The sequence below is a fragment of the Paralichthys olivaceus genome, chromosome 6 (assembly GCF_024713975.1).
Source record: "Paralichthys olivaceus isolate ysfri-2021 chromosome 6, ASM2471397v2, whole genome shotgun sequence".
Taxonomy (NCBI): Eukaryota; Metazoa; Chordata; class Actinopteri; order Pleuronectiformes; family Paralichthyidae; genus Paralichthys; species Paralichthys olivaceus.
In genome coordinates this window covers 23,705,967-23,843,753 of record NC_091098.1, presented here as the reverse complement: position 1 = coordinate 23,843,753, position 137,787 = coordinate 23,705,967, and the positions used below count along the sequence as shown (strand labels likewise).

At 40.7% G+C, this 137,787-nt stretch overlaps 16 protein-coding genes and 1 long non-coding RNA gene across 28 annotated transcripts; 7 read left to right on the top strand and 10 right to left on the bottom strand.

Moving 5' to 3' along the window:
* Positions 1-4,259: 4,259 nt before the first annotated feature.
* Positions 4,260-9,240, top strand: nr4a1 (nuclear receptor subfamily 4, group A, member 1). The gene is made up of 7 exons (XM_020104699.2): positions 4,260-4,397; positions 5,812-6,584; positions 6,696-6,825; positions 6,913-7,076; positions 7,163-7,365; positions 7,460-7,638; positions 8,118-9,240. Exons 2-7 carry the CDS (start codon positions 5,814-5,816, stop codon positions 8,372-8,374), a joined length of 1,704 nt encoding a protein of 567 aa, XP_019960258.2. The 5' UTR covers positions 4,260-4,397; positions 5,812-5,813; the 3' UTR covers positions 8,375-9,240.
* A 4,722-nt stretch (positions 9,241-13,962) lies between these two features.
* Positions 13,963-17,357, bottom strand: LOC109640631 (gametocyte-specific factor 1). 5 transcript variants are annotated; one of them, XM_020104733.2, is made up of 7 exons: positions 17,217-17,357; positions 16,252-16,377; positions 16,034-16,140; positions 15,228-15,357; positions 15,060-15,143; positions 14,753-14,810; positions 13,963-14,283 (listed from the first exon to the last, which is right to left on the bottom strand). In XM_020104733.2, the coding sequence occupies exons 2-7, from the start codon at positions 16,334-16,336 to the stop codon at positions 14,208-14,210; spliced, it is 540 nt and encodes a 179-aa protein (XP_019960292.1). In that variant the 5' UTR covers positions 16,337-16,377; positions 17,217-17,357; the 3' UTR covers positions 13,963-14,207. The 5 variants fall into 5 exon arrangements, with proteins under 5 accessions (XP_019960292.1, XP_019960293.1, XP_069383758.1 ...); XM_020104734.2 differs by having other exon boundaries at positions 16,252-16,417; positions 17,217-17,355; XM_069527657.1 differs by lacking the exon at positions 17,217-17,357 and adding an exon at positions 16,574-16,767 and having other exon boundaries at positions 16,252-16,417.
* A 606-nt stretch (positions 17,358-17,963) lies between these two features.
* On the top strand, positions 17,964-22,929 carry letmd1 (LETM1 domain containing 1). The gene is made up of 9 exons (XM_020104730.2): positions 17,964-18,122; positions 18,872-19,026; positions 19,203-19,318; positions 19,643-19,725; positions 19,863-20,049; positions 20,240-20,341; positions 20,482-20,634; positions 21,501-21,597; positions 21,769-22,929. Exons 1-9 carry the CDS (start codon positions 18,007-18,009, stop codon positions 21,846-21,848), a joined length of 1,089 nt encoding a protein of 362 aa, XP_019960289.2. The 5' UTR covers positions 17,964-18,006; the 3' UTR covers positions 21,849-22,929.
* A 2,963-nt stretch (positions 22,930-25,892) lies between these two features.
* cd63 (CD63 molecule) lies at positions 25,893-34,936 on the bottom strand. Its single transcript, XM_020104686.2, has 8 exons — positions 34,508-34,936; positions 33,634-33,719; positions 30,234-30,422; positions 29,743-29,817; positions 29,552-29,650; positions 29,189-29,332; positions 27,086-27,169; positions 25,893-26,490 (listed from the first exon to the last, which is right to left on the bottom strand). Exons 2-8 carry the CDS (start codon positions 33,697-33,699, stop codon positions 26,425-26,427), a joined length of 723 nt encoding a protein of 240 aa, XP_019960245.1. The 5' UTR covers positions 33,700-33,719; positions 34,508-34,936; the 3' UTR covers positions 25,893-26,424.
* A 4,209-nt stretch (positions 34,937-39,145) lies between these two features.
* nemp1 (nuclear envelope integral membrane protein 1) lies at positions 39,146-43,640 on the top strand. The gene is made up of 9 exons (XM_020104721.2): positions 39,146-39,303; positions 40,550-40,671; positions 40,861-41,077; positions 41,168-41,240; positions 41,324-41,417; positions 41,516-41,630; positions 41,837-42,062; positions 42,343-42,522; positions 42,832-43,640. The coding sequence occupies exons 1-9, from the start codon at positions 39,195-39,197 to the stop codon at positions 42,998-43,000; spliced, it is 1,305 nt and encodes a 434-aa protein (XP_019960280.1). The 5' UTR covers positions 39,146-39,194; the 3' UTR covers positions 43,001-43,640.
* Positions 43,641-45,187: 1,547 nt separating this feature from the next.
* ormdl2 (ORMDL sphingolipid biosynthesis regulator 2) lies at positions 45,188-49,485 on the bottom strand. Of its 4 annotated transcripts, none has more exons than XM_020104723.2 (4): positions 49,328-49,485; positions 47,575-47,749; positions 46,516-46,667; positions 45,188-45,819 (listed from the first exon to the last, which is right to left on the bottom strand). In XM_020104723.2, the coding sequence occupies exons 2-4, from the start codon at positions 47,746-47,748 to the stop codon at positions 45,684-45,686; spliced, it is 462 nt and encodes a 153-aa protein (XP_019960282.1). In that variant the 5' UTR covers position 47,749; positions 49,328-49,485; the 3' UTR covers positions 45,188-45,683. The 4 variants fall into 4 exon arrangements, with proteins under 4 accessions (XP_019960282.1, XP_019960283.1, XP_019960281.2 ...); XM_020104724.2 differs by having other exon boundaries at positions 49,204-49,341; XM_020104722.2 differs by having other exon boundaries at positions 48,459-49,338.
* LOC138410634 (uncharacterized) lies at positions 49,297-54,823 on the top strand. The gene is made up of 3 exons (XR_011243334.1): positions 49,297-49,464; positions 52,849-52,953; positions 53,067-54,823. It is a non-coding gene; the product is annotated as an uncharacterized lncRNA (long non-coding RNA).
* Positions 54,824-55,525: 702 nt separating this feature from the next.
* On the top strand, positions 55,526-65,505 carry pan2 (poly(A) specific ribonuclease subunit PAN2). 2 transcript variants are annotated; one of them, XM_069527653.1, is made up of 26 exons: positions 55,526-55,665; positions 56,602-56,907; positions 56,994-57,163; positions 57,270-57,390; positions 57,515-57,592; positions 57,677-57,947; positions 58,136-58,481; positions 59,555-59,651; positions 59,755-59,874; positions 59,999-60,118; positions 60,241-60,369; positions 60,463-60,662; positions 60,797-60,945; positions 61,058-61,164; positions 61,495-61,593; positions 61,689-61,777; positions 62,064-62,208; positions 62,309-62,446; positions 62,544-62,603; positions 62,695-62,785; positions 62,881-63,038; positions 63,401-63,544; positions 64,098-64,277; positions 64,432-64,525; positions 64,890-65,081; positions 65,215-65,505. In XM_069527653.1, exons 2-26 carry the CDS (start codon positions 56,620-56,622, stop codon positions 65,247-65,249), a joined length of 3,621 nt encoding a protein of 1,206 aa, XP_069383754.1. In that variant the 5' UTR covers positions 55,526-55,665; positions 56,602-56,619; the 3' UTR covers positions 65,250-65,505. The 2 variants fall into 2 exon arrangements, with proteins under 2 accessions (XP_069383754.1, XP_069383753.1); XM_069527652.1 differs by having other exon boundaries at positions 64,890-65,093.
* Positions 65,506-65,860: 355 nt separating this feature from the next.
* Positions 65,861-82,062, bottom strand: spats2 (spermatogenesis associated serine rich 2). The gene is made up of 13 exons (XM_020104725.2): positions 81,893-82,062; positions 78,719-78,996; positions 77,815-77,894; positions 77,011-77,119; positions 76,476-76,525; positions 75,990-76,212; positions 75,162-75,341; positions 74,939-75,074; positions 72,357-72,415; positions 70,134-70,243; positions 69,840-69,942; positions 69,500-69,648; positions 65,861-69,414 (listed from the first exon to the last, which is right to left on the bottom strand). The coding sequence occupies exons 2-13, from the start codon at positions 78,741-78,743 to the stop codon at positions 69,163-69,165; spliced, it is 1,476 nt and encodes a 491-aa protein (XP_019960284.1). The 5' UTR covers positions 78,744-78,996; positions 81,893-82,062; the 3' UTR covers positions 65,861-69,162.
* A 1,076-nt stretch (positions 82,063-83,138) lies between these two features.
* On the top strand, positions 83,139-85,913 carry pym1 (PYM homolog 1, exon junction complex associated factor). Its single transcript, XM_020104742.2, has 3 exons — positions 83,139-83,877; positions 84,564-84,657; positions 84,879-85,913. The coding sequence occupies exons 1-3, from the start codon at positions 83,847-83,849 to the stop codon at positions 85,381-85,383; spliced, it is 630 nt and encodes a 209-aa protein (XP_019960301.2). The 5' UTR covers positions 83,139-83,846; the 3' UTR covers positions 85,384-85,913.
* A 689-nt stretch (positions 85,914-86,602) lies between these two features.
* LOC109640615 (matrix metalloproteinase-19-like) lies at positions 86,603-90,974 on the top strand. The gene is made up of 9 exons (XM_020104709.2): positions 86,603-87,558; positions 88,206-88,294; positions 88,389-88,519; positions 88,612-88,824; positions 89,153-89,398; positions 89,482-89,580; positions 89,730-89,894; positions 90,046-90,173; positions 90,245-90,974. The coding sequence occupies exons 1-9, from the start codon at positions 87,442-87,444 to the stop codon at positions 90,482-90,484; spliced, it is 1,428 nt and encodes a 475-aa protein (XP_019960268.2). The 5' UTR covers positions 86,603-87,441; the 3' UTR covers positions 90,485-90,974.
* Positions 90,975-91,383: 409 nt separating this feature from the next.
* LOC109640614 (transmembrane protein 198-like) lies at positions 91,384-96,177 on the bottom strand. Its single transcript, XM_020104708.2, has 5 exons — positions 95,971-96,177; positions 94,246-94,504; positions 92,739-93,314; positions 92,501-92,628; positions 91,384-91,937 (listed from the first exon to the last, which is right to left on the bottom strand). The coding sequence occupies exons 2-5, from the start codon at positions 94,388-94,390 to the stop codon at positions 91,788-91,790; spliced, it is 999 nt and encodes a 332-aa protein (XP_019960267.2). The 5' UTR covers positions 94,391-94,504; positions 95,971-96,177; the 3' UTR covers positions 91,384-91,787.
* Positions 96,178-101,384: 5,207 nt separating this feature from the next.
* LOC109640612 (thyrotropin-releasing hormone receptor-like) lies at positions 101,385-105,555 on the bottom strand. The gene is made up of 2 exons (XM_020104706.2): positions 104,735-105,555; positions 101,385-103,653 (listed from the first exon to the last, which is right to left on the bottom strand). The coding sequence occupies exons 1-2, from the start codon at positions 105,509-105,511 to the stop codon at positions 103,255-103,257; spliced, it is 1,176 nt and encodes a 391-aa protein (XP_019960265.1). The 5' UTR covers positions 105,512-105,555; the 3' UTR covers positions 101,385-103,254.
* Positions 105,556-107,582: 2,027 nt separating this feature from the next.
* ocstamp (osteoclast stimulatory transmembrane protein) lies at positions 107,583-111,268 on the bottom strand. Its single transcript, XM_069527393.1, has 3 exons — positions 111,100-111,268; positions 109,149-110,163; positions 107,583-109,059 (listed from the first exon to the last, which is right to left on the bottom strand). Exons 1-3 carry the CDS (start codon positions 111,135-111,137, stop codon positions 108,715-108,717), a joined length of 1,398 nt encoding a protein of 465 aa, XP_069383494.1. The 5' UTR covers positions 111,138-111,268; the 3' UTR covers positions 107,583-108,714.
* An 889-nt stretch (positions 111,269-112,157) lies between these two features.
* Positions 112,158-119,909, bottom strand: slc13a3 (solute carrier family 13 member 3). Its single transcript, XM_020104702.2, has 13 exons — positions 119,554-119,909; positions 118,511-118,776; positions 118,056-118,234; positions 117,472-117,541; positions 117,088-117,267; positions 116,885-117,010; positions 116,633-116,725; positions 116,414-116,518; positions 116,186-116,283; positions 115,134-115,246; positions 114,286-114,447; positions 112,972-113,109; positions 112,158-112,894 (listed from the first exon to the last, which is right to left on the bottom strand). The coding sequence occupies exons 1-13, from the start codon at positions 119,659-119,661 to the stop codon at positions 112,730-112,732; spliced, it is 1,803 nt and encodes a 600-aa protein (XP_019960261.1). The 5' UTR covers positions 119,662-119,909; the 3' UTR covers positions 112,158-112,729.
* Positions 119,910-120,059: 150 nt separating this feature from the next.
* Positions 120,060-127,216, bottom strand: LOC138410513 (CD83 antigen). 4 transcript variants are annotated; one of them, XM_069526889.1, is made up of 7 exons: positions 127,017-127,045; positions 126,093-126,175; positions 124,027-124,158; positions 123,694-123,907; positions 123,121-123,251; positions 122,338-122,432; positions 122,038-122,265 (listed from the first exon to the last, which is right to left on the bottom strand). In XM_069526889.1, exons 2-6 carry the CDS (start codon positions 126,117-126,119, stop codon positions 122,382-122,384), a joined length of 555 nt encoding a protein of 184 aa, XP_069382990.1. In that variant the 5' UTR covers positions 126,120-126,175; positions 127,017-127,045; the 3' UTR covers positions 122,038-122,265; positions 122,338-122,381. The 4 variants fall into 4 exon arrangements, with proteins under 4 accessions (XP_069382991.1, XP_069382990.1, XP_069382988.1 ...); XM_069526890.1 differs by lacking the exons at positions 122,038-122,265; positions 127,017-127,045 and adding an exon at positions 120,060-120,484 and having other exon boundaries at positions 126,093-126,204; XM_069526887.1 differs by having other exon boundaries at positions 122,038-122,432; positions 127,017-127,216.
* Positions 127,217-133,413: 6,197 nt separating this feature from the next.
* tcf15 (transcription factor 15) lies at positions 133,414-134,813 on the bottom strand. Its single transcript, XM_020113794.2, has 2 exons — positions 134,201-134,813; positions 133,414-133,658 (listed from the first exon to the last, which is right to left on the bottom strand). Exons 1-2 carry the CDS (start codon positions 134,663-134,665, stop codon positions 133,596-133,598), a joined length of 528 nt encoding a protein of 175 aa, XP_019969353.1. The 5' UTR covers positions 134,666-134,813; the 3' UTR covers positions 133,414-133,595.
* Between the last annotated feature and the right edge of the window lie 2,974 nt (positions 134,814-137,787).

Genomic DNA, 137,787 nt, shown 5'->3' with positions numbered 1-137,787 from the left:
CTCAGCAAAGACCGAGAAGTCTGAGGTAAGCACAGACATAATGGATAAGGTCATTTGATCCCGCTCGTAAGTGTCTGATAGTGAAGTGCACACTCGTACTGGCGCAGACTGTTATAAGCACAACAGTGAACAAAATGAATAATATTAACAGTGACAGCTCTGGAGGCGAGGCTGTGCTTTTATGTAACCTGAATGTAAAATTTGAGCCATATTTTTTTTATGTGTGATGTGTGATCTGCTTCTCATGTGAGAAGGGAGAGTGGAACCTGATAAGGACATGGGCGACTCAAGCCTCGAGGAGGAATGTGGCAGTGATTGAAAACTGTCCCATGTGTTTGGTGAAAAAAGGGAAAGAGTCACAAGGAGGCCGAGTCTTGTTTTCGTCATTCGGTGAACCAGCTTCTCTAATTGTGTTGGTTTCATGGTCTGTTAATAGATTTTGCAATATGTTCCATGCAGTTTGTTTTACTGTGTCATTTAGATTTTTAAAAAAAAATGGGATTGGACATACCACAACTCAAATGACCAGAATTTCCCTTTAAACTGGTTTTCTGTTTCACATATTATATTTTACGTATTTTACAATCAACCTCAGAGACAATTTAGTTTCATGATATAATTATGTTTTTTAGTCTCAATCTGAGGAATCTGTTCTTGTGTTCAAGTCATTACTGAAAAATCTCTTCCTACTTATTCTTCTCTATGACACGAAATGATATGATACAAGACAAGATAAGGTACAATACTGAACAATATGATAAGATGCTATGTGACAAGATATGATACAATAATATTTTATTAGCTCCACAAACTTCATTGTGATTTAATGGTGATTTCTTAGACTTGAGGTTTTGAGGTTTGTCATATTACATTTCCACAATTACATATCAGTGCTTTGATCTAAATGAGGTGGAGAAAACCTTTCTGGCTTTGATTATCGAAAAGAGCTTTTTACTATTCAAAAGAGCCTCTAAACAAACCACTGAACTGAGTTAATAATCGAAAAGGTGCTAATATTAAATCAAGTGAATAAATTAATTAAACCCACGAGGAAATTCTCACAGATCCACTCAAACATTTCCTGCATATCCTATAAAACCAACATGTGACACTTCAACAGTGCCACAAAGGCACATTTGAACCTGGTCACCTTGTTCTTGGCGTCATGGCCACCAGGAGAAGCTGATACTTTCGGTGCAGAATGTACGAGCAGTGACACAAATGTTTAGGTGACGACACTCAGGATTAAAGACTCCAAAAAGAAGAGAGGGGTTGACACTTCCCTGGAGTGTGTTTATACACTAGAAATAAACTATATAACATGAAAAAGTTGACTTTATTTCTTGATAAAGTCAAAATAAGTGTATAAGGCTACAGTTTCGTAACTGCAGGGCTAATACCAACAATGTACAATTATAAGCAGTGGAGGTTTGGAAAAAGATGCAAAACACTGCTGATAGCATCTTCACTGCTTCATTTAAATCTTTATGCAAACTACCAGGATTATTTATAACCACAACAATAGTGCTTTTTATTTATATAGCACACTTCAACTACAAAAAGGGAGTAAAAATGAAAATCAGAGACCCATAAATAGCAGGGACAGACAATGTTGTACCATGTTGATCATATGCTCCTTTTTGTCCGGTGAAATTTAAGTAAAGGAACTAATTGAAATTATGAAAGATTTACGAAAGATATATATGAAATGATAAAATAGAATCTCATATGAATTAACAAATAAAAACTCCATCACATCTTAGTAATATCTAATAAAACACCTTGTGTGCAGTGCTTCCATCTGACAATGACAGTGAATTCAAGACAGAATAAAACAGTGACCTCAGTCATTGTATCCAAATAACTAAAATCATCGTAATCATACACTTTATTCATGAGGAACTTTTCAACTACACTGAGTAGAAATTACAATCAGAACCATAAAATCCCTTCTTGTAGGACATACACGTTTTGTAACATGACAGCAAGTATAGTTCTGTGATCCTTGAAATAGAAAAGAAGAAATTGTGCCTAAATGGATAATTAATTCCATTAAGGCAAATTAAATGAAGTGAAGGAACTAGCAAGTACAATGAAATAATAACAAACAAGCTCATATGAAGTGAAAATATTCAGTATTTCTATATAATTTAAAATGACCTTAATCAACACTGATGATTTAAACACCATGACATAGCACTATATAATAATAATAATAATAATAGTAGTATCTGATAATGTGCAGTACGTCCATCTGGAAATGTAGTATGGCAAACTAAAGAACAAGAGTATTCCTCCACAATGACAAACATCCTCTAAATATAAAAATAGCACAGTGGAGGAGTGACAGGTGGAGGGAGGAGATCCAGCCATGTACATGTGATCATACATAATGAGAACATGCATGTGTGTGCGAGCACAGCTGTACGTAAGAGGCCACATCCCACGTCTGTAACATGCGGACTCTCGCCTCAGCCCCTACGCAGAGCACAGCTTCCTGTGTTGCAGCGCCTCGTGTAAAGCTCTTCCTCTCCGAGTTTCTTCATGACGTTATTCAGAGGCAGAGAGGAAAATGATGAATGGTTCAAAAGATCTGTGTTTGCAGATAAATACGTTTCTATGTCATTACAGTGAGAATTAGTTTGAATGTGGTTGCTGACCGGGGGTTAAGCACAATGACAGGAATGCAATGCATCCACAGAGCACTTTATTAGGGACACTTACACACAGTGGTGGGTTGTAACAAAGTACTTTTACCTCATCAATGTACCTAAGTACTGTAAGAACATTTTTTGTATCTTAAGTTTACTTAAGTGCATTTATTTTCAGGTTCTTTTCATTACTACATACAATCTGTATTTTCTACTTCACTAGATCTTTACATTGCATTGCATTACAAACATATATTTTTTCTGGCTAATTAATAACAAGAGGGGAATTGGTCGATTGATCAGAGCGTTCAGGTAACATTAGACTCCACCTCCTGCAGCAGCATCACTGAAATGGAAGAAGAGGCCACTTTTAATACTCATTTCAGTCGCATCATCTGCAGCGTTTTTATTTAACTTAGTCTTCTTGTATTAAATAAAATATGGAGGTGGCCCAGTTCATGATGTAGTAGAACTTTGCATTAGGGAACACGCTACTCCCTGCAATTACTTTTAGTACTTTAAGTATATTTAAAAGCAAATACACACTTTTACAAAAGTCAGGTCAGAGGTCAGAGGGGAATAACCAGTCTGTAAGCACTCTTCAAAACAAAAGCATCTCAGAATAAACAACAATTCAAATTCTGGAGGTGGATGAACGACAACAGCAGCCGAACACGACCGAATCACAGGCTCCGCTGGGAAGATGGGAAAATGCAGCTAGGTCATAAAAATGAACCTCGTCACAGAGCAGAAGTTGTCTCAAACTTTTTACACCAGTGTCCTCCCCCAGGTCACCACGTCTGAATCCAACAGAACATCTTTAGAGAGTTGTGATCATGGACGTGCATCTGACAAATCTGCAGTAATATTAAGCGATAATCTTCTCAACATGGAGCAGAATCTCGAAGGGGTGTTTCCCACATCTGGTAAAATCAATGCATCAAAGAATTAGGCAGTAATAGTATTATCATGAAGCTGAAAATCAATTACACCACAAAGTACTTCCCTTACATTTGTACATCTGACTGTATGAATTTCACTTTAGCTTTCTATGCTAAACGCTGCTGTGCCCCACGTTAGCTGTGCCGTAAATTCCTCAATGAACCCGAACCTCCTGATAACAAAAGGTGAATTTAACCACAACAGAAGGAGTTTATTTCTTCAATTTGAGAACACATTATATTTTTCCCAGCTCGGACCAGATAAAGCAATTTCTCTGCGGTTTTTTTTTTTTTGCATAAGGCAGCAGGAATCAAGAAAAAAAAAAAAAGTCAAAAAATCATCTGACTTCTTGTTTGAAAATCATTATGAAATTACTTCAAAGAGAAATTTGTGGAGTTATGTAGAACTGATCTAATAATGACTGTGAAAAGTGCACCTGCTAAAAATATGAACTTTTATTCTGCTTATTGAGTTTCATTCAGTGTGTGTGTGTGTGTGTGTGCGTGTGTGTGTGTGTGTGTGTGTGTGTGTGTGTGTGTGTGTGCGTGTGTGCGTGTGTGTGTGTGTGCGTCAACGGAATCCCGGAGTGCGTCATCCCCTCGACCGCGCTCTCGAACGCGGGCCGTGATTGGCCGGAGGCTGGAAATCTCCCCGCCCACCGCGCGAGCCCTTGTATGGAAAGAGTTGTGGTGACGTCACGGACGCGGTAACGCTGCCGGTATAAATGCGCAGTGAGCGCGCGGGGGGAGCGCGCCTCAGTTGAGAGACGGGGACGATGACACGCGGCGGATAAAAACTCAACAGGTGAGAAATATTATATGAGACATTTTTAAAACATCGTGATTATCTGTCAACCAGCAGCCGTTCATCACAATGAACTGCAACCAGACACTTTATGACACATGGACTCACAGATTCACCGTGTGAAGTTATATTCACATTATTATTGTGTTGTGTTATATCCACATGCATCTCTGCTCGGTGCAGAAACAACAGTGTTTACAACAGATATGTCCCTTATGAAATGATGGACTCTCTTAACTGTGCTATATTCACCTGTCTGTGCAATATCAGTGGTTCCTGTGCCATCCAGTCATTGTACACATTCTCACACACATTTCCCCTGTGTTTACTCTGTATATATTAGTTTAATTACATGCATACTTTTCTATATTTTTGTAATATTCCTTAAACTTAGTATTGCATGTTACTTATAACTTACCGAAGCCTGTTTTTCTGATCTTATCTTATCTTAAATGTATTGTTCTGTGCGTGGCCATCAATATGCATCACTCCACAAAAGCTCTAGAAACAAACAGAGATGCTTTTAAAAGTAATGGTTTAAAGTTCCAGATATTTGTGGGAGAAAAATTAAGGAATTAAAAAAATGATGATGATCAATCGCACAGAAAAACAACAGCATAACATTTTCATGTTCTCCTCAGTACACTTGGCGTGTTCCATGCATCTTGTAGAACAGCTCCTCTGTGGAGTTATAGTCTCGTCTCTTCATGTGATCCCACACGGACTCCATGATGTTGAGATCTGTGATAATCTGTTGCTGGACCCCTTGGTCCTCTATCTCTAAAGATAGTTCTGTTTGTTTGTGTGGGCTTGTTGTTCGGGATTAATCTAATTCCTCTTTGAAGAATGATGGATAAGAATCTAAACATTGTTTGCACTTTAATTTATGTCCTGGTCTAAGATTAGGTGAGGAAATCCAAGTTGCTTTATGATCTGGCGTTGTGCCCTGCTTGAAAGTCAACCCTACATTACTGTGCCTGCACATGTGACATGTGCATCTGAGCCGAGACATATGATGAGATTATTTAAGACTGTTGCTATGAAGAACAGAAATACGTTGTGTAGTTTTCACTCATTATAGTGAATTTATGAATGTTAACCCGACTTTGGTTGAATTAAACTTCATTTTAAGTGTTTAAATGTATCTGTTTTGGGGATTTGCACTGCTAATAAAATAACATCATCTGACTTTATAAGGATCTTAAGGATTGCATTATCACCTAATCTCCAAATTTGAATTTCCCCGAATAGCAGACTGAGGTTTATATAATATTCCAGCAAATAAATAATGTAATGCTGTGCAAATAGAGGAGGAAATGGACCCAAAGCAGGGTCCTTTTCCTGGCTTGAGGAGTTAAAATGAAGATCCTGTTTGGCTCTAACATTTTGTGTGATGTCTTTTTCTGTTTTGCAGCCATGACTTGCATTTACCCCCAACATGGATCTCAGCAGTTCGAGAACAGCCTCTGCAGCTCTGAGCTAGACTTCATGTCCAGTCTGGCTGTGGATATGAGCAGCCCACGGGACCACGCCTCCGCTCCGTCCCTGCCAAGCATCAGCTCTCTGGTGGGCACACCAGCGGGCGACCTTGATGCATATTCCTGCCAAGTCACTGCCACCCCTGCCCACGTCGCTCCTTCATCAGGCCAGGAGACCCCCTTCAAGCTGGATGACCTTCAGGTTTATGGCTGCTACCCCGGGACGTTCACGCTGAGCTACCCGGATGAGGTCTTGTCCCCTGTTGGGTCAGATTATTTTGGCAGCACCACTTCAACCTCTTCTCCTTCAACTCCCGGGTTCCAGAGTCAGCAGGCGTCCACCTGGGATTTAGCCTTTGGCTCTTTCTCGCCCAGTCCAGGATATTGGGCAGCTGAGGAGACGTCAGTGTCACATGCACCCTCTTTCTTCACATTTGGATCAGGGTCTGTGGAGGATTTGGGTCAACCACATTTACGAGACCAGGACCTATTCACTTTGAACCACCCTCACCCCTCTGCACTGACCTTCAATGCCATGTCGATAGAGTCAGCCCTTAGCCTGGACGGCAGCGATCAGCTTGATGGAGGCCTATCACCAAAGTTAAAAAGCCTAAGTGGAAACGAGGGCTGCTGCGCTGTGTGTGGAGACAACGCCTCCTGTCAGCACTACGGGGTTCGAACCTGTGAGGGATGCAAAGGGTTTTTCAAGGTAATAAAATCTGACTTCTAAGAGAAATGTTTTTAATAGGACAAGAAAACCTGACACATAATGTTTTATGTCTTTGAGACTTTTTAAAGTAATCTCCCTTTTCTTTTACAGCGTACAGTGCAAAAAAATTCCAAATATGTTTGCCTTGCCACCAAGGACTGTCCTGTGGACAAGAGGAGGCGGAACAGATGTCAGTTCTGCCGTTTCCAGAAGTGTCTGGCTGTAGGAATGGTCAGGGAAGGTGAGTTCAGTACCAGAGGAGTCACTGCTGAATAATAAGGATGATATAGATAAAATTAAATTAACCTTGATGCTGCCATTTTTCCAGTTGTGAGAACAGACAGTCTGAAAGGACGAAGAGGTCGCCTACCTTCCAAGCCCAAAGTCGTCCAGGAGGTGACGACTACAGTGTCTCCTGTGAGCATGATAGCTTCACTTGTGAGGGCGCACATTGACTCAACCCCTGACATTGGGAAACTTGATTATTCCAAGGTAAGAAAATGGAAACGCGTCCTTTTACTGTTCCTTCGCAATAATTGATTTATGCATCCGTCTAAACTTCTCTGCTGTAATTTCAGTATGAAGAGACGGAGATTAGTCCGAACCAGAAAGAGGACGCTAGCGACATCAAACAGTTTTATGACCTTCTCACGGCCTCCATGGAGATGATCAAGAAGTGGGTGAAGAGCATCCCAGGTTTCTCTGAGTTCTGCACCGAGGATCAGGAACTGCTGCTGGAATCTGCGTTTGTCGAACTCTTCATCCTTCGTCTTGCATATCGGTGAGTGCAGCGTCCTGGAAAACCTAACTGACACGATCCTGATACAACAAACATCCCTGAGACACTGGATAACTTTGTATTTTCTTCTTCAAAGGTCCAATCCTGAAAAGGACAAGCTCATCTTCTGCAATGGCTCTGTGCTTCACAAAACACAGTGCGTCCGAGGCTTTGGGAACTGGATTGACTCCATCTTGGAGTTTTCTCAAAGTCTCCATCGCATGAAGCTTGACGTTTCCTCCTTCTCCTGTCTCACAGCTCTGGTCATAATCACCGGTAAGAGCTTCACTTGTACACACTTTAACTTCAGGGTTGAGAACAGTTTGCGCGAGGAATCTGGTTTCACTGGTGCGGACTGAATAATGCAGTTACACAATGTGGGATTGACACGACAGGTGTATAATAAAATGAAACACGACCTCACGTATGGGGCAGAGGGGAGGCTTATATGTATATCACAGCAGACTAACCATAGCCACATGTTTTCAGTAAAAGCCAAAGAATTGTTCCAGCGTGACTGAAGTGACGCTGCCAACACGCCGACGCTAACGGTGTAGAGTTCAACAAAAGATTGACCAAAAACACACAGCAGTAGTTGCATCTATTCTCCTGATTAAACTCAAATGAGCTAAAAGAAAATGAGATAAACCCGGTTTCAACTTTCACGTACAATAGTCAATGTGTGTTGTTTGGTTAAAGTCATAATGACACAGATTTAAGGCTCATGCTCATTTTGCTCTTACTTTCCTCTGCAGACCGGCATGGACTTAAGGAGCCTAAACGTGTGGAGGACTTGCAGAACCAGCTCATCACCTGCCTTAAAGATCATGTCTCTGGCTGCGGCTCTGACTCCTTGCGGCCCAATTACTTGTCCAGACTTCTCGGGAAGCTGCCTGAGCTGCGAACTCTGTGCACCCAAGGCCTCCAGCGAATCTTTTACCTTAAACTAGCAGACCTTGTTCCCCCTCCGCCACTCGTGGACAAAATCTTCATGGACACGCTCCCATTCTGAGTGAAAGATTAGAGAGGGGCGATCTGTGACATCAAATCTGGAGCCAAAGAGAACAGACTGAGTGCTTCCGGTAGTTTAAAGTGAAACTGCAAGAAGCAAAGAAGAATCCTGAGGGATTATGCGGCTCATAGGGAAGAAGAACTACTTCTCAATTATAAAGTGAGTGAGTTATGAAACCTTTGGATGCGACGTGTATTTTGAAGCATCAAATAAAGCTCTCACTAGTGTGATGTGCTCTCCAGATGGAATTAGACCAGCTCATGGACCAAAAGGCGACTGTTTACATACAACGTGGTGCCATGAATGGAAATATTTCTGAAGGAGGGGAGATGACTGCACTTTCCAAAGAGTTACACGTTAAACTTATATCTGCACTTTCATTTCAAGGATGTAGAGTTTTCTTTTTGTGACCTGGATGACTGTAAATTGCATGTAAAATGTACGACAAAGTCATTGTTGTGATTATAATTGGTTCGAGTATTGAAAAAAAAGCCACGCAACTGATTTCACAGAACCAGTTTGTCATTTAAAGACACTTTCTGATGTTGTGAGTCCCGCACACATCGAATCATCTGAAGCACGAGTCACTCAAAGCTACAGATGCCGTCACTAGCAATTGGTGATTTAAAAGCAAAATAAGTAGGTTAAACCTACAGACATTATTGAGCTGTATGATTCATGTATCATGAATGGACATTAAGCAGCTAATGTATCATCCAGTTCAGTCTTATAAACTAGTCCTGAGTGTAAATTATTATGTTTTAAGGTGTTTTTGTCACATGAACTGTATTCTGTCTGTGGAAGGGTCATAGATGTTCTATTCACTGCAGTTGAACATTTATTAAATGTGGAAATGCATATTTCAACTGCTCCGGTGATCTTTGCTCAGAACATCTTGAAACGTACGCTGAATTCTGAAATAGTTGGACGGTAGATGACTGAGCTTTTTCTCATGTTGTACAGTATTTGGTATGTCAGTGTACTTTGCTGAGTATTCTGCAGAGCCAGCAGTCTGCAAGCCTGACTCAAGTGTAACATCTTCTTTTGGCAACAGATCAGAACATGCATCTGAAACATTTAGACCCGCTCAACTCCCTCCTAGTTATGTTCTAGTCTCGTTTTAGAAGCCGGCAGAATTCCCAGTACAGTCTCATATGACTCAGTCTGCTTCATATTGTATAATGTCACGCTCTAAAGTGTGCATTTGTGTTGAGGCATTAACGTAGGTCTCGTACTGCTTGAAATGTTATGGAGATACAACTATCACTAGGGCATTAAAATATTATTTATAGAGGATAGGTCATAGATTGCTGCTGTATTATAAGCTCATTAAACTTTATGATACTCTAGAATTTAATGAGTTTTTAAATTTGATTAGGATTCCCATCAGCGACACTTCCTGGGGTCCACACAAAATGTAAAAACTAGAATGGCGCAGGAAGGACAAGGTACAAGAGCCCTCTTATGAAACCACATTTAAATACTCTAGTATCTATCATTATTATAGTGTCTTTACTTGAATCTGCATCGATTTGCACACACTCATAGATATCAGTTCTCTAATGCCTGCATGCATGATTCTTTTTCATCAAGATGCATAAAGTATTGACTCGCAAAGTCAAAATTAATATCCTGCATCCACCTTTTAATCCAGATCAATGCCAAAACTCAGCTGGTTCTTTTGAGGCCCATGTTCCATCCTCCCATCAAGTTTTGTGGAATGGGAAAAAAAAATCCTGCTGAAAAGGCAAACAAACCTGGACGATGGCAAAAATATAATCTCCTTTGTAGAAGTAAAAACTACTCAAGCTTCTCTGTGCACATCACACAAATGCAGAAGCATCACAGTCATCAAATGTGTCCGCAGCAGTTTCCCACCCTATTCACTTTTGTCCTTCCCATGGATTCAAACGCACATATCATTTTGGTCGCTGTTCCTATTGCAGCGAGCAGTTGAGCATCTTTTCGACTGAAGCTCCTGACATCTGTGCCTCAACAGTGAACCCTCTGTCAAGGTCACAGATCTTTTCCACCTGTTACTGTGACAGAGTCGGATTAAACTGGGTCTGCTCAGCAACTGTCTGCCGCAGAGCATGAGTGAATGATAACCATCAGGAGCCCTGGGCTGTTTTTTTGACCACATTAAAAAGTTTACCATCCCACTGTTTGGCGTCTTTGTTTTCAGGTTATTACATCACCAGACAATTATTTTTTCAATTTGTCGTAGTATATAAACGTATTGGACCCCAAAACACCAACAAATACGAAAAACAAGATTAAGAAAATTATGTTTTTTTCTTCTATAAAAACCACAAACATTCTCAATAAAGCATTTTCAAGGTTGAAATCGTAAATACAGGATGCAAAGTGAAGACATGATTTTAAAACTGATGTAACATCAAGCAATAGATGGCTATTTGAAATAAAAATAGAGGTAATGATTTTACGGGTGTGGAAGCATCTGCATTTGTTCTGTTTCTCCTTTATTCAGGTTTCTCTTTTGATTTGTCACCCGTCTGTATCCAAAGCAACCGGCCGGTGCCAGGCTTTTCTTCAGTTACAGATTCTGAAATTCTCTCTCTGGGTTGTCATGTAATTTAATAATCCAGTTGGAAGACTTGACAACCTTTAAAATTTTGGACGTAACAAGGGGCAGTTGGACAAAGTCAGCATCACTCTTATTACAGATCTCGATAACGATGGTGCAATTAAGACAATTCTCTTATGATCCTCAAAACTTCACTCGGTGGGAAAAGTGGGGGGAGAGAGAAGCACCTGATGGCAGCTTGTTTGAGTGGAGTATGAAATGGCGGCGTTAATAGAAGATCACAAGCTTCAGACAGAGTTACAGGATTAGAGGGCAGCCCCAGACTGCCCATCACACATTGTACAAGACACGTACGTCTATGAGAACATGAGAATGTCACAATTATAAAGCAAGACCGACAGAGAGGCTTTGGTTTCACTTAAAGGTGACAACTTGTCTGCAGCGTGACGGGTTTCTTAAGGGTCATATCTCAATGAGACCAGCGGTGTCCCATTAACTCTTTCCTGTTTCACAAATCAATCAAAAATGAACTAAATGAGCAGCAGGACAACTTGATTTAAAGTTAAATATCATTTCCTGTTGAAGCTGGGTGGTTTTTCATTTGCTTTGACTATCAATGTGACCAGCTGGGGTGAAATACTGTGTGTCTTAGGAAGACGACTGTTTATTTAAAAAAAAAAAAACATTAATTTAATTATACTCTTGTTGAAAAGTCGATTTTCTTTTCAAATTTCAGAGTTGTTTGAATTCTGTCCCTGAAATGACAGGTCAGGGTCAAGGGTCAAGTACCGGATACTTTCAAAACTAAGCAGTATGACACGGTCAGTATGACACGGTCATAAAGAGATAAGATAAGATAAAATGAGATAAGATAAGATGGAATGAATGTCTGAACGACAATTTTACGACAATTCATCACAAAGCTCCCGCATGAGTTCATCAAGGACAGAAGGATTTTGGCATCAAATTATTTTAGCATTGAATGAGGTATTAGGATATGAATCATGGTCATGAGATAACATCTGAACAAAAGTGCTAAACAAAGCTGAACTAAGTATAATTCTACTCAGAGCTGGTAAAGAACCATAACACGTGGCTGGTGACGGAGCCGCCCAGACGTGATGTAGGAAATAAATATGATGGAGACCATGAGACTTCTTCACCAAATGAGTCTAGATGGTAGTTGTATGTAACAGAGTAAATTTACTTAACTATACTTTACTTATGTAGATTTATTTTTAGGGTTTCACACATTTTATTTACAAAATTTTTGTTTTCAAAATCCACAAATGATCGTTTATATGAATTAAAAGAAATAAATGGCGGACATAGATAACACAGAGGAACCACACCCCCTGCCACCGCTGTTTGTGTCCTCCGAGACAACAATGTTGTTTAGGTGAGACCCTCAACATGTTCATCAACACGTCACAGATGAAGAGGCCTCTGCAAAGACTCTATTAATACGATCAGGTAAATTAATTAAATAAATGTTTTGATGGGCAAACAGTCTGACGTGTGTCTGAGTGATATTTTGTTTATAAAGACGGTGACGACTCAACAATTATCAGTGATAAACGCCCACAGTATTTAAAACTCTGAGAACATTTATTCTCATATCATATTCATGCTGAGAACCAATAAACTTCAGCGGCTTTAGATTGCAGGGGGCTGATATGTCGTTGAAGATTGCTCAGTGACCAGCTCAGGTTGCTCTCATTCAGTTAGCACTCTATATGCATATATAGTAACAGTCCATGAGAGAAGACGCAGTGGTCCCTCGAACTATTTGAGGCCCCTGCACAGACTCCAGGTTCTGAGTCCTGAGGAGTCATATCTGATCCTTACAGCACAGTACACAGCTTGTTTGAACACTTCCAATAATAGCCACAGCTAAAATAGACCATCATCACATGAAGTCAATAATGCCACTTAGATAAGACAGAGCGCTGGCAGGACACCCTCACACATGGATTACCCTGGCACCCACTCCTCACTTTGAATCCTTTACAGCCTTCACCTGGTCACGTTTCTCAGCAGCCAAATCTGGTATTTTTTTTACCTTCCATAACTAAAAATGTTTGAGGAGCAATTTCATTTCATAGAAGATAAAAGCAAAAATAATCACATTTCAAAAGAACGTGGGCAGAAAAGTCAGCGTCACGGTTTGTGCTGCTTCTCGGTTAAAAATGGACAAGTAGTGCCAACTAGTGGTCGTGCTATGACACATGTTTGAAGAGTCTCCTCATAGCATTTTATTTCTTTGATCAATAATTCTCAATTTTCAAATATCTTGCATGCACTGCAGCCGGACATTGTGTACAGATTAAAGCATTAGACCCACTGTATTTTTCTCTAGCAACTAAATAAATGTATTCAGGCATTGTGCTCAAATCAGTGCTAATTAAGAAAAAGTATTTTAATCTTCTGCTTCTTAATACTTCAGCTTCAATGCATTTCAGATGCCAATTGTTTTAAACCTTACTGCAATCTTCTGACAGCTGTAGAAACTGGTTTCTCTAGAAATTTAAAGATATTTCAACTCAAAATAAATGATCGCCTTGAAGCACTTGTGCCATAGCAGAAATCATTTATCAAGTTATTTTAGCCCAGAACCAACTCTTGGTCCTGTAGTTTTCTACGACACATGGATAGATGCGTCAGTGTAAAAAGAATATTACAGTTCGCTTTTAACGCAAAACACTGTTTCGGGTCTTTTCTCTTTTCACAATGTTCTTTCAGTTTTTTGATATTTAGCTAAAACAATCTCCCCCAATAAAATGTTGCTTACACATTACTCTCCATTAATCATGTAACGTCATTAAATCACTATGAAACAAACCATTCTGTTAACCTGAAAATACTTACGCAGGATTTTTGTTTGTGATTGTATTGCATCTTAAGCTGGATTCATAATTACTTTAACTTAAGGATCCGGGTACTTCGGCCTGAGCTTAATTATCAACGAGCTGCTCACATTTTCAATCAGGTGACCCAACATACGATTCTGTTTCATTAACCGACAGTCAACACAAGAGGATTTCAAATTGAACTCCTTTAATGTAAACAACACGCAATTTCAAAGCAAACCTTTGATACAGTAACAGGGGTTAATACAAGACAGTACAGAAAACAAATCAATATTTGCTACTTAAGGTTATTTGTCACATCATGCTACTAAAAATGAGATATCTGCAAACTAGACCTAGTAAGATACAAAACTTGTTAAAACCAAATTTAAAACATAGGACTACACTTAGCGCCTGGGAGGTTAGCGCAACTAATTTACTGGTTAAATAGCGGCCCTGGGAGGACACCCGGCCCTTTTAGACTTGGACCATTGATGGTGGCAAAGTTGGGTCTGCAGATAGACGAGACAAAGCAAAAGTTAAAAACCAAAGAAAATATGCTCCAAATAAAATGGCCCCACAGCAAAATTCAACACTCATAGATTCCAGTCCCATAAATGTGCCTGATGTTTTTCTCATCTCTGTATCATTCCTGAAGAAAGTCATAAAAATATCAAAAACACCCCATCTCATAATATTAAGGAAAGTGAAAAAGATTCAGTCAATCAAAATGCTACAGTTCATTTACTTTGAAACAGGAAGTGTTGTAATTATTTATTTCTGAGACATATTTGAGAGCGAGGCGCTGAAACTGTGATCAAAGATCTTTTTGAAAGACCATACCCCACCCTGCCCCCAAGTTTCAATAAAATCCTAGTTTTTCTGTAATCCTGAAGTCAGACAAGCAGATAGAAATGAAAACTTAACTTCCTTGTCAGATATAACGAGTGCTGCGTCAGCAAGGTGGAGCAGGACACTTACTTTTGATTCAAGGCCGTGTTTTTACCCCATGTGAATGTGGGAGCCTCATCATCGATCTCTGCAAAACAAAACACTGTTACCTTGTGTGTTCAAAGCCTTAGAGCGGCATCGGCCTCGGCTTCCGGTGGAAAGTGTAACATGGGTAATCAAGTGTTGCAGACCCTGTTATCTTTACCAACAGCTGCTCTGCAGTTAAATTATGTGTTTCACAATGAAACAACTTTAACATGTGTAGCAGACGAGCTATTATTCATGCATTCAACAGGTTAGTACATAAAAAGAAATAAGTTGTGGCTTTTAATAATACCTTCATCCCAGTTCTCGACCATGTTCGGGTTCACCCAGGTGCTGGCTGGGACCTGCCATTTAACGTGTCCATTGGTGCTTTCACCTGTAAAAACAGCAGCATTCAAATAGATCACACACTGACTCCATCTGCAGGGAAAGGGAAGAGACAGTGAAGTGAAAATCTCACCGACAGCAGCAGGGTCCAGAGATATTCTGTTCTCACAGGTCTCAGTGTGGCGGGTCAGCTCATGCCTGGGAACGAGGTGGCAAGCGTTAAAGGGGCAGGTTTTCAGCTCACGGGCCAGCTTTGGATGATTCTGCATCAGTGAGAGATAAGCTGAACAGTTAAACGTGCACGTGTCTGTCGTGCCATGAGGCGCGTCAATTCATACAACTCCAAAAAGAAAAAAAGTTCCTCTTCAGTGTTTAGTTTCTCTGAATTTTCATGAGACAGAAAAATAACAAAATGGTTGAAATTTCCATGCTTCATTTTATGTTTGCTCTGGCAACTTCTCACTGTTAATGTGATGAAACAACCACTGATCTGTGGTCTGGTTGGGATTTTCTTAGATTAAAAAAAACACAAGAAACATGTAAACTCCTCTTTACGAGTTCAAAATGAACTTTTAGGCCAACATGGATGAGTAGTTTATTAGAAATAGCTGTCTCTCCTTAGAATATTTTACCATATATACATTTACTGCAGGCCTGCTGTGTTAAACTGCATTTGTTTAGCCAAGTAAACTGGTGTATATGCAAAATAAATCACTGAAGCCATTTCAGCTATGAACTCTGGACATATTCCACTCCCACTTGCTGACTCGCTGTGAATATTCACGATATTTTCCTGCTGTATTCTCACATGGGCTCACTCGGACATTTTACTACGCGGTTGGCAGGATAAGTTCTTGAAAAAGTCTAAAGGCAACTGACTCAGACATTTGTGTTTTCATAAACAGCCAATAGATGCAGTAATACAAGTGCTCGACTCACCTTCCTGCACTTTATAAGGTGGTAAGGGAAGCGGCACACCCGGATCTGGTGGTTCTTGTCAAAAGGGCACTGCAAAAGTCTGTCTGGGTCAAGGCTTCCTTTCTCATCTAAAAAAAAAAACAAAACAGAAAAACGCAAAAGCATTCAGCCGTTAACACTGACCAAAACATGGAACATTTAAAGCCGCTGAAAATGTGAGTTGCTATGATTAGTTTTACCCGTTTCCTCTGCCCGCTGTGCCCCCTCAATAAAACCAGTCCTGCATGGACCAATGGTGTTTCCAAACTTGAACATGTTCGCCATCTCTGAACTGGGATCTGGTGAGGACGCCCCCTACTGGTCAGCTGGGAAGATCAGACACACGATGAAGGTTAGCCTGGAAATCTTGACAAACAAAGAAACATGTTGCTAAATAAGAACACAGCTTTTGAAAACAGGTCGGAACTCTTATCAGTAGATATCGATATCTGTCACGATGCAAATCGAATCACTAGCTTTGTCGTTTCTGCTTCAGATGGTCAAAAGGATTAGTAGAATAACCTTGGTGGGGAAAATGCTTTCATTTAACTTTCCAAAATATCTCCTCACTACAGAATTCCTCTCTTTTCAACAATGTCCTCGTATTTTGGGCCTCGGGCTGTGTCTGTGCTGTCTGTGTCTTTTCCTGTGAAGTTGCAGGAGCCCAAACTTTAGCACGTGCTCCTTTACTCTCTGCAGGTGATCCCGCAGCTGGGCCACATGTTCTGTCACGTGTTAGTTCACTGGTTGTCGTTTTTCTTGTCGCACACATTCAAAACTGGCGCGTCTCTGCGAGGGACTGAACGGATTTTACTCAACTTCGCTGCAACTTAAACTGTGGTTCAAAGTGTCTCTCGGAGTTATACAAACCGTGTCCCTGAAGCTTACATGGAGACATGAGACAAACCGTGTCCCTGAAGCTTACATGGAGGAGACAGGACACAAACCGTGTCCCTGAAGCTTACATGGAGGAGACAGGACACAAACCGTGTCCCTGAAGCTAACATGGAGGAGACAAGGCTCGCAAACAAAACCGTTGCAAGGCGCCCAACCGCTCAAACAGTAACAATTATCAATATCAACGTTTGCAAATGAGTTTAAGACTTTAAAACACGCAAGGAGAATATGTGTTTGTTGAGCATTGAGTGCATCTTCCTGGATGTACCTGAAGCTCAACAGATAAAGTGTAGTCTCGTGATGAAGTCGTTGTTTCCAGACCCGGTTTGTTTTTTTTCCTGCAGCAGCGAAGTCTCTCTCGATGGAGGCTCCGCCCCTCACGTGGTCTAAAGTTGTTCGAAGCTACGTCACTTCCTGTTTGAACACCAATCCATCCTCACCTGCGGGAACCAAAATGTTTGAAAATGTATCGGTTATTACGGTAACTGTGTGCTTTACTGTTTATGAGCGTTATTACGGTAAGTTATATCGGTTATTACGGTAACTGTGTGCTTTACTGTTTATGAGCGTTATTACGGTAAGTTATATCGGTTATTACGGTAACTGTGTGCTTTACTCTTTATGAGCGTTATTACGGTAACTTTTTGTTTTAACTCACATATGCGTTATTACGGTAACTGTGTGCTTTATCGTTCATGATCGTTATTACGGTAACTGTCCTCTTTACTGTATATGAGCGTCATTACGGTAACTTTCTATTTTAACCTATGGTTTTAACTCACATATGCGTTATTACGGTAACTGTGTGCTTTATCGTTCAATTGTTCAATTGTGTGCTTTGCTGTATATGAGCGTCATTACGGTAATTTTCTGTTTTAACCATAGACTGTATATAAAGAGGTTTTAACCTATGGATTTATGCGTTATTACGGTAATTGTGTCCTTGACCGTTCACGATCGTTATTACGGTAACTGTCCTCTTTACTGTATATGAGCGTCATTACGGTAACTGTTCTCTTTACTGTATATGAGCGTCATTACGGTAACTGCGCTTCAACATGGCGCTGTCCTGTTCGAGCCTCTGTCGCCGTTTGTCTTTGGTCAGACTGTCTGTCCTCAGGACAAACGGGACAGCGACCGTCCTCTATTCTCCACCTGTGTCCTGTCAGTCCAGGTGAGTGTTGAATCCTTCCGGCTTCACTTGTCCACGACTTGTCCCCCAGTTTTACTCACATCTCACCGGAAGCCGTGCTAAGCTAAACTAAGTGACTGATGACCAGTTTGTTTTATCTCTAATATCTGAGTTCCACATGAAGACATCTGTGACGTGTTGATGAACATGTTGAAGGTCTCACCTAAACAACATTGTTGTCTCGGGGGACACAAACAGCGGTGTCAGGGTGTGTGGTTCCTCTGTGTTATCTATGTCCGCCATTTATTTCTTTTAAATCATATAAACGATCATTTGTGGATTTGACGAATCTGCAAATCTGCATCAACATCGAACATTTGACATTTGTTCAGAGAGGCTGCAATGCAGACAAAGAAAACCAGTGAACCTGATCACCAGTTAAACTGGAACATTTTGTTTTGTTCACGAATAATTATGAGTTTTTTTATTATTATACTCCTGAAGATCCATGTGTTTTTATTTTTCTTCATCTTTGTTCACAAGCTTTAAAAAAGTGTAAATAAAATGTGTGACATAAGAAGAGTGTACTTTCCTTTGTTCTTCAACTTTTGTTTCACTTGGACTGAGATTTCAGATAAAGTGATTACGTGTGAAAGGTCAAAGGTCCCCAAGATGTCGAAATATGTACATGGAAACTGCACTGGTTGGCGGAGGCACACAACCGTTCTTTGTGAACTGGACCAAGACAAACTTAAAGTAGGACTCACGCATATGCTTTTTCAAATTTCCAGGTTACCTCTGTGTAGAATCTACTCAACATCCAAAGTTAATCATGGTATTGGTCGATACGTCACCTCCCGCCTTCAACGAGCAAATAGCAAGTATGAAGGGTTCCTCAAAAGAAGATTTCCCAGCTTTTATCAGCTCTACCATACTTTTGTGGAAGGTAAAACCATGGTTATCTTTTCTCTGAGGTATTGGGATATACTCTGGATTGTTCAAGTGATACTGCACTTTAATGTGTTGTGGGCTGAACATGGCTCATGCACCCATTGTTTCATCAATGTCTTTTATCACCATTAACCAACTGAACATTTAATTGCTGTCATTGTTTCACTCAAGGATTTAAGTTACTGTACCAAGATGCCAAAGAAGTGAGGAGGATAAAAGTAAAGATGTTCACTGGTAGAGTTAAGTTCCAGGATTTGCCCTACAGAGAGATGGAGAAACTTAGACAGGTGGGTCAGTTTGATTTATATTTGATATGATTTATTAATATTAATATATTATATATTGATATTTATTCTTAAGTGATATAATTTTTAAGATACAAATATCAACCATATTACCTTCATAAATATATTCTGCTTTTCTCCATCATATTTGATATTGAACTGAATATCTTTGGAGTTTAGACTGAAAATGAAAATATATATATATATTTGAAAATTTCACCAGCCATTTTAATTTAGTTAAAAATAATCATTTGTTGCAGTCCAATATATATATATATATATATATATTTTTTTTTTTTTCTTGTTGGAAATAAACATGCTTTTCAGTTTCGCAGAGATGTGATCAAAGCTGTCCCGCTGGTGATGATATCCATCCCTCCCTTTGCCAACTACCTGGTTTTTGTCCTGATGTGAGTTACTGTGATAATCATCTTTTAATTAGTTTTGGCATCCTTTGGCTCACATTCAGCAAAGCAATTCGAACTGTTAAACACCCCTCCATGTGTCTCACCTCTCTCTCCTGTCATCCCCACCTGTTCAATGTCAGGTACTTTTTTCCCCGCCAGCTCCTGATCCCTCACTTCTGGACTGCCAGGCAGCAGGTAGAGTTTCGGAGAGTGTATAATTCCCTCAGGGCGCGGCAACACTTGCCAGTGCTCAAAGGCCTCGAGCACACCAGCCACAAAGTCAAAGACAGTCAGCTTCAGAGTCGCCTAAAAGATCTGTGCACTAAAGTAAGAGATTATATTTGTTGATGAAACACAAATATTTCCTCATCCATATGAAATTACTCAATAAACCTATATTTACTAATTTGCTTATTTATTGGAAAAAATATGTCATTTGCTTAAACATTTGAGTACAACTGTAATGGCTGATCCTCTATCAAGGAATGCATGAGAGGTTTTTTTGGTGCATTTTCAGGTGAAAAGTGGATCAAACCCTCAAGTGTCTGAAATCCTTGCTGTCCGAAGCCTGTTTTCTGGACCTCCTCTGGGCATAAAGCGGATGAGGGTGGATCACATGGTCAGTGAGACTCCATTCCTCATTCACATCCTGCACAAAACAAACTGCTCATACGGTTGATAATCAAATGCAAAGGGCTCGGTGAAACTGAACAACACTAAAGACGAACGGTCTCTTCTGTTTCCTTCATGGTTAATCAGAGGCGTATCAGCCGGCTGCTCTTCCTGACGCCTCGCCTCCCTGGCTTCCTGATCGGCCGGAGGCTGAACAGTCACGCCTTTGAGCTCATGCAGCTGGACCGCGCCCTCAGCAGGATGGGCCCTCATCAGCTCAGTGAATCTGAACTCCGACAGGTCAGTCGCTCTGTATCAGTGACGGTTCTACATTGAGTTACTCCCCGGGCGAGACAACCTCCAAGCCCCCCCAAAAAAATAAACACAAATCTTTGCAGAAACAGCCAGTGTTTTATTATAACTATTTACGTGAGACAAAACAGTAGAAGTTATTAGAACTTAAATAAATAGACACTATATACATAAAAATGGCAAATATATACAATCGGATATATAAAAATATGTAACAAGAGCAGAGAACAACAATAATGTAAAATTTAATGAATTAACAATATACAAATAAAATATAGAATAAATATTCTAAATAGCATCCCCCAACACTGTCACTCACGACCAGTCAAGACTAAACCGATTCACCTGGGTGACCACGTAATCGTTTTGTATCACCTATTTTAATTAGCCATTTCACACAATTCAGAAAAACGTGCAGGAATTATAGGCCTGTATTTATAACATTAATGAGATGTGTGTTATTTGGAAGATTCATTAGTGTATTAGTTCCCCCCCCCCCCCCCCTTGTCCGTTTCTATTTGGGAGACCCAGAGGTGAACTGTCCCCCGCCCGCCCCTCCCCTTCTCACACAGCTTCTGTGCACCGTGCGGCACCTTCTCAGAAAGCAGTGGTGCCTATTTGCCAATTCCCCACACACTGTGACATGATAGATAATAGAAAACCGTTTTGTGGCGCAGATGTTTTTTTTAAGTGCTCGTGCCGCCCCCCACGTGACATGAAAAAATGCTGCCCCGGGCGGCTGCCGGTTCGCCCGTGCCTAAAACCGCCGCTGCTCTGTATAAATGTGTACTCACCAGCCAAACAATGTTCAGCCCTCTGTAAACTGTACTTACCAATGATTTGACCCCCTCTAGGCTTGTTATTTTAGAGGACTCAACTCTGACAGTCTAGGTGTTAACCAGTGCCAGGAGTGGTTATCCCAGTGGCTTCAGGTTTCCTGCTCGTTGAAAGGTATTTTTCATTTTGATGAATATCAAAAAGAATAGTTCAACATTTCAGTAAGTAGACTTTTTGCTTTTATCTTTTCTTCAAAATGACAAACTATTCTTTTAACCCTGTGCTAGTGATGGGTCTGTCTTTTGTAAAATGCCATGTTATCTTTATGCTGCTTTTTTTTTGCAGAGTCAGAGGTCTCCCTGCTTTTGCACAACATTGTGTTTCTCTCTGCCAACTACCCGAATGCTGTGAAAAGGTCCCACTGACAGGAAGCCAGAAGAAGTCTGTGTTGTGATCATTCGTGCACTGGGCAGAAAAACATCCTACAGATCTGTTAACATCAACAAAAATATTCTTGGCAAGATCCTATGGGAAAATAAAAAGCAAACAAGGAAACGTGGGTCTGCCAATAAAGAAAACCAACCCATTGCTAAACGCTGTAGCATTGTCCTGTTTGCCAATTAAAGTTCTTGTCTTAGCCACGACATCTCTACTCTGACATAAGGACAATCTCAGAAGTATATTTTGGCTTAAAATCTTGCTTGGTGCAGTTTTACTGTTTATGATGCACTGAACTATGTTAAGTGGTGATGTTAAGCTAATATCGTGATTTCTTGTTGCTGTTGATTTTTGTATCATTTTAAGGCACAAACTTGACATCTGTTTACTTCCAAGCTAACGCACATTACAAAGCTGCAAAGACAAAGAGGAGATTTCGAGTGACAGTTCAGCAGAACTTTGTGATCTGTTAATATTTTGCTTGTGTGGTAAATTGATTGGACACATTCCATTCATAACAATCCACACAGACCCTTTATGTGGGTTAAATATTCACATTCACTTTTGCTTTATGTTCCGATACCTCACTTTGTACTCTGCTCATATATTTTTTTACTGTGGATAATGTTGGTCATGGCAAAATGGTAGATAACCCTTATAAGAGCCTTGGTGGAAGGAACTCCAAAAACATTCATGCTGGTGTGTTGGATGAGAAGCTGAACTTGTTGTACGAGTCAGATCTGCTGTGATGGCACTTTACTTTGTTTACGAGATGTTTTCTTGCTTTAGGGGCTGAATGACATTAACTGTCCTGGTCAGAACACGTGAGCACATTTCATTCAAGGTTTTTGCCGACTTCAGGGTGATGGTACAAAGAGGAAGTGCACGTCCCTTGCGCAGGGGTTTGCTGTTGTGAAATGGGAAATGTCATCTGCAGTATGAGTTGTAAAAGTTATGGATCTTTTTTTAAGTATTTGATATTATCTGCTCCAGTTTTGAATGTGGTGTTGCTGTGCCAATACTATTTATAATGCTTGTACTGTGTCTGAAATAAATACCTACATGGTCCATTATTTCTACCGGTTTGTATTTACACCTGCAGAAAATTAAGATTTGATTTGAAGTCTCTAATGAAATAGAAACAGCAGCCTCTAGCACAGTGAAACCATGAAGCAAGCTTATCTAAATAACAGTTTGTGTCTGAGAAACTCATCCAAGTGCATTGAAGCCATTTAATTTGAAACTTCAAAAGCCAAGGCGTTTTTGCATGAAATGCATCAGAGTGAAAAGATGCACTGTTCTCAAACCTGCTCCTCTCCTCCCCATAGCAGGTGATGGAGAGCCCTGTGACTGTCATGCAGTAATAACTAAAGCTTGTTTTACTAGAACAGACTAACACGATTAACTACTGATTCACAGGCAGCAGTTTGTTGCAATGACAGAAAATAGTAAGTGTTGACATCTACACAGATTCTGATCAATATTAAAGAATACACAACTGATGGAACATTTTTAAATTGATGTGATCTATGGTTTGTATTTATTTCTATTTGTATCTAATCATGAGTTAAATCGCAGGTGACTTTTATCCCTTGTCACTAGGTGAATATATACATCCTGTAGAGATATTCAAATTCCATTTTATGTGTCTAATCGTTTAGTTTTCTCCTTCTCTCTCTCTCTCCATAATATCCCTTAACATTGTTAGTCTCTCTCTTCCATTGCATACTGGTGTGCCTACGAGTCAGTGTTGTAAATGTTTGATTTAAAAAATAACATTCTGTAAAAGTATTTTATTTTAAAACATTTTGCTTTAAAACATGGGAGGAAACTGCAGCACCCGGAGTAAAACCATGTACCAGACATTTTTCCCCAGAAGATAAAGTTTTGTTTTTCTTTGATAACAATTTAAGACTTTGTTTACATTTCTGACAGAGAAGAAAAGCATATTAAATGTATATACAGTGAACCTGCTGATTTTATGGTATTGAAGCAAGTACGATGGCTGCAATGAACATGATAACCCCCAGTATTGCTCCAACCAGACAGATCCATTTGTAGAATCGGTCGTAACGCTCCTTTCTTGATTGCTGAGAAAAATCAGAGATGTCTTTTTGAAAACACTGCAAGATTTTAGCTTTCACATCTGGATCCTCCGTCAGAAGGGCCTGCTTTACATCCTGACCATCAAACTGCTTTTGAAGATTCTTCAGCACAACCTTTGCCAAGTGTTTGGACATGTTCATGTCTGGAAAAAAACCCTCCGGTAGAGTGAGTCCTTCCAGTATCTGATTGATCAGTTGTTTTGAGCAGTTGGCAATGTTCTCGGATGGCGACTTCTTCAGAGCACCGCTCATTTTGAAAACCTGTACAGTTACCAAGGTGGTAAATATATGGATCTGCTCTTCAGGCTTCAACATTTTTATTTCTGTGTGTATTACAATGCAATTGACAATGGATTATTCCTCAAGCAATTGCAAATGTGTGGCTGAGGCTGCTTTGTTGCTCTTCTTCTTTGCCTGGCAGAAAATTCCTTTGATCATAAAAGTCACGAACACAGGCAGCGGGTAAACATAGGGTGTGACACATGATGGCTAACTTTGGGTGAATAGATATTTCGAACCATGCCAGTCTATGGAGATGGTTGACAGGAGGAAATTGCCCAATTAAAAACACCTAGCCACTTAGAAATCTGTCTCCACCATGTTGTGATGAAATGGAAATTGGATTGAATCATTTCTGTGTTGCTGGTATCAAGTGAAATCAATTGGGGGGCATGGTGTGAGGCTCCAGTTAAACCCTCTAACCACAATGCGGAATGCATAATTTGGGGTGTGGCTTGAGCCTGTGGCACCTCAAGCCAAACCCTCAAGAACTGCACCTACACTATTATACACATTACACATTATTTTACTTCAAACATCGCTGTAGATGTAGTTTGAGATTAAGCTAAATTCTACAGGCCACCAAATTCTCTATACTAAACATAATGCCTATTGCCGCTGGGGCTCGTCGGTGCAAACGTATACTCTAAGTGGACGGATCAACTCCAGGACCTTTTTGTCAGTTTTTGCATTTATATAACGACAATACCTAGTTTTCAAATCAATAAACATGACACGGACAAGGTGAGCAGCAGGAAACTGATTAAATTTAGATTTTAAAAAATGATCTTAAGAAATGTAAGACAACTGAAAAGATTTCGGGGCTTTGAAAAGAGAAACAGATTCATTCTTGATTCGTATCACCCCAATCCAAAATCCTCCGGCCTTCACACTGGCTTCCTATAACATACAGGGTTGAAGCTCAAGATCCTGGTTGTTAAGCTTTACATGTCCGGCTCCTATAGCATAAGAACAGCAGGACTCTGAGGTCAGATCAGGGACTGTTGATCTTTCCACACCAAAGATCTAAGGACACTGTGCATTTAAAGGTACAGTGTGCATGTTGCAGCTGAACACCCCTCACCTCACCCTCTCCTTCCAAACATGAAGAAGAAACTGTGGTAGCTTCAGTTGTCATAAAAAACTCAGAAGGTGTTTAGTTTGTCCAGTCTGGACTAATGTAAAAAACATGGCAGCCTCCATAGAGAGGGTCCCCTCGACGTAAATATAAAGTATTTAATTATAAAGGGCCTTTTCCAGAGTAGGCTAAACTACAATTCATACAATTTAGATGAAACGAACAAGTGGAAATATCATGAGGATTATTCTACACTCAGTCTCTGCCAATAGTTCCCTTTCACCTAAATCTTACACACTGGACCTTTAAGGTTTTTGCTCCAACTCTAATTCTCTTCAACTTACATTCTGTAAACTTTGTGGACATTTACAGAGCAAGACTCATCTGTTTACACTTGCTTTGTTTTAAAATGTCCACTTCTAATGTTTGTGTGTAAACTCTACTTGCCCTTTGTTCATGTGTTTTACATGTAAAGCACTTTGTGACTTTTGTTCTTGAAAGGTGCTACACGACATTGTTACATGGTGTATTGATTCTCTGTTTGTATAAACACTTACGGCAAATTAAGATGGAATTTTAAGTCTTTAATAGAAACAGAAACTGCAGCCTGGAACCAGCAAAACATAAAAACAAATTCGACGCCAAGACAGGTCCAAAAAACCAACATATGCAAAAACTTACAGCAGGAGAAGAAGATAAAGAACAGGAAAACAATAGCCTGAATGCTGAGTCAGCATTAGCTGGAGCTACAACCATCAACAGTTGGATGGGTTTTTTCAGCAAAACCTCCACAGCATCGTGATCACTCCAACAATCAAAATTTATTTGTGCAACCCAAACCTGCAAATCACAATTAGACTCATAAGTCAACCCTGCATCAGAGAAACAGAAAAGTTTGAGTCAATCTACTGACTGCAGAGGTTGGCTTTCTTTTAAGACACTTTGTCTCACGACAAAACATGAATACTGACTCATCATTCACACTAAATATATAGTTTTGTGTATCAAACTTTAATTATAGGATGAACATATTTATGTTTACAAATGAAGCTCCCGGTAAGTGTGACATGAACAGCCTGCTCATTACAATGTGAAGCTGGATCACATGACTTCGTAGCCGCTGCGGATGCCTCTCATCAATACGCAGGCGAAAACAAGGCCCATTATCTGGAACGAGAACACAGAGGAGAAATATTTATGGTCAAGATCTTAGAATATTATAGAGAGAAACACAACAGTTCAATCTATGAGGAGAACACACTCTAGTTATAAGAGGGACTCTCTCTCTGTCTCTCTATATATATATATATATATATATACACACAGACACACACACAGTATATACATAACGTGTCTTCCTTTACGTCCTCAAATAAACTACAGCAGGCAAGTGGGTCAAACCACAGCTCGCAGTGCCACCAGATGATGTTGATATTTAGATTTATTTTAAATTCACGATATTGGATTGAGACACAGACACAGATGGACTGACCCACAACTGGTTCTGAGCTCTGAGTGTGAAGTGAGCAGACCATCTACCATATATCTATACTGTATATTATTACCTTGATCAGTGCATTAGCTATTCAAACAATGTGGCGCTGGATAGGAAAATGAGAACAGTGTCTGAAACTAGTGAAGACATGTGCGTCTTGCTTTGGCACCGAGTGGAGAGAAATATGCTAAAACGTAAGGAATAGAATGCAAAAAAAAAAAAGTACAGTTAAGACAAACACATATGTGTCGTGCTTCTGTTACATACCTGCAAGAGAGCAATCACAAGAGCTGCAACTATCACCCACAGGATGTTTTTCTTCAGGAACGCCTCCAAAGCATCATGACAACCCTGCATCAGAGAAACACAGACGTTAGAGTCCATCTGCCGACAGAAGATTTTTTTAAGAGACGCTTTGTCTCTGGGTGAAACACTGACTTCTTTTCAACATCTGTGTTTTGTCAACGTTACTTTTTCATTGTTTGAAGTTTATTTTATATACATGGCCTGAAATCACACACACACACACACACACACACACACACACACACACTATGAGCAACAACACTTGTATGATAGATAATAGAGGGCTTCTCACCTCTGAAGTTTCCTGACGGAGGATGTTCACTTTCTCAAATATATATAAATGTCATGATTTGAAACTGCTCTACATAAGCATTGATCCTGGCAATTCAGGAAACATTTTGGCCTGAAAGGTTCCTCTATTTCTGCCCCAGTTTCCCATAATCACAGTTTTAAACCATCCATTATGGATTCTGCATTTCAGTTGTGGTCGGAGAGAGGTGTAGCATCTATCAATGACCTCTACGACAATGGTACTTTCATGTCCTTCAGTGACCTATCGTCTAAATTTAATCTCCCCTCATCTCATCTTTTCCGTTTTTTTCAAATTAGACATTTTGCCCAGAAAAACTACCCAGATTTCCCTAACACCCCCCCTCAGACTCTGTTAGACACCCTTCTCAGGATGAACCCCAATCTGAAAGGGAATATCTCCCATATTTTTAATGCAATAGACGCCATCACTTCAGTTTTCCCACAACACACAAAACATCTGTGGGAACAGGATCTAGGGCTCAATTTTGAAGAAGATCAGTGGGAAAATATCCTTGAGTTGGTCCACAAATCTTCTGTCTGTGCCCGACATGGGCTGATTCAATGTAAACTTATACACAGGACTTACTACACCAATCATAGACTGTCTAAATTCTATCCCAATGTAGCTGACACTTGCAATAGATGCAACCAGTCCCCCGCCGATCTCATACACATGTTTTGGTCATGTCCAAAGCTTTCAGAGTTCTGGTCCAAAATTTTTGATACCCTTCAAACTGCTTACCATTTTGTGGCTGACCCTCATCCCCTCCCTGCCCTCTTTGGTATCCCACACGCCAACATGCTGACCGCTGAGGCACGACATTCTATGGCCTTTTGCACTTTGTTGGCTAGGCGCTTAATTTTGTTGAACTGGAAGCACAACTTGCCCCCATCCTATACTCGATGGGTTAAAGAGGTTCTGTACAACTTAAAGTTGGAGAGACTAAGGTTTTCCCTCAAGGGCTCTCTGAGGAAATTTGATCAAATCTGGAACCCCTTGTTGTTTATCATAGACTCATTAGACATAACACCTGAGGAGTCTGATGTCTGAGTTCTGCTCTTCACTGAAACTTACAATTATTCTTTAGTTTACTCAATCTGTGTTTTATTATATCTTTTTTTTTTTTTTTCTCTCTTTCCCTCTCTTTTCTCTTTTTTGTTTATTTATTTATTTATTTTATTTTTTTTTTTTTATTTTTTTTTTACTTTTTTACTTTTCTCTTTTTTTTTTTTTTTTTTTTTTTTTTTTTTCACTTCACCTAGAGACAGGTAGGGGTGGGACCTCTACAGGGGTATGAGGTGTGGGTGGGTGCGTGGGAGGGGGGGTGGGGGGTACTGTAAATTGTAAAACTGGGAAAAATGTGAGCATTGTTTAGTATCTCTTTTATGTCTTCAATTTGTATCGCTGATGCTCAATAAACAGACTTATCAAAAAAAAAAAAAAAAAAAAAAAAAAAAAAAAAAAAAAAAAAAGCATTGATCCTGAAGGGTCTGAGACCGTTTGGAACACTAGGTGGCATCATCAACCCATACATGTAGATTTTTTTTTTTATAAATGTGGTATTAAAACTAACAATAAAATTATAACTTTGGACGGACTTTGTCTGCGCTGTAAACAAATACACCAGCTGCTCCTCAGATGGGTTCCAATGGTTGTTAGAGGAAAGTGCTGCCTAACCTCGGGACTGAAATCTTGAGGATTAACTAATCTCATGCATATTAATTTGACAACAGAGCGTGAAGTCACAATACCTTCTGGTGAACTTTGGCAGGGTCTGTCATGGTCCCATTTCCACAGTTTGCACTGACATTCACACAGCATGAGTCAGGCACAGAGTTTCCTTGAGGTTTGAAGCTTCTCCAGTCAGAGGAACTGTTCACACCACAGCATTTCAACTAGAAGAAAATGAGTCAAATGAAAAAGAACATTCAATATTAACATGCCAGCTACAAGGCTGCACGTGACCAATGTAAAGTAAAAGGATATAACTTGTGTCAACAGATGGTGCAAAGAAAAACAAGGTGGTGTCAGCAGCAGCAACCAACAGGATGCAGCGGTGTTATGTGAAGGTGTTGTCAGTAAATATTGCCGAAGAGGCTTCACAATGAACTCACATCCTTCTGCAGTTTATCCACGGTGTCTCTGAATTCATCTGTGCTGTTGTTGTAACTGGAAATCATTTCAGTGAGGCTATCCTGGACGACAGTTGAGAGCTTAAAGGGAGACACAACATGGCAGCTGACGTTAAACCACACCTTCTGCAGGGTTTTACATAACTCACAAAACTGTGACTTTCTACACTCACCTTGTTTCTGAAGATGTATGCGGCGATAGCTCCTGCAATCTCAACAATGATTATCAGTGAGAGAAGGATGGCAAACTGCAGAGGAGGGAGAAAAGAAAAATACTCACAACTTAAATATTTTTCTATGATACCAGACGTTTGTGTTATTACTTCCACTGTGGAGGTTATATGTTCACCCGTCTGATTGTTTTTCAGCAGGATTACAAACACAACTGAAAGGATTTCAACTTAATGGAAGGGTGTGACATGGGCCAAGAAAGAAAACATTAAATCTCGGCCCAGATCCAGACAAAGGGTAAGAGCCAGGAATGATTTTTTCACCTTCTTTAACATTGCATCTTGGATCTTGATAAAAACAATCATCTATCTCAGGGTGATATCTTTGTGAGGGTGTGCATTTCAGTGCACTCTACTAAGTGTAGTGTAGTTTATACAATTTCACTCAAAATTCAACTTTCTTTGTTTTGATGATAATGAGCTTTATGAATTACCATTGTGACCATGCAGTAGTTTTCTTTCCAGGCTCCACAGCAGCCAAAGAAGGCGATGAAGAAAATCACCACACCGACTACGATGACAACGATAGGAGCTCCAGAGGCTGTCGCATCATGGATTATTAGTGTGTTGTGCAGAGCCATCTGCACCAGGATTCCCACCACGATCAGTGCTAGACCGCATAGCTGCACAAAAAGAAAATGATTTGTTTAGTTTCTTCACATGAACCCAGTGTTTAAGGGGTATAGTGAGTTTATTGAATTTTTCGGTTTGGTATGGTGAGCAAAGTGTGCAAAACTTTTGGTTTGAATTTGTGAACTGTAAAAGAGTCTACAGCCATGCTAGTAGATCTGTAATGCCAGAATGCTAACAATGACAATGCTAACATGCTGAGTTTAGTTTAGCTCGCTGACTTTAGCTTATTAATGGAAGTTCATTCATTTTGCTGGGAGGTTTTGGTGGAATTGAAATTTGGAAGATATATTCACAACATAAATATCTTAATACAAAACTTAAATATAAAACTTCTTGGCAAACCATCAAATGGATGTTGGGGTATAATTTCAAGATGTGAATAAAGAGTCAGTCTGTTTTTTTTATATATATAATTCATAAAAATGAACAATGTAGTAAATATTTAGTAAAAATACAAGATGTGTTTTGACTGATGGTTCGTTAAAGTAAAATACTTCAACTCTTAAAGGGAGGATTCATATTTCAACATTCAGTCCAGATCAATTCATAGAGTAAATATTCTCTTGCTCAAGAGTCAAACTGTTCCTGTATGAAAACCTAAACTCAAACAAATGAAAGGAAGTTTCAACACTCTTCAGTTCCTGAGTGCAGCTGTAAAAATCAGATAATGAGGTGTGATGTTCAAGTGTGGGACACAACAGAGTCAGTGGGGGGTTACACAATGATTACTGTCATGATGGATCAGTGTAATATCATCAATAACAGACTGTGATGATTTGGAACATAAAATTCAAGTGTTTGTTGTTACAGAAAATGTACAGATCAGTCAGCTGATTGTTCCTTCTGTATTTACTTTGACTCATGTCTCTCCAGCAGTATTGTCTTGACATATATTACAACAGTTTAGTAAAGTTGCTGTAACTAACAGAAGCCTCAGGAAGGAAAACTGCCAGCCAAACTGGTCCAACTACTTAATTATATCGGGGTTTTTTTAACGATAAAAAAAAAACAATATATAGGCATTTAAAGTAAAATCGAATAAAAACAGACAGGATTAAGACCTGAACATTTACACTGGAAGTCAATAGAATGTCAGATGACTCTGTTTGTTATATTGTCCGTGTTAAGTCGTTGCTGCAGCTGCAGACAAGTAGTCGTTCTCACCACCAATGTCAATATTTGAGTTGAGTCAAACAAATGGCTGATGGTTTACTTTAAAAAACATGGAGCGGAGTGAACAGTAAGAGGGTGACACACATCCCAGAATAGAATAAAATAGAAAATAAAGTGTTGATCTGAATGCTGCTATGTGTTTTCCTTTAGTTTGATTTTAATGTTATTCAATTAATTGATAAGTCAAAAAAAAAATCTGCAACCTTTTTGATATATGGTCAAATATTTAACGTATTTTTTTTGGGTTGGTTGGTTTAGTTGGACGGACAAAACATTTGTCTTGGAGATATGATCAATTGTAAATATCAGATTAATTAAACACTTTACTTTAATCCCACATTGTAAAATGTATAAGCAGTATCTAAACATTTATCAACAGGTTTAAAACACATTTAGCTGGAAGCATATATAAGAACATTTTAACTCCTTATTAATGTGAGGTATTTATCAACAATTACATTTTCTCCATGGAAAATGTTTGTACAAATAAAACTGTATTTTACAATATTATCTGTTTAGACACAAGCCTCCACTCGAGCTGTTGCAGCTGATGAAAGATCATCTTCGTCCAATTACACAAAAGAGTGGTATATGGTTTAAATGTCCTAAAACACTTGAAGTCTCTTTTCAGCATTTATATGAACTGAATAATCAATCAATAACTCTAAATATAATTGGTGTCTGCGTTTGTGTTTGCTAATATGCGGAGATATAAAAGCTTTTACTTATCAAAATAAACCAAGCTGAAGAGATTTTTTCTGAATTAAAGTTCTTTTTAATTGGTTGTACGTGTTTATTTATAGTTATTTGCAATAAAGCTTGTGATTAAATTGTAAAATATTAAATCTCAATTACATTTCTTTGTCACAAGGGTTTGATAATGACATCTTAAAAATCGTCATTTAAAAAAAAAAATATACATATCAGCTGATATATTGGTATCAGAAATGTTTTACTCTCTATTTGTATTGGAATCACTGAACAAAAATCCATATGACATTCTAATGTCCTAATAGAGGAAGTTTTAACTGTAGGCGAATACTGTGTTATAAAGTTATAATTGCTTGACCACTGTGTGGTAAGTTATAACCTATAAATGCTATGAATGATCGCAGGGGTTAAAATGAAGCATTTCCATTCGTAATGCAAATGAAAATAAGTTGCCAACCTACAAATGTGCACCGTGAAGAGAGAATAAAACCAGCTTAGTCATTCTACAGTTCGTCTTTCCCATAAAGAAATGATTTTCAGATTTGTACTCAGTGCTGCAGGTTGTAAGTGGCCCTATGTCTGTGATGGATGGAAAATAAAAAAAACTAGACGTTGATCTGGATGAGTCACATGATACGGTTACACTTTGAAATCTGGTCATAAGATTCACATTCCATCATCACCCACTCCTGCTCTAAAGCTGCCAAACAAACCGTGAAGAAACTGCAAACATTACAACCAGGAAATGTGAGCTCCTGTCCAGGATACGTCTCCCTGTGCTGCCATCAGTGAGAATTTAAACAAACATGTGAGTCAGTCGACAATTCATTAGAGGCAATTAATCCGGAGCTGCTGTCATTGTTTACCTGACATTCATTAAATGATTGTAACAGATGTTGTTGGGTAACAATTCATTAACCCATGGTCAGAGTCATGTGGGAGGCAGTGAACACATTTCACACTGCCTCAGAAGGTATCAGCTGATGCATATTGTGAAATATCTTAATTTATTTCAAAATGTTTTTCTTGTTTACTGCCACCACAAGCTCCCCTCACCTCACACTGCATCGTGTGTCTGTGTTGACCTTGTGGTTAACCTTGTTTGTTAGCAACCACTCGCACCGGAAAGTTGAAAAACTCATAATCTAAGTCACGTGGATGGAAACAACGAGAGATGTCTCAAGTGGACACATTTCCCTTGTGCTTTAAAAAAAAAACATATGAGCTGATGTACACTGGGATATATGGTATTTCAAAATGTATGTCTTGTTTCCCGTGAAGGCGGCGTTGTGTTGACTTTGAGACGAGCGAGCTCACCCAGAAGATGAAGTTGAAAAAGAAGAGCAGGAACTTCACACACTTCATTCCCCCCTCTACGCCCATGGCTGACGAGGATCGAGTTCCTGGGAGGAGGAGGAGGAGGAGGAGAAAGCAAACACATGTACACTTGCATTGACCTGCACACAAACATCAGCTGTGATGTGAGACACAGGACTGACATGTTGATTCCCTTCATACTGGATGTTGTGTGTGCAAATGAATTCCCCTCCTTGGTGTCAATAAAGTTGTCTGAACCTGAACTAAATGTGAGGCCTTGAGCCATGAAGAGGACGAGGTGTGACTCACTTCCCCTCGTTTTTATTCTTTCTTCCATGTGAGCATGATGTGATGTTATTTCTATTATTTGACAGTTTCACAGCAAAAAAAAAAAAAAAAAACAGGCAGACGATAAAAGCTTTGCATTGGAGAGCAAACGGGACAAACTCACAAGTAAAACTTTTCATCACAGTCAACATGGAGGAGTAAAAAGAACCACAGCTCTGAGGAGGACAGAAGGGAGGGAGGAGGAGGAGGAGGAGGGGGCGGGGGACCGAGCCAGATCTCCCCGGCCCTGCCCTGCCCTGCCCCGGGACCGTTAGCGACAATACCCGCTTTGTCGACCGGGGCTAAACTCCATTAACCACTTCCTCCTCCTCTGATTGAATTCATTACGGAGTTAAAATGGTGCGAGGTGAACACAAACAGCGGGAGCTGGAGCTCTTCCTTTTTTTTATTTCTTAATGACGACGTCGTTTGTTTAAAAAGTGCGCAACTCGTTCTGCGCCAAAAAACACAAAAACCCACCACCGGAAATAAAACCACGAGAAGGAGCTTCAGCGTGGAGGGATGCGTTTGAGTGCTTCAGTCCTACCTTCGTGAGGAGAGAGATATCCTGTGGCGAGGAGCAGGAGACGACGAAGTGTTGATGTTAGTCAGTAGGTATAGTTTATAGTCCGTCCTCCTCCTCCTCCTGCTCCTCCTCCTCCTCTTCTTTCTCCTCCTCCACAACTTTTCTCTCTTTGACCATAACTTTGTATGGTGCATTCAGGGTCTCCTCGTTAAACGCAACACTCAAAAATACCTCCCACTGCTCCCAGTTGAACTACACTCAACCCTGGTTCAACTCTGGTTTTACTCTATAAACCTATGTATGACTCCTGTTGCTGTAATATTGCAGATTTACCCCATTGTGGAGACTGATAAAGGATTATCTTAACTTGCCTTATCTTATCTTATTTTAAAAAGTGACTCCTTTATATTTTAAACCTCTGCCCAGCATCTGCACATGCTGAGCAGAGCCCTCATGCGTCCCTGAGATTCATGACAAGTTGTAAAGCTCTGACTCATCACTGTGAGATCCGGGCCTGCTCCCTGTCAAGTCAAGTAAAGTCTACTTTATTGGTTTTCATCCACATCCACAGTTTACGGCTTTCTCACAGGCCAAAGTGCAAAAAGAGAGAACAGTGCAGCAGAAAACACAATATAAAACACACAACCATTTCTTTAGTTGTCTTGTTGTTACGCCATCACACCAGCTTCTCACTTCTGCTCTGTACAATGTCTTGTCATCGCTGCTGATGAGTCCCTGTGTGTCTGCATTGTGCAAAAATGTGTCAGGCATCACTGTCTGCGTTCTCAAAATGTTCTTAATGCATTTAAAACCAGAATGAGAGAACTGGAGGCAGATTCTTTAAGATGCTGCTGTTTTTTACTGACCTGGTTCTGTAGCTGGATCCTTGAAATGTCCTCTGGACTGTTTTTTGGTTCTTTGGATCTTGTTTTTCGTTTCTGCCTTACACTGCTGCCTGTCTTTTCAGGTTTCCCTTGAAAAAACACATTCTTAATAATTCCAGAGGAGACCTCAGATTTTTACAGCGAGACTCAACAGTTTTCACAACGACCAACTGGCAGCGACAGAGACAAAACTAAAAGTACCACACTGCAAGTGTGTGCCTCCGTCAACCAGTTCAGTTTCCGTCTACATACATTTTTTTCTTAATAGATTCATATACGTTGACCTTTGACATACGCCCTTTAACCTTTGCCCAGCAAATTCTAATCGGTTCATCTGTAGATCTAACATGTGTGCCAAATTTGAGAGAATTCCCTTTAGGCGTTCGTAAGCTGTCGCATTCACAGAGGGATTGGATTAAAGTAGTTGTGTGTTTAATGTATAAGTTTAACTTTACTGAATTAAATTAAAGAGAGATGAAATAGAAATACTACGGAGCAATGAATTACCAACTGGACAAAGGAGTTCAACATAAATAGTATGTTGTTAATAAAGATGGACGACACGTCTTCAGTCCTCCCATTGTACAAATATGAGGCTGAAGTATTCCAAATATTGATGCAGCCTCCATGTGCTTTTGACGTCATTTGGAGCCAGAGTGTGCGCAGTGGAGTGAAGTCGCATTGGGTGAGAGAAGGGTTACACCCTGGACAAGTCGCCAGCTCATCACAGGACCAAACAGAGTTGATCTTTTGAATGCGGAAAAGGCGATTGACTCCTTTTCCATTACTGGTAGGGGAGTTTGAATTTGAGGGTTTTTCCTCCGTGAGGCACTCTCTCGACTCACTGTCTTATCAAATTAGTACATTCACGCTTGTGTCATGTTTCCATCACCGATAAAACATTAAACACTGTGAGTTGGACAGTCCCAATATGGTCTGATTATTTACATAGCAGAAGAAAATCATTTGTTGAGCAGCGACACAACATAAAGGAGACAGGAGAGGATCTAAATTACTGTGTAAAGAAAAGAAGACTGCATTGCCCAGGATTTTAGATTAAATCAGGTAGAGCCAAAACTACCAGTAATAATAAAGGATGAAAACCTGTTAATAACCTAGAATGTTGTTATAACAGACCTAATTAATGACTCTGACTGTCTCCACCTATTCCCTGTCACATTCTCCCATTTAGAGTTTATGTTTATTCAGATTCTGTCACATTTCTAGAAGATGAAACATCATGTCAATGTTTATAAGAAACCCAGTTCCTGTTTGCTCTTTTACGTGCCAATGAGTAACATCCTCTGATCATGAGATAACTGTTGAACCTTGAGCAAGGTTTTCAAAGAACTCAAGTGATGACAGCTCAACTTCTCCTTAAAAAGGAGGAACCACATGAAGTGAGGAGACGGCTGAATCCAGATCATCAAGCTCTCGCTTTAAGAAATCTTTCAGACGTATCGCAAACATCATGAGAGTCCAGTGTGTTTTATTTTATGGCCACAGATGATTGAAGTGTAAGACTGATCCTAGTGAACTGGGCGCTCAAAGTTCTGGTCATGTGGTGACAGTCACAAGCCTCGCTGAATGCTTTGGAAGAATTCCGGAGTGAAAGGTCACATTTTTATGGAGGAAGCATTTTGTTCCATTTACAATCAATGACATCAGTTTAGAAACAAAAAGAGGAAAGGTTATAGGTTAATAATATTTAGGTGGAAGTTGGTTTGACACAAATGAAGTATTTCCTTGTACTCCTCGATGTAAGTACTCAGTGTGGACGTCTGACTCACGCTGCATGTTTTCTCACATTGCTACTGTTAAGGTGAATAAAGTGGAGCGAATCACCGACCTCAGCTGGTCTCGCTCACTCTCTGTGTAACAAGCGTATCAAAAACAAACACCTGTGTGACCCACATCTCTCAGCAGACCTCAAGCCACCAATAACATCAGCATATCAATAAAGGTGGTTGATAAAGAACTAAGATTTGAATTTGAATCATTTATGAGAACGTATGAGTGCTGTGTTTGGTGGTTACATATCCTGAAACCTTTTATCAGCTTTTAATTAACGTTTATTAACTCCTATTTGTTTATTTTATTATCAGGTTAGTTCAGAAATAAAACACTACTTGACAAATCAATCTCTTGCAATCAAATTGTACACAGATTACACTGTTCTTGATACAAACAATCTAAATAAACAGTCGTGTCTTTGGATCTGATCTTTGTACAATCAGATACGTTTTATTTATTTATGTCATCTTTCATGTAAATGTTTTTCACAGCAGACATTTAGGCTCCTGTTACCAAGAGCAGCAGAGAAGTGACTTTTAACACTTACAATAGACCATCTTCTGTCTCATAGCCTTTGTGCAAATATTTATACACACCTTGTGTCCCTGTATAAATACTTTGGTTTCAAGGTGAATGACATTTTGTCTTTTGAGCAAAACAAACTAGGCTTAAAACAGGTAGTTATTTTTAGAGGCAGGTCCTGTTTCACTTGTGGAACTATAAAGATGTCCGTAACTGTCCTCTAAACTAAGCGACATATAGTTTCTCTGTCAGTTCACTTTTTCTTTCTGTGCTTAAAAAAGTTTTCAGGTGAAAGGGAACAATTGTCAGAAATTTGATGTAGAATAATCCTCATGATGTTTTCACTCCTTCGTTTCATCTAAACTGTATTGATTGTAGTTTTCTTTAGCCCAGAAAAGACCCTTTATATTCAAATACTTTATATTTACATCGAGGGGGTCCTCTCTACGGAGGCTGCCATGTTTTTTACTTTAGTCCAGACTGGAGAAACTAAACACCTCTCGAGTTTTTATGACAACTGAAGCTGGCACAGGTTCTTTTTCATGTTTGGAAGGAGAGGGTGAGGTGAGGGGTGTTCAGCTGCAACATGCAACTTCAATACTAGATATCACAAAATTCTACACACTCTACCTTTAATTCCTATACTCACACCGTGAAGCACAAATCCACTGCCTATCCTTTATTTAGAAGAGAGGCCTCGTATTTACTTACTCCACCAATGTCAAACTACATGTTATCTCGTCAGCACCAAAGGTAAACAGTTTGATAAAATAGTTTGTATTTGTCCTGCACTGAGCACCAAAGACAGACAAATCCTATTGCAATCACGTTTGACATTTGATTGATCTGTATTGGAAAACTCCAGTGGCGTTATTCATTTAAAGGACACTATGTGTTTAGCTACACTCAAATTCAAAATCACTATTATTTTATTGTCCTGAAGCGGTTAAATCCCAAGACATTCAAACAGTAAAAATATCAGTCGGCAACAGTAACTGACATCAATTGTTTTAGTCCTTTTCAGAAATGTAACTCACGTGTGCTATAAATTATGAAAACGTCCCATCACCACTGACGAGTAGCAGAATTCAGTAACTTCACTTTGTGACTTTTTACAGCGCACGTGTCCTCAAATTGATGAACATGCTTTCTTAATTAGTTTTTTCTATTTGCATGTGTTTTTTTTAAAAATTTGCATATGTGTTGAGCTCTCTCGGCCACCGTAGACATTAACTCTGTGCACAAGATAAATAACTAAATATAATTTCTTGACCAGAATGTGACCGGCGAATCTACACACTTGTATTTTAAAACATATATTGAAAAGGTAATTAAATTGAAAAGTTCTCTCCACTGAGCGTGGTGATGTAAAGTCCAACACGCAAACACGTCGCGACGTTGAACGCGCACCGCTGATGACGACATCCAGCGTCGTGTGTGTGTGATTGGCTGCGCGGTGCGTCACTCTGCGCGGAGAGGCGGAAGAGGCGGGTCGTGGGACTCTCATCATGGCGGGACACATGAAAATGACAAACGGCTCCGGCTCGACCCGCGGGACGTTCCTGGTTCTCGTGGCGCTGCTCCTCGGTTTCCCTCCGGACTCGCACCAGGACTCAGGTGAGAGGCTGCGTCACGACGCCTCAACACAGGCTGCGGCTCGAAGGAGGTGCCCTGGAAACGAGTGTCGCTCAGGCTAACTCGTGTTAGCTTGTGTTTGTTGTTGCTGTAACCGAACATCTCCTCGGAACTCTGTATTTGGACTCTGATGTGTCCTGGCTCGCGCGTCCTCGTTGTCTCTGTGCAGACTGGAAACTTGGTGGAGTTTAAATACTAGTTTTATTTTGTTGTTTTGCCGAAACCTGCAAAAAAAAAACCTCGTCACCGTGTTACCCTTCACGAATTAACCACTCACCATTTCTACAACAACACCGGGTGAGACACTACAAGATGAAATCACTGCCGGTTCTGCAACTGTGTTTAAAAAGGGAAGTTTATTTCAGTGGAATCCAAAGAAAACAAGATGAAACTCTTGACTTCTACTTGTTCTGTAAAAGAAAAGTGAGCGAGAGGAAGAACTTGTTGTGTTACCTGCTCCTCTCATATAAATAATACAACATTAATACACATCCCCCCTTTTTTATTTACATTTCATTAAGCATATAAAAAGTCTTTCAACAATATTCATCATCCTCATTTTGTAGAATATAATGAAGTGTGTTGTATTACTTTGTCCCCTCCATTCAAATCAATGAGGCTGATTCACCTCAATACAAATCACAGTGATCTGGAGATGTCAATCCATAATACATTAGATTTCAGGTTAAGTCTCGCGAATATGGATTTTTAGGGGGTCTACGTGGATGTATATATAGTAGTAAGTAAAAATATAATGACTGAAATATCATTTGAATCCTAAGATAATGACAGATTAAAAAACCTTTTCATATAAAATGAAAACATATGTGCCTTTTTCATTTCTTTATTGCTTATTCTGTAAATAAAATGTAAAGTTTAAATAGCAGGGGCATACAGTCAAGAAAGTTTTTCGACGGGAGCTGGTGGGAATGAGGCTGAGTGTCATGGACGGGGGAGGAGGTCATAAAGTATTGAGACAATTTAAGACAAAGGGCGTCATCATCTAACAACAGGATCAGTGCTTGTAACAGTTGGACTGCAAAATATTGCAAAATAACTCGAAGTTAGTTTATAATGTCATCAAGACCTCGTGTTCAATGTTCAGTTCTTTTAATCATAAATATTTGAATTTAAACTTCATGTCTTTCAGCTTAACATGTAAGTAACATGTGACATAGACTTAGTGTAACATATATATAACGTACATATCTCTGCTGATCAAACCCAGGTAATGAAAGTCCAGTAATTGATCTGCATGATGGAGAAGAGTACATCCTGTCGGGGTCCAATCGGTTCTGTTACCAAAACTCCATCGTGCCCACCTGGCGGCAAACATGGACCAGAATTCAGGTAAGTTGTTTGAGTGGAGCGCAGCCAACAACAGCTGTTTATCATCGCTCCTTGTCTCTGCGTTAAACGTTTCAGCAACAGAGGAATTATTGGTAATAGTGGTTATATGTGACTGAACTTTCCTCTGGCAGTTCCTTTACGTTGAAACGCAGTTGTTTTAGTTCTGTTATAACTAAAGATGTCCGACAGGTCAAAGTGTGGAGCTCCAACGTGTTCAAGTTGGTAATCGTGGAAGGTGAGGAGGAGCTGCAGGAGTTGGAGCGCTTCAGTGTCTGGAGCTGGTTTCAGAGCTTGTTACGTGAGCGGCACAATGAAACCACCATTAACATCGGCCTATTCAGCAAGAAGACGTGCTTCAAGATCGACCCCAGTGCAAAAGCCAAGTACACTGTCAAGCCCCTGCGCAGTAAGATGGACACTAATTCGTTTTCTGATCTCTGACAAATATAACAAGACTGATATTCTGATATATGACGTGTTTGTTTTTTCTCTGCAGAGTTTGATATCTATCTGTTTTTGGTTTTCCTCTCTGGGGCGTTGCTGTTGATCTTTGCAGATTCACTCAGCAGGTAATTTATACTTAACCTTCAATATTAGGGTCGTCAGAGCATTATTATTACGTTATTAACGTTTTTTTTCTCCTAATGTGAAGGAGTCAAGTTTTCTTCTACTCTGCTGGTATGAGCACAGGCATGATCGCCTCTCTCATCATCCTCTTCTTCATTCTGGCTCGCTTTTTGCCAAAGGTACAGTTTGTCATTGTCCTCAAATAGCTGTGATTTTTGGGTTAAAAAAACACTTTGGCCACTTAATTATCTTAATGAGTTTGTGTTTGCTTCCACAGAAAAGCCCTTTTTATTTGTTGATTGTCGGTGGCTGGTCATTCTCTGTGTACGCCATTCAGCTCGTCTGCAGGAACCTCAGCATAATTCTACGAGAACACTGGCACATGGCTTTAGGTACAAACTCCTCATGAACACAAGTTACAGAGATAATGAGTCAATGGAATTGGAAACATCAGACCAAAGAAAGGCTCTTAGTTTTTAAAAACATTATAGCTTTAGATATTGTGGGACCACTGAGCATGTAAGTAAACATCTCAACACGGATTTGTCTCCTTTAGATTTGTCTCATCTGTTTCTGTAATCCATTTTTTTTACGTCAGGTTACGTCGGAGTGGTGGGATTCATCAGTTTTGCCGTGTGTTACCGTTACGGCCCCCTGGTGGATGAGAAGAACATCAACATCTTGTCGTGGACACTGCAGCTGTTCGGCCTACTCCTGATTTACTTAGGAATTCAAATACAGCAAGTTGCATTCGCTATCATGGTGGCAGCTTTGCTCTCCAAAAATCTGGAGTACCCAGTCTTTATGGCAGTTACTGCATGGAGGTGAGTGTTCTGAAAGCTGACAGGAGGGGGCGTGAAAGCTCTGTACTGCAACTGAAAATCACTCAGTGTGTGTGTGTGTGTCTATGGCCTTGCCGACTTTGTTAATGTAGGCACATGAGTTTTTTGACACAGTACAAGATACATGTTTAATATTTCCTGTACTTCATCAATAATACGTTCTTTGAAAAACCTTGCGTGATGTTTATTTTTATTGCAGCCACTTAGATTTAACGAAATTGACATTTCCTGAATGTGAATTCCGAATGAATGATTGTTGCAGGAAAATCAGACGGTTGACTGGTCGCTGGAAGCCGAAGCCACGTCGCCTGTTGACTGAGGAGGAGTATCAGAAGGAGGCGGAGGAAGAGACTCGACGAGCACTGGATGAGCTGAGGAAGATCTGTCACAGCCCAGAGTTCAGCCCCTGGAGAGCAGTGTCGAGGCTTCAGTCCCCAAAAAGGTGCCAACTTTATATTATTTTTTTATTCCTAAATAACTTATTAATGCACAACGTCTTTTAAAGCACGATTTAAGCCCATCCCCCGCCTTGGTATGGAAGAATTAACTAATTAAAAAATTAAGACCCATGATTTATTCCTGGGGAAAACAGTAAAATCTCAATTCCTGGATATAATACTAAACATGTATTTGCTTAGTATGTGAGTTCTCTTAAATAATGATACATGCTTATTTATACATATATATATATATACATATATATATATACATACACACATATGTGTTACTGATAGATGACTTTGCTCCACAGGTTTGCTGATTTTATTGAGGGGTCACCTCACTTGATGTCAAATGAGGTGTCTGTCCACGCTCAGGAATACGGCTTTGGTGGATCATTTTTCGAGGATGAATTCTTTGACACTGACGACGACGAGGAAGAAGAAGAAGAAGAACTGAAGCCTCTGATGGTACCAGAGTGAGACGAGGAGCAAGTACTGTGTTGGATTTGTTTTTGAAAATTAAAACAATTACTGCATCGCTGCCTTTCAGAGAGGTGCTCGGACAAATGGCTCCCTGCAGCTTCTTTGCAAACGTCCATGTAAATGTGCTGTGGTGGATGGTTTTAAAACCCCGGATCATCACTTCAGTCACAGGTGACAACTTGACCGACACTCCCGGGCAGAACAGTCTGGTCATTATCAGCATGTGTCTGTTTCATAGTTTCAAAAACTGTGCACTAAAGCCATCTCTTCTTTTTAAGGGAACAAAGGCTCATGTCAAAATTGAGTTTACTGAAAAGCTGAAACTCTGATCGAGGCTCTTTGGAAGTCAAAGTGAATTTTTACTGGGTGCTGGTAGTTTTGAACTGTGCGTTCTTTTAGTCATAGTTTAGAAAAGGTTTTTAGTTTTCAAAGCTGCAGTAGGAGAGTCGAGATAACGTGCGTACATCACTGTGCTTAGTTCACTCGTCTCTGAACAGTGGTGGTTGTTGTTCCAGATGTTTTCTTCAGGGAGGAACCGCTTGTTCCTGTTTTGTGTTTCACATGTTCATTTTAATGGACTAATCAGCCGAGGTTTTCCAAAGTATTTTGAATTAAAAAAAGAAAAATTGCACACTGACATGCATGTACTTGTATCATTGTATCCGATTGCGTTACTTTAATTGTGTAACGCATGTGAAGCCAAAAACTCACTTTTCTAAAAAAGGATTTCATTGATGGTGCAAAGTAAAAGTAGTTTTGAGGTATTTTTTACTTGTAATTCCCATTTTACTAATACTTTACTAAAGTTAAAAGGCAAATGTAATTTTGTACTGGATAACTTTTATCTCAAAGTTATAGTTACTCAAAAAACGAACCAACAGTAACAGAAGTAATTAAAATGTGGCTTTTCTTTGGCCACCTGTTTCATGAAATTCATCTTCAATAATACACTATTAATATGTAAGTATAATTGGCCAATGAGTATGTTTACTTTTAATATTTTAAATTCACTTATTAAATCTTTTGTACTTCTGATTGCAGGGTGCAGGAAACCATTACTTTTATATTATTGTACATTGTTGGTACAAAAATGAAAAAACAGTTTATTCTTGCTGAGCAGCAACTTTTGGGGCATTTTTGTTTAATCTGTAAATTGTGTGAGAGAAAGACGATCATGAACCTTGTGGACTTTCCAACTGTCCAACAGCCGATGACTGAATTATATCAAAGAAGGTACTTCCACAAGTTGCTCGGGATTGTAACTACTATGCTTTAAGTTTAAGTACATGTTTGTGAAGTTAATCACTCGGTCATCATTATGAATCATGTTTTATTCTGCAGATAACTGGAATCCAAACTTTTACTTTGAAAAACCCTGACAATACAACTGAGCCTCTGTTAACGTGTTAAACCCTAAATTTAATTTCCAGAATATTTCAGGAAGGTTCAGCATCTGCAGCAAATCAGTTTCTAACCTTTCTCATATGTGCACATTAACTATGACATGTCCTTTGGTAAATTTTTTCAAAAATCAAAACTAGAATGGCACTCGAGTGACGTCAAGGCAGATTGATTGAAATTACGGGCGGGGGTATGTTTGCTTCCTGCTCAAGCGAGATAGTGTTAATCTTGCATCAGAAAAACATATTCATCCTTTCCCTCCCACTCACAAACTTTCAGTGAGCCATATTTGACGCCTTGGGGACAGTGACATTTAGCCCAACTGTCCCGTGAATCCCATCCCCCAGCATTAGCGGCGAACACCCCCCCCCCCTTTAAAACTGATGCAAATGATTACACAACATCTTTGAAACAGCTGATACAGTGCGTAAGATATTTGCATGTGTTTCCCAGGCTGTTTGGAATACAAACATTTGCACGCGGCAGCATTTCCTGTGCGCTACTTCCTCAAAACATGCATAACTAACAGGGATACCTCACTACCAGTATGAATACTTAACACAAGAGTGTGTATGTGTGTGTGTGTGTGGGGGAATCCCTTGGATAAATGAGCCTATTGCACTGGCAGCCATCCCCTTATGGTAGCTTCATGTAAAGTGCTGGGAGTTCCCCACTGCTTACAAACAGGCCCACGACTGATCAATTGATGCTTGAATTCTCCGTAGCAATTTTCCTACTTCACCACGTGTAATAAAGATCAGGCAACAACGTGTGCACACCAGGTAGCTGTCATCGCCCATTTTTATAAGCAGGAAAAGACATCGAGCTCTTAAATCTAACAGTAACTTACATACTTATGTGTATCATAGCAAAATAAAGACTGCAGTGTTTATTGGAGGAATGCTGCGAGTAAATCCTTCATCGTAAATCAAGAAAAAAACATAATATATTGAAAACCAGTTGTGATAAAAAAGCTACGTCTGTGGCAGAGTAACAAATAAACATTACCTTTGAAAACAGAGCAGTTCAATTGTTGCTCATATTTGAAGATCAGCAAAGAGTCTGACTTCAGACAAACCCACATAAGAAAGATCAGTAAAGAAAAAAAATTACTTTTCAGGCTGCAAGACGCAGCACACACTGCAGCTTTCATAAATTACTTCACACAGTCTGTACAGTGAAGACGAATCAAACTCTTCTCCTCGAACTCTCATCATAAAATAGTTCCGCTGAAACAAGAAAAAAAACTTTAGTCCAGTGGTTAAAATCCATTGTTCTGTCAGTATTTGTTGATTCCAAAAATCCGCACTCCATGAAACTGAGGCAACTTCGGGAGGAGGACACTTAAGAGGGAGCTTGTGTTGATCAGGAAATGCGTGGCGTCGTATTTTGTGTAGAAACTGGCAAGAATATACCTGCAGAGACAGAACAGTGTCAGATTCAACGTGTCTGCTGGAGCCTTCACACCAAAAACACACAATGGTCTCATGCAATCCACCGCTCAACACGTGAGACACCATCTCAGAGGTCGAGATGTAGTTTTCACCCGTCTGTTCAGTTTGTTTGTTTGTTTGAAAGCAAGATGACGCAAAAACATAAGAACAGATCGTCAGAGGAGTGTGTGCTCAGAGTGCCATTCGAGCTCTGCAGTGCTGTTGCTCTGCGTGATAAACATTTAGCTTTGCATCTGAAGACATCCCTCTGACATCTCTCTGAATGTACCCACTGCTGCTGTACTTTAAGAATTGAGGCTGAATGAGAATCTTTTCACCAAATCATGTTTCAGTTTAATTCTTCTGCTCGCACAATGGAACTGACTGTTATTGGATCATGGGAGGATTATTCAAAACTTCCAACTGAGAATAATCTCCCCACTGAAAGTACAGCTGACACTGATAAGAGTCATTAGCTTTGTAAACATTTGGCCAAAAAAACAAAGTCCTAATGAAAGTGCTAGAGAAAAAATAGGGGATCACCAAATTCATTAAAATTAATTGTGTGGGAACGAGGAATATCTTTGCTAGATTTTATTGAGATCAATTGTTTAAAAATTCCACGGACGTTTCAAAACGTTTACTCTCAAAGTAAACCCCCCCCCCCCTCCTACTCACAGGACGATTGGTGAGATGGTGAGGAATTTACGCGAAGATGTGAACTGGACACCGTAGTCCATCTGTTCCCAATGTGTGAGCAGACGAGCTTTGCCTTGGTCCGGTGTCTCGAAGGGAGTGCCCTTCACTGTGTGTAGGAACAGGTACATCACCTGCAGGAGGGAAATCACACAACAGAGAAACACCCACATCGTTAGCCACAGAGACAGACTTAAGATTTCCCACTGAATCATTAGAAGTCCAGAGGACCTGCTCCAGCCAGCTCCTACATGTCTCTTTTGTTTCCCCCGAGTCCACTTCAGTGAAATTTCCAGCTTCAGTCACCGTTCAAAATAACAAATACCTGTTACCGTGAATATCAGGGATGTTCATCACAAACCGTTTAACCTACAAAAAGGATTTTAACTGATTTAAAATACTGGTTAATCCCCGGACATTGATACTATCTGTTAACAGACTGACCCCAGAGGACATGTCGCTATTTCTGACTAAAATCCTGTAGAAAAGATGTCTGCTCTGATCATGAGGGTGGATTATTTTGTTTGCCCGGTGAACATGGATGTTTGGACGGGCCACTGAAATAAGTGTGTGTGTGTGTCTGTGTGTGAGAAAGAGAGAGCACAGCAGCACTGTGGGTGTGATGATGAGCGAATCCTCATTATGTACTGTTAATGCTGTTCGCACATTTAAAAATTAACCCACTTTACATGTTTTAATGAGGAAGACAAAACATTTACAACTTGTTGGTTAATGGTCCATGAGCGTCAATTATCGTTTAGAAGGTCAATTACATCCCTAGTGAATATATAATCGTCATTTTATTAGTCATTGATTGGAAGAAAACCCCCACACTCAAATTTAATGACATATAGATGTATTGTCCGACACAAAAATAAATGTTTCAGATATGTAATAAATCCTGTAGACTCACTACATCATTCATACAATCCTCTTGAAAGGAGAAATCACATTAAAACCTGCCAAACTTTCTCACCACTCAGGTTACGCTACCTGCGGCCATGTAATTAATATTCATTAATTAATATATTTTTAACTGACCAGGTTGTGGATGACGTTGGTGAGGGTCCAGACGAGGGGCACGGTGAAGAAAGGGATGCTGAGCAGGACGACATGCAGCACAACAGTCAAGAGCAGGTAGGTGAGCCAAATCCCCCGGCTGTTCATCACCCGCGTGTTGGGGTTCACTTCACTGTGAGCTACACCCACGTTCATCCTGAAGACAGAGAGAGACAAAGTGTGAGACGCTGGAAGCTCACAAACGAGATCGATCTTAAACCTGAGAAGAGAAAACCTGCGGACCTGAGCACATTTGGCAAATGTGCTACTAAAGGATTATTTTATATTCTAGAATAGTTTTCAATATTCATGTTGATCCACTAAGATCATCTCAAAATCCTCATATTTTGTTTCCTCAAGTCTTCGTTTAGGGTCGACAACGAGGGATATTCACCATCTTGTCCTATATTCTAAAATAAAACGAAACTGGATGAATATCCCTTGTGCATTTGAAGGTCTTTTTAAGTTAAGTTATCAACTACCAGTAGACGTGAGCAGGTGTTAGTGGCCACCAGCGGATGTTAGGGACATAACTTCCGTTGTTCACCGTAGCATCAAGTGTGTTGGCCCGACCTTAAGGGAACGCTGAGGCTATGAGTAAATCTGACTGACTACTGGCTTGTATGGCGGTACTATGAAAGCCACGTGGCCCGCTCAGCAGATCAGATCCTCTATGCCTTCTTAAACTAAACCCTGAATATTGGCTGCAGCGTTCTGCCCTGTGTGGTGTTTGTTTTATGCTCTGGAGCAGAGCTTGTCTGTGGATCCTCCCGGATCTTTGAACAACCTGTTGGTGGATGTTGCAAGGAAACCCTGCAGCCAACCTCCCCAGGGCAAACTATTGTTCTCCAGTCACGTCTGCATACCACGGCCTCTTCTTCTCATTCGCTTCATCAGCAGCCTCCTCCCGGGGTCCTGTGAATTCTACGACACGCAGGCTGATGGGACCGTGTCTGCTGTTCATCGGTGGCGATGGAACTCCACAGAGCATTGAACTGCAGACAGGTTCCTCACTTGATTGGGTCCCCTGGGAACACTTCCGGTGTCCTTTTCGCAACTTGCAGCGCGTTTCTGTATTTGCATGTGTTGTGACTTTCTGCAGCGCGTTGAGCTCTCTCGGCCTCCGTACCGACTAATTGATTGCCCAGATGTTCTCTTGATGTGCTCTACATTGGGGAACCAAACGCTTTGTGTGGGAGGATCACAGCAGACTCGTGAGCTTCTATGTGACTTCAAGAAACAATCTCAGAGAAACAACAAAAACACAACAACAACAAACCCAGTGAGGTGCTGACTCCACCCGCCTGAGCGTCACTCTGCGATCAAACAAGCGCTCTCTCTCTCTCTCTCATCACCTCGCAGCAACATTAAACCAAAGTTCACCACAGAAGAAGAAGCAGAAACCCTCTTTCACCGTGTCATCGGTGTTGACACGATGCTCGGGCTCTAAAGCTCCACCTGACATGCTAACCTTAGCTCCTTGTGGCATTAGCCAGCTAGCTAGCTAGCTAGTTAGCCAGCAGCGGCTATCCACAGGTTGCTAACGTTAGCTCAAGTTAAACACGGAACCCCCTCCCTACCCCTCCCCCCCCTCCGGCTGCAGACAACAACCTAACAGCGGCGGGGGTGAACTCCTCTGTCGGACACACTCGCTGCTGTGACTCGTGTGTCGGTTCAAGCTTCTTTTTTTTTTTTTTTTTTTAAACTTCACGTTTCCGCGAAGCAAAACTTTTACCTTCCTCCGTTGTCGTGGCTCAGCAGGAAGTTCCTTGTTTCTCCTGGAGCCCCGCCCTCCCTCTGCAGAGAACCGCCCTGCAGGCTGCAGCAGCTGCAGCGGCAGCACAGTCCTCCCGGACGTCCGCAGCTCCACGGGTATGTCCTTATGCACAGAGCCGCTGGTCCTCCAAGAAATCCCCACAATACTCCATGGCATGTGAGCTGTGCTTCAAAATCACTGTTAATTCCCCACATACGTAGTTTCGAGTTTCACTTTTCGTGTGCAAGATCACACAAGATAACACAAGATCACACAAGATCACACAAGATCACAATGAAAGGAAAACGTAGCCATGTGTTGTGGTTTAGATGTGAACCTGCCTGAGGGCCACAGGCGGAGATGAGCTGTTATTAATGATTTGATCATCAAGGAAAACAACTGTGAAACATACTGATAGTGAAAATTATGAACTTACAGCTCTTCTATGATGAAATGACCGTGCCCTGTATTTTGGTGTGTGTTGATTCCGTGACACAGAAAAAAAGTGATGCAGTTTGATAAAACTTTGCATCCAATGCAACAGCTGCACAGCTGTATGTAAAGAAGTGTAAACTAGCCTCACACTTACCTGCTTCCTCCCTTATTATTCTCAGTACTCATAACATGTATTTCTACCTCTTGACATTGCTGTTTCACAAGTACTTCTTCCTCCACCACTTAGATACAATGATGGTTGGTTTAGAAGTAGATAAAACCAGTCTTGTCTACTGTGCGATTATTTCATTTGTTTTACAAGTTTTAAAAGTGGATTTAAAGCTTGATACAGGATATTCACCTGTGTCATAAATATCCATTTTTGTCTAAAACACGTAGGTTTTGCAGAAGCACATCCTTCTAGATCTTAGGCCTTTTTTTAAATAATTTGTTTTGAACCGGAAATTTGTGTCAGTAATGTGATTTAAAGCTATTTTGTGATTTCGATTATTTTCAGTGGGGTCAAAAGATAGGCTAGACTCGAAATGAAATAACACAGACTCGTCCCAGTGCCCTGCAGCAGCAGCAGCAGCAGCAGCAGCAGCAGCAGCAGCACTGCGTTTAATCTGATTCAAGACAGATAATACACGGTTGAATGAACAATAAACTCAAGCATGGAAATTTACTCCCAACCTAAATCGAAGGTTGTGTAAATGACTAATGCTTGGGAATGAAAACCGAAACACTTTTACCGTCACTGTGAGAAGAAGTAAACTTCCCATTAGCATGTGTGGTGCGTGAAGAGATTAAATCTGGAAATTATAATAATAATAACTGTATTTGTAAAGCCCTTATCTAAACAAAGTTACGAAGTTCTTCACAGGAAAAATTATAAAATCCATGACTAGAAGAAGAAGAAGAAAAATTATAATTCAGTTAAATGTTTTGGGCCACGGAGCAGTTGAACCATCACACTTGAGCTCTGTAAGACTGGTTGTTGTTATGAAAATAATCACTTCAAAAGTGTTTCAGCCCATTAATCACAATAACAATAAATAAATTAAATGTATTCACTGTTTAACATATACTTAAACTTTAGCATACTGTAACATATATTTATTTACTGTTTAAGCACTTCTGGTTGGATGCAAACTGCATTTCATCACTTTGTACTTGTGACATGTGCAATGACAATAAAGTTGAATATAATATAATCTAATCTGATAACATTGAGAGAAGCTAAAAGTAAATCTGACTGGCTACTGGTCCACTCAGTAGATCAGACGTCATTACCTCTGTGCCTTTTTTATTCTATTTATTTGTTTTTAAACTAAATTAAACTAAATACCTACTCTCATAGGTAGCAGAGTCAGAAGTTGACATTAGTGATGAACTATATGTGAGTCTTTCATTTCTGCAGACATAATTTGTAGCTTTTATTTAGACGAGCAGAATCAGTTACCTGTTTTATCTCTCTTCTTAAATCTCTAAAAATAAAAATCTTTTATCGCATGATACAACTTTTATTATGAATTATTATTATTTCTTTACTCTGATTTTTTGTGAATTTTATATCGTTTGTTGTAATGCACTATGATACTTGTATTGAAAAGTGCTTTACATATAAAGTTATTATTATCGTTATTTATTTCAAAGTGCAGCAGAACTAGATCAAATCAGTATTTCATGTGACAGTGTTTTGTCCATATAACAACACCACTGCTGTGCCCCTTCAGAGGAGACACGTCGTAATCAGATTGAATTGCATGATATCATATATCAATTTTTGCATCACACAATTCCACAAGTGACCCAATGTTGACCTCCCTGCTGCATCATCCTCACACAGATCAACACGTCTGTGCATCTAATTTTTCATTTCCTTACTCCCTCGCATTTCTTGGAAAACACTAGATCATTTCTTCCTTTGCTGTGAAACTCATTCATCAGATACAAACAATAAACACCTGGAGATTTTTTTTTTATTCCTCAGGATGAATGAGGGTGGAATCTGATGACAGGTTGATATGTCATTCATACATCAAACTTCCTCGTTGAGCAATCCTGTACCTTTATTACAGAGCTCACTGCTGCTTCTTCTTCCCCTTTAAATGCAATAGCTTCCTTATTTCATTGGATAACTACTATACTAGTGTTACACATCATCAGCGTGTCCACAATAACAGACATGCTTACTGGGAGGAAGTATGCAGGAAGTTGTGGCTCCCCAAAGAGCAGCAGGAGTGTTTTAGGAAAGCACAACTTCCTCCTTATCACAGCACATTTTACTGAATGTGCAGTTTTAGAAAAAGGGTGTCAGCACAGGTGTGGAATTATTTATCAGGTTTGTTTTCTGTTCACAAAAAATACAAAGACATCATTGATGGACAACACCACAATTATTGATGTGATTGATTATTGTTTATTTTTGGAGATTGTATCTTTTTCGCTTAATCAATATGAATAAATACATAAACTAAACAATAAATACTAAATAAATACAATAAATATATTAATGAATACATATATTATTCCATTGGAAATACATGGCAGATATGTCAGCGTAAAAAAACTCTGTTGTATCGACATGATCAGCCACTGAATGCTGCACCACTTCGATCAATGTGATCAAATAGGCAGGATGCTTGTAGAATAATTCTCAGCTGCAGAATCAGCCAACACTTAAAACACGCGATGCTCTACACGCATTTCTGAGACAAGCCTTTAGTGTGATGAGCCGGATCCCCAACAGCGAAGACACGAGCGGTGAGGATGGAGAAGGAGAAGAGTCTGTCCTTGGTGTAGTGGCACAGCGGAGCCTCCTGCCAGTGATCAACGGTCTCTTCTTCACTGGGGTGGGAGTCCTGTAAAATAAAAAAAACATAGAGTTTAACAAATCTACAGAGTCTAATGATAAAATACCCCCTCCGCCCACACCCTTAATCATGAAATAAAATGGTTTTACCTCCATGTGATCCATCCCTTCCCTCGACTTCACACATGTGCTCAGGTCTTTGTGCAGCTTTTCCATCACTGGCGTCACTTTGCTTGCAAACTCTTTGCAGCTCTGAACTCCAGCAACTCTCTTCACTGCAGCGTTGTAGCTCGTCAGGAGGCTCAGTATCTTCCCAATGCAGGGCTGAGGATGGAGAGAGGCACTTTAACATCAGGTACTCAACTTCTCTTGATGTCACAGTCTATCTTGTTCATACATAACCAAATACTGACACTGACATCTGTGTCAGTATTTACATCTGGTTTGTAAATGTGTTGCTTACTGCAGATGTATGTTTGAGCGTCGCAGGATCACACATGTCCTTGGCCTCTATCCAAGCAGGTAAGGTGTAGAAATCTATTTCTTCTTTGGGTGCCTACGGATCATATGAGTGGAGACAAGGTCAGTGCAGTATATAGCTTATACAAAATAATAAACATATGTAAAATAAATGTAAAGTAAATATTCAGTGAAGACTAATCATGATAATATAAATGTATGCAAATCATAGTTAAGCAAACTAGTTTCAAATCCTGTATGTTAATGTCACTTCTATATGTTTTGCATCAATAATTTCGAAATCATCCAAAAAAAACGACATTAAAATTAAAGCCAGTGTTCAGGTAATATTATACCAGTGTACAACTATAGAAAGTAAATTCTGAGTGAAACAACTCTCATCCAATGCTGTGTGTGAAGGTTATTTCCATATATTTAGCATCTACAATGAGTAATTCAGCACTCACCTGCACAGAATAGGTTTTAGCCAGGCGGTTGAGCTCCAGGGAGCTGCCCCGGACCTCCGCGCATGCATCCTGCAGCCAGCGGCCGGCGGTGGGGGCGCAGGAGGCGGAGGCAAACAGCCAGAGCAGCGCAGTGAACACAGAGAAACTCATGGTGTCTGTCAGAGATGATGTGGACGCGTCCTGTGGCTCCTGCTCGTCCCCGTCAGTGATGGACTCAAGAGTCCGGCGGCTGCTTTTAAATGGGCTCAGGTGCACGCCCGACTGGGACGTGGGAGGGGAGGGATTTCCTGGGCATCCCTCAGGTGAGTTCACACCGAGTGCATGACACTGTGAGGAGCAAATGAGTCACACGATGACCACATGATGTCATATCACAAAGTCCATACTGTCCGATTACAACCTGCTTCAAATAATCACATTTACCTGTAAATATAAGTAGTGGCTGATACAGACCTGCCACGTGGAGGATGTATATATATAAATATATATAAATATATGATACACTAATTAATTTAGATGGGGGTGTCACTGCTGAGCTCAAGAGATGAGATTTGATCTGAATTTTGGATCAAACTTTCCATCTGCCCCCTTTTGTCAACCAGAGAAAACCCTCCTCACTTCTACCGAACTACAAAAGGAAACTGATAAGGGACGGCAGAAGATGTGCTCACACTTCCTTTACATTTCCCATGTTCTGTTATTCTGTAATGTGGAAATAGAGGTGTGGCTGTCGTGATGATCAACTCCAGTTGGTAGCAGATACCAAAATGGTGTGAAAAGAAGTGTTCAATGACCTCGAGCACCATCTTTACAATAGAAGTTCACATCATTTGTCTCATTACTTGTCCTTCAGTCTACATTTGATATTCCCTTGGTTCTAATTATTATTATTTGTATATCCATTGTTCAATCATCAAGAGAAGAAAAGTGCTTTATAAATACATTTAGTACAGAAGACAATTAACATCATTCATGATTCAAGGAGGTTTATTTTCATTCAAAACATGAGGCACATGAGGGAACGAATATAAGTACTGAGGACCCGGTGAGCAGCAATGAAATAGAAACACCAGAATCTCAAAACGAAGCAGAAGCAGCAAATCAACACAATGAAATAAAAACATTAAAACAATAGAATCTCTAACTAAACAATGATACAAACAAGCTCAATTAAAAAGGTGCAAACGAGTATTGTTAAATAATCAATATTCAAGTGTTATTGCACATGGAAAGAGTCTCTGGTGTGTGGGCGTATAAGTATAATGTCTACAGAGTTGAAATAATAAACACATGTAAAAATATATTAATGAATGAATGTACAAATATATGAGTTAAAGGTCCAGTGTGTAAGATTTAGGTGAAAGGGATCTATCGGCAAACATTTACTGTAGAATAATCCTCATGATGTTTTCACTAGTTAGTTTCATCTCAATTGTCTGAATTGTAGTTTTCTTTACCCCAGAAAAGGCCCTTTATATTTAAAAACTTTGTATTTACATCGGGGGACCCTCTCTACGGAGGCCGCCATGTTTTTTACATTAGTCCAGACTGGACGAACTAAAACCTTTTGAGTTTTTATGACAACTGAAGCTACCACAGGTTCTTTTTCATGTTTGGAATGAGAGGGTGAGGTGAGGGCTGTTCAGCTGCAACATGACATTTCAACACTAGATATCACTATGTTCTACACACTGTACCTTTAATACATAGATAAATACAAAAAAATAGCTATTACTATATGTTTTAATGTTTTTTTAATGAATTTTATTAACTATTCCTGCACAGTAATCTATTATTTATTCTAATACCATTTTCTTTGTCTTACAAACCCATGAGGCTCAGTTCTCTGTGCATGAACAATAAGGAATTCACGCCTCCCTGTCTGCAGCTCCCTGTGTGCAGCTCTTGAACGCCTCCCTGTCTGCAGCTCCCTGTGTGCAGCTCTTGAACGCCTCCCTGTCTGCAGCTCCCTGTGTGCAGCTCTTGAACGCCTCCCTGTCTGCAGCTCCCTGTGTTGCAGCTCTTGAACGCCTCCCTGTCTGCAGCTCCCTGTGTGCAGCTCTTGAACGCCTCCCTGTCTTCAGCTCTCTGTGTGTTGTGGATGAACATGGACACATGTGATGTGAACATCTCAACAATAGGTCGGTGTAAAGTTTACACGTGTTTAAACTCGCACAGTTTTCCGCTGCACGTTAATTGTCTGTGTAGAAAACGAGTTCTTCGAGTCCCACGCTAGCTTCAAGGGGTTTTTGCAACGATGCTAAGCTAGTTTAGCTTAACTTAGCTGTCCACAGTGAAACCAAGGCTGCTGCACGTGAGGAGATACACAGACGTAAAAACTTTTAGCGCAAGTTTCACGCGTCAGTACAACTCGTTAGATTTCGGAGAGTTGTTTTCTTAGCGCTCGGTTTTAACGTAAACTTCCGGGAGCTGGCTACTGCTAACCAAGCTAATGCTAACAGCACAGCTAGCCTGAAGATGCTAACAACAATCAAAACAAACGATGTGTTTTTGTTAGCAGGGCTGTTGTTAGCCTCATTTATCACAACATGGTCCCGCTGCTACACAAAACACAACGTGGGGCGGATAAGTGAAATCTAAAGTAAGATCGTAGATAATAGATTTATGGATATTTAGTACAAGTGTGAATTCTGTCAGATGAACACACTTCAAAACACCAACCACACAATACAACTGGTGTTTTTATGATGTAGTGAAAGTATAAAAGAAGTTCAGAGCGTATAATAAATTCGTTTTATTTGAGAAACTCCACTTCTATAAAGTTAAGCTCTCGTTTGTCCTGTAGAATAGATTTTAAGTTGCACCCTGAGTCTATTCAATGTATACGTAATCAAACATGCAGCCATATCATAACTAATAAGATGTAATTAAATTCCTACATTTTCATAATATATTTTGTTTAATTTTGACAATATAATATTATCTTATTTAATTAATGAATCCTTAGTTGTGATGTTGTAAGTTTCTATTTATGTGAGTGATTTGTAATCTTTGCAACTCTAAAATAAAACTGGGCTCTAGATGCATGAATGTTCACAGCTTCCATTCCTCTGCAGGTTGACTCAGCCGTACCCATGATGAACTTTGACGGTCTCGACCCTGGGATGGGTGAATACCCACCCAGCCTTCACGGGACGCTGGAGCCGGGTATGGAGCCCTCCATGGATCCGCACCTCAACCCCAGTCTCCTTCAGGGCGTGGAGCTCGATCCAGAGGGGTTGAATGTCACAGGCCCCGAGACAGTGCACCTCATGGAGGGGATGTTTTCTGAGCTGCACAGTGTCGTGTCAGAAGTCGGCATCCCAGTCACTGCAACACATTTCGACCTGCAGGAGGAAATGCTCTGGATGGGAAACCACAGAGTGAGTCCTGATCCTGGAGTTTAGATTGATTCTGAACTACCGCTTTAATACAAATGCATGAATATTATTTTAATCCTTTTATTCAGGGCCATGCAAGCTCGTTCTTTGGACCAACAATGGGCCGGTATTCTTCTTTTCAAGCGCACTCCAACGATGACATCCGACAAATTCAGAGTTTGGAAACAGGCGTGCTGTTCCTCTCCAAGAGCAACCTTAAATGCCACACTCGTGGGGGCCTTGTCATGTTTGATTATCCGTAAGTGTCGCTAAAACTAAAGTGGAACTAATGTCATTGTGCCGAGATTGTTTATTTCCTCTTGATTTAAGTTCCAGATGATCAATAACGTATGTGTGTGTTACAGGATGGAGGAAGGAGCTGATATGCATAGTCTCCTCATGACTGACAACAATATGATGATCATGGGCGGATTGCAAAACTATGTGATTGAACTTGACTTGAATACGGTTCAAGAAACTCAAAAGGTGAGACTTCAGGATTAAGTTTATCATCATTTGCAGCTGGTTTATTCTGCCAGGTGATATAAAAATAACCAAAGCGTAAGCACAAGTGACGGACTGTTTACTTTCTTTTTGTGTGTACCGACAGTTCACAGTCGAGGTACCAGGAGTTGCAATAATGCGTCAAACCAGTCGTTTCTTCTTCTGTGGTCACACCTCTGGCAAGGTACAGATAACTTGAAGAAATCACTGTGTGAAAGATGTTTTTCAAGGTTACACATCTCTCACGGTCGCCCTCTGTTAAAACCAGATAACTCTTCGAGACCTGCGTACTTTCAAGACGGAGCACGAGTTTGACGCCTTCTCGGGCAGCCTCTCGGACTTTGACGTTCATGGGAACCTTCTGGCTGCGTGCGGATTCTCCAGCCGAGGAATGAATGGATTGGCATGCGACCGATTTCTCATGGTGTATGACCTCCGCATGATGAGAGCCGTAACTCCACTTCAGGTGCACGTCGACCCCCTGTTCTTGCGCTTCATTCCCACCTACACGTCACGTCTGGCAATCATCTCACAGACAGGTATGGTGGGATCTCATTCATATCATTTGCTTCTGTCAGTTTGTTGACTTGTTTATCAATTTATGTAAAAGTTTAAAATGTTCCTTGTAAACAAACACCCAGGCTTCATGTACTAGTATTCAGAAACCATTTCCAATGTTTAATTAAGGGTTATGATGTAATTATCCACATCCTCTTTCTCTCTCCAGGTCAGTGCCAGTTCTGTGAACCCACTGGTCTTGCCAACTTGGCAGACGTATTCCATGTCAACACGGTGGGGCAGCTGCTCATGAGTTTTGACGTCTCAGCCAGCAAACAAGCCCTGTCCTTTGGGGACTCTGGGGGGTGTGTGCATCTGTGGTCTGACGCTCCTGAAGTGTCCTTTAATGATTACTCCCGGGAGACGGAGTTTGCGCTGCCGTGCCTCGTGGACACGCTGCCTCAGCTGGACTGGAACCACGACCTGCTGCCCATCTCGCTCATCCCCATGCCGCTGACCAGCACTGAGCCGCTGCTGTCGGACTGGTCTGCTGCCCTGGCTGCACCGAGTCCCAGGTAACGCAGTCATGTGTATTTAACATAAATGATGCTGTACGGTGGGTGAAGTCATGATGAAGTTACAGTGTGTTGCATAGTGAGGATCCTACAAAAGTACTTCAAAGAGTAAGGTGACATTTACACATAAGAACATACATTAAACAATCTTTGTGGTTCAACTCTACAGTTTTCTTACAGTAATAAGTAAAAAACATCAATTCATCTCAGTAACAGTTAGAATCTGTGTAGCCTGATAACGGCACCAGTACCAGAGCTCCCCCTCAGACTCACACTCAGGCTCAGTTCTTGAAATGCAAGTAAACATAGTTCCCATTATTCACTCGGTTTACTTCTTCTTTAGTACAGGGCTCAGCTTTTTAGGCAATAATTTAGCCTTTGTTAGAAATGAAACTACTCTTGTAACCATGTTTTAAGGATTACGTCTTATGTGGAAACCAGCGAGCAGGGGACAGAGGGCCACAGACATGAACAGGAAGTGGGAAAGTATTGAGAGACAGAAAAACGAACACGTGGTTGTTTTTTTTTTTGGTCTTTAATGGGATTGGTTGACAAAAGCAGAAATGTAGAATATCTAGAGCGTTATGCTTTCCCTGGTATATGAAATGAAACCAAAATAATATGTACAAAACATCAAGCTGCACAACGAAATGTATGATCTCACTTCTCACGTCATATAAATATTGAGTCACAATGTGGAATGTATTTCTCTCTTCTGCTGCCATTGTTGACAAATTCAACAGAAGTGATGTCACTCTTTGCTGAAGCAATATACGGAACAATTGAAAAAAAAAACAGCGACTAGAAAGACACATCTCCAGTAATTATTAGACATTTCAACATCGACTAATTCTCATAAAATCTGACTCCACTTCTTACATTAAACGTAAATATGGCCCCATTAGAATGTGGTGTTGAAGTTTGACCTGTGTCTGATTACACACGATGACATCACTAATATAAATTGAGTGGATACGATTTTCGAAGTACCCAGACTGCATTAGTTATAGCTTGGTAATAACCTTATCATTTTCATATCTGCTCCCATCTAAGAAATGTCCTTTGTCCAACAGACGAGCTCCGCCTGTGGACCCAGAGATCCTGCGCACAATGAAAACCGTTGGGTTCATTGGTTATGCAGCGAATCCTCGCACCCGCCCTCGCAACCAGGCACGTTAAAAGATGCAACACACAGCACTGAAAATCACCAAATGTTCACACGTGTGATCTCAGTCATTCGTTATTAAAAATCTGTTTTCTGCGTTGATTTCAGGTTCCTTACAAAATCAAAGATGTGGAGCTCGACTATGATAATTACAATCAGGTCCCTGAATCACCCATCGGGCGAGATGAAGAGCCACACCTCTACATGGTGCCCAAAAAGTACAGAAAGGTACAGTTCACCACATTTTATTGGACAATTTGTCGACTTTTGTGATATAATATATATATTGTGTAAAAAAAACATTTTTTATTTCTGAAATGTGTGATAAAGCCGAGTTTTTTTGCCGTATCAGGTCACGATTAAATATTCTAAACTGGGACTGGAGGACTTTGACTTCAAACATTACAACAGAACCTTGTTCGCTGGCCTGGAGCCTCACATCCCTAATGCTTACTGCAACTGCATGATCCAGGTGAGAAATGGGGAAGGTTGAGAGTGTTCTTCTTCAGTCGTTGTCTTAGGTGAACTGTCCTTTAGTGATGGAGTTTTCTTCTACTCATGCAGAGTTGTCTCCTCTTTGTGTTGGCACGTTAGGTATTATATTTCCTGGAACCAATCCGGTGTCTGGTGCAGAATCATTTGTGCCAGAAGGAGTTTTGTTTGGCCTGTGAGCTCGGCTTCCTCTTCCACATGTTGGATTTGTCTCGAGGAGATCCATGTCAGGTAGCTGTCGGTTGCTGTCTCTCTGAAAAGCAGCAGGCGGATCCCTGTGGTAAAGCAGAGGTTTCATCCACTCTCCTGTCTCCTCTCCTCCAGGCCAGTAACTTCCTCCGAGCGTTTCGCACCATCCCTGAAGCCTCGGCGCTGGGCCTCATCCTCGCAGACTCAGACGAGCAAACGGGGAAAGCTAGACTCGGTCGCTTGATCCAAAGCTGGAACCGCTTCATTCTCACCCAGCTCCACCAGGAGACGCAGGAGCAGGAGGGTCCGCAGGCCTACAGGGGAGCCAGCAGCAGGTCAGAGCAACAAACAAAAGCTGAGCCAAAATAGTTCCCTGAACAAAGCTCCTGATGCTCACTGCTCAGTCTGGAGACATTTAGGAACTAGTCAAGGGAAACGTTCTCATTTTTATTTTTTTTATTTCTTGAAGTTCCCTGGGCTCCTCTGGTGAGTCTGTCATTGGAAAGCTGTTTGGATGTGAAGTGGAGAACAGCAGCCTGTGTCGCTGTGGCAAGGAGACGGTCCGCTCCTCCCTCACACTGCTCTTCACCATGCATTATCCTGAGCAGAACTCTCAGGGTGAGTTCAAGGTCCTGCTCCACGAGGAGAGTCGTGTAGGCTGAAGCTGAAGCTGCAGAAAGACCACGAAACCCTTCTATGTTTGATAAACAATATTCACTTCACTTGACAGAAAAGACAATAAAGGAGTATGACTTCGCTGAGATCCTGAAGAAGAGCATCTGTCTGGAGCAGAGCACTCAGGCCTGGTGTGAAAACTGTGAGAAGTACCAGCCCACGGTGAGTTACAGCCGTCATTCAGACAACATCCACAGAACGACGTTACGCGTAACTGTTGCTGACGTTCACCCGAAAATCATAAAAAAAATGTATCCACACTCTTAACACTTCCCGGTCCAATAACTAAAATCCAAATGCAATTGGACCATCTGCTTTCTGTACACACCCTTACACAGCCAGTGCACGTGAAGCGTCCTGTGATATGATCCGGAGCTAATGTGCTCATCTGAGATGGTTTCTGTTTTCTGTCTTAGTGTGGACGTAGCCTCAGACATATAACACATTTAAAACTGTGTCGCAGTGTGATATTGTTTTTGTTCGTCACTTTAGGTGCAAACGCGCAACATTCGATGTCTCCCAGATGTGCTGGTTATAAACTGTGAGGTGAACAGTGCCAAAGAGGCTGAATTCTGGAAGGCTCAGGCGGAGGTAATGTTCCACTCTGACAAGTTTCAAATACACTTTGGAAGTTGCAGGTTTTCTAATTCCATGATTCACGTGATTGTTTGTTGTGGTCTTCACAGTTTGCCTTCAATAAGGTCATGCAGAAAGAGGCGATGGAACCTCCAAAACCTAAAGAACCCCCACCGATGCCCACCGAGTGGTGCTTAGAGTAAGATCCTTTTTATTATAATTCATAATTATGTTCACTGTCGTTACATTTTTTCAATTTAGTTTATTCTTTCAAACATCTGAAGAAATACCCAACATGATCTTAGAGACGTCTTCACATTGCTTGTCTTGTTTTATCATCAATTTAAAATCCAAAGATATTTAAGTCACAATTATTTTGTATAAAAATTAACTTAAAGATTTTTGCCAGTTAAGTTTCTGTGAATCGACAGCTCCACAAATAACATGATATGAGTTGAATGTGTCTAAACTTGGTCCTTGTGCAGTGGGGAGGACATGTGCAACATGGAGGGCTTTGCTGTCGACACTCGGGCGGAGGATCTGCGACATGTCTGGATCCCTCCCACTCTCAAAATGTCCATCAGCAAAAGTCAGGGGCTGGAGATCTGCAGCTGGCCTGAGGGGGAGGAGGTGACTGATTTTACTACTTTACCTCATCTTGCTCACCATGTGATGATTATTGTGATGTCAAGATCTACATGAGATTAATGACTCGTCATATTTCCAACAGTTAAGCGCTGATGAAGAGGCGGCGGGCACTTCTTTGTATGACCTGGTGGTCACGGTGCCTCACGTCCTGGACGCCCGCACGGGCGGAAACCTGATAGCACACATCAAAGTGGGTGAGACGTACCATCAGAGGAAAGAGGTGAGTGAAGCTCAGATGAGTAAATACAGTTTGACATGAGACGAGCTGCCCCCACGTAGATTCTGTGAAACTTTAATGTGACACGTGTTTGCTTCAGGGAGTCACACATCAGCAGTGGTACCTGTTCAATGATTTCCTAATCGAGCCAATTGATAAGGTAAATAATATGTTTATCACACGTTTGTATAATTCTATTGAAACCTTTAGTTTTGCAGTCATGTGAAAATAAACGTTTCTTTTTGTCGAAGGCTGAAGCTGCACAGTTTGACTTGAGCTGGAAGGTGCCGGCCATTCTTTACTATGCCAAGAGGAACTACCACACCAAGTACGACCTCCGCAGTAAGTTAAAGGACGTTAACTGTGGAAATTTAACTCAAAGGTTTGCATTAAGTTTATGTCTCATCTAACTGCTCTTTCTTTGCCATTTGTCACAGTTAAAAATCCCATCGACGCGAGCGTGCTGCTGACAGAAGCTTCACTGGCTCGGAAACAGAGGAAGAGTCACGCCACCTTCATCCCGCTCATGGTCAGTGAGATGCCACAGGCCGGAGACCTGGTGGGGCTGGACGCAGAGTTTGTCACACTCAATCAGGTGAGTCCATCGAAAGATTCTGGAAAAAATATTAATTCTGTTCAAACAACAGCACAAAACACAGAAGTCAAAAATACATCACATTGTCAATATGGGAAATTCTCACATTTCACAAGATGAGATCAGATTTTGCTTAAAAAAATATTATTATTGATTTTTCTGCTCATCAGTATCTCAATCAGTGTTTCTACATACATGTGGTGATGCAACTCAAATCTGTTTTACTTTTAAATCACCCTCTAAACTGTGTCTGTGTCTGTCTGTGTCTGTCTGTCTGTGTCTGTCTGTGTCTCTGTCTGTCTGTGTCTGTCTGTCTGTGTCTGTCTGTGTCTCTGTCTGTCTGTGTCTGTCTGTGTCTGCAGGAAGAAGCAGAACTGCGCAGTGACGGCACCAAGTCGACCATCAAGCCCAGTCAGATGTCCGTGGCCAGGATCACGTGTGTGAGGGGTCAGGGGCAAAACGAGGGGGTTCCCTTCATCGACGACTACATCTCCACTCAGGAGCAGGTGAGAGAGCGCAGAGTGAAAACACCACGGTTACCCAACCGCAGAAAATCCATCATGAAATTCCACAGGAATTTTTCTGCTCTTGTGGGAACAGGATACACTCGTCCAAACGGTTGTGCAGGGAGGACACCTTCTCCCGTTACTTCCTCTATTCTGCTGCCTTCTTTGGAATGCCAGAGTGTCCTTTTTTTTTTTTTTTTTTTTATCGCTGGCGATCAGTTCACAGGCACGATGCGTTGGATGAGTCAGTATGGAACTGAACCTGCTCTTTGCCAGGAGAGAAGTGAAGGGAACAGATAGAAGATATGTAAACGATGATAAAATAATACAATCCTAGGAGAGAATACATGTATTCAAGTGAGTGCAATAAAAAAAATAGTGTATTAAAATGAATTCAATCTGAAAATAAGTATAAGAAAATAAAATGTGTTAATTTTAAAGGATCAGATCGTAAAATAGGCTAAAATATAAATAAATGGACAAATATATAGAATTCAATTGAAAGACTTGAAATGTGGGTCTTCATAACACTTGTGAATGTTTGTTCCTGCAGGTGGTCGACTACCTGACTCAGTACTCCGGCATCAAACCCGGAGATCTGGATGCAAAGATTTCTTCGAAGCATCTGACGACTCTGAAGTCCACGTACCTGAAACTGCGCTTCCTCATCGACACGGGAGTTCGCTTCGTTGGTCACGGCCTACAGAAGGACTTCAGGGTCATCAACCTGCTGGTAAGTTACTCTGTTAATCACGTTTGTTTAGTCGCCTGGTTTACAGGTCGGTGTTTGCTCAACAGCAGAATAAAAACATTTTCTCTTTCACTTTACACTCAATTTTCTCTGTGAGCCGTTAGGACTCAAGTTTCTGTTTCTTTGCTCTTTCAAGGTTCTCAAAGACCAAGTGGTCGACACCGTCTACCTGTTCCATCTGCCCCGCAAGAGGATGATTTCTCTGAGATTCCTCGCCTGGTATTTTCTAGGTCAGTTGAATTCAGGGAAAACGTTGATTAGTGAAGAACTGAAGCAAATAATGAAGCTGCAGTCGTAACGTCCATATTCTTCAAATGTGAAGTCAGCGCCGAGTAACCCACCCCCCTTAATGCACCAAATTACAAATCTGAAATTTTCTAGCCAGAGTTTTGAGGATAAATCAGTGAGTTTATTTAAATATATATTTTGAATATTTAGTACAGATGTCTCCTCACATGTGTCCAAGAATAAAAGAGGATGTATACGGAGCGTTGAGGCGTTAATCCCTGTTAACGCCCAATAATCCTAAACTGATGCTAATCGGCTGCTGTCGGAGTCATGACTCCCTGATCGTCTTCTTTGTCCCGCTCGCAGACCTCAACATCCAGGGCGAAACCCACGACAGCATTGAAGACGCTCGCACCGCTCTGCAGCTCTACAGGAAGTACCTGGAGCTGAGTCGCGGAGGCGGGAACGACGAAGTGAGGAAGGTGCTGAAGGGACTCTACGAGAAAGGTCGCCAGCTCGACTGGAAAGTCCCGGACTCAGACGCAGGAGATGGTCAAGGTAGCCCAAAAAGTACGACGCAATGTTGACTTAGACGTAGCCTGTTGTTAGATGACATCGTGCTGAGTTTAGATGGCAGAGCATCATGGGAAACGTTCCCGTTTGATTGAGGGCACTGTGTTCTCTTCAACAGGTGCTGCTGTGTTTCCCTCTGTGATGGGGCTGTGAGCTGCACTGTTGCTCCTGGACTCAAATCTCCGCTTGATCAGTTCGTGTTTTGTACCTTGCATTTGTTCTCGCAGAGTCCGTGTTGTTCGCTGCAGCTCGGTGACCGCGCAGTTTTTTTTAATCAGTCAACATTTGAACTTTTCATTTTTTGTTTTTCAGAAAAAGTAAAATGTGAATTTGATTTCGGAGCCTTTTTTAAAAAAAAAAAAAGTTTTCTGGTGAATGTAAATAATTAAACGCATTGTGAGCACCGCAAGATTCTGTTTGACGTCACGTTCCTTGTGTTTGCAGCCAAACTTCCTCCTCAGGACTTCTGAGTCTTAAACAACAGACATGTAACAGAGATGAACTTCACTTCACCTTTTACCTTCCTTCTCTTTAATTAGCGGTATTTTCAGTGTAATGACGCCCTCTGCTGGCTGAGCTTGGGACACAAGTGTTTCCCTTTTTCTAGTGTTGGATTTTAATTGGTGGAAATATGCGACATGCCAGGATCTCTCTAAATTTTGTGGAAACCCAAACTATAGTTTCTGTGTAATCCTGCTGATCCTCCTTTATTTCACCTGTAAGAGAAAGAAACAAAAAAAAAAAAACTGCACACGTACACAGTCTGTATTGCAAACGGTTTATTCGTAGTAAATGAAAAGTGTGCCATTCAGTGAGAGGGAGAAAGAGAGCGCAGGGGTGTTGGGGACGGCTGATGTCTTTGGTCCATACTCTGGTGGAGGGGACGTCGATGAATCGGTGGGAGACAAGAAAAGGCACTTGAGTTTACAGTTGTCTCAGAGAAACCGTCTGGAGGAGGACACAGGCTCTACTGGAAGAATGAATGGACTAGATGTTTTAACCTCCATTTTGCCTAATATGAATATCACATACAAAATGCCCTATGTGAGCACAAAATTATATAGCTACATATATGTATATACACAGTAAGGAATCAGAAAGTAAAGGAGGAGAAAATAGAAAAGGAGAAGTGTTGGATTTTTACCCTTTGGAAATGTTGAAAAACGAAGACAAACAGAAAGGCAGCAACTTTTTTCTTAAAAAAAAAAATAAACGGGACGATTATTTCTTTGGCGATAAACTAATATTCCTACAGTTTGGAATGTGAAACAACAAAAAGTGGTTAAAGCGAGACAGACAAAATCCCAGATGAGGAAACTAAACCGTCTCTCCCTCTGAGTTCTGATTGAACGAGTCCAGCGTCTCCAACAGGAGATCCTCTGGAGTAAAAGCTGAATCGTTTCGAGCGTCCTGCAGCTTCGATCGGTTCACACCGCGGCTCGCCGTCGATTCGCAGAGAAACCGGTCGAGCTCTTTATTCTAGATTTTCAAACAACTTCAGTCAATAAAAATCTCTGTGACATGATAACCTCAGAAAGCACTTAAAGGAGCAGTTCAACTTTTCAGGAAATACACTTTTTCGCTTTCTTACCGAGAGTTGGATCATTGGATCCACCCGAGGGGGAGAAAACGTTTGTTCACCTCCTGGTACAAACTGAACTCAAAAGCTGAAATGACTAGTTGATTAAATTGTAGACAGAAAATTTCATTGGCATCAATTTTGATTATTGATTCATCTTGTTTTGTTTTTCACACGTGGATTAACGTGTTGATAGTAAATCGATTGGTTTCGACCTCTCGTCTCCGTAGAGGAACAGATTCATCTGGCGTCAGGTTTTCTGAGTCATTTACTTGACACAGAAGAAAAAATGAAAGCAATTTGAAAATACAACTGAAGACCATCGCCTGCTGCACTATCAAACTGATTGTCGTTTCGACGTAAACTTCAGTTTCCTCCTGTTTCTGAACCCTGTTTGGACGAGACAATCCCAGAAGCTTATTCTTCATCCCTGAATTTTTTCCTTCAGAAGACAAAGCATAAATTTCATTATCTTTCATTACTTGTTTTCCTTTTTTTTTTTTTAAATCTCTAGATAACAAAGTAAAACAGCGTATTTCCCAATTGTTTTCAAATTCCTTTAAGTCAAACTGTCAAACAGCACAAATTTTCCAAAAGCTCCAAACAATTGAGAACTAATTTCCCCAAAATACTCAAGAACATAATCTTTCTTAATAAAAAAAAAAAAAAAAAAAACCTCCCTATGATCAGAAAAGCTGATTAAGAAACAAAAACTGGGAGAAGAAACAAACCAAAAATAAACATCTTTTCAAAATCTCCCTCTAAAAGTCTGCTGGAGGGAAGACGACACATGAAGGAAACGCAGCTATAACTAACGGACAGTTCGACTCGACAGCCTCTCAGCTCAGCATCGGTTCATAACGACAAGAAAACAAATGGTGGTTCACTCGGGTGGTTCTCGTCTCTTCCTCAGAACCAGCTGCGAGAAAACTGTACAATAACAGGTCGCGTCAAAAGATCAGCAATGAGGTATTCACCAGCCTTTTGTTGGCGATACGAAGAGATTAACCCATCGACGGCATTGCAGCGTCTAATCGGAAGCGATAGAAAAAAGGTCTGTGAAGTCGATAACAACCTTCCAATGCGCTCGATCGATTCTACTTTCACAGACGAGATAAAGTGAGGATATAAAAAAGAGGAAGAGAAGATCTTGCAACTTACTCTCCGTTTTATCTGCATGCGCCATCTGTTGAAAGAGCCGTCGTGATGCAGACGTTTGTAAAAAGGCAAATGTGAAGTCGCTCTGTGACCAAAGGCAAGCACGTCAGAAAAATGCCGTTTGTGTGCATTTAACAACAACAACAACAAAAAAAAAACTGCGTCTGTGGATGAAAAGCCACGGAACAATGTGGAGAACTAACATGAAGCCGCATGTGGACAGTTTCCTTTGTTGCTAGCTCTTAAACTTATGCTCTCACATAGTTCTACAAAAGGTAACGAGCCCTCGCTTTGTTACGAAACAAATGACAAGCCGAGAGCAGCAGCACGGCACCTCGCCGGTCGGGACGACACGTCGCTGCGAGGAGCAAAGTTACAGGAATCATTGAACGTTTTGGGAAATGTTGTTATTTGCTTTCTGGCCGAGAGTTAGAAGAAAAGGTAACATGAGCGTTCTGTTGTTTACACTAAGGTGAGCTAATTAGCTGCTAGCTGTAGCTTCATACTGAAAGAATATCGATGCCGCTCGTGTCTGAACGTTAACGCTCGGGCCAGAAAGCAAAGGAGTGAATTTCCCAAAATTGTTGGAAACTTTTCCTTTAAGAGTTCACAGAGTTTCCTCTTTTAAGTCCCAGCTTTAACAAATTCCCTAAAGTCGGTAGCAGCCGTAAGAAAAGCTCTGGATTATAGTTTGATATGTCCTCTATGATTTTTTTTTTTACTTTGCAGAGATTAACAATAGTCTGTAGTGTTGATCGCAGGTCTACTCTCCTGATCCCTGCTCACGCTAGAACTACTTTTGCACTTTCACGACCACGTCCACGGCGAAGGCATTGAAATGGTTCCGGGAGACAAGAAGAACAAAAAAAAAAAAAAAAAGTTGAGGTGCAAATCAGAGAGCCGACATACGCCACCGCAGAAATAGAAACAGTACTACGAGTCCGACTTCAATAGTGCACAAACCGTTGTGTCGCTCTCCGGCAGACGGCTCAAAAGCAAAGAAGATGAAGAACGATCTGTCGATAGCGTCGCGGTGAGAACTCTCAAAGGGGCTAAAGATAGAAGCTACTACCTAAACCAGGATGAGAGAAGAAGAAAGAAAGAGCGACTACACAACAGTGAGAGCGTTTCAAGTTTGAAGGATGAGTGGACTGATGAGAGGTGGCACTAGAGCTCAACTGATGGAAGTATGTAAACTTGTGTTCTATTCTTCATTGAGAGGAGTTAGTATGGTGTGTGCAGGGCGTCGGGGGGGTGGGGGTGGGTGGGTACAGGGAGGAGAGTGCAGGGGTTAGTCGAGGGGTTTGATCGAGACCAGGATTTCCAATGTCAAGGGCAGTGCGTCCGCGGAGGCCTCTGTGGCAGCCCGTTGTGAGACGATCGGTCTTGGTTGTGGGAGGACGAGGAGGGGTGGGCGGGAGCTCTCGAGTTGTTGGAGTGCTGTGAAGGATGAGCGCCATCGCTATGGTAGCGGTGGTTAGCACGACCAGCATTCCTCTCATTGTAAGAACCGCCGTTATACCGCTGACCTCCCGAGTGAAAGCCGTGTCCCTGGAAAGTACGCCTGTTGCCCTGGAAAATCTGGAGGAGAATTAAAGATCAGTCGGCATCTGAGAGTGACTCACGTCTGAATCGCGACATAGACTGAACGACTCGTGCGGCTGACCTGTTTGTTTGGCGGTGGGCGGTTTTCACCGGGGGTGCTTTGGGTCTGGGTGGGGGGAGGAGGAGTTTCCTGGAGACTCGGGCTGGCGACAGAAGAGGACGTGGAGCTGCAACGGGACCGATTTGAGTAACCTGTGCGTGGATGATAAACTGTAAAAGACACAACAAATCTCTCATTACACAACATGACACTGGTTTTATGAAGCAGGATCAACCGAGCAGAAGCTCAAAGAACATGAATCTATCAGTTTAACACATAAAATACAATCAGGGCAGATCCAGGACTCTAACTTTAACTTTGTGACGTGTCGGTGACAAAGGAGAGGAACAGGATTCTGTACCTGATCCAAACCCTGAGATGCTCGTCTTCAGCGGCTCCAGATCAAATGTAAATCTTACTGCTTTCCCAAGGTCCTCATCGTATTTACGCTCACTCACAAAGTGCTGCAAGAACACAAAACACACCACCAGTTATATTAACTTGATTATATTACGCATTCTATATTTTAAGTCGCTGCTTTCTTTCACTTATCTAATCGATTTCTGTTCCTGCTTGAAAAATATGTTTTTCTCTGTGACACAAAGTACGAAGGCAAACACTGTGAGACGAGAGAAACTGGAGCAGCAGTATTTACCTTGATGTCTGCGCGCAGTTCAGTCAACTGCTCCTCAGACATGGACGCTGACTTGTCCGTCAGCCGTCTGAGCTGCTCTGCTCTCTTCTGCCGAGCGTCCAGAATCACCACTGAAGCACAGAAACAGAAAGTGATCTTTAACTGACGTCAAGCTCGTTTTTTTTTTTACTTTTGTTCTATGAAACGAACAAAAAACATTCCAGACTTTTTTTTTTTTTTTCTTCCTGTTTGACAGAACGACAAGAATTCAGACAGTTTGTCTAATTAGGGACTAGATCATAAAAAAATGTTGTCTTCTACATCTGCCAGCTGTAAAACTCACAGTCCCACTCTGACCGTTAATGCTCGTCACCAATTCATCTGCGTGAGAACACAAATGTTTCCAACACAAGATCAAGAATTAAAACGTTACTTCCTGCATTCTCTACCTTGACGCCACCCCTCCCCCTGAACGCTCGAGAGACTTCCCTGTTATAATGAACACGTCTGACCCTGAGAATCTCCTGTGTGGAGTCCAGATACTATCCAGACTCAATTGTCAGGATATTTCCACAGTTCATGTCGGAAAATGATTCTGTTGATCAATTAACTAATAAATCGAATTGTCCGTTTCAGCTCTACTTGTTTTGTCCAACAGCTGAAAACCCAAAGATTCACACGCTCATTTCTGAGAAGCTGGAAGACTGTGAGGCATTTATTCTTTAAAAGTGACTTCAATCTATTCGTTTTAATTGTATAATACATTTTTCCAATCAACTAATAGGATAATTAATTACCGGTTCCAGCCTTAACAGAAATATTCCTCTCAGTCCCGATAACCTTCAGTATTCAGCGCTATTCTGACATGAGACGAACAAAGTGCAGCTGACGCAGCGTCTGTAGGTAAACATGGTTCGAAGATAAAGCGTTCGTCACATCAGGATCCCACGTGTGAGCTGATGTGAAGTCACGGAGTCACTGACACATGTGTCATTACTCACTGAACATATTTCTTTACACGTTTGAAATGTTTTACTTTTGTTCCCGTGATATTTTCCTTCTGCAAACAGCCTTGAACACTTTATCTATGTATCTATACAGTAAGTTCAAGAGCAGCGTGTGTGTGAGTCTCATGGAAACACCACACCCCCTGTCGCTATGTTGCCTTCTGATCTGCTAGAGAAAAATAACATCTTCTGCAAAGGGCGTCTCCGTGTATGATGCTGAACGTCGGAGCAGAGGATCAACAATCTGCTTTTGATCCAATGAAACTGTCACAGATCTTGTGGCTGAGCTGCAAATATGAGAAATGTCATCACATCAACAGCTTTTTATTCTCAAGCAATAAAGTTCAGATGTTGTCTGGTTGCAACTTCTCACTCTCTCACTACTTGATCGGAAAGATTTTCCGCTTTTTAATTGTGTAACAATAAAATGAATTCTTTGGGCTGTTTAGTTTAACAAAATGTGGAGCGCTCAACTTGGACTTCAGTAAATTGTGATGGAGTGATGAGGTGATTTATTGAGAAAATGATCATCTATCATGATTATCGTTTCAGCCCTGAGCAGTGGCAGCTAAAGTATGAACGTTACCACAGTAAGGGTGAATAAGGATCAGTATTTTCTGTGCTATGTAACTTTTCTTTAAATAAAAAATTAAAAGTGGATTCTGTGTGTTAATCAGTGAAACCTTTTCCTCTGTGACAGTTGTAGAGTTTCAGGAAACACGTCAGTTTGCATAAACGAAGCACAGGGAGCAGATTAAGGGAAGTTAAAGCTCTGAGGAAATCGGGCTTTTGTGATGTGGAAGTATTCGAATTTCTCCTCTTTCCTCTCAACTCCCTGCACACCTTGCACAAAGACAGCATTGAGTCTCCCTTGACACCTGACACTATTCACTTTTTCCAGGCCTGGAACACACAACACTCGACACTGGGAGGACAGAGGAAGAGAGAATGGCCTACTTGTACAAATATGCAGTCTTGCTCTGTCATGTTACACACACACACACACACACACACTGGTATGCTCTAGGTATATCAAGACCCTCGGGGCACCACTGCATGTTTGAGGGAACTGGGACTGGCTGTTCCACAACAATCTCATATACCGCTGCTCTGAAAGTGATTTTCTGGGCCCTTGAGTCAGGTGAACACATTATGTGAATGACACCAGTGGCTCCTCGGTGGTATATGACAAGCAGGTCTTTGGTTCAGGCTAAATGCCGGAAAATACGGTACTTACTGGCATCTGCTTTCACTTTATCCATCTCTGAGAGTAGAGTCACCTCTCGGTCCATTAAACTGGAGAAAGAAGAAGAGAAAAGAGTTACAGAGCAACGACAGTAACATTAAATAAAAACAGGTGCTTGCAGATTCACGTTGACGCTGCTGAATGTCTGATCCCAATGAACGACAACAAAGTAAATAAAATACAGTTGTAAAATATTTAATAACAACATGAGAAGAAGTGGTGGGTGTACTGATGCTCTCATACCATGATCATACACACCACAGTTTCATTCTAGCTCCTGATTATGGATGCTTGATAAAATCTGTATCTGTGTTCATGTTTGCAGGCATAAAAACTTGCATTTCTTTGTCATAAGTGTTTGATAACAACATCTTAGGAATCACTGTCAAATATATTGATATCAGAAATGGTTTTACTCCGCATCAGCGTATCTATGACGAACTGCTGATGTAACTAAGACAGAAAAATCTGAGGGACAAAGTACATTTGAACTCAGCAGAGACAAACTGTACCATAACTTCATGCTAGATTCAGATCCAAGTCCACTTTAAGGTACTCTGTGGACTTTTTGACGACTGGAGCTATGGAGCAATGTGGGGCCACACTTTGCTTGTACTGTCCACTGTACGCACCAGGCATCAAATACAGTCACGCAGACAAGACCACAAATATCATCTATTGGCGATGGCGGGGACGGTGGAGGAGACTGCCTGCAGGCAAATGTTCATGTAAATGAGGCAGAATCTCTCAACAAACACAAAACCACCACATGTCTTCAAGGATTGAAGGAGCAATCACAGCTTCACCTTTTCAACAATCACACCGCCGGCTTTCAAGCTAACGTGCCAAGGTTGCTTTTAATGCCATGCTAAGATGGACACACACCAGGTTCACCCGCCGCCTCCTCTGTTGTATCAACATGATTTGATTGGCTGATGCCTCTGTTGAATCGCTACAGAACCAGAATGCAGTTCAGAAACGTTTTCCCTCACTCCATTTTGTGATTCAACTGCAGAATATGCAAAGTTGCAGGAGTGTGAAAGTGCAAACGAAAGACAGAATATAAAGGCGGTGTTTTAATGCAACCGTCTAAAGCGTCTTTAATAGGAACAGATTCAAACTGTGGATATCTTCAGACGACTTGATAGTGATACTGTGCAGCTCCTGAGGGGCTTTGGATGAATACTCTCCTGCTTTCAGGCAGTTGGTCAACACATTGTTCGACATGCTGAGCTCTTCACAGTCATGATCTCAGCAATATGAAGCCTCTGAAAAGAAGATACCCACAACAGCATGTTGACAGCCGGCTGGATTCCATTGCCATGAATTGGGCTACACCCAAGAAAACGTTGAATCTTTCATTTGATGCTCTATGGCTGTTTGAGGGGGTCCACATAAAGCAAATACTGATATAATCTCCTTATTGTGTATCTAACTCTCTGCTGTTAGTAGGTTACAGGTGTGTTGTGTTGTATGTTACATTTCTAAAACACTGAATTGTGATTTACTGAGAGTTGTTGTTCATTTTCTGTGATAAATGTGAATCTTCTTCTGAGCCAACACATCGCAAAGCAAGTCTCAGCCAGAGAAGCTCTGCAGGAGCATCATGGGAGTTTAAGGTGTTGAGCACGAACAGAACAATTAGTCTTTTATATCTTTTAAACCGACAAAGTGCTCAGCTTTTAAAGGCCAGTGGAGGAGAGGCGTTAAATGGATCTCACATTCAACTCTGAATATCGACAGGAAACCGCGGCATCGTGTTTCAGCTTTTAAGAGAGAAAAGTGAAGGAGCTCTTTATGAGAAATACAGCACAAACCATTAACACTTAAGTAGATATCTAGTAGATACATCTAATTCATCCAAGGATTAAAGACAAACTATGGCCCACGATGATCATTTCTTAAATTATGTATTAATGGTTGTAACATTTGTCATCATTTGTCTCTAGTTGGTCTATATCATGTAGCTCTTCCCACCAGAGGCAGCACAAAGTCAAACTGAGGCTGGACACATAGAACAGTCATTTTCCTATTATGCAATGTTCTGTTTCACTGTCATCCAGGAGGACAAAGGTAAGAAACTGCCCTTTGACTCACTGATGGTACAGAAAAACCTGCACAAATGCAGCAATGTCCCCATCACTGATGTGAAAAGCAACATGAACTCTACAAAAATATTCCTCTCTGGAGCAGAAGGAAGCTAATCTGGGCGTTATAAGTCCCTCTTATTGGTTTGCTGTTCCAAAGAACCGTGAAGATCAGGCCAATTAGAAGATGACACATTGAAAAATAACAACACCTTTTAAAACTCACAAGGATGAAACATAATCCTCACGATGCTCTTTGTATTTACTGTTGGGTGACTCAGGGTTCCATTGATTGTATTAAATGTCTGACTCAGAAAGGCAACAATTAATATTTGAAGTTGCACCGGCTGAAATGCAGGTTTGGTTCATGAGTTTCTGAAGGAGGTTCTTGTTCCAGTGGGGCAGTTTTTGTGGTGTCAAATATTTCACCTCAGGATTCAGCTGCAGCTTTAACCAGACAAAGACTTTGAAAGAAATGACACGTACCAGCTCTGGAGCTCGGCAAACGTCTGCTTCATCCTCTTGATTGACGAGTCCATCTCATCCTTGACCACCATCCTGTAGCGGGTCAGTGAAGCGGTGCATCTCTGCAGGTCCTTCACAGAGCGGTCAATGGTGGAAGCTGAGTGGGAGAAGTTAGAGCTGACTCACAATTCTTTCTACAAAGTAAATTCAGGGGAAGATCATTTCAGAGGTATAGTTGTCTAACCGATCTTCTTGACCGCTGGGGACCCTTGTTCATCAATGGTGGGTCCTAATGAGGAGGTGGAGGGATGTGAATTTGAGCCAAGCCTGCGGCGGGACTTGTTGCCTCTGGGACCCTGATGATTTCGCACTTCTTGCTGAGACACGGGACTCTGAGCTCGACCTTGACTTTCTGCTTCTGCACCTGTGAGAAGATTATTTCACAACAAAAGCTGATTAAAAAACAAACTTATCCTCATTTTCCCTAAGATTCTCATAATATATGTAACATCCAAAGTATCTTCTTATTTTATTTCAAGTGTCCAGAAACTCTTAAATATATCAAAACTAAAAAACAATATATTAATTCAATGTATAATTATGCAAGATAAATCATAAAACTTCAGACGGATGAGAAACGAGAAAATTTGAGGTTTGATATGGAAATAATGTTAAAAAGCAGAATCACAGTTCTAAGTGTTTTTGCAGGACCTGACCTTTGACCTATCGGATATAAAATGCCAAAGGTTTGTCATAAGTATCTTATAGATTCTTGGGTTATAGCCAAAAACGTGTTTTGTGAGTTCACAGTACACAGGACCTTTGACCATCAGATTCTGATCCCTGCTCCGCTGAGTACAAAAGAACGTCTGTGCCAAATGTGAGGAAATTCCCTCGAAGTGTTCCTGAGGTATTATTTGCAGTAGAATGGGTCAAATGGACGACAACATGCTGCCTCCGGCCACAGCTGTCACCGGCATCAGACAGAAAAATGACTTGAGATTTGAAAATAAAACAGCCCTGGGCTCGTTTGCCATCTTCAACCATATTTTGTGTGAAGAGTCATTATTACCAGTTGTTTCAGACGTGGCGGGTTCAGAGTCCAGCTCTGCTGCGTCGAGGGAAGCCGAGTCCAACTGCTCACTCAGAGAATCAAGTGACTCTCCGTCCATCACCGATCCGTTGGCATGAAAACCGTTCATCTCATCCTTGCCCTCCCCGGCCGACGTGGCCTCAGGTGGAGCAAGCTCTGCTGAGGCCTCGGGCTGAGGCTTGGGCTTCTTTTTCTTCTTGGGCTGGACATAAAAATATCAGTGTCAGATTCCTTTGTTTATATTCTCTCTGTTTGTTATCTGTTTCCTCATCAGAGCAGTGACTTCAGTTAGTTGACATTTGAACCAAAAATGTTCGCTACGGCAAACAAACAGTTTAAAATTAACCGTGGACACTTTAAACATGACTTACTGGGAAGGACTGCAATTAGTTTAATAACTAGGGATGATTTAAATGTGTGAACCAAACAAGTACAAATTCAAGACGCAGGCTTTCTGGTTCTTACCTTCTTTTTGCCTGTGACATTCCACTCTTTCAGGATCTCAATTGCACTTCCTAAGGCAAAATGCAAACAAGGATGACGAAGGTGCACAGTGAATACATTTAGATTAATAACCCATCTCAAAACTGGAATGCCCAGTGGTGGTGTTTAGACATTAAGACAGACAAAAGCAGCGTGACGTGCAGGAACAACTTTCTTGTTCTATTATTAAACCTGTAAAGCAAAAGGCATGCGTGTGACACTCATCTTCTGAATTCAAAGCATCGGAATGCGTGACAAAAACGTTCCAAAGGTGAAGCATAAGTGAAGTGGGCAGCGTGCCTGAACACAGATCTGTGTATGAAGGGAACTATACTTTAATCTGTTGCAAATATATGTGAAACTAGAGTGGCCCAATCTGAGTATTTGTGGAGGTAGGCAATATATATATAACACGGCATACATGATACATCATTGTTCTAAAATAAATGGGGACACGTGTAACATATTTATAAAGAATCTTTGAGCTCCTGCATGACAAGCACTGACGTCACTGTACCTTCTAAGAAAGCCTGCACAGCTTTGTCCACACAGTTCTCGAAATGCTGCAACACCAGCACAATCTCATTGTTGCTTTTGTTGGGGACGACTGCTCTGACAGCACTGATCTGTGAAAACAACAAAGCACAAAGAAAAGCAATTTTTATTATCTTCAATCTTACAAATCTCCAGGTGACAGATTTACTGTAAATTCACACCCAAGGTATTTACTATCCAAATAAAAAAAATGTCTAAATGAATCATCACTTAACTTTATGTCTTATTCATATAATACAAATGTGTAAATGCAAACGTCTTCAGAATATTATTCCTGCAAACACACACGCAGCTCCAGCACAAATATTTAAAACTACAAATTTTGTCAGCACTTGAGGTATTACAATCTACTGTAAATAAGAATAACCAATAAAAACAAAATCTAGATAACCTGCTGCCATGACAATATTACAACACCACAGCAAACCTGAAACTCTGCTGTGTCACATTGACCTAAATTTGTTCCATTATAGATTACTAGCTTTAAAGAGGACGAGGCGACCGGTCACGAGACCACAAGGATAAACCTCACGCAAAATAATTTTTTTTACAAGTTGTCTCACTGCACGTGTCAGCAACATTTTAGAGACGCTAATAAATCAACTTCCATTGAGACAGAACTAATCCAAGAGTCAACGAGAGCTCTAAACCTTGTATTCTTAGTTTAATACTATAACTGCTGCTCACACTCAGATTGTCCTCTCTTATTTGTAAGTATAATATTTATATATATATATATTTTTTATAATTTAACATCGCTGCTTACCTTCTCCTTCATTCTCTCCGCCGTTCCTCCCTGGGACATGACCATTTTTGAGCGAGTGTCGAACACCACACCAGATGTATCTGGAAAACAAAATATGAATGCTAATCTTCATTTTCTTTTCAGGCCTTGAATTTTATTTGCAAACCACTGCAGGACATCATTTGCAAAACAACTTCAACGGTGACTGTCTTTAATAAGTTGAAAACAGATTTGATGTGTTTCACCGTGGTCCGGAGGTGGAGGACACTTATTTAGGTATTTAAGCACAGCAACGTTAGTTACTTGCAAAAGCAGCGAGCAGTTGTGGAAGAAACTAAAAACTCATCACATCTGTGCGAGAAGAGTCTGGAATCTGCATCTCATTTAAATGATTAATAACCAGTGAAGGTCTCCAGAAAGACATTCTTGAGAGGAACAAACCTCAGGCTTCCTTCCACCACAGGCAGAATAATAACTGGGCCATTCAAGAAACAGCTGAGTGAGAAGAGTCAGGGCAAACTCCAGAGTTAATCTATGGCCATTTATAGATGAGACAGAAATAAAAACACGGCTCAACCCTCGTAAAGGTGGTTTTTTCCTGCAGGTGGAAGCAGGTTAATGTCACTTTAAATGTCCACAGCTTATTTGTTTTGCTGTCTCTTATGAGACAGTTGGGACTACTCCTATATATATATATATATATATATATATATATATATATATATATATATCGCATGTGAGAACAGACATGCGCACATTCACTTGCTAAATTAATTGTACGTTGGAAGTTCTTAAACGAAATGCTGCAGCCATAAAAAACCCAAATACAAATTCTCAGTTGCTTTTGTACAATGAAGGAACATAAAACATTACGACAGAAGTTTATTTAGCCTCATAAAAAAAGTTCATGAAGACAAATACATACCCCTTTGGCTGTTTTTCTTTGCCATGTTGTTACAAAGACGTATGAGAGAGATTCTTGGTTTTAACCTTCGTCCAGAATGTAAAATAACCGTTTGAATATGTTTAAGCTGGTGCTCAAATGACGACTCCACGTGTGGTAACTTTCACCTCGAGGGTTTCTCTTTTGAGACGCCAGCGACGGACAGAACTGGCAGGAGGGCCGGAATGATGAGGTCGAGATCAGTCCTCCACCATAAAGAAGAAGTTCTCTTTTTGCTTCTTCACCAGCTTGATCTTAATCTGCATCAAGGAGTAAATTGAGAAAAGAAGAACTAATGATCAAAAATAGTTGCATGTGAACTTCTCCAACGTAGAAATATAACTGAATGCATCTATGAAGCAAAAGCACAGACTGAACCTCGATTTCTGCAATATCTGAAAATGTGTCTGCAAATGAAATAAAAGCCATTTCCCCTGACTATAGAATATGAATGAAAAACAGTTTTCAATAAATTATTATCTGCCAGAGCATTCGCAGAAAAATCTGCAGTTAATATTGTCCTTGGCAAAAGCACTGAATTTAGTTTGGGGGGGGGGGGGGGGTTATTTGGGCAATAGAGCAACACATCTTCGAAGGGTATTTCCTTTTTCTCTGCAGGAGTGATGGGTGATAATGTTGTGGGGGCACCACAGAATATTTATCTCTTTGAATGGATGGATGACGAATGTAAATCTAAATATGTGACACGTTGACAATCAGCCTTGATCAAAGATTTCCACAAGTATTTGGGATTTTCCAGCAGCCTGACTGGCGACACAGACGAGCGAGGAATTATGCCGGCATCATAAATGTGAAATAAAAATCTTTGACCATGTGCCTTTGGACACGGTGTAGCCTTCACATGTGGTTTAATTCTGTTCACAAATTATTTGTCTATTCCTGTAAATCAAAAATTTGCTTGGCTACTGAGGAAGCTGACGAGTCTGACAGTCACACATAGAGAAAGGAGGTTAGGTTTATTTAATAAAGCACAAGAGACTAAAGTCACATAAATAATAATAAATGAAAGTGCTTCAGGCAGAATAAAGAACACAAGAGAGCAATAATACACAATAAATATAAGCAGCACAAAAAAACCTTGCAACAAAAGAGACAATAAACAAACACGGGTTCAAACACGCGGAGACAAATGTCAGAGTGATCGACGACTCTTTAGTTGTTTACAGCCGAAGGTAAATCTATAAGTCGAGCTCCTTTAGGTTTAAAACGGATGATGGGACGCCAGTGTGAGAATATTGAGATGTCAGAAGACCTGGGGGACCTGGACAACAATCCAGCAGCAGCGTTCTTCTCGGACCACTTGAGGACGGTCCAGAGACGATTTATTAGACAAGGTGAAAAGGAGAACTGTAGTCGTCTGAAGGAGATGAAATGAAAAGGTATGAATGATAATCTGTATGGGCGTATCTTACTTGGCCTCTGTTCTGAAATAAAACCTGCAGTGCATCAAATGTTTGTGTCCAGCAGTTCTTAAATTACAATAATCGCATGATCAAAAAGGTATTTTGACATTTCAATGCTTTGCAATTGGGAAAAGTAACAACGGCACGTCTCTATAACAGCCTTGTGTGTTTTGGAAACAAAGCCATACAGTCAACACTGTACCCGCACGGAAGACAAGCAAACATATCCATGTCTACTTTAATCAGACCTTTAAAAAAAATGCTTGGGCAAGGCTTTTAGTCATCAGGGATTTTATGGGCCCAGCTGTTTCCTTCTGGAGGATTTCACTTTCGGACCCTGCTTCTCCAGAAAAGGAAACTTAGACGCTGTGCAAACCCACGCCCTGCTGATTAGGACCTGACATGTCAGAGTCCTGATTGCACCACACCTTCACAGACGTCAGAGTCACATATGCAATATCAACAAGTGACACTGCAGTGGCCAGTCATGCAAATAGTGACATGCATTGTGTTTATCAAGAGGGAAGGTGCTTGAAGGCGCCGAGTGAAGCACGGCTGAGTTTAAAAAGCGGAGAAGTTCACCAGTCGAGACAAGGAGGGTGTGAGTGACGCATTTAATTTGAAATGTGGATGGACGAGCCACATTCAGTCAAACTCATAAATCATGAACTCAGATCTGCAGGGAATCAGACGAGCTACCTCGCTGACCTCTTCGAAGACTCATCTGTTATAAAATGGCTTTTAACTAGATTCCTTATGTCAGTTTGTGAAGCACTTTGTAAATGGGTTTTGGAAAGAGGCTATATAAATTAAATCTTATCATTATTACAAAGAAGGTTTTAACTGAGGTATAATATTATATTTCCTCATCCCCCCACTGGAAAACATCTTCACCTCCTGATGGAGAAACCACTTTGTGCTCAGCTACACGTAAAGCATGATGGATTTCTTAACCTGGGTTTTAAACAGATCATGTCCTTAATTAAAACAGATAGACAGATAATCAGATGGAGATTCCTGCAGCAGCAGAGACATGATAATACACCTTCTCTACGCCCCTGTCTCTGCATCAGACACATCAGCCTCCAGATGTGACTGCAACCACGTCTGCAGAAATACACGAATACACATACACGTGCACCTCCACAAACACTTTTCCTCACATCTTAGAAAATGGACATTTGCAGTAGTAAAAAGATTTTTGCAGCGTCCTGCCCATTACATAGCCAACTCCGTGTTAGCTAACTCCCCCCCCCCACACCCCTTCGCTGACACCGCAGAGAATTAGCATCACATGCGGTTAAAACGTCGGAACTTCCCTCTTTGCAACGACTTGTGTGTGCATTTTAATTCGGGTTTCTTTCCTGCGTCACTTCGGAGCTGCTTGCATTTTTTTGGGGGGGGTGGCTGGAGTCCCCCAGCGGTTGACGCTAGCTTGCTAACATTACGCAGCTTTGCACAGCTCTGCGTCGCACTGATGAGCAGCCGAGCGATGAGAACATCACGTATTAAAAAAGAAAAAACATTTAACGCAAAGTAGAAACGCTGTTTGTTTGTTTGTTTGGTGGAGCCTCAGCTAGCACGCAGCTAACAGGGCGCTTTAAAAAAAATAAAAAAAAATTTGAATGCGCTGCTGTCATGCTAACATCACTTAGCTCCTGGGTCGAACGGGTAAAACAACGTGGACGCGTCGGTCCGGTGTTCGAGGAGGAAACCCGGGTTCACCACGTACTTGTCTTCGGCAGGAGAAGTGAGCGGCGGCTTCAGGAAGCGGGTCGGCGGAGCTCCTGTCGTCGGTCGGTCTGTGGCGGACAATCCGCCGCTGCTCCGGTTCTCTGCGACCACACTCCCTCTGGGTTGCCAGGTTCGACTTGACCAGCCCCCGTCCCCGCCCCCCTCTTTAAAGGGATAGTTCACCCAAAACAGGGTTTTTACTTTAAGTAAAAACAAGGAAGAAAACCACAAGGACATCAGTGCAATGTCCAAGGAACAAGTTTGTCCTCACAGATAGATACTGTGTATATATTTTTATATTTATATTGTTGCATTTGAATACTTTATTTTCTTATCTTCATATATTTAGAGATGTCTGACATGCACCAACAGAACCAAAACCAATTCCATGTACAGCAATAAAGCTGTTCTGATTTAGATAGATAGATAGATAGATAGATAGATAGATAGATAGATAGATAGATAGATAGATAGATAGATAGATAGATAGATAGATAGAGTCAAGTCAAGTCAACTTTATTATCAATAATGCCATATGTGCAGGACATACAGAGAATTGAAATAGCGTTTCCCTCTAATCCCCTGTGCAAACAAAATAGATAGATAAATAGATAGATAGACATACCTTATTCATCCCCAAGGGGAAATTCTTGTGCTCCAGCAGTACAGACATGTGCAATAAGTACAATTCTTTTTTTTCTTTTTTTTTTTACATAGAAAGAGCATACACGTAGGACGGTGACTGAGTTGTTGAGACAGAGCTAAATTGAGGCAAATGTTAAAACAGAGGAGACTGGTTGAATGTTAATCAAGAAGTATAAGAACATAAAACACTGCGAAGAGTACAGTTTGATGTCATGGCTCAGTGAGTGTGGGAGTTGTGTGGTGTCTATTTCCTGCATGGGCTTAGAATAAATCCTATATCCTGTTCCTTGAACTATTGTGAAAACATTTTTAAAATGAAATTGCCACAGCACAGAGCAACAGTAACTTACATTGAGGTTTGCTACGTTCTAATTGACTGAAATAGGAATTGAAACTGATAATTTCACACCGATGCACAAACAAATAATGTCCTGCTATGATTGTGCACAGTTCCACGTACAAGCACCTGTTTTGTTTATTCACAAACACCCATTTACTTTGTAATACTGCATCAAACATGCTGCATTCATCAGTTACAGTTACAAATGCACAAGGACATGCAGAAGAAGTCACGTCTCCCAGAAAGAAAGAAAATGTGATTTTTTATTTTGAGTTTTATTCGATTTTTGCATTGAAATGTACAAACACAAAACAGAAACAACATTTGAACAAACGGTTGAAATGTGTTCTGACGGGGGCTGCTATTATTGTGTACTTTTTTTGTGAGTTGTATTTGTAAAAGGGATTTTTCTACTGTGCTGTGTTGTACTTTCATTCATGCGTAATAAATACTTTCACTTTGGCATTTTGTTCGATGCATTTTGATGCTAATCCCCCTTTACATTTATTCTGGCAAAATTATTCAACAGTGTGATTGTTGTTGCTTCTAATGGGGAACATTTAATGATTCCTGTTACTCAGCTGCATCAAGTTTTGTTTGGTTTTTGTGCAATAAAAATCCTCCCAAGCTCCAAACCTGGCAACCCACGATCCACGTCGTCATTTCCGAAGTCGAATAAAAAGGGTTCGCTCGGTTTCTCCACCGGTACCCGCCAGTTGCACGCTCTAGCTTCAGCGGTCGTCGTCTGTCGTCCGGCGCCGCTGTCCTCGCCCCGATACCCGCATGTGGACTCTGCGATGACCGCTGTCACATGGAGCGAAGACGCACCTTGAACCGCAAACATCTAAAAAATCTCTGTAGTTTGTCTCCGTGCGGGGTCCAAGTGAGCGGGAGCAGGGGGGTGGGGGGGGGGGGGTAGTTTGAAGACACCGTCCGACTGAGGGGAGCGGGGAGCAGCTACAGCAAAATGGCAACTCCGTACGCGACAGATGAATCCGGTGAGGCAGCTGCGTGTGCGCGAGCTTTGTCTCCACGAAAACACAAACATCTGGAGCAAACTCAGAAACATCAGCTCGGCCACAGTCCGTCCTCTGCGCCCGATCCGCCCGACAACAACACGGGGGGGATCTGCAGCTAGCTCATGCTAATCGTAGCCTATTTTCTCCCCCTGTAGCCTAGCTTGTGGCTAACGCGTGCCTGCAGCAGGGGAACAGAGTCACACATGGAAAATACTCCTGAACAAACAAGGTTATTTGTGCAGCTTCGTTGCAAAAAACAGTTTTAAATTAGCCACGTTAGCTTCACGTGTAACAAGCTGCTGTAGGAGCCAGGTGCTAACGTCAATTAGCTTCCTCTTCTGCCGCTACTGGGTTAATGTTGTGATCCCAGTCTCCGGTTTCAAACCAACCATCGTGATGTTTTACTGACAGACTCAGTCATTGTTGTGTAGTTTTACTAATAAAAGTTAGTTGTTCAGGTGTCTGGGTAGACAGTAGTGTATTTACATCAGCCCACATGTGGATTAACACGTTATAAGCTGATTCATTAGGTTATCGATCGGGTTATTTATTGTTTGTTCACAAGCTGCAACATTCACATGAGGATCATCACACAAAACTTAAATTATTCAGGTCTGTTCATGCAACTATCTAAATGTTGTGCCTGTTTCTTCTTCTTTCTTCAGGGAAATATATTGCTGCCACTCAGAGACCTGATGGAACATGGAGGAAGCCGAGGCGGGTGAAGGATGGTTACGTCCCCCAGGAGGAAGTACCAGTGTAAGTGCACTTCTTCTTACCTTGTACACGTTTCCTTATAAATCACAAATCGATAGATTGATTAATCGATGGAAGACAGACAGATTAATGAACAAGGAGATAACAGTTGGGGATTGAAACAAGAATGTCCAATATTCTATGAATGATTAATACTTTTTGCATAAACCGGAACACCTGTTCATTTTAGATTCTCATTCAGTTTTTGTCTCTTTCTGATTTAGTTATGAAAACAAGTATGTGAAGTTTTTCAAGAGCAAACCCGACCTGCCGCCTGGTATGAGCTCGTCTGAGGCGGAGCCGACGAAGCAGCAGCAGAAGATCCCTGGTTGCGTAGACAGCGAGGGAGCCAATCTCTCCAAGTCGGCCAAACGCAACATGAAGCGCAAGGAAAAACGAAAACAGCAGCAGCACCAGGACCAGGACGGAGACGTGGATGTGGAGTCGGTGAGCGATGCTGTGGAGAATGTGTCCATTTCAGACGGTGGCGAGTCTTCAAACAAGGCGGCAGCGCCGGCCTCTGTCTCACCTGCCGACGATTCTTCATCAGCTGCAGCTGAAAAGATCAAGAAGATCAAAAACCTGAAAAAGAAGCTGCGTCAGGTTGAGGATTTGCAACAGAAAGTGGACTCAGGGGAAATAGAACAACCAACAAAGGATCAGTTGGAAAAGCTGGGTCGGCTGAAGGCTTTACGTGAGGAGCTACGGCAACTCGAGCGTGATTCTTGAAGCAATAAAGGACAGAAGAGTCAGACAGACTGGACATACAGAGTACACACTGACACACGGGGACGGGACCTCTGCAGCTTTGTGATGATAGTTTCCATGTAACATATTCTACCTGTTTGATATTCATCATGAACTTTGAAAGAACAGTTTCAGCTCCTTGCAGAGAGAGACACCCTCAGAACTGATGAGCCTGTTTTCTAGATTCAAATCTCAACAACATCCTGACTCCTGCTCATATACTTGTATTGTTACAAGTGCAGTATTGTATAACCGATCAGCTATAAACATCTTTTCAAGACCTCATTGTAAATTGTTTTGTGCATGTCTGTCTTTTACATTTTGTACCTTTCATAGCATCAGGTATCGTGTAAACCGAAAAACATAAATAGAATCATTTTTGTCCAAAAGGATATAGTTTGTTCACCTTTCTGCTTTAATATTCTTGTCGATGATCGTATGGCCTCTTGTCGTGCCACTAATGTAGAGTCTATACAGTCATTACATTAATTAAAGTTACATGCTGCATAAAACCTTTATCTCTTAATGCGTTTCACTGCTCCTTGAGGTCATTGGATATTTTGGAAGCAGGATACACACGTAATATAGTTTGTTTTATGTTCTGACAACAGATCCCATGAAAAGACCAAAACCAGCGATGAAAAATTCCTTAGAAATGAATAGACAGTGAGAAGAATGGGTAGCGGAGGGATTTTCTTGCCCTGAGCTGGAAGCAGTATAGAGTCTGAAATATCCTTGTGTTTAGTCTCTTGAGGAGGTTGAACCCTCAAAATACTCGATCCTATATTTCCCATAAAGCAGTTTTCCTGGCCTGGTAAACTGTAGTAAAACTACACTGGCTGTAACAACAATGTTTTGCTATAAATTACCTTTTAATTAATACTGTGTCTGTGATTCATGCTACATACTAGTTGTACACAATGTTAGCTGCACTTATAGTAAGTTTTCTCCTGCAGCCTATACATATATATATGTATAAACACACTTAATTGTTTTAGACAAAGATTCATAAAACATATGTCGTCTTCAGAACTTGGGTGTGTGCTAATCACACTTCACAAACATAAAATAGTTTGTTATCAAATGTTTTTATTTTCTTTAATCTTTGTTTTAGAGCTGCCTCAAGCTGCGATATAGTATAATTCTATAGAATAATATTTTAACCACCTCAAAAAGGAACACAATCAAAATCAAGCTATTGTAAATCCAGTATCTGTAATTGTGGACAACGTGTGTGAGCATTTCCCCTCATGTTTTCTGAGCTGTGGTCCTCAGTGGTGAAGCAGGGAAGGAGGCGTTGTCCGTCTCCATTCATAAGACGATTGCAGGCGATGTTTACACGAGGGCGTTATTGTCTCTCCATGAATGGGCCTCTGCATTTTGAACAATATAATTAACTGTTGTCTCGTGGAGGAGGAAGTGGTTAGTTGTTTTCTTCACAGAGCTGCATCTGCACACCAAAGAATTTATGTCCAACATCTGTCACATCATTAATCACAATTGAGCAACAGCAGCAGGTTTTTCTAGAGCATCAGTCACGAGGCTGGAAAATAGTTGACTGATAAAGTTCTGCAGTTTAACTGAGTTTCACTAGTTTTCTTTTCCGACATAATTCTTTAACTTTTTACGAGGTGGTGATAAGCTGTTTTTTTTTAAATTCATTGTTCACTTCATTTGACGTAAACATTACTCGGTTGTTATTCTGACACTTTGGAGACAAACGGCTCTGAATGATGGTGTAAGAAGGCGTGATCACGGTGTTAGTGTCTGAAATATGTTTTGTGTTTTTGTTGTCTACACATTCCTCGTACCAGTTTATAATGTGGTTTTGAGGCAGGTCTGGAGCGGATGGTATAAAAACCGAACCTCTAAACTGAGACAGCAGCTGTGACACAGGGACCCCGGCAGGATCCGCACACAGAGGATGGATGTACACGGAGGAGCCACAGTCCTCAGCGACGCTTAGAAAGATCTCGTTTGTCAAGTGAAAACATCGACTCGTTGTGTTGGACTCGGTTTAAATATTTTTTTTTGCTTCTAATGGAAAAAGACCCACGGTTTAGAATGGGACACAGACTGAAGTTAACGGTGCTTTTTGTTTTGATGACGCCAGGTTCTTGCGTCGCCCTGAGCACACAGGAGTTCACAGGGGCAGTGGTAAGAAGATGCAGAAACACAAGTTGAGAAATGATTCTAAGAGTTTATCACATTTGAGTTTTCATTCTGTTTATGATTGAAGATTCTATATAATCACAATCTGTGTTATCACATAAAAGACAATCGTCAAATAACATTTAAAACATTTTTAACACCATGAGAGTAGTATTAAAAAATAATGTTCATGTTTTTTTTTTACTTTGCAGAAATGATATGATGGTGTGTTATTGGGATGGTTCCAAAATAAACTTACGTACTTCTCAGAGTTGTTGCTGATAACACCAGCTACTCCCTCTGATAATATCAGGGCCATGAAATGAAACTGAAGGTTTGCATCTTGAAAAATATCTTCAAGAATATGTCGAGGCTTTGTTATCTCAGTCCTGGGGAGTAGATAAAAATAGAACGTTGCTTCTTACACTCAACTATCAACATTCCTCGACAGTTTATTAGTTACCGTAGATAAAAACCCTTGATTAAATATAACTTTTAAAATTAGCCCCACAGTTACAGCACTTAAATACTGGTTTTATGTAGATATGCTACTGATAAAGATCCAATAAAGGATTTTATTACACAGACAGACGTCATTGTGGAGAGTGTACAATGAGTACTTTGTGTTAATACTATGAGTTGTCTCTCTTCAGGCGTATTTAAGGAGGTATGGTTATCTGCACGTCCCACTGGACAGTAAAAGCCCAAACCCTCCACCTGAGGCTATAGCTGAAGCAGCAAGGTGACTGTACCTAAAATCAGTTTTTATTTCAACCACAGTCTGTTTGCTTCTTTGAATTGTGACACATCATTAAAAAAAATCTTTTGCATCTCAGAATCTTTCAGAAAGTGACAAACCTGCAAATATCAGGAACCTTGGATTCAGCCACAGTGACAATGATGAATAAACCTCGATGTGGTCTCCAGGACTCGTTCAACGACAAATCCCTCAAGTACAGAGTCATGGGTGAGTAAATGTCCTTCGTGTTATATATTCAGATTGTTGATAAAGTGCACAACATCTGGTAAAAAGTGAACACATGTTTCCTGATTGGACAGGTTACTGGCGTAAGAAGATGTTGACCTACCGCATCTTTAACTACACTCCTCACTTGGGTCAGGGAAAGACCCGTCTGGCCATCTTCAACGCCTTTAAGTTCTGGAGTGACGTGTCACCGCTGCGGTTCAAGGAGCTGCAACAGGGAAGAGCAGACATCAAATTCTCCTTTCACAGAAAAGATAAAACATGTCCAGTTCCCTTTGACGGACGAGGTAGGAGAGAGTTACACAACCCTAACCTTAAACCAAGCCTGACCCTAAACCAACCCAACCACAACCCAACCCTAACCTCGACCACAACCAAACCCAACCTCAACTCCAACCCTCACCCTATTAGCACATCTGAGTTTTTGCAGGCTTTTGATTTTAACGTTTAGATAGCACACCACCTCGCCAGGTAAAATATAATAACATATCGGACCCAAAAACACACAGGACACTGCACATAATTTGATCATATGAACAAACTGTCTCCCTCTAATCTGTTAATATCTTGTGAAAAGATCTCAGGGAATTAAATGTTGTTGCGTTTTATCTTCAGGCCACGTTTTAGCCCACGCTGACGCTCCTGAGTCTGGCATCGTCCACTTTGACGAAGACGAGCTGTGGACGGAAGGGAGGAGCTACGGCTCCAACCTGATGATGGTTGCAGCTCACGAGATCGGCCACGCGCTCGGCCTGGGCCACTCACAATACTCCAGTGCAGTCATGGGACCTGTATACAACGGATACCGCTCAGACTTCAAGCTGCATCCGGACGACATACGAGGGATCCAAGCTTTATATGGTGATATCAGAATACCATTACACTGCTGGGATATGTTCTGTGTGCTGTTTGACAAATAATGTGCAGTGTCGTCCAACTTTCAGGAAAAGCAGTGAATATTCCTCCGCCCAGAAATCCAAGTCAGTCAGTGCCAGGAGGAGTTGCAGATCCCTGCAGAGCCACATTGGATGCGGTCATGTTGGGTATAAAGAGTCTAACCCAGTCACACTGCACTTAATTTAAGAAAAGACAACACTGTAATTTTCTCAAGGAAGTTCATTTGTTTAGTCATTTTCTCCCCGACAATGAACTGAATCTACAGATATTTTTCTTCTTCACTGTGTCCCTGTAGGTCTTTCACATAGGACGTATGTTTTCAGTGGTCAGCACGTGTGGACAGTGTCCAGCTCTGGCTACACTTCTCCCATGCTGATCTCAGCGCTGTGGAAGGAGCTTCCAGGAAGCCTCAATGCAGCTGTTCACTCTCAGCGGACTGGAAAGTCCTATTTTCTGAAAGGTGGATTAATTTTCATTCTTTCAGACTTTCTCACCCGAACCCCAGAGACACGATTTACCACGCTGGCAAGATTTGAACGATTTAGAGAGCTCATAAAACTCTCATTGCAGATGTTACAGTTTTTCTCTTCTTCCCAAATGTCCTCTCACAGACGACAAAGTGTGGAGATACACGGGATTCAAACTTGACCCCAGCTTCCCCAAACGCTTGGTCAACATCCCTGCAAAGATTGACTCGGCCCTGTACTTCAAAAAGAACAAGAAATTGATATTTTTCAAAGTAAGTGATATAAAATAACATCTGTTACTTTTGCGACACACATATATATTTTAACATACCTCTCATGTCAGGGATCTGGATACTGGCTGTGGGATGAAATTGGTCCGACAGACTTCAGGTCATATCCCAAACCCATCGGCCATCTCTTCCGTGGAGCACCCAGCAGCACAGATGCTGCGTTCATGTGGACAAACGGACATATATACATATTTAAAGGCTCTCAGTTCTGGCGTGTAAACCAGAACCACCAAACAGTGGAGAAGGGCTATCCTCAGAACATCGCCGCTCACTGGATGCAGTGTGACGACTGAGCCACCAGAGGCCACCGGGGATTCAACACAACAGTGTAAAAACAGTGGAAGACGCTTCTTCATGTCCATCACACTGTGAGAATCCCTGGTGTGAGGAATGAGAGAATTATTATGATAATTGTTATTCATTTGAGGACAATTCATGAGTTCATGTCATTGACAAAAGAAGAAATATTTGCATAATGTGATGTCTCTCTTTGTGGCAATAAGATATGAATATGTGAAAAGTATCTATTAACAGACATGAAATTAATATTTGTGTTGTGTGAGTTGTTGTTATCCACTGACAAATGAGTGATGTTCAGGCTGGAGGAGAAACTATAAAACAAACACAACTAATATTATGATTATCATTATTATCTGGGAATGTATACTTTGATATGGAAGAGGACGGAGATGAAAGTATTAGTTAATTACATGTTGAACTGATCTTTGTTACTAGTTTGTTTGAGAAAAATAACAATTAGTTATTTAAATAAAAGTTTAAGTATTATTTTCCGTCCATAACTCAAAGGAATTAATTGGTTGTAGATTGTAGAATGTTTCTATCTGAACATTTGGGCTACCACTGATATTTATATTAAAATCAATAAATTCATTCACCATTTAATGAAAATTGTGTTAAAAAACAATTAAAATGACAGTGACTTCATTCTGTTTAGGGCCAGTTAGACGTCACCCAAAAGCTAATTCAAAAGTTTCTCTATTTTCTTAAATTGAATGTAGAAAAAGAAGAACACCAGATAAGCTAATCCTGCTAAATGCTACTTATGTTTGTAGGGAAGCAGTAACTGCTGTCTGCAGCCCCTGACTCTGGTGGAATTCAATATAAAATAAATAAAATAAAATAAAATTAGTTATGGGTTTGATTGACTTTTCAGATATGAATCCTTTAATCAATAATTGTGCTGGTATGAATTTATTGCTTGTAACCACAAAACTTTGAAACTAATCTAGACACAAATGGAATCGTTTGCAATCGATCCCCAGTTTCCAGAGAAAATATAATAGTACAGAAAGTAAACATAAACTGCTCAGGGGACGTTGTGATCAAGATGAGTTTGACGACTGTGGATGTGATATTAATTAACCTCGTCATCGTTCAGAGGATGATCTCCCAGCACCTCAAATCCCTCAGTGTGCATGTTGATGATTATCTGAGGAAGCTGGTTTCAGGGGATTCCCGGCAGCAGGCGAGGCGGTTAAATAGTTTTCCGTTGAATTTCAGAGATTCAGCTGTAACACGATGGATTCCTCAGATTCCTCAGAAGTCAGTGTAGTTTACAAATGAGTGATGTTTGTTTCAGAAGGTGAAAACAGGCGAGGTGGCCGTCAGAGGCACCATGGAGCCCGTCTCAAAGTCAAAGTCAATGAGGGCATGTGTGATGGTGCTGACGCTGCTGGTGGACGAGCCTGTTTCCATCTGCCGCTCCTGAAGGCTCTGGAGATAACTCTGCAACACAAACAGGAGGAGGACAAAGACTTCATACATGATCAGCCGTGATGGAAATAATAGAAGTGCTGTGGTAATGAGGAGATATCATTTCTACATCATGATGCACTAACACCTTTTCCCCACCACATTTATTTGACAAATTTAGTTGCATGTTAAGATATTAAGATTTCATAAAGGAAACAAGATAGGTAGTCTACGTACAAATATTTGTTCTTTTATTATTATATTATAGCTAACAGCAGCTAAAATGCTACTTACACATTAATGTTGAGCTGCAAATAATGGATCAGTTCACTGACAAATCAATTAACCTGCAGACTTTTACTTGTAATGGAGTTTTTATACACTTTGGAGTATATTTGCAGGACTCATATAAATTAATCTCCATTTGCCAAACAAGTTTACTCAGCACTGATTAATCCAGGTTTATTTTTACAACAATAAAACTCCAATACTATGAAGTCAACCCAACCAGGTACATCAACCATTGTGACGACAAAGGCTGCAGCAACTGAGAGTTCATTTCTGGATGAAGACACATTTTAGTCCCAGGTACTGACCGGTGCCAGGACGTCTCCAGCGTAACGTTGCAGAGGCGGAGGCCTGCGGCGCCGGTGCGATCGAGGCCTTCCCCTGGACTCTCTGTATCCGAGCTTCTTGGCATGTTTCTTCTGTTTTTTGTGTGCACCTGGGAAACATGCACAGGTGAGTGCGAGGGAATCATTAGTGAGACAGATGGCCTATTCAACATGAAAACAGCCTGAGCTTGAATGCATCAGTTGGTGCAGAGGAACTCACCTTCTGTGTGAGAAACTCCTTGAGCAGTGAACCTCCACTGCACTAACACACCTGAGAGACTGAGTACAGGACAGATCCCAATGATGACCCCGTTGTACCAGCACAGTGGTGGTGGGGCGACTTGACAGAGCATATCATACACCTGATCAGGCAGCATGAACGCCCCCACCAGATAATCCACACACAGCATCACAGTGGTCGCTCCAAACACAGCTGTGTAGACGATGCTGAATAGTTTCTGCCACAGGAGTGTGCAAACGGCAGTGATGATGCTGACGACCAGTATGGTACTGAGAGGCACCCACGCGGGAGTAAGGCTGTAGAACTGTCCGATAACCACCAGGGTGACGAGGGAGAGCAGGGTCCCGAGCTGCAGGCCGCTGAAGAGGAGGCCCATCGTTGACAGCAGCATCGTCATCAGGCCGGAGAGCACACCCACGCCCAGGCCTATCCCCGCCTTGGTCTCCGTCCCCAGCTTGACGTCCATCACAGGCTCTGTGTGGTACAGCAGGAGAACGGACGTTGTGCCGAACAAGAAGCCAGAGAGGAACATGACCATCTTGAAGCAGCGGTATCCTGGGAAGTCGAGAATGAGAATGACAGTTTGAGTTTTACATGTAAAAACGCTGATTGTAGAACTTTATGATTCAATCCAGAGGAACCGTTTTCTGACAATAAACAGAAACAAGTTAGTGCTCTGATCAGAAGCTAGAGGGGAAAGTTCCTCCAGGTTTGTGTTTGGATAAACTTTCCTTAAACAAACATACAACAATGTCAGATTCCTTGTAAATACACAAACACAAAGGTTTTCAAAGAGTGGTAGTAAAAATCTGAACTCAGAGTTTATTCTATTTATTCAGTAAATAAGGAAAACACAACACTAACAAAACGTACGTATTATTTAGTCATAAACTTTCTAACATGCAGCAGCAAACAAAGTTTACACTTTAAGAATTGATGAGACTTAACTGGAAGTTTGGCAGCGTGTTTGTTTGAATAATGTCACATGTTTTAGGGAGCAGGTCGACAGGACACACAACTGCACACAGTTTGGTTTTGTTGGTTGTGTGTTTACATTTTACAGCTTTGCTTTATGTTTCAGTCTTAAAGTAAATCAGTTTATTACTCATCAGATACAAATGACTGTTTTCTGGACCAGAGAACGTGTTTACAAAAATCTAAAATCACTGCCAGAACTCTCACCAGCTTTCTTCAGGTTTAACACAATGACGTAAGTGAGTTGTCAGTCAGTGCAACAGGTGGCGCTTCATATACCTCTGTCGGAGTCAGACACGGGACTGTACCCATCTGCCTCCTCCAGCTTTGGGATTATCCAATCTAAACCCCTGGCAGCCTTCAGGCACCTGCCACGAGGCTGTAAGCCATAGATACTATAGATACTAGTGAAACAGTAGAAAACTAGTCAAACTGTGACTTTAAAAGAGGAGAAAACTTTAGTCTCCACTAAACGGTCCCAAAGTGCAGCTCTGGTGTGGTGAATACGTACCGAGGAAGCAGTAGATGAGGCCGAATGAAAGACAAACAGAGCAGACAATGGATGAGATGACTTCATACTTCATACTAATCTCCAGCGTGCACATGTCCACTTCAGCTCCTGCCTCCCCGATAACATAGTCTGAGTGGGCTGCCATCTCTGAGGACTAGTTCTTCTGTTCTGGATGTGAATCTGCTTTGTTCACTGAAGACGGGAAACTGCAAAGTGCTGCATGTTGCATCCAGGGTGAGAGGAAATTCCTGCTGTGCACCTGCAAAAAAAGAAAGAAGTGTTTTCAGCTCTGTGGCAAACTGTTATTATCCATCATGTCTTATGACCGTCCTGTGAGGAAACGCTGTCAGATCATAATTTTGATTTAATATGAAACATCATCATATTTCCAAATGAGATGATTCATGTGAGAGGATAAAGCTCTTTCCCACGTTCAAGCATCTGTTCAGGAACCAGAGAGGGAAACTTCTCTCTCTGCTTCTTTTGTTCAAGAGCAGGATGCAGATGAGGAAATGACCTGGTGGCTTTGTGCCGCCGTCACACAATCTGATTGTTCTGGGAACAGGTACTGTGCTTACCGAGCAATACGACAAAAACAAAAAGGCTTCACAATATTACAAGTTGTTCTAAAGCATAAATAAAGACAGTAACAACCTGAAGTGGAATAAGAACTCAGATCTTTAGATAAAAGTCAAGACAGCAATAAGATAATAACAAAATATAAACAGAATTGATATGTTCTTATCATACCCAGAGCAAGTATGTAAGTATTACATATGCATATAATGTCTGCGTATCATAATACATCTTATTGGCTGAAAAAATATAAAGTTATCACAAAAATGTGTGATATATTATTATTATAATTATTATCATTAATATATAATATTGTGGAAGATGTTTTCACACTGCTCTGATTTTTATATCTGCTCAAACCACAGCTACGGCTACAGTACTTATTGATATTTAAATTACTTTTATTTTAAATATCAAAAGTAAAAGTACTTCGCATGCATAATCACCCATTTCAGTATTATTGGAATAGTATAACTGATGCATGTTGTTTATGTCACTTTAACCTTCTTTATATTACTTCATATACTTCTGAAACACAGTCTATCATATACTACATGTCTCATATTGGTTGACTATATTTTATATTATCATTCTTAAATCTGCAAAAGTATAGAGTTATCTAGTGCAATGAAAAGTGGCAAGTTTTACATCATTTATAATATGAAATAAATGAAATAATTTTCAACTCAAACAGACCAAAACGTCTGACACTGTCATCTCATCTTGGTTCCCACTGCAGCCTCAGTGTTACTGACTCTAAAGACCTGATAAGCAGTTCAGGCAGATACGCTCAGCACATGGAATTAAAGGAGCTTTAGCAGGTGAGTGATCCTCCTTCTGTTGATGTCAGCGCCGTGTCCTTTTGTAAAGGTGAGTGTAAAACTCCACAACACTTACACTTTCTACACCTTCAGAAAATCAATGGATGTTCTGTACGGGATAAAAAGCTGCTGAGATAATTCCCTTTTTATTGGTTTCATATGTTTTGTGAAATTCTGTCATTAAAACGGTTATTTCAGCGACATTACTCTGCAATGAGTGACAGTATCACCATTAATACCAATCTGGGAATTTCTTGCCAAAAGCTGTGTAGAATCTATAAAGATTTGTGTCAAATGAAAACATGAGATGAAGAAATAATATCTCTACCTGGAGTGAGGCATCTCCACAGAGCAGACGTTATCAGAGGAAGAAATGTGTCTCCGGTGAAAGTGTTCGATTCCAGCAAACCCAGTGAGCTGTCAGGAGATTTCCAGGAGTCTGTGATCTGTGGGTGAGACTCCGAGTCCAACTCCCTCATCTGTGCTCACGTGCCTCAGTCTGAGAGAGAGAGAGAGAGAGAGAGAGAGAGACCATCTGCCCCCAGCGACAGGTTGAAGGCCGGACCAGCTGAGAGTCCAGCTCTCACTACCCATGATCCCACGGGGGCCTCACCTTTAGCACCTCAGAGGTTTATTCAACTCAGGTGAACTTTCCACGAGGGTTCAAGGTGGATTGAGGTGAAGGGATATTGTTGTGGATTTTATCCCTTCACTCCAGGGACTCTCATTGAATCCATTCAGCAATGGATTTGGCGACATGAGGAATAATAAGTTTATGGTCAGTGAAACAAAACTCTGGGTTTACTTCACTGTCTCATGTTTTTTATAGCTTGGCTTTTTAATGTTTTGCATTCCCAACAGGATGCATCATGTGTTGACCTGACTTTACCTCTAGCACCACCATGTGGTCAACATTTGGATTTATAATCGAAATGTGTCAACGCCTACATTGACAGAAAATCAGCCTCAGTTGTAGTTTGAGCTTGTTATTAAATATGATGAGGCAAAATCACCGCAGATCTTATCGTTCACCACAGACGTAAAATACCAACACTTGAGAAACACTGTAATAAGGTTTGGTGTCAGAGAACTTTCACATTCTCAGTCAAATGGGTTCATTTCAGCCTCTATAAGAGAATCTATTGATGCCAAATTCGAACAGTAGTGACAAACATAAGTTCAGCAAAGATGTGTTTTCATGCTACATCTGTCACAGGAAGATTGTGTTGTAACTCCTTTTAAAATATGCCATAAAAACAGCAGTTTGAAAACACTTGCATGAAAAGGGGACTCCCAGGAAAGTTGTATATTATAATAATATCTTGGACAACCAAGCTAATCTTATTTATAGGCACGGATATAAAACCAGACGTCTCCTGACACAGCTTCGAGTGAAACACAACAGGAACAGTTATATTTTATAGTGGAGCGTTAAAGACCTTACATCCATTCAAACGGCCGAATGACGGCACAAACACAACGGCACATGTCAGGAGGGCAGAGCATATTAATAACGACAGCAGTGATTGTCACATTACCACAGGGACACTGAGCTGCAATAAGGTCGACCGTGAATTGGAGCCGTGTGGAAAAAATGAAGTTCTTTCTGTGAGGAGCGTAATAAAGACGTCACCAGCCCGTGGTCGTTTCATTAAATATGTCTTTCTATTGTCTGGCACAGTCGATCACTGGAGAGCAGCTGTTTCAAAAGGTGAGAGATCAGGTAAAAAAATGACAAAAGTGCTTTGTGAGAAATGACAGGCAGCTTATTTAATGTATTCTTAGTCCGGCTACAGCTCTATGACAGCGATGTTGGCCCTTTGGCCTGTTGGTCCACTACTTTGGTTTGCACTGAAATATTTCAAACCTACTACATTGACATTTACGTAATATAAAGATATATACAGTACGTATAAAGATATTAAATCCTACAGACTTGGGTGAGCTCCTGAAATAAGCTCCTAAATATGAACATTTTGATAAAATCTGCAAAACAAATGAAAACCTCACCAGCTTCTGTTGTACTTTGTGTTCATGTAAATGATCTTGAATGAAAAAAATCTAACATATTTAAAGGGCTGGTTTCTATGAGTTACAGCTTGGTTGACTTTAAGGGGACTGTTGGGCCCAATGAGTGATTATTATCTGCTTTATATTATTTCTCTTTTGTTAAGACAACATAACTCATGCAGTGGACATGAATCCTTTCCCTGTGTGTGAAAAACGTTTCTGTCATGTCCTGTATTATGTCCACATTTCTTCCTCTTGTTCTCAGACACGACAAAATAAATATGTATTGGTTGAGAGTATAATTGAGGGAAATCCTCCCCTCTAATGACACATAAATACAGCATGTTTGCACAGTGTGGTGTTGATGAGCCTGCAGCTCCCTGGAATATGAAAACATACAGTGATCAACTCATGAAACCTGTGTGTGTGTGTGTGTGTGTGTGTGTGTGTGTGTGTGTGTGTGTGTGTGACTGCAGAGCAAACAGTATTGATCAGAACCTTTCACGTATGTACATGAAATGTGATTTTCACCTGAGTGGTTTGAAGATCAATTAAAGTCACTATATATTTCAGTTTTTGTATCTGTACGTACTGAGCAGATTCTCCTCCGATCTTATAACCAATGTGCGGATCATCTGTCATTTGCATATATATGTGACAATAGCAGTTTTTTTCAAATCCACCGAATAAATGATCAGAAAGTTTTAATATTCCAAATGCAATATAATACTTTGCGTTCATCGGAAAACAAAAAACACAGTCACATGTTCAGTTTTGGCTCAGTGTTGAAATGAATCAGCGCATGAAGTGTTGGTTCCCTGGAAAATAAATAAAGTGGAATTGAAAACTGTCCATATCCAGTTTTTGAAAGACAAAAATACATGTTTTCAAAATTGAGTTGCCATCATTGTTTGAGTTTTTTGACAGACACTAGACATGCTCAGATAATTCACCTCACACAGAACAACACATAACAACATATTTGCTGATAGTTATACACACAGGTTTCTTTCTGCAGGTCCGGTGACACCTCATCAGACACATGATTTTTAGATATGTGAAGTCATGCTTCTACTTAATACAGACAAAGTATGCATGACCACTGTGGTTTTAGAAATTATTCAAGAGAACGCTCCCATATCCCCCAGCTTCACATTATAGGACAAGGATATATACTTAGATGTAGGTGGGTTAAATTATAAAAACATATGCAGAACATACATCTCACTTTCATGACCATTTCATCATCCTTTGATTTGATTTAAGTTCCCAGACTCATTCATTAATACCTCACATAAAGTCTGTTGTATCTGAGCACTCTATATTTTCACATGTGTATAAATGACATCTTAATATTGACTTTGAATGAAACATGCAGTGAAGGCTCAGGGAAGTTCAAAGTACGCTCTGATAACCACTGATCAACGTAAAGTGTTTGCAGTGGCTGAGCAGAGTAAAGATGAAAGCTTCTTTATTCACATGTGCTTCCACGGGAGCCGTGATTCAATGGTACAGTCAGTTAATGCAGATCTCCGGATGTGACCAGCAGACTCTGATGTTTGTTTTTCACTTTTTAACAGTTCCAACAGTTGATTCATGCATCATTCATCCCCTTATAAAGTAATAATCAAATTCATCTGCAGCTGTTGCATTAATTATCGTGTGCTAGGATTTAGCTTTTAATATTTGCCCTTTACTTTCAATATTCATTTTTGGTGTTTTTGTTTGAGCATAAATTTCGTTGTCACACTTTAATGCTCATGCAGTATTCACCGGAGCCCTTTTTTTGTGTCGTGTTACTTTTATGCAGTGCAGCCAGTTGTTGTTGGTGTTTTTAAACATCTATAAAGATAAAGTATTAAAATGCATAGAAAAGATTAGATCTTTTTTGTGGTCTTCGGCTGCTGCTCCTCTTGCACTGTTGAAGTCCTTCCCATAAATCTTGTCCATTATTTTTTATGCTTCTTTCGATTGTGTTCAGCTTCGTTTGTTCTTTCTTGAAATAATCTTTGTGCAACATATTTGCTATCCACAGTTTTTACCAAAAATAATATAATGCCAGATTTGTTTTTGATGGATAGACACATGACAATGAACTGTGTTTTGTTCGTGTTATGGTTTCTCTGAAAGACATTTATCCAAAATCAATCGACACATTGAAAGAGCACAGCTTTTAAAATCAGTTCACTGTAAATGTCAGTGAACAGACTCCTGAAAACATGAACGAACATATACAGCTGCGAGAATCTTATCCACCATCACTTTCATTTACAGCCGGGGATAAATGCTCAGGCCGTCTCATAGCAACCTCTCCTCAACCCCTTGATTCTAGGACTCCATGAAAACTGTAGCACAGGGTGGTAAAACAACGTGTTGCTCCAGTGTGACACGTGAGACACTGAGACTCTTTCTAGGACTTAATCACAACATATTACTTATTATTTTTCTCACTTTAATTTGGCTCATAATTCACGTTGAGTTGTGCTAAAACCCATACTCCTGCCTCCCTACCTTGTCTCTTATTAATGAACAGAAAAATGTACGAGGGCGGATCAAGAAAACACTGAATGGTAATAAGAGATAATCTTTTGAGGGCAGCGTGATAAGCGACCTGAAACAACAAGGCTGCCCTCCGATTATATGAGGAAGACAAGGGCTCTTCACAGATGCAGTGAATTATTCATTCTCACAGGAACAGCTCATTGTTTTCATTTATTATAAAGAAAATTTAAATATATTTCCCCAGCTCCTATGTTTTATTCATGATCTTTAAATAATGTGAAGTAAGATGGGTTTTTTTTTTGTTTTATCTGTCAAACACATTCAGCATAGTTTAGTCAGTGCAGGGCTGCAAGTTATTACAGATCCAGAGATGAAAGTTCATAAAAAAAATAAAATAAAGATCCTCACATGAAAAGATGGAAAAGGGAAAACTGTCAGAAGCTCAGGGATAATGAGCTCTATCCCTCTTCCACTCTGAGAGTAAAAGGTTGTAGCTTTAAAAATAGTTGGTGGGTATGTTGTCGTTGTTGTGTGGAACTGTGTGTTGTGTGTTGAGTTTGTCTGGACTTTAGATTTCTATTTGATTTAACACGCAGCAAGCAGAGGAAAGTTTCACACCAGAGAAATTAAAGCCTTACATCTCAGAATATGAAGCGGGAAAACGAACTTTTCCTGACAAAGATATTGATTTTTTTGCGAATTCCAACTGATGTTCCACGGTGGAACAGACGAGAAGATATAAATGGCACCGTGGGAGCGATGCGGCCGCTATAGAAGCCTCTTGAGCTGTGTGTATATATGGCTCTCATTGATTCTCCCTCAGACCCTTGTGACATCTCTTTCATCATTAAACCCCTTATAAGGAGTTTATCAGCCCTATACAGCTGGCACAATGTCCTGAGAGGCTGATGGCCTAATTGCTTTATAAAATATTTTCAAAGTGACTGAGAACAAGGCTCCTGCATCAGAAAACATTATTGACAGGGAGCTCAGTCTACAGGCGCCAAAATTCATGATATGTTGCCTACAAATGTTTTACATTTTCTAAGCGACATGAATGTTGCTAATTATTCTTATTCCACCTAATTATAAGGTGTATTGAGTTGAGGTTTTTAGAGCTAAAACAGTAAACTGGAGAAAAAGAGTACAAATAATTTACTCAATTAAATATGGAATGATATTGGCTGATTAATGCAAATCAAAAGAAAAAAAAATATGATCCATGTTTTATTCTCTATTCACAACCCGTTACTCTGTACAAACATACAAACAGTTGAACGACAACTCATCTAAATCTATGGTAAATCACAATTTTCTAAAGAAATGACTGGATACATTTGATTCAACACAGACAACTCAACAGTTAATAAGGAGAATGAAACATTTCTAGGTTTGTAAAGTTCAGAGGAAAACGATGGTTTACAAAATATCATTACACAGGATAAACCTCTGGCTCAGATACGTCACCATGAAAAGGTTTCATACGAGTGTCTTATACTGGTTTTCTAGATATTCAGCACCAGGTTACGCGACAAAGAGCGAGCTGGATATATTAAGATGCAGGGACATGCAGCGTTGTTGCAGACATGTCGACAGCAGACAACTGCGAGCTCGTTGGCAGCAATTAGCATGTCCATGTTTTTTTAATAACGTACTTGTTGTCAGAGTTGTTGCACCAGTTGCTAATTTGACAGCTTTGTTTTCCGTATCTGACTTGACTGATGTTTTGAATAAGAACCAATTTGTTTGCTATTAAAGCTTCAACGGCCACAATTTCCTGTCAGACTGAAAATCAAATATGAATTATTTTGACATGTAAAATTATTCTGGAGTCAAAACTGATTTCAGTGGACCGGCTTTCAATAACCTAAATACACATGAATATTCAAGGTCCTGCAGCGACACACAGTGTTTTCAACTACTTATAGTAAATCTCTATTCCTACTGAAATGATGGAACTGTTCTGAGAATAACATGATGTCCACAAATGTTATTAGGTTAATAACAGTAGTAATGGTGTAGATGGTTGTTTGCTAACATACTGTCCAAGACCATGCAGATTTGTTAGCAGGAATAATGTTGTTTTTTTTTAACTATGTCTCAATTCAGGGGCTGCATCGTTCAGAGACTGCATTCGATTACTGATTGGTGCAAAGTTCTCCTGTTTTGAATACTCACAGGTCCAACCTTTCCCAGTATTCAATAGTGACGGATAAATTATTAAAGAGATAACGGCACCAGCCAACACAGGGACATCCAATGCTTGAGGATCACACTTCAATTCAACCAAACAGCTAACGACACACATGAACACAAACCAAGGAACATCGAAACTTTCTCGTCATGTCCAACTTCAGCTGTGTTTCTGAGCAACATTCATAAGTGTGGGATGAGCTGGGGACACTAATCGTGGAAAGCCATTGTAGACCAAACTGTTTAATTTGGCCTTCTGAGACAGTGGGGACAGCGTCCTCTGAAGGAGGCCATCTCTGAATTGGAACATAGCTTATGTTTACCATGATCATTACATTTACTAATTAGCATCAAACACAGATACAGATATTAGCAGATCAAGTGATTACAACTCATCATGAAGCGTTAATGTCTAAACCACATTTCAATTGAAGCCACCAATATATCAACCTCATGGTGTCCCTAGAGGCCAAGCCTATTTCATTCACTTAATCATAACTAAAGTTATCTCAGGGTACTTTCTATCTTTAGGATCCCCAAAGTCATAATGATTTAACCTCTGGAACCATAAACAACTATCTAAAATTTCATGATAATTAAGCCAATATCAGTTATTATTGTATTTCAACTGGACAAATGACTTCACTAACTTGGAGTGGGCGTGGTTCTTTTTATAACCATTACTTCTTTCTTCCTAAAGTAAACTAAATACCAATCCAAAATACCATACTTACAACACAGTTACAATACTGAAGCCCAAGTACCACAACTACAACCCTAACACAAGTTGAATCACAGCAAACACAAAGAATATCCACAGATTCTAAGAGATTACAACGTTTTTAAACATAGAAAGAAAGACATCCATAAATAATTCATCAAACACAGTTTTATCCCAAAGCCTTTATCAAGAGACGCTGAAAGCGCTTGTGTCATCAGCCTTCACGTTGAACCTCTTGATGGTTTGGCCGCTCACGTCGTCCTGCTCTGTGACCGGCTCGTTGCTCTCGTGGGACGAATCCTTCATGACGCTGTAATACATCGGCACGTTGTACTTGACCGCCTTCTCCTTGTGCCGCCAATTGCACTTGCACAGCTTTTTGAAGGCGACGCGAAACTTCTGAGACATGAGGTTGTAAATGATGGGGTTGATGGCGCTGTTGGTGTAGATGCACATCCGGCAGAAGAGCAAGAACCAGGTGTTGTGGTAGGGCGGGTCGATGAAGGAGTTGACCACCACCAGCGTTCGGTAAGGCATCCAGAGCAAAGCGAAGAGGATGACCACCACAGCCAGCATCTTCGTTATCTGTTGATACAGAGTGAGAGAGATGGAGGAGCGAGGAAAGAAAAGAAAAGAGTGATGAAATCCTGCGACAATAATGAGGAAGAGTGCAATTATAACATCTTACCAGACTTACTGTATGACTCAATGTTAATGCAAGAATCTGCAGCCCTGCTAGCTGCTGAGTGAGGCTGTAACGAACGACTAAGATGCTAATGTCAGTATGCTCACAAGGTCACAAATACAATGCTAAAGGTCGGGTAATGCTAGAAAATGTGCATCTGAATGATCGTTCACATTGGAAGGCTGAAATGTTTCTTCTATAGAGAATTGAAAAGCTCTTTTTTAAACATGGGGATAGATTTTAGTCAGTTTTCTTCCTAGATAACATTTCATGATGCACGTTTGTCCGAAAACTAGTTTGGTTTAAGGAAGATATTTGACCAAACACCTCTGATGAGGAATCACCATCTTAGTTTAGAGCATTAGCATGCTAACATTTGCTAACAAGCGCTTGACAGCCGAGGCTGATGGGAACACCATTGCCTGTCCAGGTCTCTAGAAAAATTAAGCTTTTCACAGTTCATCAATTGTTATCAAGACATAATACTCAGAATCAAAAATGTTAACCACATGGTGGTGCTAAGAAGCCGGAGGCATAAGCGAACTAAGAGGCTGCTTGCTAACGTGACGGCAGAACATGACTCGCATTCATGCTCGAAACGAACGTATGTAGCTGGGTAAACAACAGAAAGTATTATGGGTTACACCATTACTATTATTATTAGTCGTGGCTTGATTGAAACATGTTTGTGGTAAACGAAACACAAAAGCCTGACTCCTCACATCTGCTTGCCAGATGACCATAAAGGTCCAGTTGGGATATTTCAGTCTGGACCAAAGTAGTGAACCAACCCATTGACATCGTCATTGTTTCCTTATGATTTTAAATATATATAGAAGGAGGAAATAATCAAGATTCTGACCCTAGCAAGTTTTTTTTAGAGAGGTCTATCAGAGAAAGGAGATTCCTCCTCAATATATTCTTATATAGATGGAGTTTTCTTGTATTTGTTTTGAACTGTTAGTCCGACCTGTACAGTACCTGTTTCCGAGCAGAGACCGCACCCTTGTTGACCTTGTTGCTGCTGTTGGAGTGACCCTGGTGAACCGACCCTCCGCCTGCTCTGTCGTTGAGATGCGACGGCAGAGGACTCATGAATAAGATCCTCGCGATGAGTCCGTACAGGACAGTGGCCACAATGAGGGGGATCACGTAATACAGGGTGAAGTCCAGGAAATATATTGGCATGTAGAGACTCCTGGAGACACGGTAGCCACAAGTCACCACCACTCCGTTGGTATAGACGGTTTCATCCGTGTCCACTAAGAAGAACCACATAATGCAGTAGAGTGAGGTGAAGACCCAGACTCCAGCTATGATCCTCTTGGCCCTGGACACGGTGCATATGAACTGCGCCTTTATGGAGTGACATATTGCAATGTATCGTTCAATGGTGAACGCCGTGATGGAGCAGGACGACACGTTGATGCCCAGGTACTGAAGGTACGTTATACACAAGCATCCTGTGTAGCCGTATATCCAGAAGGCTACAGCGTCAGAGATATTAGGAAGTCCCGCAGCCAGGAGCACGATGAGGTCTGCGACAGCCAGACTGACGAGGTAACAGTTGGTCGGTGTCACCATGTGTTTGGTGCGCAGCACAACCAGCACCACCATGATGTTCCCGGCAATCCCAACTCCACAGATGAGCATCGTCAAACATATTGTTATGACCTGCTCTTCAAGAGGGTTCAGAGGCATCTCTGTCAGATTTAAAACCTGGGGGACATCTCGGAAGATGGTCGTGTTGTTCTCCATCGTGTTCAAATGCAATTCAGTTGATGTCCAGGAGCACAAAACAAGAATCCTAAAGACAGAAATGCAAAGAAATTTAGACTATTTAGGAAGAGTTCCAAATCTTTTGAGGTGGATGAGAGTTGATTTGTTTTTAGTTCTGGTGTTTCTACCAGCTGGTGGACATCGTGGGGCATCAAGCTACTAAAGAACCAAATATTTTCCTCAGTGGAATCCAGAAAAGAGCACGAATGATGGAGCTACATTCATCAGGTGGTGGCAACAGAAGTCTGAATGAATTATATTCGTCTGTAGTTCCTGGATTTGTAAATACTGTTTACTCAAAAAGGTGTTGATGTATTAATATTTTGTTTTGACAAAAACTAATGAGCACATTTCAAGTGGAACAACCTATTTTAAAGTTATGAAACATGTCACAAATACATTCCATACTGAAGATATAATAATGTTTCAGCGACTTCCTATTAAATGTTTAAACATAGACATTGAATATAAGGCCAACATTATATGACATCTTTAACTTTAAACTTCTATGTTGGAGTATAGTGAAGAGAGAGTTAAAGTTTTTAAAGACTAATATCCATAATCCTATTATTTAAATTGAGCCCTGAAACAGTGGCATGTTTTTTTCCCTCTATATACAATATAATAAAAACCTGCACACAATAAAGCAAAACCTGATCCTTTTCTTAAAATACCCTTTCAAAATGTAAGATAAAGATTTTGTGGTGAGTAAAATAAAAAAGAGCCTCCCCTGCTTTTAACAAGAATTAGTACCCTAACCCTTTCTGAAATAAAGCAGAAATAAATTCCTGAATGATTTACAGTTGATTCAAGTCAAGACAATAAAAACCATTCCGAGAATAAATATATATTTTCAAGAGAAGAGAACTGAAAGCTTACCATCCTTTTACAGCTCAGGCAGCACTCACTCTGACATGGTCACAGCACTCAGGTGCAATCAACCAAGAAACACAGATGACTGCTTTGTCGTCCTCCAGCGCCGCTCCACTCATGTGTCTCTCTCTCTCCCTCTCTCCCTTGCTGTCTCCCACCACTCCCTCTCACATCACACACACTATCACAGCAGATCCACACTGCACAACACAACGCCGTGCTCAGCCACCAACTTGAAAATCAATTCCACTTCTCTATCCAAGCTCAGAACGTCATGTCACCCACTGTGGCCATGGCTGGAGCAATAAACTCTGCAATTATTGAAAGGACTGAGGAGGTTGTCTGCGATTCAACACATTATCAACTGCAGGAACTGGCTGTTCAATTGAAATGGTTTTAATTGCGAAGCTGACCTTTGTTTGCCCCAAGCAGAACTGATAGAGGTAACACTTCACCTTGTGCAAAGGGAGACAAAATGACATCTCTGGATTGTTTGGTCGTGCACAGATTCAGGAGGGTAGAAAAATGTATTGTCTCTTAAGGGACAAATGGGAATTCACATCATTAGATTCTTGTTATTCCTGTGACATTTTAAAAGCTTTCCCAGCCGCTGACAGTCTGACTGTTTGTGTAGATACATGCTTCTGACAGCTGAAAACATCAGGTAAAACTAAAAATCATCGTGCAAAAGAAAAATATAAGCTATAAAAAACAGATTGTGACTGTCAGCTTCTAACACATGACAGGTGACAAATATTGTGTTGCACAACTACTGCATCTTCAACTGACTTCAATTCATTTAATATCAATTCAATGGAGCAAAATCACAACAAACTGTAAATTACACAACGAGCAAACAACTGGCGACTGTGGAGAGGAAAAAGTGCTTCCTTTTACAGGAAGACGCCTCGAGTAGAACCGGACTCGATGTGGACGGCCATCTGCCTCGACTGGTTAGAGTGAGCAGAGAAATATCTTTTTATCTTCATTTATATCTTTATTATTTAACAGTTTCTGCTTTATGCACGGACGGAAGAAGCTTCTGTGCATAAAAGACCTGCATGGGAGAGAAACTTCAATAATATGTGTCCATACTTACTCTGTCTTTTAGCTCAGACACCTGCTGAAGGATTGACCCATTTTGCAAAAGCTTGAATAAAACTGACAAAAAAACTACTTGGTCTTAAACAACTTTGTTGAATTTCCACCACATTTGGGAGGAATTTATGCAAAACAAGACATTTAGGATATTTTGATTACTTTTAATGTTGCAGCTTTAATATTTAACTTGAATAAACAGCTGAAATAAGGAGACACTGAATAAATACAGGATCAGGAGTGGCAAGAGTAGATTTTAAGAGAAATGAATAAAGAGAAATTGGATGTTGAAGGATATTCTTTTCTTACATTATAACAATAACCCATCTGTGCATTTCCAATGATAATGAGTCTAGAAGTTTCACACTTCATAGCAACAGAAAATATATAAATTGTTATTTATTGTTTTTAATTAATTATTTCTTTTACATTTGTACACAGACAGACTGCTGCATTTTGACACAATCATGAAGTAGTCACGAGTAAAAATAGATGATAAGGACGTATTCTATTATTATCCTGGGTCTTAAAATAAACCCCTAATGCCTCATGGGAATTTTAAGCAGGGATGTATTCAAAGGACGTTTTCAGAGAAAGGAAGTGATTTTCTTTTTTGTAAGAAACTAAACAGAAATAGGCTGGTGATGTGCTCATGAAGTAGATTCATCCAGATTATTAAAGGTTATCTAAAACGGTCAGATCCAGTGTGTGGGTGTTCATGTAGGAGTTACAATATTATTTCTCATTTGTATGAAGCACAACAGTGGCATCTAGTGGGAGTGAGGAGTAAAAGAAACCATCACAGACAAGAGGAAAAACATTACACACAAAGCAATGAAAAAAATACCCTGTGTGTGTCAAACAAGCAAGGTCCATTCTGAGCAGATGTTGTGATACATCTATAAAAACCCCATCAGGCCTGATGTGAACGTCTTTGAGGATCCTGTCGAGTGCGCTCACAGAGGGAAAGGTGATAATGAATCACACACAGGAAGCTTTCATTAGTTTAAGTTTTGTGAAAGACGAAACAGAACTTAAGAGCACTAGCGTGTGACGCAACCGAAAATAAAAAGTGTGGGTTATGAGGTTAAATCATAGTCGTGTTGTGAGGCAGAAGTCAGACACAGCATGAGCTCAGAATATTGTGCTAAAGTTTGCCAAACAGTAAGTCTAGTTTTTCAGGTATTCTTAGGTTTACAAGTGACATGTATTTAAGTTGATTCCTTTAAAATAAACCAGCAGTCTGTCATATTTTGCTTTGCTTGCATTTTCTTCAGCAGGTGAGCCATTCTCTGCTCCTCCTGCTCTCTGAAAAAGGACGCAGAGATTTTCCTGCGCAGACGTCTTGCATAAACCTCCAGGAACACCAGGGAGTAGCTCATCAGCCAGAGACCTCCGAGCAGGAGCGTGACTCCCAGGTTCGGAGCCGAAGTCGTCACGTCGCAGAGCGATGGCTCGGGGCTGAAGGTCCACTTGTAGTCCCTGTGGAAGTTTGTCAGCTCCTGAGTGTGGCAGGATTGAGGGATGAGACAGAATGCAGGGGCGAACCACTGAACCTAAAACAAACGAGAGCAATGTTAACGTTAGGAAACTGCAGGTAAGAAAATGGAGCTAGAGCGGTGAAACAGTCTTTGTGCTGTCTTACCTTATAATCGACACTTATGCAGGCAGATGTAGGTGGGAAATCCAGTAACCAGGGCACCATCACCTGAACTATATGATATACGACATGATCCAAAGCTACTATTGCAGTTATGGCGATGAAATACAATGTTACCATGATCAGTGATATGAAGCAAGAGGCACATTCCTGTTTTGTTATTTTACAGTTTGAGAGCCTGCTTTCATTTTGCACTGGTCCTTCTTCCCCAGGAGAAGATGATTCTTTCCTCAGCTCTTTGGAGATGTCGCCATTGTCAAACTGAACTGACGTGAGATATGATTTCAAGTAGCGCGAAGATTCAAGGATCAGTAAAGCAACGAAAATGCCAGCGAGGATCCGGTTCGACAGCAGTTTGCAGTCTTTTAGCAGGTTCCTGGAGTACGAGAAGGTGACCTCTATCTGTCCAATCATGTTATTAATCCTGCTTTTGACCTCCGACACGTCAACATGAGTGAAGTGGTCTAGCTTCCTTAAATTAGTGACGATGCTCAGATCTTCCCTCCTCACTTTGATGGTTTCTTCAATAAGCTCTCGCTTTGCCTTGTTCAAGGGTTCAGATGAGTTAAGTAAAGTCTTTGTGAATCCCTCAGCGGTGCACTTGAAGATGTGAGCCACTGCCCCCACGTTCACCGTGATGTTTGGGATGACGTTCACCACTAAGATCATGACAGAGGCTGAGATGAGGAGTTTGCGTCCCTGCTTGGTGCACACGGTGGGAAGGATCATGGTCAGCACACAGCGCAGAGGGTGGACCAGGAAGGAGACCAGAAACATAGCCACGCTGTAGATGCAGGTGGTCTGAACGGACGCCTCATGGTCATATCTCAAAGTCTTGGACAGCCAGTGATAGAGCAGGCCGCCGGTGATGATGGTCAGTGTGAAACAGAGGGAGAGCAGAGTCAGGACGTCTCTGCCTGCAGGTGAAGGTGCAGAGTAAACGTCCCAGAGATAAAGCAGGACAGATTTTAAAGACTGTCTGCGAGATCCCTTTCTGCTCCTGCTGGGTAGAAAAAATACAATCTGAACAAAGATAGAGAATATGTTGCACTGCTGAGAGATGGATGAGATGATCGATCTCATGTCTGTTTGCTGAACAAGAAAATACCTTGAGCAGCTAGTTGGTGTAGAAAAGACTGGAAACATGGGAAACTGCTAACCTGGTTCTATCCAAAGGTCAAATGTTTCCACCAGCACCTCTTATCTCTGCTGGTTCCCTGCAGCTCCATAGTGTCGGCAAGACGCCAGGAAGTTCACTGTACCAATAAATACTACGCCGATAAAACAAATGGGCTGCAGCAAGTTAATCATCGAGGTTTAGAAATACAGGAACCAGAGCCAGGTTAGCTGGTTCTGCCTGTTTCCAGTCTTTATGATAAAATAGTTTAACTGTTACAGGTTGAACATGTAAATTATAACTCAGGCCATCAAACTATTTCATTCTATTGATGACTAAGTTGATTGGAGATTTCCTCTTCACTCCAGATGACTGAGACACAAGCTCATGGTTTTTCCGTTGTTATTCGATGTATTCACGTGTTTATGTATTTACATTTTTTCCTTTCTTGTGCCCGAGTCTGTGAGTATTTACATTTTTTTTGACTCACTGCAAAACAAACTTCTCCTCAGAGACAATAAAGTTGAAGTTGAAGTTATTAACAAAGTTTTGTGGTTGTTGTTTATTTACACATTCAAGAGTTAGGTGATTTAAAGTTGGTTGGATTGTTATAATAACACTATCACATTATAAATACAAACATAATCCTGCAATTTTTAATTATTCACGAAAGACTCATTCAAGATCAAAAACTTGTATATAAACCCTGTCTCTGTATAATAACTAAACAATCAATAAATCAATAGAGAATAATACATTGTAACATCCTTTAGGAAGTCATTCGACTATTGAAAATGCTGGAAATAAGAAGAATCTTACCTGAGAGGAGGAATAACAGTGTCCGTGACAAACTTCATTCTCTTTGACACTAGAGGAGAAATAACTGGGAAGTGTTTGAGAGCTGCGAAGGTAAAAAAGGGAACTTCACTGAACAGTCACAATCATGTTGGTGTTTGTGTGTCGCCTGCAAGTTCCCATATCAGAAATGTAAAGACATCTCTGCTCTGTGTGAAACAAAACATGACACAAACTCACACCGAGGCATGACGCACCACACACACCCACAGACACACAAACAATGTGACAGGTCACACTTATCCAACTGTGGTTTGATGTCATCTGTCGTGTTTGATTCTGTCATCACCAGTGTGACCACACGGTTTATTGAAAGGCCCAGTCCACTCAACAGTTTTCTTTTTTATTATTTTCACTGTAATCTGCTTATGGTGGGAAAGTTTATCAGTTCGTCTGCACTCAGGCTCAGTGCTGATCCACTTCCTGCTGTACACTTCACTTTGTTCCAGGTCTTATGAATAGTGGTCAGGCCCACATTACGTCAGCCTCGAAAGTCACAGTGTAAAATCTGAATTACATTATAATCAATATTTCACTGTTTTTAACAAATGTTTTCTGGATCACACACACACACACACATGCATTGAATCTATTGAAAGTCACAGTGGGGTGCATGGTGTCTGAGTCTGTGGGTTTAGCTGAGTGATTTATAGCTTTGCATCTGAACGTGATTGGACCTTTTGCACTGACCCTGCCAACACTGAGTGACCACACAAACCAGCACAAGTTAACTATTGTTGTCGGTAAGGTCCTTCAGGCGGTTTACAACACCGACTACATATCTCGAGGAATTTACGACTGTGTGCTCTCTCTCCGTCTCTATTTCTGAGGCTGGAAAGGGTTTAAATGTGTGTTAAAGCCGGAGCAGAGCGACATTTCATTAACACCTGACAAAACTATATTTGGTTGTTGGTTTCTATCACAAACTGAAAAGTTCCTTCTCCTAATAATAAACCTGCTGTGAGTCGTCATTGCAGTAACAAAAAACAAAACACATGCAACAAAATGTTCACGACAAACAATTTCGTTGTAACAGCGTTTATACTGCATGACTTTAAATCACTCTGTAACAAAATTTACACGTTCATTAGAAAACATTATTTATGCATCACGACTTTGTGTCTCTCTGAACATGTGTCACGTAACAAATAAACATGATCTCAGTGATTTCAACCAGAAATATATATATTTTAAAATAATTATTCACAGATGCCGCTCTCCTCTTCATCATTCTTCATCAGTACAAACAGCGCCCTCTGCAGTCAGACTGGAGTTTCAAAAATATATATATTAAGAAACTCTTCAGAGCTGGAGCTGTTGTTATTTTTGTTGAGGTTAAATGTTTCTCTGGTCCCGTTTTCAAAAGGCAGAGTAAATAATACAGCTTGTTCTGGATAATATCTCAACACTCGAGAGCCTAAAAATGACACTTGAATACAAAAACTTATGAAAAGCATCACGACAGGTAAAAGCTGAAGCTCCCAGAGCGTTCTGACATCTTAGTGACACAGTGTAGACGTCTACTGACAAACTTAAGTCCCTGTTTAGAGTTAAATCTTTACACAATCCTCTGACGCTTCTTCTCCGTGAGCGATCAGAGAGTCGCATTGAGCGCCTGAACGGCAACAGCAGCAGACTTGTTGATGGGGTGAGCCCATTCTGGATACGTGTGCAAGTCGAACATGGCGACGCCCCACGTGTTCATGGCCAGAGAGACCGAGAGGATGCCCAGGATGTTCATGACGAAGCCCGTCTTCACCTGAGGAGAGACGAGGGTGTCCATTAACCACAGTCTATGTTTCACATTAGCATCGAGAGCCACGGCGATGATCTCACCATGTCTTTGACCATGAGGTGTCCTGATGCAAAGGCGATGGAGTTGGGAGGAGTGGACACCGGCAGCATGAAGGCATATGAGCATCCTACTGTGGCAGGTATCATGAAGTACAGAGGGTTCACTGACACATGAATGGCCTGCAGAGACAAAGACCAACACATGTTGAGGCACAGTGCGGCACAGGTTATCACATAGCTGCAAAGTTTTCCATCAGGCCTGACAAACACCCAGGACGAGCCAGAGCGTCGATGGTGGAGCTCTGTCTAGAACGCTCTACTTAACCATCAACCCAATCTCTGACGAGCATGGGAAAAATGAATGGATGGGTTGGTGGTGCAAACTCTTATTTTGTATAGACAGACTCTGTTGAAATCCATAAAACCAAACTTTATATTTTAAAACAGATCTAAAACTATCTAAAGAAACCAAATCTGTTGCGCTCAGTGGAGGGAAAAATGATAAAAATGATGTCTAGAATCATCTATTTCAGGATGGACACAGTTTCATACACGTTATTTAAAAGTCACACAGGCTGCACATTGTAAGAAGTAAGTGAGAAAAGGTTTGTGAGCTCGTTACCTCCTCCAAGGAGTTAGTGTTTTCATCTGAGTCGTATGTTTGTTAGCGGGATCGCGAAAAAAACGACAGAACGGATACCACGTACCTCACTGGAAGGATGTGGTGTGGGTCAAGGTAGAACCCACTGAATTTTAGTGCGGAGTCAGATCAGGGATTATTTTCCCCCAATATCTAATTGAGATAAATTGAAAAAACAGACATTGGCGGAGATATACGCCCTCTGACCACCCTTCTTCAGTTCTCTACGTGATTGTTTCTCCATGTGATGGTTCTTCTAATCCAAAGTCAGCTGGGTTTGTCGACCCCCCCATGACCCTCTAAGGATGAACAGCGGAGGTAATGGGTCGGATGGATGAGTCAGTGAAATTGTGGGTGATTAAGGTCCAATATATTTTCCACTCGAATGACAACTCAGTGACGAAGCCTTCTATACGTTCTGTAAACGATTGTTTGAGTTTGTGCTTTGCAGTATAGACAAAGTACAAAAGCTCCAGATAATAATTACTGAGAGCAGCAGTTAATGTCCAACAGGTTACAAACAGAACATCCACCGCAAGAGTTTAACAAACCCACTAAGCCTTACACCAACATCAAGCATGAGGTCAGCAAGAATCCATGTTCCCTGCTCAGCTCATCAGTTTTTGCTTTGCTCTGGGTCCATTACCCAGCAGGAACATGCACGTACGTAAATAAAGTTTAACTCTGTCTGTCTTTAAGTTGAAGTCCAGTCTTACCAGTTCAGCAATGACGGGTAGGAATATTATGATTGTGGCCGTGTTGCTGGCGAACTCAGTGAAACAGGCCAGGAAAGCAGTGATCAGCATCACAGCTGCGGCAGGGGGGACCTCGGCCAAAGGTTGGAGGTGGCCCCCGATCCAGGAGGCGAGGCCGGACTCCTGCCAAACGCCACAAGACAGGGGTTAAGGGTCAAAGATCAAATCACAACATAAAAAAGGCCAAACGGAGAAAAGGACCCGACAGAGCAGAGCAGGTCTGAGGCAACAGGAGAGAAGAGAGACATAGAGGCAGTGATCCTGTATGTGGCCAGACATTCAGCAAACACAATCCAAAAGAAAGTGTATTTATTAATTATACAAAAATGCACGGCCCATTCTTCACCGCCTGTTTTCTTGGCGTGTTGTGATGCTGGTTGCAGCTTTCTCTCTGAAACTGTGAAAGTGACCTGCAGTAACGGGGCAGACGCAAATCTGCAGAACCCTGAAGCTGCACCACCACCGCTGCTGCACGAAGAGCTGTTCACCTGTTCATTCACTGTCCGGAAAAGCTCGACTTGTTTTGTACGGCACTTTGAAACTTTGTTTTGAAAAGTCCTGGGTACACCAGGTAATATTAGATTATCGTTTTTGCACTTTGGTTTTTGTACGTTTATGTGTGGTAGTGGAGTGTATTTTAATTATTTTACCCCTTGAACCAGACTAGCTGGCCGACATATTCAATGCACATTAAATTTACACGTTGAGTGTGTAGTCATGTCAAGGTGCTCTCGTCTCACAAAGGAAAAACAAGTAAATAATCTCTCAGGTTTCATTACAAGATTATTATTAATATTATTTATCGTTACCTCACAAGCTTTGGCCATAGCGAAGCCGCCTCCGAGCAGAAGGATGATGTTCCAGGGAATAGATTCCTGGGCTTTCTTCCACGACAAGAGAGGAACATAACGAGTGTTCGAAGCTGAGGAGAATTTGGAAAAAGGAAAAAATATAAGTCAAATATAATTCAATAAGTTTTCTTATCCTTTGAAATATAAAAACGTAGCTGGTGTCTGCTGGTGCAGTATGAGATTGATGTAGTTTTCAGCAGACTTCTTAATCTGAAACAATATCAGGTTTACATCCTGTAAACACAGCGGATGCTTTTTGCTGCTTACAAATCAAATTAGAAGCTGGATTCATTTTCATAGTCAAAATAATCGTAACCAAAAATATACATATCTTATTTTTTTACTTCAAGTTTTTGTATTATTTGTGTTGTAGTACTATGGTAGTAATATGGTACAAGGGATTTCTTTTCTGCTTTTATATTTTGCTGAGCTAAAACCAATTTTCCTCTCTGGTAGACATGTTCCACTCCATTCTAAAAATTTGACCTAAATTGAAAGAGACAAACAAACCCCACGATTTGTTTTTTTGGCTCAACCCCAGTGGTTTATTTGACCAGCTGAACATAATATATACACCCACACGTGTCTTTGTTACATGCAAGACACGTGCGCCCTCACACACACACACACACATAAAAAACCTGTGTGACAACATAACTTTGAGAGCTTACTCTAATCACAGAAACAGAGAAACTACAGTCTCGCTGCAGACTTTCTAATCTGCACTATTAACATTCCTCAGGTTATTTGCACAGTTTTGCATCAGCTGTTCCAGAGACACAGACTAAATGTCTCTGAATCTTTCTGAAAGATGTGGCCATCAATATCAACTCCTGACCCGACCTTGAAAGGTCAGGGGCTGTTAATTGGTCGTTTCCAGTTATATATTAATGACTGTTAGTCATTAATATTATTTGATCTATTGGTTTAAAACAATCATTAGAACCCATTTTTATTTCTGGTAAATGAAAACTATTGATTCATGTGGATGTTTACGAGAGGTCGCTGACCTTGAGGGTCCAACCACCAGCTCAGAGAAGGTTTCTGCGACGGGAAGAAGAACAACATGGACACGATGATCACTCCAGTGACGGCATCTGAGACGTACCTGCAGGACAACAAGAGGAGATCCAGGAAAAGATCATCAGCAGGCATCTCAGTGTGTAACTTGTGGGATCATTTCCTAATAGAAAATGTGTTGTAATCAGTATTAAGTTAACTACTGTGTGTTTTCTTACCCCTTTTTAAATAACACAGACCAGCCAGTGACAAACTTGGGATCACGTGTGAACAGGAGAACAGCAAACAATACAAAGAAGAAAGCGATGGCTCCCTGTGCGAAACTGAAAGTTAGTTAAGGGAGAGTAAAAAAAGAAAAGTCAGTAAACGTCTCTGTGATAAAAATCGCCTTATCGCCGTCTGTTGCATGAGATTTAAACACATACACAAGTCCTCACTTTATGGGCCCTAGTTTCCTGTAATCTTCCTGGATTAGAGCCTGGGCTCTGGCCTCGGCCTGGGCTCTGTGGTCATGTCTTTTGATGCACAATCTGCATGACAAAATAAACATGCTGTGAGATTTCAAGAAACAGGAAATGAAATAAGAACTGTTTATAAATGCCTATAAAGAAAAACAGTTATTCTGGCTGCACAACTGACAATATTTATCCAGTGACAAGTATCATTTTCATTTCAGACGACATGTATACCGTGTATTGAGTCCCCCGTAGAGATATGCAATCCATAACCATCCCACAAACAGGAAGAGAAGCATGAGAGGGAACGCGAACGCAAACCAGGAGCCAAAGTTTATGAGGTCACATTCTGGAAAGTAACTGCGAAGCAAAAGGTTTGTCATTAAAAAGTTTGAAAATTGACCCAGTTTAAACAACTGCCCAGAGTGAAAGGTCACCTCTTCAGCTGTCCAATCAGGATGAGGTTGGGTGCGGTGCCAGTGAGCGTGGCGGTTCCTCCGATACTGGCTGCATAAGGAATACAGATCAAGAATCCTTTCCACACCTTCATCTGATACTCCGACTCTGATCGGATCTCCTCAGCCGTCCTCAGGTCGGTCTGCTCCGTCCCGTCCGTCCTTTTAACGTTATCGGACACATCATTGTTTTGCATGATCATGGTCATATCTTATAATAATCATACATTTTATTTACACAGCATTGATGAAAGCATTTCCAGCAGTGAGTGATATAAATCCTCTCATCTGACTCTCAGCAAGAAAGTGACCATGTTTATTTTCAATTTTTTTAAAATGATTCCGTCCAATGATTCTTCTTCTTACCCATCTATCGACAGCAATTGTTTTTCCAGGGGCACGGAGGGCAGTGAATGCATCTTTAAAGTGCACTGACCTGAGAGAAAGTAAAAGAGTTTAAATTAAGAACTATGTCTGGAGGTCTTTGAGCCTTTAATACACAACTTTATGTCAATAGAGCATCATTAATCAATCACCACTTGCATATTGACTAACTGTGTCTGACGACTCAGTTTGTTGGAAAAAACGTACAAAGTTCACACCTCAGATTACATATTAGAGGCTCTTGGGGTTTAAAGGTTAACACACACATGTCTGCAGTTTTCTGAAGTACCTACACATTTCAATAATATACATATACACAAGTTATATCATCACCTTATATCACTGGTGACATTATCATTCATTTGGTGTCAGGTGCATTAAATAAAACCATTATTCACTTGCTTTAATCTTTTTTAAATGACTTTGAATCTGCTGCGGCTCAAAATGAGAAACTTTTGGCCAAGCAAACCAATGTCACCATGAGTGACATCTTCATTTAAAAATATTGATTATAGTAAAGGCTGGCTCAGTTTGCCAGTAAAACTATAAAAAAATATACAATGTACCATTTATGATATCTCTGTCTGAATCCTCTGTGGACTTGCAATTCTTTTTCAGGGTCTCCAGGTCTCCAAACAGACTCTCCAGGATGGCGTTAGCGATAGGAAGCATCATGGCTGTCGTGGCCGTGTTACTGAGCCACATGGACAAGAAGGACGATGTTATCATCATTCCCAATATGAGCCTGGAAAATAAAACGATTCCCATCAGATCAGCGACAACGATCAACATCACAGCTGCTCACTTGAACCTATGACTTGTTAAAGGATAATAGAAAATTCTCAGTGCCAATAAATCGCACAAGAAGACAAAAGCATGTCTGTCTCTTGATGCTTTCACACTTCCCAACCTGCTTTCATGGCTCTCACCTCCATGAAGACTGAGACGTAAGTAATAAAATTGGTCCCAAAAATCTGCTTGTGCAGCGAGACAAACAAAGAATCACCAAAGTTTTTCTCACCAGGCTGGTTTTACTCCAACAATAGTCAGGACCTTCAGGGCTATTCGGCGATGCAGGCCCCACTCCTCGATGGACGATGCCATAATGAGGCCGCTGAGGAAGAGGAAATTGGTCTCGAGGAAGTACTGAGGGCAGATATTTTTCGAAGAAATGATTCCGAGTGTTGGGAAGAGGCAGACTGGAAGCATCGCCGTGACGGCCAGAGGAAGGGCCTCCGTGCACCAAAACATTGCCATCAGCACGACCACGTAAAGACATTTTCCCTCCTGGAGGAGAAGAAACAACGTGCAGTCAACCGCACAAACAACAAGGAGACTGCAGATGATGGACGACCGTCAGTGATACAGAATATCCCTTCAGAAATTATTTTTACTATTGAGTCATCTGTGTGCACAAGAGGTATTTTCTGTGCAGAACAAATAAGTAAATCAAAATACACTAAATATGAATGAATGGCTTGTTATGGACGCAAATGAATTCTTTAGATTTATGATGTTGTTTTTACCAGGGCTGCAAATAACATCATACTTTTATTCCACTCTTTAATTTAATTGTTAATTTAATTCATTAACCACTGAAGTCAGTGCAATGTCAAAAACGGTTTAAATGCCTATTTTATATTAAAACTAAAAGATAGTCAGAGCTGTAAGATAAAGGAATAACTAAAATCCTCTTATTTGAGGAACAGGAACCAGATGATAATTGTTATTTTTCCACTGTGCTGAAAATTTGAATCCATGTTCTAAATAGTTGCTGGTCTGTTGACCAGGTTTTAAATTCATTCAGCTCTAAATGAAACATCTCAGTTTAATCCTGATTAGTACGATGCACATTTGATCTTTTGGAAAACTCTGGTGCTTCAAAATGTAAATGATTGCATCCTGGTTATGATCAATGACAAAAGGCTCACAACTAAATAAAAAAAAACTTTAGACACAAATGGATTTATTTTTCCATGTCCCTGACATTTCTTACATATTTGTGAATAAACTTCCAATTTTCATCCTACATGGAAAATGCACACGTGAGGAAATACCGCTCACCTTTTCTGGCAGAGTAAAAATCAGAGGCAGGAAGACGAGCGGCGTGAAAAGGAGAATCAGCTGTTTGTGGACACACCACAGCTTCTTGGTAACCACAGATATTTTCATCTCCAGAGGAAAGTTTTGCTTCGTTTGAGGGAAAGGAGCTCCAGCCTGTCAGAGAGGAACCTGCTCTACTGCACTTTGAAGCCCTGAGCTCGAGTGTAGAGAAGATTAACTATAAACTTAGCTACAGGTTAACTCCTCAAATGGTGCTGTCAATTTGTTGAATCAGGCTTCCTGTCAGGTTTCAACACAACTCTTCCCCCAAGGCCAGAGGACTGAGTCAACTCCACACACACACACACACACACACACACACACACACACACACACACACACACACACACACACACACACACACACACACACACTCTGCTGCTGGGGTTATGTCTTTGTCAGTGGCGCTGCAGCGATACTGAAACTTAACCCTTAAGTTCTTACACCTTAAAAAACAACATTACATAAAAAGGATGAAGGGATATTTATTAATGCAAACATTATAAATATGGAAACGTGATCCAGGCCCTACACATTGAATGGACAAGAAGAGAATGCATCTTGTATTTACATTATTTTATTCTAATGGTTGCGACGTGGCCCAGGATCATTTGCTGTATTTCTGTGAAGAGTCACCAGTGGGTTTTAAAACATTTTTGGATTAGTGTTTTACATATTTTCTTGAGTAAGCCCTCTGAAGGGAAACTAAATTAAAAAAGATATCTTGCCTGTGAGAACTGCAGCTCTCACCCCACATGCTCATATTCTGTCACACTGTAAATCTGGATGCCGGAGAATTTCCTCCCCCTCCCACCGACAGACAGCCCTCGACAGGATTTGGCTCGACTGATGTTTCAGCTCGATCATAAGCATCGCCACCTTCTCCTGATCCCTGTAATCCAAACACACTCTCTGTGGAAACCTGGAGCCAACCTGAATCTTGGCAGCCTTGTTAACATCGCTGTGTGTGTCTTCATCAGATGAGCCACGTTCATGGATCTTTTTCACAGCAGATATTTTGACTTGACGTGTTGTAGCAGCAAAGACACAGGTGGAGCTCGCTGACATGAGCAGCGGCTCGGGTCCAACAGTCAATATGAAAAAAGTCTGTACTTTATTCTCACTGCCCTGAAGTTATTATTATTATTATTACTTAATAAGTGGTTTCATAATAATCAATTAGAATCTCACAATGTCCTCAATGTGTCAAGATCAAGGAATTATTCCTTCAGTGAACAAGCCACAAAAAAACCCACTATATCTCACACTGTTAAAGAAAGTGATAAGACAGAATACTGGATCGGCCCATACATGCTCCAGGTGTGCTACAAAATTCAGTGGGTTCTTATTTGACCTCTAACACATAACACACAACTTCCTTGGCAGAGGACGGATTGACGTCCAAACACAAGGAGACATGAGTCCACAAACACAAATCAAAAGTCCACATCATCATAAGCTTAGTTATACAATTCACCTGCCACATACTGATAATTGGAAAACCTCGTTAATTACAATCGTCATTGCTGCTCCTTCCATGTCAGACATTTTCCTTTTAATAAATATATTAAATATTGATACACCTCTATATATATTTTAGATGATAGCTTCATTCTTGCTGAGAGTTAAGGGCCGAGGATGAGACCCTGTACATCCCCATGAGGTAAATCGTGACTTAGGGGCTCTACCATTAAAATGTGACTGATAGATTTATTGCTTCTCAAAAGGTCCAAACACAAATCGTCATCTCAACACAGACTCTTGACTGTGCTGCGAGGAGTTTCCAGCAGGTGGCGCTCTATGCATGCTATCCTCCACACAGTGAACCTGCTGTGCTGCTCTCAGTGAGGCCCCTCACTCCTCAGTCATCTCTGATCGATATTTACAAGAGGCAGTGATTCACATGTTTCCTGCTTTAATCTGACTTTGCAGACCAGGAGTTGAACTCAGCGGTGGACGACCCCTCCCCTGTGAAGATGAGTGCGTTTTACTCCAGGTGTCTGCTGGGTAAAAGCTGCTGGAGTCCCTCAGAGAGCACGAACACAGCGTCCGACGAGCAGAGCTGCACTTTCACATCTTCATGTCTTAAACAGGAACCACATCAAGAAGGCCTCATACTTTATATTGAATCAATAAACATTGTAATTTAAACCCGAGTGTTTATTTCAACAGTTGAATTTAATTTATCGTGTCTGTCACAACTGAAAAAATGCCCTTTCTGGAAGCAAGCTAAGCAAATACATAAGTATAAATAAGTACAGTGAATAAAAAATAAATAATAAAATACTTCTATTTTCTTAACTAGAGGATTTGTCTGTGTATTATCACAATATCTGTTTGGTTTTTTTGGTTTAAATTCAGGTCATTGGAGTGTGTTTGGTTTCACTTATTTTAAAAATCGTGTGAGGAAGTGTGACAGGCAGAGACTGAAAACCACAAGGTACATATATTATATATTATTTTACTTTTATAAATGGAAAGAATAAAAGCAGAAGAATACGTACAATTTAATTGATAAACATTGTAATTTCGACCAAAAGATTTTTTTTTTAAAAGAAGAAAATTTAAACAGATAAATTAAATGTTTTAAGATTTGGTTTACAGATATCGTGTGTGTGTGGTTCTTGGTGTTTGGTTTTCTCACATCCTCTCAGGTCAGTCATAAAACGAGAACTGAAAAAAACTTTGTGTAAGCAAGTAAAATACAGCAAATTTAAAAAAAAACATTTTTTTAAATTCTTCTACCTTCTGCATATTATCACAATCTCTGAAGTGTCTAATCAGAGGAGTCAGCTTCTCCACTTATCTTTCGGTTTTCTTGAGTCCATGACACGAATCACCTGAATGATCAGAGAATAAATCAGTTAAGACACTTTGGGGGGGGGGGGGCTCCCCTGCTTTGTGGAGACGAACAACAAACACCCACGAGCTTTGAACCGTCAGAGGAAATGGTGCCTCAGAGCAGTTAGATAATCAGGTCTGTCCACTAAACTAAACCGCGAATAACAACTCAACTCATTTTAACATTTGTTTTGGGACCCTGAAAATATTAATGATAATTTTGGTTTGGATTTGTATTTTTCATTTCGACCGATCAATAAAAACACAATAAAACACATGTGCTAACTAATTATAATAACTATTCATCTGTTCGATCGTTCAGATAATTTGCACTGCTTGTTGAAAACATGTGGGTTGACAAAAAAGGCCTCATGTCTCTCAAACGTCCTCTTTCCAATGCACCCGTTTCTTGTGGCGTTACTCAGAGTTAAATCTAAATTTACTGATGCTTCTACAGAAGTTTATTCTGGCCAATCAAGAGGAAGAAATAGACTTCATAGCTTTTCGCCCCGCAGGTCTGTAGTTTAACCATCAATCGAGGACATCCATCTCCAGACCCTTTAACCCTGTGATCGATTACGTAAATAACTTTTCTACGTGTTTACGTGTTCTGAAATTCATTTTAGCAACAGAATCTATAATTAATATGTAATATACATGAAGATAAATAGATTTTAGTTTATTTACCAAAGCGGTGATTAGGGATAAAAGGATTTTGACAAGGGCCACCGTCACATATCCCAGAATGCTCCACAGGACTGACAGGTCCTCTGCTTGTTTGTTGATGGGGGGGACCGAAGTCTTTGGAGTCTCACACTCTGGGTTTGAACAAAAAAGAAATCAGTGCATGAATGTGATGTTTTGTCCGAATGATTCAACAGCATTAACTTTTGTTAATTTCGTAAACACATCAGATACATGTTAATCTATATTTCTTTAATTAGATGACGGTTAAAAAAAATGCCATGTAAATTAGTTCAGTGGGTGGATACAGAATACATGTTACATGTGTCTTAGGGGATAATTGTGTGTTTCCTGCTCTTTCATGTGGCTCTGACACTTCTGTTACTTTCTGCAGAAGCAGAAATGTCAGACAATTTCAAAGCAATTCTATCATGTTCTCAAATTTGAATCTTGTGCAGCTTTTGTTTATAACCTGCTTCACATGCAGCTGCCATAAAAATGATGTTATACATTGGAAATCCAGAATAGAATCAGAGAGAGTGGATTATGATGATGGAGATTAAATTCAAAACTTACCACTAACAGTCAGGTTGACCATGGAATTCAGATTTTGACCGCCTATATTTGCATTGAGTGCACAGTCGTAGGTGCCTGAGTCTTCAGGCGTCACGTTGTGAAGTAACAAACTGTATGTGTCCCCAATCTTTGCCGAACTGTCCAAACTGTAGGGAACGGTTCCATTTTCTTTTCTTTTCCTCCTGGCGATGCCCTCTCTTCTCTGGTTCTTGAACTGTTAAAATAAAAAAAGTTAATTTTAGAAGTCAAATTGAAGGAAAAGCAAACAAAAATAATTTATCGGACTTGATTGAGGCTTAAATTTAGCATTATCGCCTGAAATGGGCGACTGACCTTGTACCATGCCACAGAGATGAAGTCGATGCTGTCCATGTCATCATAGGGACACCGGAGTGAAACATTTTCACCGCAGTCTGATTGGATTGTTTTAATGCTCTGGGTTGTTGTGAAATGCACCAACAGCAGCTGAGATAACACAGATACACTCAGGTTCAATGTTAACACAGATCTAATAAAGCAAATTCTCTCTAATACAACAGACCTGCAACATGTTCTGTCTCCGTGGTGGTTGTTTGTTTTTAGAGGTTTCAGAGGGGAGTTGATTCACCTGTTCTGAAGCTGAGAGGTGTTTCTATTATTTCGTCTAACTTCGCCTCCTCTTTGTACAGCGCTACAAAAAAATGCATCCTCTAAAATCCATAAACAACCAATCGATCAGACTTTACTCGTATTGACTGTTCCACACAAACAATCTAACACAATGTGCTTTACAGGATAAAAGCAATAAAAACAATATCCTCTCCACCCACATTCATCCACACAACAAAACAAACAGGAGGCGAAGCAACACTTGAACGGGAGGTAAACAAGGGAAGGTGAAATGACCAAGATTAAATAATGAAATGCTAAAAGAGATGTGGAGGGGACAAGGATGAAAAAGAGAAAATAATAGAGAAAAAGAAAGAGATTTTATGATCAAATGTTTAAAGAGATGTGAGAGGGATAAAGATAAAATAAAGATAAAGTAATAAAATGCAAAAAGGTAAAGGTTCAATTATGACATAGATGTGATAATGATCAACATAAAATAAAAGTAAAATGATAAAACGCCAGGAGTGAGCAGGAGATTAAAAGTAGGATGTGAAAAACAAGTCAGAACAAGTCAAATGATAGAGTGAATAATAGAAATAAAAGAATGATTGAATATATATATAATATATAACAAAAAAAATGAAAAAGAATATAATATAATAAAAGGATGTATTTGTAAATCAGCTGAAGATGTACAGAGCAAACAGGTAAATCATTTAAATAAGTTTAACTTCATTTAAAGACTGAAGAGCCTTTAAAAATATTCATGTAGTGGCTTCTGCGTGAGTTTTAGTTCAAACTGGTTAAATTAAAACTCCACCATCAGACTTGATTATTTTAATTCTTTATTATCAGGCTCCAGCAGTAAGTCGTTACAGACTCTGCAGTAGGTGTCCTGACAAGAACCAGGAAAAGAGGTCACATTTCTCCGGTATGTGCTTCACTCCACTGGCTTCCTGTTACATTTAAAGTAGAATTTAAAATTCTCCTGCTCGTTTACAAAGCCCTTAATAATATGGCCTCATCGTACCTTAAAGAGCTCACGGTGCCATATCACCCCGCCAGAGCACTGCGCTCCCAGGATTCAGGCTGACTTTTCCCTAAAGTCTCTAAAAGTAGAGTAGGAGCCAGAGCTTTCAGCGTTCAAGCTCCTCTCCTGTGGAATCATCTCCCAGTTTCAGTTCGGGAGGCAGACAGAGTCAAACCTTCCTTTGTGATAAAGCTGATAGTTAGAGTTAGTTCAGGTTTGTCTTGGACCTGCTCTCAGTTACGCTGCTTTAGGTCCAGAATGTCGAGGGACACATATTAATTTCATTAATTAATGTCTCATCAATACGTGTTACTGACTTGACTTCTGCCCCAGAGTCATTGAGCTTTATCGTTTGCAGATCCAGGGTCGCTGCCGCGGCCACATGGTGGATCATGATGGTGGATCGGACACTGTGATCATGGACATGAGGGTGGATAGAGAATCAGAGATCGCGATAGTGGATCCTGATCGTGGTGGCGACTGATCGTGGACAATGATCAAGACTATTAAGAGCTTTATAAACCAAAATTTATAAAGATAATGTATAAACAAAATATTCATGTCAATGAATCAACACCAGTCCGAAAAAGCGTGAACAGGAATTGAACTTAACCTTAATGAAGGCAGGATTATTGCAGGTCTGTTGTACTTGATATAAATATATAGGTTTAACCAAAAAAACGGTTTAAATCAACAGTGATACTGAATCTTCAGGAGAGAAACTGTCAGTGAAAATATTAAAGTGAATTAAAGTGATAAAATAAAAAGTTCCACTCACCTGAATGAGGAACACCGTCTGTGACATCTTTCATGTTTCTTCTGCAACAAATGGAGTTCTCATTTTCAGTTTGTCAGTTTTTCCTGTAAAAGGAAGTGACAAAAAATGTGCTGCTTGAAAACAGCGCTTCATTACTTTCTTATTACTGAATGAGGTTGTCGGTTACTTCCTCTACACCCACATCTCAGCTCTGAACTTTATTTGTCAACTTTCCACTGTGGGTCTACATTTCATTTGAAACTGAATCCTCCACTTTTGATTATGTATTTGACGTCTTCTGGTGGTATAACTTTTCACCTTAATGCGTAGGCCACAACTAAAGATGAAGGACGCTTCTTCACACCCTGTAGAAAACTGTCAACATAAACTTTCACCCCCTTTTTAGAGCAACGAACAAGACTTTCAAACAAAACTTACAGGAAACATTAACCCTTGATCAGTGTGATATGAACTTTACTATGACAGATGCTATGTTAGGTAAAAAAATTACTTTAACATGTACTTTTATTTTTTAGCTTGGTCCCATCTACTAACATGGAAGAGACAGGGTTTATTAACTGTGCTGCAGCCAGCCTCCAAGGGCCAACCTATGAGATGTACAGTTGGACTCTAGGGGGAGCAATAGCAACAGTTTTTAAAGGACCACTGTGTAGAATGTAGTGCCATCTAGTGATGAGATCGAAGATTACAACTGAATAATTCCAAGAGAAACTACGGTGGCCTTCAGGGAACTTAAAAACACAAGCGGCTCCCTCTAGAGCCCGTGTTTGGTTTGTCCTTTGTGGGCCACCGTAGAAACATGGCGAAACATTTGAATTTAAGATTAATTTTTCTTAATTGGTTGTGAGAGGTTCCTCCAAGACACACACACACACACACACACACACACACACACACACACACACACACTACACAAACACTCACGCTACGATATGAGGCTGGCTCATCCTGTTGTTTTCATCTCAGGGAACTCCCCATTGTCTCCATTCAAGCATATTATTTGTATGTGTCGCTCCCGTCGACAAAAGAGGTCGATATATGGTTATTAATAGCAGAGCGTCTTTATGGAAGAGGAAAGACTGAGCTCTTTGGATTCCACCATCTGCATCAGACAATGCTTCAGTGAGCAGCTGCCGGCACAGCGAGCTCCACACAGAAATGTACTGATATTACAACACAGCATCGGTGGAAATGAGGCGTTTTCGGCCACTTCCTATTGGACGACGGTGACTGCAGCTGCGAGCGGTTTTAAAATTTATGACAGGCGCTAATCTCAGCATGAAAAATAAATGGCAAATGCAAAAGCATGTTACACCACATTCCTGACATATCTCCCAGTTGTTGGTCAACAAAGGTGTCGGGATGTTCCAGTGCGGCTTTAAGTGAAACATCTTAAATCAAGCACGAGGGAGTTTTACATTTATACAAACTGTGTGTGACAGGAACACAGAAAATGGAAACAGTATGTGTATGTGACTCATCAGAGTTGTGGTTGTGGGTGCGAGTGTGAGTGAGTGCATAAGCATGTGACGTGTGTTTGATTGCGGCTCTCGGTGTTGCAGTTAAAGGGTGTTGCACGCCACAGAGAATCCCAGAGGTTGTTAGCACGCCCAGCTGCCGGTGCAGGTCTCCATGTTTCTGTCAGCGAGCTTGTTCTGCACACTCTTTAGCCTCTGATTGAGGAAATCCTCTGACTGTTTGCTCTGTTTGCTGAAATGAAACGTCCCAATGGTTCCGCCGCCGCTCCCTCAGGCCCCGTACACGGACACTTTCCCATGAAGGCTGTGCATGTTTACTGGGGTTTGACAGATATATGGCTCTTAGATGAACCGTCACAGTACCCACGTCTCCGTGCTGGACAAGCTGCGAGGTGATGCTTCTACGATGGTAATTATAAAGGTAATAGTTTCACTCAGACTCACACTTACAGTTTTTATACAAAATCATGAATAAGTTGAGGTTGGGACGATGCAACTATCCCCTGGTTTAAGTGCAATAACTATTTATACGCCACTTGTTTTGTTTTTTCATCCTTTATTACCTCCTCTGAAGAGGTTGTGTTTTTTCACCCCAGTCCGTTTGGTTGTTGGTTGATATTTTACTCAGACTAAACAAGAACTACCAGATGGAATTCCACAAAACTTGGTGGAAGGATGTAATATGGATCAGGAAATAACCTAATCTCACATTGTGAGACAGGATGTTTGTTGACATTTCTGCTGATTTCTCCGGAAATCATTCATCGATCATGGTGGAAAAGATCAGGCACATTTAAGGGACTGATATTTATATAAGCTGGTAATTTGATTACATTTGAGGGGGTTGTTAGGCCTTGGCGGAGGTCTGCGCTCTACTGAGTGCTATAGTTGCAAATGCTATTTATTCATATATCTGTTGTTTTATCTTTCATAGTTTTATTATTTTTGTATTGTGTGTGCATAAGCAGATTCACTAAATGGTGCTGCATTGTTGTGAAATGACAGGTTTTCTTTTCTGTTTTCCCAGAAACACTAATCACTAGTCTTTTGTTCACCTTCCTGATCTTTAATAAGATCTTCATCATCCCACAGGAGGAAATGCTTTTGCAACAGAGCTTTGAGAAATAAAATGTAAACAATGAAAACACAAGTACAGTTATAATTGTTATTAACTGGGTAAAAAAACAAACCATAAAAATAGGAACAGGGTCAAACTACAGGGAAACAATTTACACATTCGATGAATCAAGTTTTTAATCTGTTACTCGGCTGATTTGGAAAAGAATAGCTCAGATTTGTTGTGATCGCGACACATCTCTCATCAAGAGGTCTGAAACATTTAATTTTTTAAATATATTTTAGATATTTTATATTTCTTTTAACATTGCTCTTAATGCTGAGTTGACCTGTCTTCTCGTCCAACGCTTTGTACCGTTGACCTTGTGTTCATTTACATTTGACAATACAACTAGAACTTTGACAAATTCTATAACTGATCCGTAAGATAACATTAAAAACATGTAGATGCACTTGTGCAACACCACAAACAAATATTTATCATAGACAAGTTTTTGTAGATCAAACCACAAAACAGGAAGAGAACAGGTCAACCAACGGTAACACGATAATATTTCTACATCATCAGCACTTTTCATACTTTACTAATTATCTTTTTATTTAGATTCTCACGGCAAAAATATCCTTTTTAGAAATAATAATCAACTGGAAATCATTAAATCTCAGACACTCATTGTAATAAACATATGGAGTTCATACAGGTTAGAGATGATTCACTTTGAATAGTGTGTGTGTGTGTTTGTGTGTGTGTGTGTGTGTGTGTGTGTGTGTGTGTGTGAGTGTGCTTCTTCATCTTGATGATGTGTTTGTTTTGGATTCTTGACGGTGACTGTAACTGCCTGACATGATTCCTGTCTTTGTGGAGGAGTTGTGGACGCAGCCCTGCATCACGCTGCCTGTTCAATTGTTTACTCAAGGAAGCAAAAACCTCTTCAAGTGTGTGTTTCTGGATTCTCACCTCTGCCTCTGGGCTTTGGCAGGAGGCTGATCGTAGGAGCCTGCAGCAGAACAGGGCAGCGTTACGACGAATTGTATTGTTCCCCTGATTTCTTCTCTGGGATTTCCTCTCACCAGCAACCCCCCCGCCCACCCCTCCTATTCAGTCCGCAGCCCTCCATCATCCTCCCTCTGTCTGGAGGCCTTGCCAAGCTCTCTGGCACATGAAAACAATTGTTCTTATGTGGGATTGAGGAGACATAATCGACTCCTCAGACGGGCTTTTCTCCCCCACAGAAGCCTAGCTGACGGTGAGGCAGACAGACTTCCTCCTCCTCCTCCTCCTCCTCCTCCTCTTTACGGAAAAAGTGGTCATGTTCAGTAAAATCGGAAACGAGGTATCTGAGTCTCGAGCCACAGAAGTGACTCAGAATCATTAATATCTTTGACATGCAGGTGGAGCGAGGGGGCCATCTCCCCAGCCGGCGAGTGTTTGAAACCTGCTGAAACAGACTCTGCGAGAGCAAAAAGCTATAAAAATATTACCATGTGCAGGTTTGTGTCTAACAAGAGCCCTCTGGCAGGACTACAAAATCCTGGGGATAAGCACCCATGTGGGAATCAGGACTGTGATCCCAGACGATGTTGAAAAAACGCTTTACATCCTTCCTCTTTCTGGATCGTCTATTTTACTGATTCTTCTTTTCTTGCCGAGGCAAAGGCAGCAAGATGTTTGACTGAACAGTGTGTGATTTTATTTTGTTATTCTGTTTGTTTGGATCACGTCACTGTTTGTCAGTCAACGTCACATCAGGGACATTAACGCATGAATGAGTTGAAAAGCAGAAACAAAACATGAAACTTTATTCTGAAATGTACAATAAACGATGAGCTTCACAATAACTTTAATGATATAATCATTTTTTTACACACTCATTATCGTTTGAGGTGTAGTCTGTTGTTTCATTGTGCAATTTAAACTTATCTCTCCACTGCAGCCAGTGTCCATCTAAATCCTCATCTGCAGCTGTTTTATCTCTTTTATTATCAGTATTTAATCCCAAACACTGAAAATCACTGAACCGAAACAAAGCACCAACACAACACTGGTGTGTTTGGACCGGTGTTGCCAGTTCAGGTGATTTTCTTTCTGTTTAATCTCGAGGGTAAAACTTGCGATTCTCTGTGAACCATGTGAACAGTCTGCACCAAAACAAAGTTATCTGCTTTACTCTCATCCAGTGGCGAAGACTGAGTCCAACAGGACACTGACTTCATACGATGACAAATTAATATGAAGTCAAAACTAAAATGTTATTTTAAGTCCATTACAACAATTATAGATGTTAACTATTACAATTTAGTACATTCAATGAAATTTAGTCTTGCACTTTTAACTCAACAAGAGTAAAAAGCTGTTTGAGGTGTTTTATTGTGTTATTGTTTTAGTGCCAGTATATTGTTTTGGTTCTTCTTTATCAAATTGCCTTCAGGATTAATAAAGTTGTATTTAACTGTATTGATTTGTAAAAATGTGATTAAAGACGTGTAAACATTTATATCTGTTCATACAAATAAAAACATTATAATAATAATGAATATCTGTTCATCATTTGTCCTGTTGTTCAGTTCATTTAACAATAAACAGTTTTAATGTTAAACTTGATGTCTGAGTAAAAACAGTAAAATTAAAAAACAACACCATCCGTCTGTTCTGGGATAAGTTTATGAGACAGTTGTATTTTCAACCTATATTTTTAACCCAGTGGTTTTTATTGTGCAGGAGAGAAGAAAGGAAACAGAAGTCATCTCTCTTTGTCTCACTCAGCGTTATGATTGTTTATATGAAGTCACAGAGGTAATTTCAGGCTTCATCCATCAAAGAGACGACAACGAAATGTAGCAGAAGTAGAAAATAAAGAGAAGTAACAAGTGTTTCGCTGCCGTTGATCTCATTTCTTCTCTTTCACAACACAACAGAGAAAAGACTATAAAGGTCATTATTCATCTCAGGTCACAGAACTGGCAGGAGGAGGTGGAACTGCCGTCCGGCTTCATTTCATCTCCACTGAAATTCTTCCTGCTCTCAATCTCTGCTGGGACTGAGAGACGCTAGTGTCCACAGAAGAGGAAAAACTTGCCAAAGTGAAGTAGTAAACCTCTGCACTGGTCCCCAGGTGTGTCCTCGCCTGTCAGACATGTTAAACACTTCCACACTGACCTTATTTGCTGCCTTTGCTTTCCCACCACATCTCTTCTGATGCTCTGTGCCATCAATTTATCACCTGTCACCTCGGAGGGAGGAAAAAACAGGCTCCTTCCGATTTCGTTGAAAACTCACTGTTTGGTTCGCTCGCTCTGGAAAGCACTACCGGAGAGGGCCGTACATCTGGGTCCCAGCGCTGGATGATGTCAAGACTGGCGCTGACCCAAAGCCCGCCGCACAGAGAGTTGCTCAGAGGGGTCGGTGGGGCGTTGTTTTCCCTTCCTGTGCCTCCGTGACATCTTCCTGCCGGGGGGAGCCTTGGGGAGCCGTTTGGGGGAGGCCCCCGGGCCCCGAGCATGGAGAACTTGGCACAGCAAATTCTAATTAGCCTGACAGGGCAGGTGGGGGAGGGGGAGGGGAGCTCGGACCCCCAGCATGCACCTTTAAACATCGCTTTGAAAGTCTCTCTCCTGCAAGCGCCTCCGAGGAGCCCTCCGCTGTCGTTTGTGGTGAGTTTGTGGTGTGATACCGACAAGAGCTGGGCCTCAGCTGTCTGAGTCTCTGAGCCTCAATCTGCCTGTTGGAGCGGCCGAAGACATAAAAGACTCGGCTGCTTCAGCTGAGCACCGGTTATGACACGTTTTCCAGTCGACGCCTGACGCTGCGAGAACCGCGACGATATATATAACAAGAAAAATCACAAACTTTTCCGGTCTACTGTAAGAAAGTGAGAAAACAGTAATTATCCGTGGTGATGACAGCGATAGTGAGAGCATGAGTCTTGCCATGATTACAAGTCAACAGGGTTTCACGTCTGCGCTCCAGCGTGACCTCTGACCTCTCACCCCATCTCTCCCTGCCCATTGGGCCGACAGCAGTGATTTATCCCCCTGACATACCAACAGCTGTGTTGGGGGCTCCGAGCGCAGAGCCGGCTACTATTTGCCGTGACTAATCGATAACAGACTTCAAAAAACACCAATCGTGAGGTTTTGAAAAAATAATACACCAGGCAACGACACCAGAAACCCCCGAACCTTCGCTGTGGCTCCGGCTTCATAAACAAGGCCTTGGACAACATTACTGGAAACAATGGAAATGTGTGTGTGGGAGGGTGTGTGACATTTTTCCATAAAGACATTCATCCCTCTAAATAAGCGATTAGGAAGCTGAAAACACTTTGTTCACTGAACCTTTCCTGGACAAAAAAGGACATTTTAGGTTTTCAAATAAAGATTTTTTTTAAGTTTTTCGAGTCAAAAACAATCAGAACAGCTGCTGTTGGGAAAAAATTATTTCTCCAACACCGGCCAACCTGAAACAGAAACTGTTCTCCAAGGAAATGAACATTTTGTTTTTTAAATCCTCATCTCTACACTGTATCATCCCAGTTACCACGATAACGTTTTACTGTGTGTTGTCTGTAAAGCTTCATTTTACTTGAATCAGTGGAATAAGGCACTTTTTTTTTTTTGATAAAATATATTTTATTTAAAACTTTTGAAAAAACTAAAAAAGACAAAAACTCATAAGTTTCAAACAAATGCACTGCATCCTTGAAAGGCTTATGCTTACATTTCTCAGTCAAGTATAAATAGTCTCTCTCCTCTTTTTCTGTCGATCATTTGATCCAGCATGTGTAAATACTGTTTGTTTGTGTGTGTGTGTGTGTGTGTGTGTGTGTGTGTGTGTGTGTGTGTGTGTGTGTGTGTGTGTGTGTGTGTGTGTGTTGTTGTAACTCCAGCTCCAGTTGACTCTTCCCTGAGAAACTCTTGGATTATTTTCAGGTTGCTGATGTTTCTCCAGTCAGCGTCTCATCCGCAGTGGACCCAGTCCTCTCATTTTCAAACAGTCTTTTCCATCTTTTATCTGCAAATAAACAAATGTCACAGTTAAATAAAGATTTGACAATATTTAATTTGGCTGCACCAGAAGTCACTGTTGTATTATAGGTAAACAAACATGTGATTCTTTTTCTTTTTCTATAAATAAACAACTAATTTACAATTCACAATGTTTCATGTCAAATTCACTTCTACATGTAAGAGGCAGCTGGAAATAATGTTGTCTTAACAGTGAAGATACTCCAGTAAAAAAACAAACTTCAGCCATCTGTGTGTGACAGTCTCAATTTACAGTGAGCGCCAAGACATGTGCAGCGCGTAAAAAGCGCTTTTACGCACAGAAAGCTGCAGTTAAAGTGAGATACAGAGGACACGTTTAAAAGACACGCAGATGATTCGTTGACAAATATCTTATAAAAACATGATCAGGTCATAAAATTACAAGTTTGGGATTAAAGATGACGTTGTCTGTTTCCTTTTCTGCGATCAAATTTGAGCACTTGGCACAAGAGTTATATTTAAGACGCGCTTGGTTTTCAGCCAGTTTGATCGTTAAACGTTATTTACCCCTTTCCTCTGGTTGCTTAAGCAGAAGGTGCAGATGGTCCTCGGCTGCTTCGCCCCGCTTTCCCCCTGCACATGCACGAGGCACGGCTGTCCGTCCGCGCCGCCGTCTCCGATAAGAAGCACGTTGGCCAGATGGGAGATGTAGCTCGATGCCAGGCGCAGCGTCTCGATCTTGGAGAGCTTCCTGTCCACCGGCTCGGTGGGTATGAGGGTCCGCAGGGCCGTGAAGGCGGTGTTGACGCTCTGGGTCCGGCCTCTCTCCCTGGCGTTGGCCGCGCTCCTCTGCTTCACCACCACCGTGGACTCTCCCTCCAGTTTGCGCCTGCGTTTCTCGCTGGAGTCGCAGTAACTTTGCTCCGAGCTGCCGTCGCTCTCGCTGCGGTTTTCCTCGTCCTCGGACATGAGGGAGAAGTCTGAGTAGATTAAGTGCGTCGCCGCAGGCCGCAGCATGGCGAAAGTCATCATCCAGAGTCACCAGCTCCAAAATCCTCTGTTTAACCCAGGACCTCTGCTACATCTCACTTTGACTCCGAGGCTGCAAACAACCACCTGTGGAAAACGCAAGTGTTTTCATGAGTTTTCACTGGTGCGTGTTGGGGATGGACGCTGTACCTGGTCAGCTGGGCTCTTATAGCTGGATGGGAGGAGCTGCAGCAGCGAACTGAGTTACAGTAGCTGCTCAACAACAGCTGGACTCTTTCTGCAGCTCAACATTAATAAATCACACAACTGTGAACAATAATTACACACAAACTGGACTAATGCTTAAAGAGCCACGTCCTGCTTTGATCATTTAAACCCACTTGAAGAGTCTGACTCCCAGAAATGCTTGAGATCTGTTTTTGTCAATTTAATTTCAAACAGAAAACAGATCTGTATTTATTTTTAGTATCACAACACACAATATATCAAGTAAGTTTTACATGTACTCAGTGTTGGAGTGATATACACGTCTTTCAACAAAATATATTCCATTACAAGTAGAAGTCCTGCGTTCATAATCTTATATGAGTACATAATACTTTGGCGTTGAAGGTATATTAGAATATAAAGAGTAAAATAACTCAATGTTATACTACTACATATTCAGTATTTAGAATCAGCTTTATTTGCCATGTACTATATGTGTACACGTACAAGGAACATACAATTAACACCAGACGACAAGAAACTAGCAAATACTATGTGCAAATAGAATTAAACTGTACAAGACGCAACCGGAAACAAAACGTGCAATGGTGGACAGAAAACATGTGGATATGGTGGAATAGTGCAGAGTGAATGCATTGATAAACGTATGTGTAATAGTATTATACTTATTGACTTGCAGTAAATGCTGAAGTAACTTTATACCGTACTGCCTTTATATTATATATATTATATTATGAAAATGCATCTTTTTTATAAACCGGACATTTATTTTCAATGTAAAAACAAAGCAGCTTGTAGTTATAGTTCATCAAATCAGTGGAGGAGAGTAAAAAGACAAATCTACATGAAATTGTTGGTCTGTATAATAATATCAGGGAAAATACAAGTGCAATAAAATAGTTGTGTAATTATTTCCCTGCCTGTGTGAACAGGACGTAGAAAACTCAAATATCACAAATATCAACTTGCAGAATTCCAATATATATATTAAAAGTTTGTTCTGCAGTTATTTTCCAGTTTAATATTTTGTGCTGGTGCTGCCCCCCCACTGAGGTTTGTTTTTTAATCATATATTAAATCACACAAATATATTTACTTAATTTGTACGTGGAACTGTGCTGATGTTTGGAGGATTTGTTTGAGGGATGTGATTGTATGTAAATTCAGTTTGAGCGGCAGGGACTCACATTCCCAGTGGAAATTCTCAAGTCAAATGCAAGAAGTTCTTCATTTGAATATCTTATTTAGAACTTAATGTTTGACAGAGTCGAGTTGATGCAGTTTCCAGAACTACAATGTCCCCGTATGAAATCTGGGCGGACAGTGAGGACGGCAGGTCAGACAGCAGGAGAAAGTAAAGAGTGAGTAAATAAACAGTGACCAGATGATCCTGGAATGGCTGTGATTTATTTACCCGCTGCCCCGTGAGTTAAGAAAAAAACAACAAAGTGGTGGCGAATGGATGATTTAGTCCCTCAAAGCCACATCAGCCTCTTCAATGTGCCTCAGCTGCATCAACAGACAGACATCAGACACCAACGCTGTCTGCAGCAGGAGCACAGAGGTCTCACAGAGGACATGGAGCAAACGCAGGAAACAGCAGAGCCAGAAGCTGCTGAATATTTCAATTAGTGAAAAAAAAAAAAGAGGCGGTCGCTCTCCAGAGATTTAACTTCATACATTTTAATTAAAAGAACAACGAGCGATGAAGGAAACAGTGACTGGTTTTAATTTGAAATGATATCTGACGACGCAATAATAAATTAATCGGCCAAGAGATTACAAAGCTCAACCTCACATACTCTGTTAGTGTACGATGGTTCGTTACATCTACCAGGAGCCACGAAGACTGAATATCACAGCCCCTGTCTTCGTAAGTGAACCGGTGCTCTGCTGTTTTAAAAATGCTGTTCTTTAATTGAAATTGCAAACGTGTGACTCTGCTGTAAAGATTTATGATCTCAGTATAAACAGATTAACACAAACAGAACAACCCGTCAGTGCCTCACTGTTGGTCGAAGCAGCTCTGCATCTTCTTGGAATTCATGTTTCCCTCAGAACGGTGGCGTGATGGTCGAGTGACAGACCGTTTAACTAATTTAGCTGCGCTCTAATAAAAGATTCTCTTATCTTATCCTGTCTGTCAGTGAATGTTTACATAAACGCCAATATTCCGACTATTGACCTCATTCAGAATAAGACGTTATTTCTATTTTGCTGTTTACATGAGTAGCCAATAGAAAACTCCATTCATATTCTTCTTTCCATGACCATAGTCAGATTATGACTCGTGTCACTTTATTCTGACAGTTTAAAAACAAACAAACACCTGAAACTGTTCAATATTTGAAGCTACGTTTATTATTTTGACGGTTTTCTTTAAAATGTTTGTGTTTTTCAACATTTTGGTTGATTTTTCGGAGCCAACTAAAGTAGCTGATGTCTGAGCGTGTGTGATTTGGTGAAGATTCAAAATAAGAATGTGGTTATGATGAATTTAAATGTGGTTTCATGAGCGGAGTGTTGGGCCTTGGTGGAGGTTTATGCACAGTTTGAATTTAGAAACCAAACATATTTCAACTGTTGATGGATTTTTTTCTGTCGTTGCCAATTTTTACTTTCCACTAGTAGTAGTTGTAGTACGGACTGTGCCATCCGTCCAGTTGTACGTGTTCACTCAGATTAACGGGACACATCCATGCAAACTTCATTGCACGGAGTAAAACAGTAAACTATAGAAGTACTGAAGAGAACAGACACTTTACAAGTTTGGAGCCTGCGTGGAACACAACCTACTGCCACTACATCACACATGTATGCTTTAAGATGAAGTTTTATGCTCAGTGTCTCTGTGGTGAGGTCACAGGGTGGACACGCTGCGGCAAAATCTGGCACAAATTACACGCCTGCAGCCACCAGTAGTCTGAGGGAATTCC

What these genes read in the sequence shown, in the direction of transcription:
- slc13a3 (XM_020104702.2), bottom strand. Translation starts at nt 119,661, where the DNA reads ATGAAAATATCTGTGGTTACCAAGAAGCTGTGGTGTGTCCACAAACAG. An exon ending in CTGGTGGTTGGACCCTCAAG is followed by an intron (nt 115,247 to 116,185) that starts GTCAGCGACCTC and finishes AATTCTCCTCAG; the next exon opens with CTTCGAACACTCGTTATGTT. An exon ending in TACCCGTCATTGCTGAACTG is followed by an intron (nt 113,110 to 114,285) that starts GTAAGACTGGAC and finishes TTGTCTCTGCAG; the next exon opens with GCCATTCATGTGTCAGTGAA.
- letmd1 (XM_020104730.2), top strand. Translation starts at nt 18,007, where the DNA reads ATGGCGCTGTCCTGTTCGAGCCTCTGTCGCCGTTTGTCTTTGGTCAGA. An exon ending in AGATGGAGAAACTTAGACAG is followed by an intron (nt 19,319 to 19,642) that starts GTGGGTCAGTTT and finishes CATGCTTTTCAG; the next exon opens with TTTCGCAGAGATGTGATCAA. An exon ending in GGTTTCCTGCTCGTTGAAAG is followed by an intron (nt 21,598 to 21,768) that starts GTATTTTTCATT and finishes TTTTTTTTGCAG; the next exon opens with AGTCAGAGGTCTCCCTGCTT.
- tcf15 (XM_020113794.2), bottom strand. Translation starts at nt 134,665, where the DNA reads ATGATGACTTTCGCCATGCTGCGGCCTGCGGCGACGCACTTAATCTAC. An exon ending in TAAGCAACCAGAGGAAAGGG is followed by an intron (nt 133,659 to 134,200) that starts GTAAATAACGTT and finishes GTTTATTTGCAG; the next exon opens with ATAAAAGATGGAAAAGACTG.
- ocstamp (XM_069527393.1), bottom strand. Translation starts at nt 111,137, where the DNA reads ATGAAGTTTGTCACGGACACTGTTATTCCTCCTCTCAG. An exon ending in ACTGTTATTCCTCCTCTCAG is followed by an intron (nt 110,164 to 111,099) that starts GTAAGATTCTTC and finishes TCTACCCAGCAG; the next exon opens with GAGCAGAAAGGGATCTCGCA. An exon ending in GCATAAGTGTCGATTATAAG is followed by an intron (nt 109,060 to 109,148) that starts GTAAGACAGCAC and finishes CGTTTGTTTTAG; the next exon opens with GTTCAGTGGTTCGCCCCTGC.
- nemp1 (XM_020104721.2), top strand. Translation starts at nt 39,195, where the DNA reads ATGGCGGGACACATGAAAATGACAAACGGCTCCGGCTCGACCCGCGGG. An exon ending in GGACTCGCACCAGGACTCAG is followed by an intron (nt 39,304 to 40,549) that starts GTGAGAGGCTGC and finishes GATCAAACCCAG; the next exon opens with GTAATGAAAGTCCAGTAATT. An exon ending in CACTGTCAAGCCCCTGCGCA is followed by an intron (nt 41,078 to 41,167) that starts GTAAGATGGACA and finishes TTTTCTCTGCAG; the next exon opens with AGTTTGATATCTATCTGTTT.
- pan2 (XM_069527652.1), top strand. Translation starts at nt 56,620, where the DNA reads ATGATGAACTTTGACGGTCTCGACCCTGGGATGGGTGAATACCCACCC. An exon ending in CGGTTCAAGAAACTCAAAAG is followed by an intron (nt 57,391 to 57,514) that starts GTGAGACTTCAG and finishes GTGTACCGACAG; the next exon opens with TTCACAGTCGAGGTACCAGG. An exon ending in CCTCGCCTGGTATTTTCTAG is followed by an intron (nt 64,526 to 64,889) that starts GTCAGTTGAATT and finishes TCCCGCTCGCAG; the next exon opens with ACCTCAACATCCAGGGCGAA.
- ormdl2 (XM_020104722.2), bottom strand. Translation starts at nt 48,583, where the DNA reads ATGCTCTGTGGAGTTCCATCGCCACCGATGAACAGCAGACACGGTCCC. An exon ending in AATGAGAAGAAGAGGCCGTG is followed by an intron (nt 47,750 to 48,458) that starts GTATGCAGACGT and finishes CTCTGTCTTCAG; the next exon opens with GATGAACGTGGGTGTAGCTC. An exon ending in CCAACGTCATCCACAACCTG is followed by an intron (nt 46,668 to 47,574) that starts GTCAGTTAAAAA and finishes TCCCTCCTGCAG; the next exon opens with GTGATGTACCTGTTCCTACA.
- pym1 (XM_020104742.2), top strand. Translation starts at nt 83,847, where the DNA reads ATGGCAACTCCGTACGCGACAGATGAATCCG. An exon ending in GTACGCGACAGATGAATCCG is followed by an intron (nt 83,878 to 84,563) that starts GTGAGGCAGCTG and finishes TTCTTTCTTCAG; the next exon opens with GGAAATATATTGCTGCCACT. An exon ending in CCCCAGGAGGAAGTACCAGT is followed by an intron (nt 84,658 to 84,878) that starts GTAAGTGCACTT and finishes TTTCTGATTTAG; the next exon opens with TTATGAAAACAAGTATGTGA.
- LOC109640614 (XM_020104708.2), bottom strand. Translation starts at nt 94,390, where the DNA reads ATGGCAGCCCACTCAGACTATGTTATCGGGGAGGCAGGAGCTGAAGTG. An exon ending in CCTCATCTACTGCTTCCTCG is followed by an intron (nt 93,315 to 94,245) that starts GTACGTATTCAC and finishes TCGACTTCCCAG; the next exon opens with GATACCGCTGCTTCAAGATG. An exon ending in AGGAGTTTCTCACACAGAAG is followed by an intron (nt 92,629 to 92,738) that starts GTGAGTTCCTCT and finishes CATGTTTCCCAG; the next exon opens with GTGCACACAAAAAACAGAAG.
- LOC109640631 (XM_020104733.2), bottom strand. Translation starts at nt 16,336, where the DNA reads ATGGCGAACATGTTCAAGTTTGGAAACACCATTGGTCCATGCAGGACT. An exon ending in ACAGCGGGCAGAGGAAACGG is followed by an intron (nt 16,141 to 16,251) that starts GTAAAACTAATC and finishes TTTTTTTTTTAG; the next exon opens with ATGAGAAAGGAAGCCTTGAC. An exon ending in GGTCGAGAACTGGGATGAAG is followed by an intron (nt 14,811 to 15,059) that starts GTATTATTAAAA and finishes TTTGTTTTGCAG; the next exon opens with AGATCGATGATGAGGCTCCC.
- LOC109640615 (XM_020104709.2), top strand. Translation starts at nt 87,442, where the DNA reads ATGGAAAAAGACCCACGGTTTAGAATGGGACACAGACTGAAGTTAACG. An exon ending in AGGAGTTCACAGGGGCAGTG is followed by an intron (nt 87,559 to 88,205) that starts GTAAGAAGATGC and finishes GTCTCTCTTCAG; the next exon opens with GCGTATTTAAGGAGGTATGG. An exon ending in GCTATAGCTGAAGCAGCAAG is followed by an intron (nt 88,295 to 88,388) that starts GTGACTGTACCT and finishes TTTGCATCTCAG; the next exon opens with AATCTTTCAGAAAGTGACAA.
- spats2 (XM_020104725.2), bottom strand. Translation starts at nt 78,743, where the DNA reads ATGGCAAAGAAAAACAGCCAAAGGG. An exon ending in CGGAGAGAATGAAGGAGAAG is followed by an intron (nt 77,120 to 77,814) that starts GTAAGCAGCGAT and finishes TTGTTTTCACAG; the next exon opens with ATCAGTGCTGTCAGAGCAGT. An exon ending in CATCTCAGGGTTTGGATCAG is followed by an intron (nt 69,649 to 69,839) that starts GTACAGAATCCT and finishes TGTCTTTTACAG; the next exon opens with TTTATCATCCACGCACAGGT.
- LOC138410513 (XM_069526887.1), bottom strand. Translation starts at nt 126,119, where the DNA reads ATGTCACAGACGGTGTTCCTCATTCAG. An exon ending in TCTCTGTGGCATGGTACAAG is followed by an intron (nt 123,908 to 124,026) that starts GTCAGTCGCCCA and finishes TTATTTTAACAG; the next exon opens with TTCAAGAACCAGAGAAGAGA. An exon ending in TATCCCTAATCACCGCTTTG is followed by an intron (nt 122,433 to 123,120) that starts GTAAATAAACTA and finishes CTGATCATTCAG; the next exon opens with GTGATTCGTGTCATGGACTC.
- nr4a1 (XM_020104699.2), top strand. Translation starts at nt 5,814, where the DNA reads ATGACTTGCATTTACCCCCAACATGGATCTCAGCAGTTCGAGAACAGC. An exon ending in GATGCAAAGGGTTTTTCAAG is followed by an intron (nt 6,585 to 6,695) that starts GTAATAAAATCT and finishes TTTCTTTTACAG; the next exon opens with CGTACAGTGCAAAAAAATTC. An exon ending in TGTAGGAATGGTCAGGGAAG is followed by an intron (nt 6,826 to 6,912) that starts GTGAGTTCAGTA and finishes CCATTTTTCCAG; the next exon opens with TTGTGAGAACAGACAGTCTG.
- LOC109640612 (XM_020104706.2), bottom strand. Translation starts at nt 105,511, where the DNA reads ATGGAGAACAACACGACCATCTTCCGAGATGTCCCCCAGGTTTTAAAT. An exon ending in CGGTCTCTGCTCGGAAACAG is followed by an intron (nt 103,654 to 104,734) that starts GTACTGTACAGG and finishes CTGTATCAACAG; the next exon opens with ATAACGAAGATGCTGGCTGT.
- cd63 (XM_020104686.2), bottom strand. Translation starts at nt 33,699, where the DNA reads ATGGGCGTAGAGGGGGGAATGAAGTGTGTGAAGTTCCTGCTCTTCTTT. An exon ending in TTTTCAACTTCATCTTCTGG is followed by an intron (nt 30,423 to 33,633) that starts GTGAGCTCGCTC and finishes CTTTTTGTGCAG; the next exon opens with CTATGCGGTCTAGCACTGAT. An exon ending in ACTACTGCATGGTCACAATG is followed by an intron (nt 29,818 to 30,233) that starts GTAATTCATAAA and finishes CCTCCTCTGCAG; the next exon opens with TTTGCCATCCTTCTCTCACT.